This window comes from Harpia harpyja, chromosome 5 (assembly GCF_026419915.1).
Source record: "Harpia harpyja isolate bHarHar1 chromosome 5, bHarHar1 primary haplotype, whole genome shotgun sequence".
NCBI classification, from domain to species: domain Eukaryota; kingdom Metazoa; phylum Chordata; class Aves; order Accipitriformes; family Accipitridae; genus Harpia; species Harpia harpyja.
The window spans coordinates 36,837,373-36,967,894 of record NC_068944.1 but is presented as its reverse complement, the minus strand read 5'-3'; the positions used below and the strand labels follow the sequence as shown (position 1 = coordinate 36,967,894).

General features: G+C 41.8%; 4 protein-coding genes and 1 non-coding gene across 12 annotated transcripts; 4 read left to right on the top strand and 1 right to left on the bottom strand.

Annotated features, from left to right (window-relative positions):
• Positions 1-27,154: 27,154 nt before the first annotated feature.
• On the bottom strand, positions 27,155-32,096 carry CHCHD7 (coiled-coil-helix-coiled-coil-helix domain containing 7). Its single transcript, XM_052788433.1, has 4 exons — positions 31,911-32,096; positions 28,872-28,944; positions 28,217-28,315; positions 27,155-27,385 (listed from the first exon to the last, which is right to left on the bottom strand). Exons 2-4 carry the CDS (start codon positions 28,923-28,925, stop codon positions 27,284-27,286), a joined length of 255 nt encoding a protein of 84 aa, XP_052644393.1. The 5' UTR covers positions 28,926-28,944; positions 31,911-32,096; the 3' UTR covers positions 27,155-27,283.
• A 152-nt stretch (positions 32,097-32,248) lies between these two features.
• Positions 32,249-82,329, top strand: PLAG1 (PLAG1 zinc finger). Of its 8 annotated transcripts, none has more exons than XM_052788427.1 (6): positions 32,273-32,460; positions 60,304-60,486; positions 62,682-71,765; positions 74,755-74,854; positions 78,692-79,050; positions 79,647-82,329. In XM_052788427.1, exons 5-6 carry the CDS (start codon positions 78,809-78,811, stop codon positions 80,908-80,910), a joined length of 1,506 nt encoding a protein of 501 aa, XP_052644387.1. In that variant the 5' UTR covers positions 32,273-32,460; positions 60,304-60,486; positions 62,682-71,765; positions 74,755-74,854; positions 78,692-78,808; the 3' UTR covers positions 80,911-82,329. The 8 variants fall into 8 exon arrangements, with proteins under 8 accessions (XP_052644386.1, XP_052644387.1, XP_052644385.1 ...); XM_052788425.1 differs by having other exon boundaries at positions 32,286-32,460; positions 60,081-60,486; XM_052788429.1 differs by lacking the exons at positions 60,304-60,486; positions 62,682-71,765 and adding an exon at positions 33,271-33,359 and having other exon boundaries at positions 32,286-32,460.
• Positions 82,330-92,676: 10,347 nt separating this feature from the next.
• On the top strand, positions 92,677-95,444 carry MOS (MOS proto-oncogene, serine/threonine kinase). The gene has a single exon (XM_052787845.1). The coding sequence runs from the start codon at positions 94,395-94,397 to the stop codon at positions 95,442-95,444; it is 1,050 nt and encodes a 349-aa protein (XP_052643805.1). The 5' UTR covers positions 92,677-94,394.
• An 18,954-nt stretch (positions 95,445-114,398) lies between these two features.
• Positions 114,399-117,281, top strand: RPS20 (ribosomal protein S20). The gene is made up of 4 exons (XM_052788364.1): positions 114,399-114,535; positions 115,710-115,809; positions 116,562-116,635; positions 117,058-117,281. The coding sequence occupies exons 1-4, from the start codon at positions 114,533-114,535 to the stop codon at positions 117,238-117,240; spliced, it is 360 nt and encodes a 119-aa protein (XP_052644324.1). The 5' UTR covers positions 114,399-114,532; the 3' UTR covers positions 117,241-117,281.
• Positions 116,419-116,483, top strand: LOC128142535 (small nucleolar RNA U54). Its single transcript, XR_008235446.1, has one exon. It is a non-coding gene; the product is annotated as a small nucleolar RNA U54 (small nucleolar RNA).
• Positions 117,282-130,522: the final 13,241 nt, after the last annotated feature.

The window sequence follows — 130,522 nt, the reverse complement described above, 5'->3', positions numbered from 1 at the left end:
TGTCGAAATCTTCTGTGTTACAACTCCCTAAAAAAAATGAATACCAAGTTAATTTCACAAAATATTAAATACTTGAAGCAGGTAGAACTTGCTTGTAGAAATTATCTACACCTTCAGCAACAGGCAGAAATCTGTTTCTAACCTTGCTTATGCACCAAGGACTTAGAAGACACCTATGAAGCTAGTTTCTTCAACGTTGGTTTTTTACATTGCCAATGAAATGGCTGACTGCCTTCACTCATGCTTTTAGGTACAGATAATTTTATCTGCAATAATATCTATATTAACACTTTAAAGATTGTGGATTGGTCCTTAGCATTCAGATAATTAAAAAAACAAAGTCTCTTTGCTTTTAATTTGTGTGTGATTGTAACTCTGCCCATCTAAAATGGGTCAGGTTTTCAGATTCCCTTCAAAGGGAAAGGAGTGCTTAAACAATCACTTCATGTTCAAGGAATAATGTCCTGTCATCTGCTGCTTCCTAGATTTGGAGAGAGGCAGCTGGGTTTGATGGGAGAGAGCTACAGTTTCCAAAGTGGAAAACCACCTTAGAGAGGAAGGCTGGAGGATGGATGAAAAAGTAGTGAGAAAGTTTTTAATTCACCAGTTCAAATGGGAGTCCACTTAAATATGTGGAGGGATGCAAGAAAAGAGGAAAAGGTAATATTGTTGATGAGTAATTAGTTGGTACATTGTCTCCTTATGGGAGGTACCAGAAGACATCCTTTTGGTCCACAGGATTCTTGAACGCTGGACCTGTTTCTACTATTTTAGAGAATTTTCTGAGCTAAAAAAGGGGTAGGTTAGTGTTGTGTCTTAAAGTCTCAAACAAGGTGTTTTGCAAAGAGGATAAGCAGAGGGTTAGGCACTTTGGAAAAGTAGAATATAGGACAGGAGAGGGATGTGTGTGTATATATATATACACACACATACATACATATGTACACGTCAATTATATATATATGAAGTATATTTAAGTTTTGTTATGGCTCTGCCTGTACAGAGGTAAAAAGAGGTAGATCAGAGCTGTTATGAGCAAAGGAGCAACATGCACACTTCCTGAGGCAGACAGGAAGACAGGAAGACTTCCAAATTATCGTGGTTTAACCCCAGCCAGCAACTAAGCACCACGCAGCCGCTCGTCCACCTCCCACCCAGCCAGTGGGATGGGGGAGAGAATGGAAAAAAAATTAAAACTCATGGGTTGAGATAAAGACACTTTAATAGGACAGAAAGGAAGAAAACCATAATGATAATAATAATAACAATAATAATAATAAAAGAATTGGAATATACAAACCAAGCAATGCTATTGCTCACCACTTGCCAACCAATGCCCAGTTAGTTCCCAAGCAGCAATCCACACCCCCAGGCCAACTCCCCCTGTTTATATACTAGACATGACATCACATGGTATGGAATACCCCTTTGGCCAGTTTGGGTCAGCTGCCCTGGCTGTGTCCCCTCCCAACTTCTTGTGCCCCTCCACCCTTCTTGCTGGCTGGGCATGAGAAGCTGAAAAATCCTGGACTTTAGACTAAACATTACTTAGCAACAACTGAAAACATCAGTGTGTTATCAACATTCTTCTCATACTGAATCCAAGACATAACACTATACCAGCTACTAGAAAGAAAATTAACTCTATCATCCCAGCCGAAACCAAGACAGTATCCACCTGGTATATATTCTGTACCATTTATGTCATGCTCAGGTCCCACACTTTCCAATACATCCCAACTAATCACCATCACCTTTCCTGTCCTTTGATATCTATATATATATACATATATAGATAGATAGATATACACACACAGAGATATCATTCCCTTAGTCTATGGGCCATCCCTGTAAAATGTCTGTTGAGTTCATTTAGTCCACGACTTTGGGCTCCATCTGTCATAACAGTCTGCCTGAGCAGAAGGAATGGTGCGAAGTCCACTCAGTCAGCAGAACAGGATTGGGCTTTGGTGTGGTGCGATGGGCAGGTGACATTGGGCGCAGCAGAAGGACGGTGTGTAATGTTGGACTGTTGCATGCTGAAGGCAGTCCTGTTTCCCATTACTACTGCGCTTCGCTCAGTTTTATCAAAGTTCATTCTTGCTTGATCTAAGTGATTCTTACTGTAATACCATTGATATAGGATATAACAATTATACTAATGATGACATACAGTGGCACGGTTATATAGCAAGTAACATCATACAGTTTAATTCATTGACTATTCTCACCTAAAATCAAATCCCCTTGAGGCACACATCGGACTTCCCCATCCTTTCACATCACCCACCAAGTGCACCCAGGTCCTTGAGCAAAAGCAATCCCATGAATGGGTTTACCTTTGCCTGAGGCAGGAGTAACCCAGACTGTCTTCCCTAACATATTTTTTTATGTGCACTACAGGGACTTTATCCCCTTCTAGAGAACATAAAAGTTCCGACTGGGCAGGGCCACCCGGATTGGCAGATCATCTGGTGTTGAACTAACCAGGCGACTTCTGCTAAATGTGTATCCCAATGTTTGAAGGTTCCACCCCTCATTGTTCTCAATGTAGTCTTTAACAGTCCATTGTATCGCTCAATTTTCCCAGAGGCTGGTGCATGATAGGGGATGTGATATACCCACTCAATGCCATGCTCTTTGGCCCAGGTGTCTATGAGGTTGTTTCGGAAATGAGTCCCATTGTCTGGCTCAATTCTTTCTGGGGTGCCATGTCACCATAAGACCTGCTTTTCAAGGCCCAGGATAGAGTTCTGGCCAGTAGCATGGGGCATGGGATATGTTTCCAGCCATCCAGTGGTTGCTTCCACCATCGTAAGCACATAGCGCTTGCCTTGGCGAGTTTCTGGGAGTGTGATATAGTCAATCTGCCAGGCTTCCCCATATTTATATTTCAGCCATCGCCCTCCATACCACAAGGGCTTTAACCGCTTGGCTTGCTTAATTGCAGCACGTTTCACATTCATGGATAACTTGTGCAATAGTGTCCATGGTCAAGTCCACCCCTCGATCACGAGCCCATCTATATGTTGCATCTCTTCCCTGATGGCCTGAGGTGTCATGGGCCCACCGAGCCATGAATAGCTCACCCTTATGTTGCCAGTCCAGGTCCACCTGATCCACTTCAACCTTGGCGGCCTGATCTACCTGATGGTCGTTTTGATGTTCTTCAGTGGCCCTACTCTTGGGTATGTGAGCATCTACGTGACATACTTTTCTAGCCGGGACGCAATATCTTGCCACAGTGCGGCAGCCCAAATGGGTTTACCTCTGCGCTGCCAGTTGCTCTGCTTCCATTGCTGTAACCAACCCCACAGGGCATTTGCCACCATCCATGAGTCAGTATAGAGATAGACCACTGGCCACTTTTCTCTTTCAGCAATGTCTAACGCTAGCTGGATGGCTTTCACCTCTGCAAACTGACTCGATTCACCTTCTCCTTCAGCAGTTTCTGTGACTTGTACAGGACTCCATAAAGCAGCCTTCCACCTCCAATGTTTTCCCACAATTCGACAGCACCCATCAGTGAACAGGGCATATTGCCTCTCATTTTCTGACAGTTTATTGTACAGTGGGGCCTCTTCAGCACGTGCCACCTCCTCCTCTGGCAACGTTCCAAAATTTTTGCCTTCTGGCCAGTCCGTGATCACTTCCAAAATTCCTGGGCGACTGGGGTTTCCTATGTGAGCCCGTTGTGTGATCAGTGTGACCCACTCACTCCACGTGGCATCAGTTGCACGATGTGTAGAGGAGACCCTCCCTTTGAACATCCAGCCCAGCACTGGCAGTCGGGGTGCTAAGAGGAGCTGTGTTTCAGTACCAACCACTTCTGAGGCAGCCCGAACTCCTTCATATGCTGCCAATATCTCTTTTTCAGTTAGAGTATAGCAAGCCTCGGATTCTCTGTATCCCCAACTCCAAAAGCCCAGGGGTCGGCCTCAGGTCTCCCCAGGTGCCTTCTGCCAGAGGCTCCAGGTAGGACCATTCACTCCGGCTGAAGTATAGAGCACATGTTTAACATCTTGTCCTGCCTGGACTGGTCCAAGGGCTACTGCATGAACAATATCTCCCGCTTAATTTGTTCAAAGGCTTGTTGTTGCTCAGGGACCCATTTAAAAATCGTTCTTCTTCCAGGTCCCTTGATAGAGAGGGCTTACAATTAGACTGTAATTTGGAATATGCATTCTCCAAAACCCACAACACCTAAGAAGGCCTGTGTTTCCTTTTTATTAGTCGGTGAAGACATAGCTGCTATTTTGTTGATCACATCCATTGGGATCTGATGACATCCATCTTGCCATTTTATTCCTACAAACTGGATCTCCTGTGCAGGTCCCTTGACCTTACTTTCTTTTATGGCAAAACCAGCTTTCAGAAGGATTTGGATTCGTTTCTTCCCTTTCTCAAAAACTTCTTCTGCTGTGTCACCCCATACGATGATGTCATCAATATACTGCAGGTGTTCTGGAGCTTCACCATTCTCCAGTGCAGTCTGGATCAGTCCATGGCAAATGGGGGGCTGTGTTGCCACCCCTGGGCCAGTTGATTCCAGGTGTACTGGACACCTCTCCAAGTAAAAGCAAACTGTGGCCAGCACTCTGTTGCCAGAGGGATTGAGAAAAACACATTAGCAATGTCAGCTGTTGTGGCGGGTTGACCCTGGCTGAAAGCCAGGTGCCCACCAAAGCCATTCTATCACTCCCCCCTCCTCAGCTGGACAGGGGAGAGAAAATATAACAAAGGGCTTGTGGGTCAAGATAAGGACAGGAGAGATCACTCACCAATTACCATCATGGGAAAACAGACTCAACTTGGGGAAAATTAACTCAATTACCAATCAACCAGAGTAGGGTAATGAGAAATTAAACCAAATCTCAGAACACTTTCCTTCCACTCCTCCCTTCTTCCCAGGCAAAACTTCACTCCTGGATTCTCTACCAAGCCCCCCCCCAGCGGCACAGGGGGATGGGGAATGGGGGTTACGGTCAGTTCATCACACGTTGTTTCTGCTGCTCCTTCCTCCCGAGGGGCAGGACTCCTCACACTCTTCCCCTGCTCCAGCATGGGGTCCCTCCCACGCGAGACAGTCCTCCATGAACTTCTCCAATGTGGGTCCTCCCCATGGGCTGCAGTTCTTCACGAACTGCTCCAGCGTGGGTCCCTTCCACGGCATGCAGTCCTTCAGGCACAGACTGCTCCAGCGTGGGTCCACCACAGGGTCACAAGTCCTGCCAGAAAACCTGCTCCATGGACTCCTCTCTCCACAGATCCGCAGGTCCTGCCAGGACCCTGCTCCAGTGCGTGCTTCCCACGGGGTCACAGCCTCCTTCGGGCACCCACCTGCTCCAGTGTGGGGTCCTCCATGGGCTGCAGGTGGATATCTGCTCCACCGTGGACCTCCATGGGCTGCAGGGGGACAGCCTGCCTCACCATGGTCTTCCCCACGGGCTGCAGGGGAATCTCTGCTCCGGCACCTGGAGCACCTCCTCCCCCTCCTTCTTCACTGACCTGGAGGTCTGCAGGGTTGTTTCTCTCACATGTTCTCACTCCTCTCTCCGGCTGCCATTTCTGTCTGTCCCAGCAACTTTTTTTTCCTTCTTAAATATGTTATCACAGAGGCACTACCACTATCGCTGATGGGCTCGGCCTTGGCCGGTGACAGGTCCATCTTAGAGCCGGCTGGCATTGGCTCTGTTGGACACAGGGCAAGCTTCCAGCAGCTTCTTACAGAAGCCACCCCTGTAACCCCCCCCGCTACCAAAACCTTGCCACACAAAGCCAATACAGTTGTGGCGTACCACCTGGCTGACTTTGACTCCAGCTCATACTGAAGTTCTAGCATATCCGGAACGGCAGCACTCAGTGGTGGTGTGACTTCATTCAGGCCACGATAGTCAACTGTTAGTCCCCACTCCCCATTAGACCTTCACACTGGCCATATGGGACTGTTAAAGCGTGAGTGAGTTTTGCTGATCACTCCTTGGCTCTCCAGTTGACGAATCAGCATATGGATGAGAATCAGGGAGTCTCGGTTGGTGCGATATTGCCGCCGGTGCACCGTCGTGGTAGCAATTGGCACTTGTTGTTCTTCAACCCTCAGCAACCCCACAATCAAAGGGTCTTGAGAGAGACCAGGCAGGGTAGACAGCTGTTTAATTCCCTCCATCTCCAAGGCAGCTATACCGAAAGCCCACCAATACCCCTTTGGGTCCTTGAAATACCCTCTCCTGAGGCAGTCTATGCCAAGGATACGCTGGCCTCTGGGCCAGTCACAATGGGGTGTTTCTGCCAGTCATTCCCAGTTAGGCTTACTTCAGCCTCCAATACAGTTAGCTGTTGGGATCCCCCTGTCACATCAGAAATACGGATGGGTTCTGCGCCTTTATAACTTGATGCCATTAGGGTACACCGTGCACCTGTGTCCACAAGAGCCTTGTACTCCTGTGGGATTCTGATGCGCTAGGCCATTGAATCCACACAGTCCAATAAATGCGGTTGTCCATTTCCTCCACCTGGCTGGAGGCAGGGCCCCTCTAATCCTGCTCAGAGTATCCGTTACTCACTTCTTGTAAAACTGACTTAGAAGTCTCTTCAAGAGGATCAGAAGTAGGATCACCTCTTCTACTCTGTCTGGAAACTGGAGCAGCATTTTTCCTGGAAGAATCCCCTTTTGTGGTTGTTTTTCCTCGCAACTCACGTACCTGTGTATCTAGGATCAAGGTAGGTTTTCCATCCCATTTCCTCATGTCCTCTCTGTGGTCACACAGGTAAAACCACAGGGTACCCCATGGTGTGTACCTTCTATATTCTCTCTCTTGGGCAGAGGAACTCTCACTCCTGATAGCTGAGACATTGGTCCATACAGGTGGGGAGTAGGACATATCCTCTTTGAATTGCTGGAACTCTTGGGACAGTTTCTTGGCTAGTATGTCTGGCAATTTCTCTACAGCCACGGCAAGGGAGGAAGAGACATTTTCTTCGTATTGCTAGAGTCAGCCAGCCAATTCATCCACCATTGGTCCCTCTTCATCTTTTCAGGTCAGTACTGCCAATGTGTTGGCATGCAATGATGGTGCACTCTGTACAAACTTCCGCCACATGGGTCGTGTGCGTTGGACTTCATCTGGATCTGTGGGTAACTGTGCGTTGTCTGGGTCATAACAAACCATCTCCCGCATGGCTAATTCCCTCAAATACTGGATACCTCTCTCCATAGTGGTCCACTTCCCTGGATGACACACAACATCTTCCTTGAAGGGGTACCTTTCCCTCACGCGTGACAGAAGTTGCCTCCAGCGGCTGAGGGCTTGTGTCTTTTTTTCCAATCTCTTCATCAATGCCCCCTTCCTTAGAAAGCAATCCCAGCTGCTTGGCTTCCCTACCCTCTAATTCCAGGCTACTAGCCCCATTATCCCAGCATCGGAGCAGCCAGGTGACAATGTGCTCACCTGGATGACCGCTGAAGTCTTTTCACATCTGCCACAGCTCACTCAGGGATAGGGATTGGGTGATTACCTCTGGTTCTGCCTCTTCCTCCTGTTCTCGTGATGACCCTGGTTCATCTCCATCCTTCGCTAAGCGAACTGATTTTTTTTGTATATTTCTTCTTCTGTGTGGGGGTGACTGATACCAGCACAGGTTGGTTCTCTGGTTCAGCTGCAGTGCCTGTTGCTGGGGTTGGAGTGGCCGCAGTGCCTGTCGGTCTGTTTTCCCTCCCTTCCGCCTGAGGGTGCTGCATAATATCGAGCAGTGTTTGGTAGATCCCAGCCAGGGCCCAGCACAGTGCAGTAGGTTGTGCCTCTTTGGAATAGCCACAGCATTTTCTTTTCAAATATTCTGTCACTTTATCAGGGTCCTGTAGTTGTTCGGGAGTGAAGTTCCAAACCATTGGAAGTGAGAAGTTCTCTAGATATCTGCCCATATTCTCCCACATGCCATGCCACCATGATTATCCAGCCTTGGGGCAGATCTCTGGGTGGTCTTCTTAAACAGTTGTTTAACCTTAAACAAGACCTGGAACACATTCAAGAGACATAGCAACAGGAACATGCTGGTTTGAACATCCCAAGGATATTCAAAATTCTCAAGAGCTATTGTAATTTGCCTGGAGGAGAAGGGGAAGATGAAGGGATGTGTCGCCCCCACGGATTGGCTCTCTGAAGAGAAAAGGTAAAAGGTGTAATTATTAATAGTTTCTGATAGATGGCTTCCGAAGTACAGAGGTGATGGCAATGCTGAGTACAAATACCAGATTAGTTTCATGACCAGCAATTCTATCATATCATAAGCCAGTGTTACAAAGTACAACAACACAATAACTTCAGCCCAGTTCCCACGGGTGATAAACAGCACAACAGGGATCATATACCGCAAGTAAGGTATTACAAAACACGACTTTAAGAACAAGCGTACCAACTTTGAGAGCAAATAAATCAACACTGTGACCAGCCACTATTGAACCAATATAATGAATGCTTATAACAAATTAGTCCTAATGCATTCCAGTCAGATTTCTTGTTATCTGAACCCGTCGAGCCCCACGTTTGGCACCAAAAAGGACTGTCATGGTTTAACTCCAGTCAGCAACTCAGCACCATGCAGCTGCTTGCTCACTTCCTGCCCGCCCAGTGGGATCGGGGAGAGAACCAGAAAAAAAGTAAAACTTGTGGGTTGAGCTACAGACAGTTTAATAGGACAGAAAGGAAGAAAATAATAATGATAATAATAAAATGACAATAATAAAAGAATTGGAATATACAAACCAAGTGATGTACAATGCAATTGCTCACCACTTGCCAACCAATGCCCAGTTAGTTCCCAAGCAGCAATCCACACCCCCAGGCCAACTCCCCCCAGTTTATATACTGGGCATGACATCACATGGTATGGAATATCCCTTTGGCAAGTTTGGGTCAGCTGCCCTGGCTGTGTCCCCTCCCAACTTCTTGTGCCCCTTCAGCCTTCTTGCTGGCTGGGCATGAGAAGCTGAAAAATCCTTGACTTTTAGTCTAAACACTACTTAGAAACAACTGAAAACATCAGTGTGTTATCAACATTCTTCTCATACTGAATCCAAAACATAGCACTATACCAGCTACTAGAAAGAAAATTAACTCTATCCCAACTGAAACCAGGACACACACACACACCCTTTTCAAAGTCTTTTTAACTAGTTTTTGCAATTTGGTATGCCATAGCAGGCTCCAGCTTTACAGCTGAGGCCGTGTAGTGACTTGCCTGTGCAATGCTTTCCCTCTTGGATTAAATAATCTCTTTAAAAGTAGCAGGCATTTTATGGGGTAGCACCCTGACTGCTAAGAACCCAGGCTAAGGAGACACTGGCATGTTCACATCTTTTTTTTATTCACCTAGCCACAAGGCTAGCCTTTTTTACCATTATTTTTTTAGAACATGACACAGAAATAATGGATTTTTCACATCTGAAGGAAGAGCTGTTGCATTTTTTCCACTATGGAGGCCTGTCCTGTGTTCTCTTGTATACACATGCTTTTTGTCTTATTGTATTACAGCAGACAAAGCCACAAAGACGTACCATGAATATCCACCCATGTTCTCCACCTGAGTTATATGGTTTGGTTTTTTTTTTCTTTTTAATAGTGTTTTCTTAATAACCAGAAAGGAGCACTAAAAGTACACATAGATTAAGGGAACAAGCTAGGAGAGATGTTCAGGGATCACACTGTGCCTTGGCTGAGGATTTTGGAGGAGATATAATAGAACAACAAATTATGCCTTTACAAATCAAGTATGAATTCTCTTAACTATTTTGAAGCACCTGATCTAGCCACTTTGAAATCCAGGAAATCACCCTAAAGAAATCTTCAGTGTCTGTTCTTACATTCCTACAGGTAAACCATTAGAGCTTCTGTGGTGACTAATGAAGTTCTGCATTCATTAGGGGTTCACGCCCATGTATTCCATGAAGTCTGTTTCGGAAGACACCCTTTGCCACAGGACTGGTCTCCAGATTTTATACACCTACAAATATTTTTAAAGAACATTTTCACACCAATAGGTCTATTGATCTTTTAACTGTAAAACAAATATAACCTAAACGAAGAATGACTTGAGATGAGGAAGGGGCTCGGAAAAGGTGGTAGCTAAAACAGTCTCTTGCAGAGACTATTTGAGGTCAGAGAACGCTGAAAGGTTGTGTTTGTTCCTAACTGGGGAAGTAACTACCTTTCTTCTTCTTCTTTCCCTGCTGTGTAAGCAAGCAAGAAGCTTTGACTTTTGTTGGGATGCATTGATAATATCTGCTAATCAGGGGCAGAATGGTCCTGCACATCTAACTTTCATCAACCAAATATTCATGGCACTGCATCAGTAATGACTTACTAGCACTTCAAGATTTCTGGAAATTCCTTGGCTCTCATCCTATTACCACTCCCAAGCTGGACTGTAAGGAGACTTGGATGGAAAATACTAAGAACCTTTGTATTTTGTCTGCGTAGAGAAAGGACTGCTATAAATTGACTGCTGTTGTCTTAGAGCTTTTTAAAGAAGACTAGCAAAATGGATTGATTGTAAATGGAGTATAATCCCTTAAGAAATAAGATCCCTCTTAACAAAAGCAATTATGAGAAAAAAATAATACCTGTAAAATTACATACACATACATTATGGTTAACTTTAGAATAAACTTAATAGAATGGTAAATAGTTAGCTTCACTAGTCTGGAGACTTCCAACACTAAAATGACTGATGGTTTGAAAATGAATTGAGGTAGAAAGACAAAAAAGGCAAATCACAGTCAGTACAATGCTGATAATACTTGTTTGGCTCTAAGATTTGTGTGTGCTGTCATGCAACTAAGCCCACAGCTTAGCAGTGGCTTTCCACTGAGGTTGGAATGGTATTAGAGTACACAGTATTACGTGCCACTTAAAGATGTATGTGTACCCTTGCATTTGTTTTTCTGCAGATATCTGGATATCTGCAATCTGCATGTGGTGATGTTTTGGAACACTACCTCTGCACGTAAGAACCTCAAATAGCATCAAGTCCAATGTCTGCTATTCCAGACAATGGAATATTGTCTAATATTAAAGATGTGGGATGTTCATGGAAAAATATTTGAAGGAATGCCTTTGAGTAAATCTCCTAGCTCTTTCTCAAACAACATGCTTATCATAAGACTAATTTGAAGGCTTATTGAGAGACAGTAAGCATGATTATATGAGCAAACCTGGCTCATGCTGGCGTTCTGCCACGTCCTTGGACCTTCCCCCCAAATGGTAATAACAATCAGTCTTGTTCCAAAAATAAGAATTGATAGAATTACACTTGTTCATTTAGCTTGGTCCTGCCAGGTGATGAACCCTCTGGCTTTGCTACAATGAGGAGTTACACAGATACATAACTTTGAATAATCCTTTTTGGCACTGTTTTCTCTACATGACTGAAAACTTAACCATCATTGTGCAACCATTGGTTTGCAGGAGGATTTTGGCTCGGAGGACCCTGACAAAGATGATGATAGGAAATACCTGTTGGGAAAGGGTGATCTGGCCAGCCAGCTGAAGAGGGGCCATGACAGTGCTGCTCTCCACAGGGGAGGGAGGAGAGCTGAAGATGTGCTTTTCTTGAGGATGGAGCCAATCCCCCAAAATATATTAAGCCATACAACAAAGAGGCAAAAGTAAACAACATCCAGCAAAATAACTGCCATTGTAGATAAGGCTTAGTTTTTTTCCTTTGCACTTACTAAATCCTATCATCTTCTTGATGGTGGGCAGCCAATGTAACTAGCTGTGACTATATTTTCTTCAAACTTCGGACATTCAAGGAACTATTGCTGGTTAGATTTAATAGTACAACTCTGTACCACAGCAGGTGAAGAACAAAATGCACGCTGGTTCTTGCCAAGGTTCACAACAGAGACTTGGAGATGATCTTCTCACAATGTCTACTTGCTTGTCAGAAGGGGCGGTTGGTGCTACTGTCGCTGAGAACAAGCAGCTGGCTTATACACTACTCTTCTTTGACTATGAAGGGCAAGATGACTAATAAGGGGAAGAAGGTACTGACACTGAAAGAAATAGTCAAAAAGGTCTATTGATCGCATTAGTTAGAAATTATTGTGGTAAACTAGCATTGTTTTGTATCTTTCAAACAGCCTCTGTTTGTAAAGGACATTTAGACTCTCCACATAGTGACAATAGGTTCTCCATGTTTTTCTCCCTAGCAGCTGGTTGGACATGTGCAGTCCCGTGGAAATGTAGAGCCCGGCAAAGTTTTCCATGGGATTTTTAGTTTTAATCCTGTCTTTCTCCACCATCACCAATCCAGAAAGCAGTAATTTGAAATAGCAAGATTTCAGAAGGCTTTTCTAGATCTCATCTCTTTTGGGGAACAATCTCTCTGGTTGGAAATATTCCATTTCTTTCCATGTTCACAGCTGGAAAACAGTGAAACATCCCTAACCAGTATTTCTCCAGTTCCATTGTACACCAGCTATTCACCGATTGGTTTTCTGCTAAAGAAAGCTTTGCTGCCAAAGAAAGCTTTACAGCAATGCCTGTGAAAAGTCCTATCATTAACAAGCAGTTGCACAAGGAAGCTTTTATTAAGCAAGATCTCAACAGGGATTGTTGAAGTCACAGTAAAATATGTGCAGCCACCTCTAATTGCAGCAAATCTAGATGTGCAAGCAGGAAAATTCTCCCAGCTGCAGAAGACAATTTTCTTGCTAGTCTGCCTTGACAGCTCACTGTTGCTTAAGGAAATGGAGCCAAGCTATCAATTCTAGCACTTCAGCAGGTGATTCACCAGCAGCTGAGTCATCCCCGTCCAAGGCTAGCACATCCAAAACCCGGGGAGGGGTGGTCGGCTGCGGAAAGGAAGCACAACAAACCTTCCTGCACTAATTCATGCCATCTGGGAGTGACAGCCCATAGGCCTGCAGCTTCATTTGCAAAATATTGTTTACAATTTTTATTACAAAGTCCATAGGGAAAAAGACAATTTTATTCAACAGTTCATCATCATTACACAAACTGTTGTTCTGGATTCAGCTTCAGAAAACAGGAAGCAATGCTCAAAAGATTGGTTTGTCAGGCTTTTTTTGCAGACTTTTGTTGTTAAGAAGTCAAACAATTAGATGGGAAAATTGGAATTGAACCCACTGTCATGCAATGCAGTCTTCTGGTGTTAGAGGTCTCTCTGGTGAGCCACAGAGGATATGAGCTGTTGCAGAATCTTGACTCATCACTTTGGTTGGTGGTAACCCAGGCTTACACGGGAGGTCTCTTGGCCTAGATGTTCATAACTGAACAGAAAGGCAGCAATCACAAATGGTTATCATCTGTGACCAGATGCTGTGTGCTACCTGTAGCTCACATGTCCCAGTGCTTGCAAAATCACTTTGCTTAAGTGTGAAATTAGGTAAGACCAGCCATTAACCTCACAGAAGCTGTTCCCTTTAACCTGCTGCGTTAGCAAATTTGATCAGCTCAGTGAAGGATCGAGCAAATGTGAGAACTGGCGGAAGGTTGAAGATGAGACTGTCCCTAGGCAAGGGGATGGGGTAAAGGGAGCAGGGTCTCCCCATTTGACAACAGTGAACTGTTAGATAGCTCAGCCCTATGATTTAACTCACAACGTTTTGTTTACTGATCTCAGATACCACTTAAAAAAAAAAAAGAAAATCAGTAATAATTAGTTGCTTTCCACCTGCTGCAACCAACAATTAAACAGCAAACTTTGCAAGATAAAGGTACACAGTGGATTATTCATTAACCCACAGTGCAGGAAAAGCAAATTCACAGACTGTGTAATGCTTTAGAACACTTGGCTACAGTCAAAATAGGTCTCAAAAATCACTTTGATCTGTAGTTTCCATGGAGAAGGAGCATCCACTGCACTTCCACTCTGACCATGCAGCCTGGGTTGAAAACAGAGTTTCTACCATCAGGGGTGGGGGTGAATGGAGTGGACACACTTGTCTTCTCAAAGGAAAGGCAAACTTTGGCTTTACCTCAAGATAAGAAAACTGGACTAGAACTAAGCTCCAGGTTCCCAAATCAGCTCAGTTTCTGTGAGGGAGCATAAATGGGCGCAAAATATTCCGTATCTTCTCTCCCTTTTTGTCCCCACTTGCCTAGACAGGAGGAGGAGTCAGGAAATTGGCATGTGGTGCAGGTTCTTCAGGAACTTAAATGAAGGTGTACAAACATCAGGAGTGTGATATGAACAGTTAAAGGTCAAGATTTGAGATGTATTGAGTGGTTGGGCATTTCCATACTATGAGCATAGCCTGAGACATACCCAGAGGTCACAGGGAAGAAACACTGCCTAAAATCACAGCTTTCCATTCTGAAAACCTTGCCCGAAACTCATAATGTTTGGGCCTGGGTCTGTGAATACAAGACTCCCATGGGGATGCCACAGATCTACAATGAATAGGGCACAGACTGCAGTGTTCTCCATCCATGTGCTCTAATGGAACATATAATTGGTGATCAAGGCTCCAGACTTCGCCCTTCGCTGACTTGGGAACTTTGATACTACAGGTGCATATGAACTTCTAAAAGTTATTTGAAAGACTGAAATATCTATGGCCTAGGTCTGCATTTTTTTAAAAAAAGGCAGATTTTACATTGGCAATAAAACCCCTCTTCTAGAGGATTTTTTTTTTTTTAAGATAAAAACATAGTTCTGTTATTAAACACCAAAACAAGTCTGCAAATACTCTCAAAGATTCTTTTTTTTCCATTCTGTTTCCCCTTGCTTAAATTATCCTCACAAATTATATTTAGCTTAATAACATTCAAATAGTTTAAACAGGTCTTAAAGAAGGGGAGGGAAATATACTTCTAGTTTTGAGAGCTAAAATGTGATTGCTTCAACAGAGGGAAAACATGCACATGATCATACACATGCAGTGAACACTGACATGTAAATGTCTACTTAGTTGTGTGCTGGTTTCCCCTCTGGTTTTGTTGTGGGGTTTTTTTTGTTTGTTTTTTTAGGGGAATAAGGCCTAGAAGTTTGAACAATGAAACATTGGTATAGGTTTACCTGGGAAACTACCTGTCTTCATAATAGGGTTAGAGATGGCCGCTTCAGAGGTGCTGTTAGCTGCCATTCCTTGCATCATATTTTTCAGCACAGCTGGTAGAATGTGGTCTGTATGAGGAATTTGGAAGTTGTTTTTCTGCTCTTGGTTAATAAAATCTTATCTGTCCTTGATAGCAGGGCAAAATTCAGGGCAGACATAAGGAGCACAGAGCTACTGCCAGATGTCGTCTTTTTTTTAATTTTCTCTCAAGAATTAGGCTTCTATAGTACCTGAGGAAGAAAAGTACCAGTTATATGATCTGGCTTCTTGGGAATAGAAAAAGTTACTTTGGTTTCCTACTGCTGTCTTTACTGAATCAAAATACACTTTAACTCTGCTGGGTGGCCAGAGGTGGTGGATGCTTTCTTTCAATGTCTATAGGTGAAGCTAATCTTCGGCGATGCTGTTTGCAACATTTCCAGATAAGTTGTTAGAAGCAGATGACACACCTGCTAATAAGCAGGATATCACACTTGCGTTTCTCTCAAAATAGCTTTGATTCTGTTTAGCAGAGAAGGAACATTTCAAAAGGCCATCCTCATTTACAGCAACTTGTGACATTCTGACATTCATTTGGAAGAAGAGGAATATCTAAAGTCCCTGACACAAGCAATGCATTTTCTTAGATGTAACTAGTATGTGATAGTTTAAGTGTTTCTCATTCATCTCTCAGAAGTAAACTTACTCCTACCAGTCACCCAGAAGACTGCAGCTCAGTCCATATAGTCTGCTAACAGCTTCTCTAAGATCCATCAGTGAAATTAATGATCATTCACATGCATGTAAGCTGCTGGCTCAGATCTTTAGGACAGATTGTGTGAACATGGATGTTTCTCAATAAATCAGGACTAGTTTATGAACACAATGACTGAAGTATCTTTATTGGTTTATATTAGTGAATAATACTGTTAAAAGAAATAGAAATTAAAACACAATGAGGTTATTGAAGGACAACTAGTTAGTGTTGCTTCATTTATTTTGAAGTGTCCAGATTTATTTTTTTTAAGAAATTGCTTTTAGAAGTTTTTTCTCCTGTCAGAGTCGCTAAACTTTAAAAATAATCAAATTGAATCAAAATATGCCAATTTTAAGAGAACCAAATCAAAACTCCTTTTTAACAAAACCCACATGACTAGGAAGAAAACCAATATTGTTTCAGCTTCAGAAACCAGGAAATGATGGCACAGTCTAAGGAATATGTATATTAAGAAACATAAAATTAACATGGCAAGCAGATACCCTTACAACCAAATGCTAATATTTCAAAATAAAATTAATTTCTCACTTTGCTAACAAAAGTCTTATTCCAGTGGCTGAAGTAGTGACATCTAGTATCAGTTTGCCTGATTATTTCACATAACATCAAGAAAGACTTATTAAACCCTACCTAACAAAACAGAATAGTTGGCATAAGCTGGGTAATGAAGGTAGAAGTGATAGGTTAAAGCCAGATCATGGGCAGTGAAACAAAGGGCTTGTGGATGTCACGCTCTAAGAAAAGCCATGCTAAGGACCTGCCTTCATAATACGGTGTGAAATTGTCATTCTGGCAGGCTAGTAAGGTGTGTTTCACACTTGGAGAGTGCTACCTAGCCAGAAACAGCAGGACATATTTACATTGCAGCAACTGTTTAATAAGGGGAATATAAATAAAGTCTTCTTCCTATACCTCTTAAAGAAATCTGATCTTTATGCAACTCTTCAGGAGTCTGAGGTGGGGAGGGGAAGGCTATAACTGTTTGTTTTTTTTTTTTTCCTTTGACTAAGTCATTTTAAGGTCATTAGGATAAATACTGTGGGAGTCAACGTTATCCGTGAGCTGCCTGACAGGCTCTGTCGGACAAAATCAAAAGCACATGGTTCATAATGTCTCATCCAAGACACACTGTGAAGATACAGCATATCCTGAATCCCCCCCCATCTTTCAGTAGAGAAAGCGATATAGGAAGGCACTTTCTGGAAGAAGAATTCCTTTCTCATGGTGCAATCGTCTCTCTTTGGAGAAGTCACTCTTAATTATAAGAAGCGCCCAACTTTTGTGGTTCTCAGTCTTTGGGGATACAGAGAGATGGCTTGCTGTCCAGAGATGTTGAAATCTGTATTGAATATGGGCTTCTGAAAGAAGAACTCTGCGTATGCCAAAGCAGTCGCTACCCACAAAAGGGGTTATGCATGTGAATTTAACACAGTGAATGGTTCCCCTTGTTAGAAACCCCATAAATTACTGCGAGACTGGAAGCAGAGTCCTAGGACACTTTCTGGTGTGGTCACAATTTCCTACTCCAGCCCCCCCTTGGGTTTTTATCCCCGGCGAAACGGCAAGCAGTGAACCTGGCGTACAGAACAGCTCGCCTTTCTTTGGCCTTCGTTTCAAATTATGATTTTTCCGAGTTTCGGGGATGGGTTGCGTAGCACAGTACGGATGCCTGCGTTACAGCCCAGCGGAGGAGCGGCTCTGCAGCCAGCGCGGCGGCTGCGCTCCCGCCGGAGCCGCCCTCTTTCGGCGGGAAACCTCCCAGCGCCACCGGCTCCGCTCCTTCCCCCCCAAAACACTGCGTGAACCAGAGGGCTTAGTAAGCACCAGATTATACTGCACTCATCAAAATACATTTCTTGGCAAAGTACTTGGTTTGGCTCCATCTAGTTCGAGGAAAAGTGGTTTATTAAGTTAAGTCAATTCGCTTACCTAAAATTTGCTGAATATGTTCTTGCAACGCCACATGTCGGATGTCCTTTCAAAGGCTTGTGCGAGAACATCTGTGAACCTCCTGTGTCAGAAACATCTCATCAACAGTATTAATCCCTTGCTGAACAGAAAGTTACTTCTCTTGGGTTGGTGCAGAATGTAGCAATGTGAAAGCTGCAATAGAAATAAATCATGAGGAAAAACTTGCCCATAAAATCATTCTCTATAAGCGAGTAGCAATTCTAGACCTGACAGAGGATGCAAACAAAAACATAAATGAACCCATTAACATTTTAAAGTAGCAAATTGTTCTGATTTCAGAAATGGCGCCAGCTTCTCACTGCTTTACAGAGGCCAATTGGTAGCAATAAACAGCAACAAATTACCTCACTAGCACATTCAAAAATGACCAGCCTGCAAAATCAGGCAGATGTGTACCCATTTGGGTCAAACCAAGAATGAGATTTCCCTGACACAAGGAGCAGCTGGCTGTTTGCAAACATCCAGCTTTACAGCAGCTTTTCCAGCAGGCCGATCTCCTGCAGCTGCCAACTGGAAGAGACCTAGAGAGAGATACTGATGCTCTCTGCCAACTCCTGGCTGGTAATTTTTCTACACCACAGAAAACCAAAGCATTTTGTGAACTCTTGTCCCACAGCAACCCTAAGAGAGCTGAGGCGTTAATAAATACTTGAACATAATCGATTCTCAGGGTTTTGAGCATTAAAATTTAAAGGGCAGAAACCTGAAAACTGCTTTTAACGCACAGGTAGGCAAAACCTACCAGTGAGCCTTTTCAGTGCTTTTCTACTCCTCATACATGTGTGTTTGCAGCACTAAATTGCAATGGGATCACATCTAGGGACTAAAAAGACTGGCACACTGTCAAGACTATTTAAACTGCCCAGCTGGAGATGCTAGGAAATTGTGGCTCCTTCTAGGTTTTATCTGCTTTTAGCTGCCTGCCACCTCAAGAATCACAGCCCTTATGTACTCACATCTTTGAATACCAAAGTCCCTTTTTCAAGCACAGAAAGCCTTGCCTGAGCTGTGATAGCAGCTGTGGCTTCAGCATCTGCTCCCTGTCTTTTGCTGCTCGCTCAGGCGCCCTACATTGCCCCTTCCAGCCCAGGGGCCCAAGTGTGGCTGCAGCTGCACAGTGAGGTGCCTGGGGGCCCAGCTGGGCTGAAAAGCAACAGTCCTCCCCTTCTCCCCACCTTCCCGTTGCTATTATGTGGCTGGATACATTCCCCAGGCTAGAGCCCTGCACCAGCATTGACAGTGGGGATCACAAAGAGGCACCAGCTGGAGGGCAGGAACAAGGGACTTGGAATGGCAGTTGCTGAAGGGAATCACTGAAAATATGACCATCAAGTAACATCTGCAGAAAAGTCACCTTCCTTCTGCTCACCCCCACACTAGCAGACTTCACAATCACTCCCCAGGCCTGACGGAGTGAAACGTTTATTCCATAAATCCCAGCAGTGCCATGGTAGGGAGGGACACCCAGTCCATCAGCATTGCCGGCACCAAAGTGCAAAGCTGAACACGAAGCACCAGGGACTTCTGATACCAATGTATTTGGCACCCACAGGCTGTAGGTGTCTGAAGACAGACAGCCAACAGGTGAACAGGCCCTTAAGGATCTACATTTTAAAGTTTGAGAGTCAAAGTGGTTCTTCTATCCTGTATAGGAGCAGCCCAGGATCTCAGACTGACATCTTTAATTTATTTAAGGAACTGCTTTTGTTTACCTGTCAAGTAGAAGACTACTAAACCACAGCATTTCTTAGACCATCAGTAACATCTGTTCAAATCCATTCACCCCTAGGAAACCTATGGCCAAAGTACTGAAGACTGATACTACAGGATATGGCAAATTCCTAGTGCTCACCCTACTTTAGGATCTGTCCCTTACCTTCCCTCCTTTGGTTACTTATGCATTGAAGCAAGCATTGTATTGCCAACATATTCCAGTGCAGCAACTTCATTCAATTCCACTATTTAACAAAAATCAGGAGAAAATACGACAAAAATCTCCCATCACCCTACTTTTCATATGCAACCACATTCACTGATCAACAGTTGCATGCAACTCTAGAGCCAAGGACTGCTCAGGGGTCCACATTTCAAGGCAAGAAAAATTTTTAGATTCACATTGGCACAATAAATAAATATTACCAGCAGGCTATTTCTGTGAAAACATTGCAAAACCTTTTTTGAGAAAACAATTGCAATCCTTTTTCATCAATGAAAAATGTTTAGATTCTTCACATGCTTAGGAGCATTTTAAAGCTTGAATTGATGCCCCATTTCCACTATTAGTCTAACTCTGTCTTACAGCTGTGAATTGCTTTCAGCATACTCAGCAAGTACCTCAATCTTTCTTGTTTGTCATTATACATCATCTTATTCATCTTACAATTGTTTTCCATTTTGGAACAACTCTGAAGATCAGTTTTTAACCCACTGATATAACACAGTACAGTATTATCTCTACACAGAACACTGATTTTTGACAGACACTAATTCAATTTTGTTATATACATATACAACAAAAATCTGACCCCTGACCCATTAAGTTCCCAAACTGTATAGTTTGCAGCTGTCTTTAACATCATCCAGCATTCATACTTAACTGCTTTTACTGAAAAGCAGTTAAAGAAATCTTTTATTTTCATCTCTTCCAGTAACAGTAAATTTAAAAAGAGATTTGCTTTTTTAAAAATTGTTTTATTCATTTGTTACTCTCTATTTTAAATCTACTGATCCATAGCACACATGAAATGGTGTTTTGCAATGACTGAGGGTGATTATTATTTTACAGGGCAATGGACGACATTGATATTCCCTGGCACAAAGGACAGGTTTTACGATAGGAAACAGTCACATGAAGTGTTAAAAAAACAAAACAAAACAAAACAAAAAAACATAAGTGTGGCATAGTTAAGGTGCTGAAGTACAGGAATTTAACAGCACCTTTCGAAAAGCAAAGGTTGAATTTAAAAAATTCAAAAAATACAAAGTATATTGGAGAAGGTGTAAATTTAAAATACCGAGCAGTGAGAGATAAACAAAGAACTGCAAAGATGCATGCATTTCTGTTCCACCGAGGATGTTAGATACAAGACAACATCTTTGCTAGAAGAGAATGAAATATGTAGTACAGAGAAAAAGCTAAGACGGAAGGTGATATTTGTGGTAATGTTTACCATAGAAGGGTAAAAACATTTTCCAGTTAAAATAAGAGTTTGGCATTAACAGAAAATGTTTGTTACATAGCAGCTTCAAAAGGTGGCTCATAGCTTGTATCCACTCACGTGACCCAGAAGAAATATGAAATAGAAAGAGGAGGCAAGATGTTTTTTAAACTGTTTGAAAATGAAAACAATGTTAAAATAGCAGGGATTGAGCAATTTTCATTTTTGTTTCAAGTCTGTGTTCTGCCAAAGTCACTTAAATATCAGGAATTGTTTGCAGAGCATAGCTGTTTATCAAGTAAAATAGGTAAAGAGGTAGCCCAAGGGTAGTGGGACTTTTAAGAGAGAGGAATGATTGGAAGAATAGTGTAATGCAAAACCTAATTTGCCAACAATTAATGTTTGAGTTTAAAAAAAAAACCAAAAAACCAAACAACAATAGGAGGTTGTGGAATAGCTCCAGATAGTTTTGAACAGATTAGGGCTGGGGTTCCAGACAGAATCTGCTCAAATTGAATGTTGGCGGAAAAAAAACCAAAAAAAACCCCCAAACCCACACAACAGAATCAAACAAAAACTACCAACCACCCCCCCAACCAACAACAAACACCACCACACAGCCCCTGAAGTAAGGAGGCTGTGAATATGAATAATCCGTTGGGGTACAAAGGACCTAGAAGTTAATGCAAATATCACAATTTACTTAGCAAAAGGGGGAAAAGCCTCGATATAGAAAACAATTCTCAAAATTGATTTTAAAAGAATGTTCTTAGAAAAAGATAGATGCCTAGCTTCATTGACAATGAAGATTATTAGCTTTAAAAAAACCACCACCAAAAGAAGTATCTGTCCTATTGATGCAAGAGCCATGCCACCCAACTTGTCTGATTTTTCTAGATATAATAAATTAAGGAATTACTCCCACAGACAGCATTGGGAGAAAGCGTTTCATATTAAATGGCCCTCACATCTCTCCTCAGAAGAGATTTTTGTAGGGAGGGAACTGCTAATAATAAAGCCATATGCCACATTACTTCTCTATCAGAAAGACATGAAAATCTGTTGTAGCTCTCAGTCTAAGTGATTTCAGTATTATTTTTAGTGTTTCTCCAGTGCCACATCTGTGTACAGCATTCTACCAACTAATAAGAAATGGCAGGTTGCTGCTCAAGGAGCTGACAGCCTGAATTAAACATGATGCAGTACCATACAACAAATGAGACTGGAAAGCTTTTTTGAGAATGGGCTACCAGAACTTTAAAAAATAAGGAAGATTCTTTCACGAGCTACCTAATTAGTATTTTATATAGATACACATGTAGTCTTAAGAGTCTGCTGCTAGATTAACTTTTTTTAGTCACAGGGAATTAGCTACAGAAGTGCATTTTTCGGTTGAAGGGGAAGATTGTGTTGTAAAAAACAGACACTTAGGTGAAAAAACACCAAAACAGTTGTATAATGCATATATGAGCAGGGAAGATATTCCAGCCAGAGTGGAAATCAGCTTGTGAAAGATGACTAGGCAAAAGGCAATTAGTGAGGATAAAGCTGTAGAATGAAACCTCCAAGATGAACTTTGAGCCTCAGGCATGGATGGTGATCACGAAGTTACAAGACAGGGTGGGAAGCAGTGTAACTGATGAAAGCAAGAAGATAATATAGAAATCAGGAGATGAAACAGTATTGTACCCGAGGAAAAAAACCAAAGAATAATGTAATAGGAGAACAGTGTCCACAAGGCAGAATATAGCATCAGCGTGAGGAAAACAAGAAGTTGAGCTTATTGAAAGGGATGCTGAAGGGAGAGACAGGCAAGTTGCAAAGGAATTTCCAGTTAGCTGCATTCAATTTAGCAGCTCAGTTGTCAGAAGTGAAGTAATCATGTGTGATTTGAGGATCATTACATTGAAGGCCTTAAAACTGAAAATCCTCAGAAAAGGATTTTGAGATAGGAGGCATCAAGACAGAAACCTAAAGGGTAGAGAGGAATTATTTATTCAAAATCTGATGAGTCTCAGTTACTACATACATGATATCATATGTATAAAAAACATACTAAGGTTTTATTTTAATGACCCACTGCATTTAGTCAGTATAAAGGCAGTACTTCCCTCTTACATTTTTCCTATCAAATAGGCTGCAACAAAAATTAAAAAAACTCTGAAGTGCTATGCTTTACTTTTTATTACTTTAATACTTATGGAACCATTGCCTCATTCTTGCAAGAGAATAAAAGCCTGCAATAGTGTACTATTTTTCCAAACTTTTTTCATACTATGATTACTTTTTTCATAGCTATTTTGGAAGACTGACTTTAAAGGTGCAGATACTTTTAGCATGAGTTGAAGGCTGCCTCCAAAGGCATTAAAGCAGAGTAACACCATGTGCTCTAAATTCATCCTATCTGTTTTGCAGGAGTTTTAGGGAAACCTCTCTTATATGCACACCCTTGGTCATACCAATGCAGAAGTTTTATTAGGAGAAGACCATGAAATAGACTCAGAGCTGCAGCACAAAAGAAGTTTTCAGGACTCTAGAGCCAGATGACTTTCTTCTAATACCTTCAAGAGCACAGACTCATCCCAACTGCGGCAGCAGAAAACTTCAGAGCCAAACATACAAAGGCCTTGTGCTGTAGGGTAATGGGAAAGATAAGATGGTAAAATATACAGATGGGAGCCTGGACATCCACCTGGGCCTGGCAGAGAGCCTGTAGCTGCTGCTCAGTGCTCAGCTGTGATCAAATGACCACAGTGAAAAAATACTCTTTCAAGGACCATATTCCAAAGCTTCTCAGACTACACAGAAACCTATTTTCCAGCAGTGATTTAGACTCTTTTCCTCCTCTTCTGTTACAGTGTAGAGACAGGACCAATCTTCCCTTTCTCCTGCATGAATTCTGCTATCTCTGTGGGTAGAGGCTAAAAAAAGCTCACAAGAGCCAGTAGTGGGTGGAGCGATTCTGTTTTCATACAGTCTGTTGTGCAACAGCACCATCCAGCTGTCAAACAAACAAACAAAAAAGTTAACGCCACTATGCAGATTTGGTCCTTGTACCACGAGGAAAATGAAGAATTACACCTACTAAACAAAACCAACCCACAGGTCTTTTCCCTGCTTCTAAACTGATTGGTCCATTGTGTTATGTTTTCTGGGTTAGTACACAAGAATGTGCTTTAGCAAAACTAAGAATTCAGCAGTTTATTTCTGCCCAGTAAGACTGGCAGGCTAAAGCTTACCTCTGTTTCAGTGAAGCATGGAATATAAGCTCTCAGGTATGAGGAAAAGACCATTATCTTTGGCACACAACCAAAGACAGTTTATCACACTACAAAAATTCATGGAAAAAACCCTCAACCATTTCATACACAAGAGCACATGTTTTAGCTATCATAATTTATCACTCTTGAGCTTCAGTAGTGAAAGCAAGAACAGCAACCTCCAGTGAGGGTGAAAAACAATGAAAACTCAGACTTAACTAATGGATTACTCTTGAGAGGCATTATGACGTGAAGAAGAAAACTTCTTGCTTTCCAAGATTTTTCATAAAGTTGTGTTAAGAGTAACTATAAGGCATATGCGATGTAAATAAATGCATTCCCTACAATGGATGACTGATTACCTGAATTAAATCCACAAGGTCACTACTTAAATTGCCCTCAGTTCTTCACTAAACTCAATTTTGTCATAACACCAGCAGGGAGCTTACCATGTGTGTCCACTGATGATCAAGAAGTCTAATATTAGACTACTGTTCTTGCATTACATGTGCCTTAGTCTGTCCTGTGATCCCACATTCTTGTACCGTTTGATACTTGAAAGCAGGGAATGCATCTCCTTTTCTGACTTTATGCAGTCCAGTACTAGTTATCTACACTCTACAAGCAATACAGGGTTATCTATTAAAGTCTAAAGATAAGTCAAACATCCTGTAAAGAAAACAAAAACAGTGCAAACTTTCCAAGTAAATATTGGCAGGAAAAAATTGTAAATGCAACAATTAACCTAGGAGAAAGGGAATTTCTACACTCAAAGAAAACCTGAAAGGAAAACTTAGGATAAATGAGATTAAGGAACTTGAGCTTATGCAAGGAAGAATCAGCATAATCACATCAAGGAGAGATGCTGTTTTTCTTGCATAGAACTAAAACATACAGTAGATTTTAATGTAAGCCCAGAACACAAGAGCACAGCAACAGGAAAACAGCAAGCACTAAAATAGTAGCTAAAGCCATCAGAGCAAAGAACATGCCCAAAGATACAGCAAAGGTGCAACTGACAAACCTGTGCCAAGTGGGAGAGAAGGTGCCCTTAGACAAGCAAGGCAGCAAAACCAGAAGAGTCCAGAGAGACACAGACCTAAGGAAAAGGGGACAATCAGCTCCCCCAAAACTGCAGATGAACAGGAAGATCAAAGAGGCATGGCCAGTGGGGAAGTAGTATGGCTAAGTTTGATGAATGAAAACAAGTTCTCCTCTCACTAAGACAGGGAGAAGAGAACACAAGTCCTTCAAGAGGAGTGCTGTTAGAAAGTCATTGCAGGACTACCTGATTAGATCAGAGACAGAACAAAGATACTAGGAAAAAAAAAAGTGTTGGAATGAGAACAGACCAAAATGCTCAAATTGGTAAAAGAATTGGTGCCAAATGGGCAAAAAAAGGCAAGACTGGTATGTAGGAGGGGATTGGAAGAAGGTGGCAAGGAGATGGTAGGCAAGAAAGAGCCTTTGAATCTACAATGCAAGTTTCTTCTCTGTTCCACACACACAAAAAAGAAAAATGTCAGCAAAATTTGAATTATAAGTGCAGAGAAAGTAACTTAAAATAAAGAATCTGATGATCTTGACCAAAGAAAGTCTATTTCCCTTGCCGGGAACTGACTAGAGAACTTGTAACATGGCCTGGAGGCTGCACAGCTACGCTCAGAGAACTGCATACTCAGAAGGCATAGAGTTACACACATTTCAACAACACAAAGGGTATGATCAATCCATTTCACAACTCAGATGTATAAGGAGAACAGGCAGAAGGAAGAGGAGGAAAAGCAGATCTCCATTAGTTACTAGGCAGGTCAAATAACAAGGGGGAAGGTGGAAACAGCGTAAAAATCCCACTAAGCATAGAAATAGGCCTCCAGTGGAAAGAAACAAGACAAGCCAGACAGAAGGAGAAACAGGAAGCCAGGAAGTCTTTCCAAAACAGTCTAAATAGAGAGACAACACTTTTACACCATCCTCCATGAGGTCAGCCAGAGTTCTGCCAACTTGATCGCAGTAAGTCCTAAAGGATTTCACATGGAACTTGAGCTCATGACAGTGGTTTTTCTGTTTTACCACAGGGTGCAAGCTTTTAAGCCAGGACACTAGAAGGTAGCAGAGGTAAGAAAACAGTGTTTCCACTAGACGGCAACCCATTTACACTTACTAGTTGTTCAGTTTAGTTAATGAATCAATCTTACTTGAGATTAGAGTACCTGTTCAAACTGAGCTTTGTAGTCATGTATGAGTAAGCATTTCCAAACCCAGGGCTTCAGCTGTCCAGAGAGTCTTAGATAGATGTACTATAATTAAACCTGCCATGTCACTCAGAGTATATGTTTACATGTCTACAAGTCCCCCCTGCCAGTGAAGTATCTATTTACTATCCACAGAGGTACTATTCAGTTCAGACCTGAGGAGTTCAGTTCTATCTTCATCAACCTCTCTAACCTTGTAACAAGCAAAGCTTGCGGATCTGATTTATTGCAAGCTTCTGCTGTCACTGATAAGCACAGTGGCAGACCTAATGACAAGCTCGTTGGATTTGTGATTTTAGTTCATGAACAGTCTTATTTACACCAGGGACACAGAATACAACTCGATGTGCAAAGAGCGGTAAGATCACACATGGTAAATCCATGCTATCGGGCAGAATAGCTGGACACAAGAAACATGTTGCACATACCAGTCTCTCAACCTGCTCCATCCTTAGAACTACATTGCAACACTCACCAGCACCCTCTTTTCAAACAGATTTTCTGCAAGTCCCATTAATTTTATATTTAGCATTTCACAGCAAGTTAGTTTCTACTTCCAAAGTGTCTAGACATAAGTTGTGTTGATACCCATGTCTTCCAGTGAGAGGCCAAGTTCCCATGACAGGGAGTATGAATAAAACCAGTAAGTCCTATCCGAGAAAGCTCACACATTTCAGAATTTAAGAACTTATTTTAATCCAAGATATGGCAACTGTAAAGTCCAGTTCATAAAAGGGCAACTTGCTGCCAGTAAGTCTTCATATGTACAGTGAACACAGTCAATCAATGCAAGTTTCTAGTCAGTAGGGCTTCCCCATTGATTCCAACATTTTCTTTCTCTCTTCTGCTGAGGGCATCTCTGGTTTCACACCATTTCTTCTCCTTTGCATCATAATGTCATGCTGAAAATAAAAGACAGTGACTATGAGAACACAGATCTCTCAGAAGTCTCTGCCTCTGAGCTCCGAATGAATAAGATTCTTTAACAGAAGTACTTTTCATATATCAAGAGCCAGATGCTGATAACTAAATGTACTAGTATTTAACTGAAGATATCAGATAGTTTACCTTGCTGCTTCAGAAGACAGTGAAATTACAGTATTCCCATTACACTATGTCAGACTAATGCACAATTGTCTGTAAATAGTTTTTTTGTAGTTTGTGCAAGTATTTAAAGGCTAAGCTAAAAGACTCTTTACTACTGTGGCATAAGGAAAGAAAACAGCAGAGAACAGTTTAACTGCACATAGCTGCTCATGATACTTCTCTGCCACAAGAGAGAAAGAAATAAGGACACCGCCAAATACAAATGAACTCTTCCTAAGCTCTATCTTAGGTTAAAGTAAACATGACCCAAACCAATGGAAAAACAGATGAACTCAAACCAATGGAAAAACAGATGAACTTATCTTACCTCACGATTTTTTTCATTATATCCATTTAAAACAGAACTTATTATTAGAAATATCTGACTCAAATTCAGAGGGAAACATATCGGGTACTGCAAGAACACTGACTCACAATTTAAGAAGGTAAACTTAGGAGAGCCAAGTACTTTGATGTGCATCTGCTTAAGTCTTCCAGCAACACATACCAAGACTACCCAGGCCTGTAAGCCACTGTAAAAACAGCAGCAGTCAGCACCAGCTAAGTCTGAAGAGTTCAGAAAGTAGTGTGTTAGATGAACTTAAAGCAAAGCATGGAGTAAAATTTAGAGAATCTACTGTGCTTACCCAGAATTTTCTGCAGCTTTTGTACTTCAAAAAATAAGCAGTACACATATCCTTGTTATAGTTGTTGTCATCCATACATTTTGTAGAGGCATCTGTTTCCTTTAACAGGGAAAACATACTTCAGAGCTGAGGGAAGTTACTGTACTCAGTGTCTAAAAATTCTAACAAGTCCCACAATATCTGTGAAGATATGAGGCAGCTTCTCAGATTAAAGAATACTATTAAAGAGAGCAGGGGAACATCTATCACAAAGGATAATCAGTAATTCCAAGCAATGACTTCATTTAGAGATAACAGATATTAGTACTCTTTAAATATTAAGGATAGAGTCCACAGAACAGTTGTTTACAAAGATGCTTGGTATAACCCACAGAAGTCTCTTAAAAATCAACCAAGCTTGTCTAACCAGGATTTCAGGCTCTGGTTTTAAGAACAGAAAATTAAAGAGATTGCTCTCCTATTTATGAGGAATTGCTCATTATTTCACACTTACTATAATGGGATGATATTCAGCTTCTCCTGTCTTCAGACTCTTTAAGAAACTTTTTATGCAAAATGTCAATGCAAGAGTGCTATCCATTAAAAAAAATCCTCGAGAAATTGCATTATTTAACACTAAAACATACAAACAGAAATTCCAGTTTGATCATCTTACCACTACACATGGATTTATATCATGGTCTCTAAGATGTTGTGCATGCCTGGACATTCTAGACAGATACTCGTACCTTGGTGAGAAACAGAAAAGAAACAGGTTAAGTATCTACTTCTAATAGTAACTCAGGATTAAGTCTGAACTTCAGCATGTAATAAAGGCCTTCCAATAACACATGCAATTTGGTTGTCTTAAAAAAAACCCAAACAAACCACCACCACCAAACTTCTTTTGCAAAATGTTACTTCAAAAGCACTAAGAGCAAGACAACTCAGGCAAGTTTAGCTTGTCACTGAGACTGCTTACTCCCTGATAAATTCCTGCAGAGAATAGAGCCACTACAGTGACTCTCATACCAGCCTGTCATATTGTTGACAAAGTGACCATGTCTAGGAGAAACAGCTCCATAGAAGCTGTTCACAGCCAACACACCATAGACACTTCAATTAATAGTGTGGGGGAGCAATGTACAAGTAAACTTCTCCAGGTTTGTGCCTACAGATCACATCTGTACCTTCACTGAGCTTTTCCCGGTGTAACAAGTGCCCAACCATCTCCCATGTCGCTGTATGAGATATTTAACAGAAAAAGAAATGGTTTCACTGCAAAGAGGGACCAGACCCACTGCTTATGACAGCTTGAATCGCATTTTTCACCAGTTTAGTTTGACACTGACTCTAGGAACTATAAGATTCAGAGACACAGAGTTCAGTGCCAAGAACCTACACTGATCCAAGATGATGACATGAAGATGAACAGCAGACCCTCATTCCCATTACAACTTCCCATACATTGCCTCTGGCAAACATATGGTCATGCAGGTATTTGTTCCAAACAAATACTAAATCTAACCAAAAATAAATTAATGTTGACCAGATGACTGTTTGAGCCAATGCAAGCAGAAACACAGGACTGAGGAATAGAGCGCTCTTTTGCAGCAAATTAAAGTACAGCTGACGAAGGAAACTGTGAAAGAACATCCGTGCTCAATCTTGTTGGGTTTTTTTTTTTTTCCCCCTAAAAACATTGCTGCTAATTCTAAACTTAAACCTGTTTCTGTTCACATTAGAGATTGGTAACTGCAAGCCTACAGTAAAAATCTAGTTTTGCTTGATATCAGCAAACAAAAACCAAATACTGCTCTTAGTAGCTCATAGACAGAAAACAATCTTTTAGATGAAGGTTCTTTGGGTGAGAGTAAGCTATTCAAGGTGAATAAGCCTTACATTTTACATCCTGTGCAAGTATACACTCCTGGTGCTTGGAGTATTTTTTGCATTCCACATGATCCTTTTCTGCAAATGGGCCTTTTAAAGAACAGCACCAGGAAACCCTTCCACTTTCTTTTGAGAACTATCCAGTGTTCAAGTTAACTTTACAAGCTAGGCAAATGGTTGCTTTTTTTGTGGTTGCAAGAGGATTTTGATCAGGTACTTCCAATTAAAATGGAAACACAAGCATGCAGAACAATAGCATCATCCCAGACTTCAAGGAGGGGGGGGGGGGAAGCAGAGAAGTAAAAGAAAACAAAAGCAGCATATCACAATGCCTCATCTAAGTCAGTACCACAGACGCAACGTTTTTAGAGGCTGGTTTGTGTCCATGTTCTAACTCTGCATTTCGTTGATATTAGAAGTGTTAAGTACCACTTCAGCAGATATGCCTCAAGGTGTACGGTATTAGATCGACTTCAGCCTTACTCTTTCTCTGAAAGAGTATTTGGGAGTCATAGGATATGCCATCATCAGTGTTCGTTATACAAACTGCAATTAACATTTTCAGTTTGATTACGCTACCGAAGGCTGCAACCATGCCCACTTTAAGGAACAAGGCACACAATACATCAAATACCCACTTAATGAACCGGCAGTTCAGGTTCTCATGAAGCTGCTTAGTTCAGAGTAGACAAACGCTTAAACGTACTTAGTACTACCAAAAAGGTCTGATAGCTCCTGCACGTGTTCCTCTCTCCCCCTCCCCGAAGCACTTCAGGATTGGAAACATTATCAGCTAAAAGGGCAGGCAGGTCACACCGAAATGCTGCTGTGTGATTGAACGAGCAGTTGGGCAGGAAGCGAGCTTTTCCCCCCCAGTTTCTGCACATGCAGAAGCTTCCCTTCCTGCTTTCAGATTACAGGTCAGAGCCCAACCACAACCAAAGGCTTGTCTATTCCACAGTTCTTAATTATGCTTTAACACATTAACAGTTGTAAACTGTACCACAGAGAAATACATTTGCTGCTAGCACTCTTTAACCCTGGGGCTTTTTCAATTCATAAAACCATCAGGATATTTTTCTATGGGCTCCCTCCCGTTGAAAAGTGTTTGGTTTTTTTTTTTAAACGCATATATCCATACAAAATTGTCAATTACGCTGCAATACAGACCAGCTTATTAAACCTGAAACCCTGGAGTGAAGGCCGTACACAAATCCTACGACTTTTGCCGCTATTACAGCAGGACAAGCGGGGGGCGGGAGGAGGCAGCCGGCGGGTCCGGACGCCCGGCACCGCCGAGATGCCTTGCCCGCCTCAGCCTCCACGAACAGGGCCGGGGGGCAAGTCAGGTGCAGAGGGGGGCGGACAGGCCGCCACGGGGCCGGCCCGCGCCGGTGAGACGCCGGCGCCCACCACCCAGCCCCTGCCTTCCCCCACCGGCGGCGGGGGGGGGACGGGACCGGAGGAGCCCCGCGCCCCCTTCCCCCCGCGGCCGCCGGCCCCTCTCCCCGCCTCGCGCGGGGAACGGCCGTCGCCCTAACGGCCGCTGGTGCCCAACGGCCGCCGGCCGGCGCGGCCCCGCGCGCAGCCTTCCCTCAGCACCACCTGCCGCCAGAGCGCGGTGCCCGGGCCCCGCCGCGCCGCAGCCCGCCGCCGGCCCCGGGCCCCCCGCGCCGTCTCCCGGCCAGGCAGGGCTCCCCCCAGCCTCGCGCGCGGGCGGGCGAGCGAGCCTTCCCTCCGCCGGCGGAGGGGAAGAGGAAAGCGGCGCCCGGCCGCAGGCACGGCGGGCGGGCGGGCAGCGCGGGTCGGCGGCGGCACTCACCTCCGTCCCCGGCCGTGTCCGCGGGAGCCCCGGGGCGGGAGGGGGCAGCCCGTCTCCAATTCGAAAGACGTCAGCGGCTCGGGCAGCCCGCTTAAGTACGGGCGCAGCCTACCCCGCTCCCGGCCTCGCGGCTCCCCCCGGCCCAGCGCCGCCGCCGCCCACGCCCCGGCGGCGCTGAGTGGCAAGGCCGGGCCGCCAATGGCGGCGGCGGCGGGCCCGCCCCGGCCTTGAGCGGCGCCTCCTTCCACCAACGGGGCGGGCGGCGCGGGCCGCAGGCGCCGGCGGCGGGGCGCGGCCGCGGCCCTGACTGACTGGGGGAGGCGTCCAACCCGCGGTGCGTGTGGGTGGCGGGCGGTGTGGGCGCGGCGTGTGCGGCAGGCTGGGCTGCACCGCAGCGCATACACTACAATGGCTGCTGGAAAGACGGGAAAGCAAACAATTTCCAGGCCCGCCGCGTCCAGCCCGAAATATGGGGAAAAAATTACAGAAAAATCGGAGAACACTGTAAAGGGTGGAAACGGGGCGCAGAGGGGATGCTGAGGCTCCCGCGGTGAGTCTGCTGCGGGTTTGGGGGGCAGGCGCCGGGGTTTAGCAGGGAAATATCAGGGTTATTTAAATTATGAAGGGGGAGGAGGAGAAGGAGGGGGGAGAGGAGAGAGGAGCAGCGAGCAGTGAGGAAAAGTTTGTGTTAACCATCCCTCCCTTCCATCCCTCTCCCCCCATCTCCCGCAGCCCCCCACCGCCCCGCGTCGGACCCCCCCGGAGGGGAAGAGCAGGGGAGGGGAGGCGAGGCGAGCGGTGCCCCCCCTTCCCCTCCCTCGCAGGGAGAAAGAGATGATTTTCAGAAAAAACCTCTCTCAGGAGTTTCCTCCACTCCTCCCCTCCCTCCCCGCGGCGCTATGTTGGTTCGCGAGCGAGCGGGCGAGGCAGCGGTCTGCCCGGGGGACGGCAGGAGGGCGCGGGGTGCCCGCCGCCGACCCCCGCGGTGGGCCGGGGCCGGGGCCGCGGCGGCGGCGCGGGGCAGGGGCAGGGGCAGGAGCTGCGCGGCCGCCCCCTCCCCTCCTCGCCTCTCCGGAGCCTGTGCTGTGAATGCAGTGACAGCGGCGAGAGCGGCGAGAGGGAGCGGAAGACATTAGAGACCGCGGTGCCGAAAAATGAGGGAAAAAATTAATATAAATTCGCCCCCCGCCTCAAACGGGCCGAATTTCGCACAGAAATTTCCCCCGTGGACCCGGCTACCCGTGGGGTGTCCCCCGAACCTGGCGGCCGCGTCTTTGGGGGGATCCGGAGGGACTTTGGGGCACTCGACCCCCCTTCCCCGTCGTTTTTTGGACAAAAGTTTTTTTTTTTCGTAATAAAGAAACGAATTTGCCTGCTCTCCCCCTCCGAGTGGCCCAGAAGCTTTTCCCTTCCCCATCGGTGTGTGTTTAGAGAAAAGTGTGAACCCAAGTAAGTGCTGAGTGGTGTTGCATTGGGGAGGGGGGTTTGCTAACTGAAAGCAGGAGAGATCCGGAGAGAGAGAGAGAGCGAGCGAGCAGGGACAGCTTGTTGTCAGTATCATAAACAACCAAAATGGAGGGAGAACTGAGGCATATAACAAAATAAAAATCAGAAAAAAATGCCAAAAAATACCTAAAAATCGGGGCTGCTCCCCCTTTTCTTCCTCAAGGTAACAGAATAAAACCCGTGTCTTCCCGAGACCGTTTTAAGGTTTCAGGGAGCAAGGAGTTAATATTTATTATTTTTTTTTTGTTGATGAATTCTTTGGGAAGGCAAAAGCCTCTTATCACTCGCCACCAACAACGAGAAAACGTGAAAATCCCTTTCAGGAGAGAGAGGTAGGGGGAGATGATAGTGCAGAAAGTGCATAACTTGGGGGTAATGCGGAGTGATCCTAGATAAGATAAATGCTGTATGTGCTGCTTTATAACTTCCTTTTTTAATGCTTTTTTTGTGTGTTTGGGGTTTTTGGGAGATGGGGGCTCCTTTCTTTTCCTCTGTCTTTTTTTTTTCTTTCTTTTTTTTTTTTTTTTTTTTTTCGGACCGGAATGTAATGCCTTTGTAGTGTCACTTTCCTGATCTAATTAGGATGTGTGAGGCAAAGAGTAAACCTTTCCGGTTTATAAAGTGCATTTTCGTTGCCTTTGAATTTCAAGTTTTCCTGGTGGCTCCCTCCTCTATTTAAACTGGATTCTTCAGAGGAGTGTGGGGTTGAGGTAATGCTCCATAGGGAAAGCACAGAGGGCTCAGGGGCAGGGCACCTTTTCTACGGGTGGTTGCTGATTTCCCTGGCACGTTCAGTTCACCTGTTTGTCTCCCACAAAGAATGTATTCTGCAGTCTCCTCGTTTTATTTATATAAAATAATGATGCCTCATCTCGCCTCACATTGAAGTTAATGCGAAAGTGCTGCTGATGTTGGTTCCACGTGGGATCAGGGACATAGCAGGGCATTTTAAAGAGACAGCTTCTCTTTTCCTAGGGTTATCATCACCTCTGCAGCACCTCTGCCTCTAGCAGAGGGATGGTTCGTTGTTTTTTTTTTTTTTAATGGAAAGGTATTAAATCGGCCCTGGTCTGATAAATTAAGGCAGGATAATAGGGGAAAACGTGCAGATTCGTTTGGATCAAAGCAATTCTTTTGTGTGTAGCAGGTCTTCAGGGGAGTTTTCTTGGTGTGTTAATTAAAATGCTGTGTTTTGGAGAGCGTTTTTTGGAATGGGTGTTGCAGAAATGAAATAGTCTCAGGTTGTTTAATATTAAAATCTAGTGCTGTTCTGCTAGCTATGAATTCCCAAGGACGAGACCTATGTGCATAGGGCAAATTTCACAGACATTTTGTGAAAGTTGTGAAGTGCATTATTTTTACTTTGAATAAATTCAGTTTTGTGGGGGACATGTGAGTTTGTTGAAAAGTATTGTAGAGCTTGTTCTATACTTAAATCTTCTGAACAGTCCCAAAAGGTTTTGAAAATAGTGAAAATAACTGTAGGTTTTAATTGGCCAAAGTAGGGGCTTTTTACAAGTACACCTTAGCTGTGTAATTATAACATCACTTGGAAGAATTGCCTCTGGCTGTGTTTAAAAAAAGAAAAAAATATCCTAACTGTGGTCTAGTTTCATGTATATGTGTGCATGTGTGTGTGTGCGCATGCATGCTTTTAGCATGGGTTCTGGCTGATACAGTTTTTTTGCTTAATTTTTAACTTGTTTAACTGTAATGATGTGAAATGCTCTGCTTGTCGCTATTATCTCCTATGTATTTTAATTTTCAGTGAAATATCCTATTTAAAAAATCAGCATCACCTCTTAACATGGCAATGATATCTTTATGAGAAGTTGTGATGTTTCCTTTACATGTGCCTTGTTTTTGTAGTCTCTGTATTTAATTCTAGATTAAAAATTGTATACAGGTACATCGTTCTTGAGAGGAAAGATGGAGTACTGAACCTGTAGGGAGGCTATTTCAGCAAATGTTTTGTTTGAACTTGTGGAAAGTTGAGTATCAGTTGTGATAGCCCTCTGTGTTGAATAGGCTGTGTTGCAAACGATCTGTACCTTTTCTGCGAGTGTGACCAAAGAAGCTGTGGTACAGTAGTTGTTGACTAGGATGGTCTTGTGGTTAGAGATTTTGGAAGAAATCTCAAAGTTTTCCAGTGACTCACAGTTGTGAAAATTAAATCACTTTACTCTTAGGCTAGAAAAAAAGGTTCATTAAGGAAGAAAGATAAATCAGTTTGTATAAAGGAATGGAATTGAACACTTCTCCAAAACTGTCTTTTATGGTTTAGAGATCTCTTTTATAGTTAGCAAGAATTCATACTTCAAGGTTCCTTTCCAAATATTTCTTACATTGATCTCTTCTTTTTATTGACCAAAGAAACATTATCCTGAAATGAATAGAAATTTGATAAATTAATAGCAGTGTACCATTGTTGGTATTTTTAATGTACCAGGGTAGATAGATAGTAGTAGATGTGCAGAACTAACTTTAATAAACTAGTTAATGGTACTGAGAACAGGATTTAAGAACTCTTCAAATACTGTGTCTGTGACCATCAGTATGAAGTGCTTAATGCATTACTACATTTTTACCTAATGAAGAGCTTCTAAATCATTAATATTGTAATGCTGAAAATAGGTATAGGCACTGGTAATAACAACATGAAAGAAGCACATGTTGTGGAGTATCCTTCTTGACTTACAGTTATGTATTACAGAGTAAATTCAGTGTATCCACCATAGTACAAAATTCAGTACATAGGGAGGAGGAAGAGGAAAGGGTGTTCTCACAGAATTTGATAGTCTTCTAAACTGGGTTTAATTTTAAGGTATAATCCATATGGTGATAATAATAGCAGAAGACAAATGTTGTTTAGGATTGTTTTTTATAAACTTACTTTCTTTTTGTAGAAAACTGAATTCTTCTTACAGGGATGATGTGGTGTTTAATAAAAATAGAAGTAACTTTCAAAGCTTCCTTACTTCTAAGAGTTAAGATAATCTTCTCTATTATATGTTGCTCTGATTCTATATATGATTCAGTATGATTTTTTCAAGATTTTCTTAAATTAAAACACCTGAGGAAACAAATACTGTGGGCTGTTGTTGGTAAAGTTGCCCTAGGTTTTTTTAGGTAAACGGGGGGGCTGTAAATGTATTAAAATCCTTCTTAGACGCTTATCAATCCTATTAAATAATGTTTAAAAGTTAATAATTACAGTATTCTACAAAGGTACAGCAAATACAGGAATCTAAATTGACATGCATTCAACTTTTCTTGAATGCTTAGTTCAAGTCTGTCTCTTGGTGTGCAATTTTCATTTAGTAATTGTCCTGAAAAATGAGTTTCCTAATGTAGAACTTTGAGATTTAAATTAAGAAACTTTTTAAAGGTTTGTGTAATTCCAAAAGGCACTGTATACAAAGCACAGCCACTTCTAATGGTCGTCCATCTCTGCAGCTAGTCAGTCAAAATGGTGCCCTTAACTCTCCCCCTTTCAGGGTAGTGCATGTGTTTTAAAATTAATGGGTTAAAGAGGGCACTGCTCATGTTCTAAATAAATCACTGTTTGTAATTGTTCAAGGTTATTTTGTTAAAAGAGATGTTTTACTTCAGAGCCTAAACCATAAATTTTTTAAATTTTGTATCTGTAACCTCTTATATCTTTAAAACCAGTTTTTGTCAGCAAATACCTTTTGGGAGGGTTCTTGAACAAGTTTATCTATTTACCAAGGGGAGATATTCTGGAAAATGTGAAATACATTAGAGCAATTACACCATTCTCAAGTCAGTGTAGAGTTAAAAGGAGCTAGCAGCCACCACCACTGAAGTGATAGGGCACTTGCTTTCAAGGAGATCTTCTCCAAGTATTTGCTACTAGTGAGGCTTTAGCTTGCATTGCTTTTGGAAGAAATGTGCAGTATCTATCCACTGAACCATTAAGCATCTTTAACCAATTACCAGATGTTTAGGTAGCCTTAAAAAACTATTTAAAAATAATTCAAATATTAGAACAAAGTAACATTTTTTTTTATTGATCAAATGTAAAATGTTTAAATTTCTGAAGTGTAGGGGATTTTTTTTTTGCATTTATCTGAGCATTTTGATAATAGAGAGTTGTGTATTCTTCCTGCTAATCAAAAAATCACATCTAGAATTTAATTAAATTTATATTGATTTTTAAATTGTGCAAACTTGTAACTTGAATGTAAAACAATGAATAACTCAATATAATCACTTATACAGCTGCCTATATTTTATTTTTAATTTTTCAAGGAATATAGTGACCCTTTATCTGAAATTGAATAGATTGCAGTTACTAATGCATTTTAAATGAACAGTTGTCCACCAAGCATCAAATGCGAAAAATTCTAATTGTACACAAGTTATGAAAACCTAATATGGAACAGAACTGGTCACCATTACTGCAAGTTCAGTTTTACTTTTCTTTAGATTGGCTTGTTAAAGTATTTTTTGTCTACTTTAGTATCAGTGTTCACCTGTTATTGTGTCATCTTAGAAGGGCGAATTAGCAGAAATTAATAGAGGAGGTTTTTAAATTTTTGACAAGATGTAACCTGCTTTTAAAAATAGTTACGTGATAATAGTTATAAAGGATGGGGCCTTCTCATAGGATATATTAAAATTGTTAATATTTAAATGGACCCTGCATGTCTTGTAAACAGTTACTGTAGGATCACGGCATTAAAATTAACCACTGTACATAGCAGGGTTTTGAGATGACTGCATAAGTACATACTTGACAGTGAAGAGTGGGAAAGCTTATATAGTTATTCTCATGTTGAAGGAATAAATCAGTTTCCATTACAGCCTTTTTTGTAATAACTTCTGTCCCTTTTGTAATTCACTGTCTGTCCAGAGTGTAGAGATACCTTTTCAAATACATTAAAATACACGGCCAGAGTGATGGGCTATTTTACACATGCCCAACCCTGGTGGTTTTGATAGACTTACAAGGGGGCACGAAGAGAGCAGAAGATGGCCCAGTGTGCCTAATTTTTTGTTTTGTTTTGTTTAAAGGAAAGGAAAGAGGGAAAAAAACCAGGGGTGAACTAGTATAAAACCAAAAAGTGAGATAGATAAAAGAAAATGAATGTAGACAAGTGTGGCTATAATACACAGAACAGTAATTCAAAACTCCAAAGTAAAATAGCTCAAATCAGCTTTGAGAAGTCAAATGGGAATCAGGAAAGTAAAACCTAGAATTGCCATTATATGCAATTAAGAAATAACTATGTATAGGAACTTGGAAATATGCAAAAAGTGTCTGTTACAGTAAACTGAATTGCTATAATCTTCTTTGCACTTAATTTGCTAAATTCCTTTCTCAAAGGAGAATATCCCTAGAAATCAGATTAGAAAGTGTTTAAAGGGAATTATTTGTCAAAGTTATTTTTTTACTAAAGTTAGGATAACTAATAATAATCTCTTCCATATTGCTGTAAATAGTACTTTATTTGATATCATTTAACCATGCAGGTTGTACATAGACTTATGTATTGTACAGGTAATTTACCTGGTAGCCTGACATTGTATATCACTAACTTTCACCCTAAAAGCTTTTCTTCATGGTTGTGGGTCACATTACACTTCGGAGACAGCCAAATCTGAAGGTATTTCTCATGAAGTAAGATGTAGATGGTTGATTTTGTCATATGCACGTTTACTGTGAGTTGCCAGGTAAACAAAAAGCAAGGAGAATGTCAGAAAGCTTAACCTTCCCTCTTCATTTATTGAGTATGTATTTGTATACTACAGGGTATCAGATTTACTAGTGCATGAGTTCCCTAGAAAGCCCTGCAAATCATCTGATTCTGAATTAATGAGATCTCATTACACTAAATGTTTGAACAGCAGAAGGACCCTGTGTATGCAAATCAGATTTTACTGTCCCAAGTGCTTGTCACTTCTAATAAAACTGTTTATTGTGTGGTATATGTATTTATCATGAATGTTACATTTATATGTAATATAGATACACATACACATATTTTAAGGAAACATCTGGCTGTTTAGGGAGAATGTCATGTCTTTTGAATCAGTTGTGATATAGGGATTTTTTTTTTTTTTTAAAAGAGACCTTTTTGAAGAAAAGGGAGAAAGAGAGATTCTGGCAGCTTACTATTAAATTTCAATCAAGCCTGTATAGTTAGTAATAAAACATTTACAAGTTTGTAAATGTTAAGTTTCTTCAAACTCTTACTGTCATGTGTGGAATTTTCATTTATACTAATTGTTCATTTACTACAGCTGCCTACATGCAAGGCTTAATAATAATACTGTATTTATCACATGGAAGTATAGATACAATATAAATATGCAAAAGTAGAAATTGCCTACAACTGTTCTTATGTTTTCATAAGATGATACACTACAAAAGCGTAAGTTTATGGTGTTAGCTACCTGTTACCAGTTACTGGTGCTCTTCCCCTCACAAGTACTTTAAGAAGAGTGAGTATTAAACTAAAATAAAATAAACATAAAATCCTGTCAGGGTTTTATGCTCTCTTTAAAAGCTAAACATAGACATTGTTCAAGCTTATTTTGTTCACTGGAAGTTATTGTGGTCAATACATGCATAATTTGTTTCATCTAGGACACTAGGAAACAGTGAACCACATAGCTTAGAGAAGAGCTTAGACATAGCTGATCGCAAAACATGCCAGTTAATTTGAATCTGTAGATGGTTTTTTTTTTTTCCTTCTGTGACTTGACAGTTTTCTTTAATTCCTTTGAATACTGGGACTGTGTTTAGACTATACGACTTCTAATTGTACCCCAGCACAAACATATAGCTTATGGCTATATTTTAATCAGTTTCAGAAAAAGTAATAAAAATATTATTGCATCTGTCAAAGGATGGTGTTGCTACATGCTATTTTAAATGGTGTTTAAATACAGTTATAAGCATACCAGTACAATGAAATCAGCTCTATTCCTAAACAACAAAGTTACATTATTTGTTACTTTAAAAGTTAACCGAGAATCATAATATGTTAATTATCCTAATTATTCAGGCTGTTTTTAATATGTGTTGAAATTGCTTTAAAAAGTGTATATGAAATATTTATATCAAACTCGTTTAATTTCTCATTACTTGTAAAATGTAATGTTTTCCCAGTTGTAATTTTAAAGGGTTTTTGTTTTAGCTGTACAAGTGTATCCTTTTCTTTTGGATACACTCTTTTCTGAACCCAGCAGTTCTTTCACTTATTTAAAACTCCTTCATTCTCTCAAAATGAATTTGTGTCCCATTAAGTGTTGATATTGATCATTTTTGTACTACAAAAATTGTGCTGAGGAGTACTGTGGAATTAACTTGTGCTGATGATTCTACAAGTATAAAAATTGGGTGTAGAGTAACATGGGAAACTTAGTCATAATGGTATTTGGATGATGGGAATAATCCCAAACTGGATGAATGTTAAACTAGCCTATGAGGAAAAGATGTCAGGTTTTGTCAGCCTTGTAGTATTAATCACATATGTGGTGTCACTGTTTCTCATAAGAAACACTCAAACACACTCCTAGCATCCATTGCTGTAGAAGGCAAACAGAAATCTAGATTACACTTTCAGAAATTATAAACTATGAAATAAGTTTCTTGGGAAAAAAACCTGGTCTTAGAGGTCTCCCCTGTAGTATAATATTATTTTACTTTTGAAAACTTGACCACTTCAGAATATTTGAGAACAAGTAAGTTAAATCCATCTTGAGTAATACATTTCAATTTCTAGTACAGTTTTTATCTATGCATCATGTAAAACAAACTTCTTACTCTTCATTATGCTTAAATATTTGTACTGAAAGAAAAGTGCATTTAAACAGTTTTTAACTGCATTGATAACTTGTTGATTTGATTGGAGTAGAAAGGTGCTTTAGTTTGGGGAGGTTGAATATGTACTATTATTTTCTATTTTTCTGTAGTTTGCCTAATAAAAATACTGAACATAAAATGAGACTGGATCTTTGCTCAAGCCTTGAGTGAAAAGGGAGGTGTGGTCAGGAAGGGGCTCTGATGACTTAAATTACTGCCCCTCAGTCTCTCAAAATTATTTAAATCGTATGAATTTGTGATTGCAGTCACACAGTAATGTTGCAACCTTGAAACTGATAATATATTCAGTTATCTTGAGATGAACTCCACAATTCTTCATTAGGCAGATTCAATTCCCTAAAGGTTTTGTCTGAATAAGTGCTTGAGTATTGTGCTGTTTGTTCCAGTTTTCATCAGGAATCAAGCCATAGAAGGTCCCTCAATTCTGAGCAAACGCTCAAAGACTTCATGGATGCCCTAAACCTTCCCTATTCCTGTCATAGTTTTAGTTATTAAACTGTGGTTGAAGGTCAAATAATCCTTTCTGCTAAGCATCCGACTTTTATCATAAAGGAGGTAGTTTGATATTTGGTGGTAGTTTTAGCATAAAGGTTTTATGTAAGTAGCTTAACAAAAAAGCTTAAAGGCAGGCAGAAATTCGCTGTCAGGTTGCGAGTGTTCTGTAACTGTTATGTGAAGTAGTAGTACTTAAATTGCATTTGTTTCATTGAGATAGTAAGACTCATAGTTTGAAGAAGAGAGAGCTTAACTGATTTGTTAATTCTCCTTTCCCAAATATACATAAAAATTTGCCACCACTTTCACTGCCAACAGTGCTCTGAAGATCATCCATCCATATATATGTGTGTATATCTCTCTCTCTCCAAACGTTCTCTAAGGCCTTTCTAGGAAGGTTAAGAGGTCTGGTGGATGGAGATCATAATGTATTTGTATCCCTCTTGAGAATGAACTGTTACTTAGCAACTTTGTAAATTCATCATGTGATTTTCTGTTTGGGGGTACATCTGAGAGAGTATCTAGTCAAAAATACATATACTCCCCCCCCTGCGCATGGCAGAGCTCAGGCCTGAAGAGCAAGCATTCTATCTTCTTGCTTTAGGTGTTTTTAGACTGGTTATGTGGGGATAAAAATTTATTCTTTTTTTTCCCCTCCACTTGTTGCGTTCATCAGTTGTTTAGGAAGTCTGTCTCTTAATATTTTTTGAGTATGTTGCAGTGGCTGGCAAAGTTATTAAATGACCTGAACTACAGAATTTGTAGATGGAAGAGGGAGACTTTTTTTCCTGTCTGATTTTGGCCAGATTATTTGAAAGTTTCCTTGGCCTCTTCAACAGTGCTTTGCTATAAATCAAAACAAATTAAATTGAACAAACAGTCAATAAAAATGCATGTCCTGGGCTCCTCTGGCAAAGCTTATTAAAATCCAGTTGGATGCTGACAATTCTCTTCACTGTGACCTTCAAGATATTCAGCCTCTACTTCATGCTTTCCAAATATCATCATTTCCATCTATCAAATTCTAGGTAGGTCATTAGTAAATGTACAGTAGTAACTGTATAGTCTGTAATGCTAACATTTTAAGCCTGTCTCAGAATGAGAGGTCTATGTTAAAGTTGAAATGCTTCTCAGGGAGTGAGTGGTATTTCCCCATCTGGTTTTTTTTATTGTAACATGCATCTGAGAAGGTTTCAGGTGGCAGTCATGAAAAGGGGTGATCTTTCAGGTTGTCAATAATGAAGCTGTTCAGGGTTTTTTTTTCACAGGTTAAAACCAGTATATTTTTTAGCATCATTTGGAAACCGGTGGTCATTGAGGGTACATCATGGAACAGTAGAGTCATGTGCTTCTCAGCAGGGGATGCTGCTTAATGATGGAACTGCAGTGTCTTGAACGTGGAAGGAGCAGACCTGCAGTGAAGGCTTGGTCTCTTTCTACGGTGTGAACAGGGAACTGCTTTACTCTGGCTTTTACAAATAAATTCATTATTTGGAATAAGATCCTTTCTTCACTCCCATTTTCATTTTTTCCTGCAGTATCAGAAATGGACACTTCAGGATGATTTTTACAAGTCTGTCAACTTGAAAGGGCAATTAATGTAACCACGTATGAAGTTAGAGTGTTTGAAAAGGACAAAAATCCTTTTACTAAAGATCTTGCAAAAATATTTAACTGTCTTGAAAGCAAAGAAAAATAACTGCTCTACTAATCTGATGATATTACTATATTAAATAATTAAAAAGTAATAATAATAATAAACAAATATTAAAAATAATAATAATAAATAATATTTAATATATTAAATAATTAAATAATACTTAGTGTCATGGGAGATTCATTTAGCAATAGCTTGGATCTCTCAGTAAGGGAATGTGTGTTATATTAATATATTTATGAAATTAATACATAATGTACATTTAGAAGAATATAGATTTCAGTAGCAAAACCATCAGAACTTGATCAAAGCAAAAAAAAAAAAAATGTTGTGTCCATGTACATCCATAACTTTTTTTTTGAGGTAAAAAGGTTAGGTATCTAGACATGCATAGGTATTCAGAACCCTGCCATGATTATTTCTGGGAGCTGTACAAACACAAAGCTCTTCTACTACATTCAGATAGTGCATGATAAAGTGCTTTCTAAGGTTAGTGAGTTTGTTGGTTTTGTGGGTTTGAATTCAGAATTAAAAGTGATACATGGAAAAGTGATATGGCACTGACTTAGTAGCACACTGTATTGTAGTCCAGTGTTGGAAGTGTATATTATAAAACCTGAATGTAAATGTTATGTGGCTTTGGAGTTGACTTTCTAGTAATGGATTGTACCTAGGAAAACAAGTGTTTTGTTTTGTCAGAATTACTATTTTCTGCTGGTGTATTTGCCTTTAATTGAATTCTGCTCCATGATATTTTTTCTTGTTATTTGCACAGAATTGTGCTCATGCTTTTTCCTCCAAACAAATACAAATAGCATTGTACTCCTGCTGTGATTATTATGCATAACACCTCTGACTCAGCAGATCAAAAGTTATGTTTATTGAAAAACAGAATTAACATTTTATACTTTTTTTAAGACCACTTAAAAATAGCTGTGACAAAAGAGATTATGCTTTTAACATGCTAATCCACTAAGCCATCATACATCATTCTGTAGGCAATGTTCTTATTCCAGGCAGCTACGTCTTACTAGAGTCCATCTGAAAGGTTTCAGGTTATCACAGAAATACACGCATAAACTTGAATTCTTAAGGAGAGCGGCTTCTTTAATGGAATGCATAATACGTGCATTATCAAATTGCAGCCTTTATTCCAATAATTGTTTTTTATGTCAGCATGGTTTGACCTGCTTTAAGGCATTCTGGTTATTCGAGACAAATTGTTGATTAAAGATGGCATATACAAACACCTTTTCTCAGTGTGAGGGGGTGGCAATTCCTAATTTGGTTGTAGAATATTATGTTGTGATAGCCAAATACCTGAATGGAATGCTATACTGATTATGGGAAAGATAGAGTAAAGGAGGATGAGAATTTACGCCAGCTGGATTGGACACAGATTCATGTGGATTAGTAGTTTCAATTGCTAATCTTGCCCCGTGTTCCTCTGCCACTTCATTCTCTGAAGTTGTATATTCCTCATTCAATTTTTGTAATTGTATACTGTTGCAGTGTAAAGAGTCACAAAAACGTGGGGAACAGCAATAGTGACTTGGCAGAAAATTCTGTAAAGTGCAAAAAATACAACAGAAAAATACAGTTCTGCCTTATCATTTGACTTCAGAAATCTTGGGTGTTACTCATAAGAACAGTAGATATGTGTGTGTTAGTCTGAAATTTGACTGTAGGTTGACTGCCACTGTGTACATCTGTGACTAGAATTTTTTAAGTATTAAATACCAATACAATGAATTTGCTTGTACTTAGTTGAATTACAGTGCAAAGTTTGCTCAACCATTTCATTTATTTTTACAAATGCTAATTCAGGATGGTACAAGATGAGTGAAAAGTTTAGTTAGTTGTTACTACTTGATACTCTATTCTGGCTAGTTACAGAGCTCTATTTAATGTTATCTGACAGATTAGAGTATTTAACTTGAAAATGTGCTGCTGCTCAACTGGTGAGTTGGGACATCTCCTACTGGCAAGAAGTCTGTAAAGACCATTTTAAGGCAAGCTTGGCCGTACTTTAAACTAATAGAGTTAGGTAAGGTTTGACACACTGCTTTCTTCTTCAGGCACGCTAAAACACCTTTTGCAATTTGGGCCAATATATTTTTGAACTGGAGAAGTGTGTTTTGTATAATCTAAAAGACTTTGTGGTTTTGGTGGCATTAGCCCTGTACCTTGAAGTATGATTCTGGGGGCCGGGTTGTTATGCTGGTAGTCTATGAACACATATGACCAGAGCGTAATAGGTTGTGTTGTTGATCACTTCCATATACGACCATCTGCAAAGAACAGTGCCATAATGAGACACGGGGACAATATGGGAAAGAAGATAGTATGTGATACAGAGTAAAATGAAACATCCTAGGGCCTACACTGAGGATACAGTGACAGTCCAAAGAAGATTATCCTCACAGTGTTTTGCTGAAAGGCTGTGTGCTGTTTGTATGTGATAGTACTTCCTATGCATTACCTATAGATTATGTTAATAAATAAAGTATTTTCAACAAGGAGTTTTATGTATCAGTAGACCAGAGTGCTGCCTGGAAGTAGCTATGCCAGTCTTTATGTAAATTGTTTTTAAATAGACGGTTGAATAAGGTGGTGTTCCAAACAGTCACAGTTTAAAATCCTGATAAGGAAGGAATTGTTGTAAAGTGTTTCTTTCCAAAGCTGTGTACTGAATCGTCCTGGCAGATAGAGTTCTTCATTCTTCCAGGGCTGGATTTTCACTGAACAATTAGATGAAGTTACCTACGTTTGAACTGATTCTGGAAGTTAGCCTAACTGGAGTGAAAATGATAATGCTGAAAACCAGTACATAAATCACTTTGTGGAGCTGGGTTGTTAACTGCATTAGTAAAAAATACGTTCTTTGACTCACCAGTTTAAACCTAAAAAAACCCAACAAAACCCAACCAAAAAAAAAACCCACCTAGAGTGTTTTGTGTGTGATTAGGATAGGGTATTACTCAATTTATATATATGTGGCCAGTGCAGAAACAGAGAATGTCTCTAAATTCAGCAAGTGGTGTGTGTTGCTCTAAAGGCAGCAAGTGACTCATGTGACTGTCTTAGCAGCTGGGCAGCAAGATTAGAGAGCTACTATGTACACATTCCCTTACTGAGGGGTCCAAGCTATTGCTAAATGAAGTTGTATTACTGCCAACAACTGAATAACGGGTGTAAGAAAATATAGTAAATAAGTGTGTCATCAGGTTAGTGCAGTAGTTATTTCAGGCAGTTTTTAAAGTGAGGAAAAAAAAACCTTTTCCAAGATTCTATTTAAAATATTTTTATCCTTTTTTTCAAAGGCTCTAACTTCATATGAGATTACATGTTAATTGTCCTTTTCAATTTGCAGATTTGCAAAAGTCATCTTGAAATGGCTGTTTCTGACACTGCAGGAAAAAAAATGAGAATGTTAGTGAGTGAAGAATCTTATTCCAAAGAACCCATTTATTTGTAAAAGTACTAAAAATATGCTTGTATCATGAAGTATTTTGATTTGAACTGAAATTGGCAAGGCATATACTTCTTGGTCACTTGCTAATTTGAAGACTTATTCATGATGTTATTCCTCATGTATTTCCTAATTGTAAGAATTTGTGAAGTTTGTTCCAAATTGTCTTTAAGTTTTCCTGGCATGCCAGTATGGATTAGTGGAATATGTATTCTTTTTTTTTTTTTATATGTTTCCCTAATCTAATTTTTTTTTTTACTTAGAAACTTGCTTAAGAAAGTCGCTAAACATTTGTGAATGCTTTGTCCTTTATATAGATGTATTTACAGTCACACATTGATATTTCAACTATTATTTACGGATTTAAACTCAAAAGTGTCACCCTGTCAAACATCTCTTTAGGACTAACCCTCCTAAGAACTCCTTTCAGTCTTGAGGACCACAGGACATAGGCTTGACTGTTGCAATCAAGTAAATTGATACAGAAATCAAGAAGACATGAATATGAAGCTCCTTGGTGCTATTTTTAGTGCCAACTTTCCGACCATAATTATGTTTTAAAGATGAGAATGTATTTACCGAAGAGGAGCTTTTATATTTAAAAAGCCAAGAGACGAGAGGTCAAGCCCATGATAAACTCCTTACAGTGAAAGAGGACCAGAAGAGTGTGTGTTCCTAGCCATCATCACTGCATCCCACTGCCCTCAAAAAGATTAAACTGTTTGTTTGTTATTCTGCTTCAGGTTTTCTGGATTTCTGCTTTCTCTCTTTTCCTGTCTGGTAATGACTTGTTTCCCATCTTGTTACTCTTTCATGTTTATTCCAAGTATGTGCAGTTTTCCTCAACAACTGTTTTCATTTATATCTCCAAGAAAAAAATGGAGAGCATAAAATAAGGTTGTCTAGAGTTGTCAGTGCATCTGAAAAATACCTTCTCAAGGTGGACCATCATTTTAATAATACTTCAAAACACCTTGTTGATCTGGCCCTTTTATTTTTGCATGTGTTTAGATTTCTTCATAATCAAGTCTCTTATTGTTTAGTATTTTGAAATCTGATTTATAGGAAAAGTTCAGTTTGTTTTTTGTTTTGATTCATCTCCTGAATGTTTCATTACTGCTTTTTTTTTAATGTACCATTTCCCCGTACCAGATTGCTTTTCTACTCTGGTAGTAGCTTTCATCATTCTTCAGTCACATATTACTCACCAGCTGCAAAAGAAAAATGTTTGTGTTCTTATTTCTGCACTGGTTAGTCTGATGGTGCTCTGTGACATAGGAGCACTAGGAAACAGAGGGATATTTGTGTATCGGTAAGTAGTTTATAGATAAAGCACTAGCAGATTGTGGCCAAGGATATACCTGCAAAGTATGTCGATCCTCTGACTACTTGAATGCTTCAGTGGATTTTTGCATGCTGTTCTTAGCACATTCCTTTCGATGAACCATCAGAAATACCCATCTGCCAACAGAGTTTCAGGTCCTGGGTCTTGCTGCCCTGTGTTGTGTGCCACAGCAGCTTCTTGGGCTCGGAATCGTCACCCTGCACAGGGAAGAACTCTGCTGTAGTGCAGGTTGTGTTGAGCTGCTTCCCTTTCTTTGGCAACATGCTCTGTTTGTTTAGAGCACCTTTTGCACAGCTGGAAGAATTATATAAAATAAACAGCTGTCCTGAGAGGATATTTGTGTGACCTTGGACTTTGGCTTGTTTGTTTGTTCCTTTCAGAATTATGCCCAAAGTTTCTTAGCCGCAAATTTGTGCTGCTCCACTGAAGAGGGAAGTATCTTAGAATCATAGAATCATTTAGGTTGGAAAAGACCTTCAAGATCATCGAGTTCAACCATTAACCATGCCCCCTAAACCATGTTCTGAAGTACCCTGTCCACTCGCTTTTTGAATACCTCCAGGGATGGTGAATCAACCTCTTCCCTGGGCAGCCCATTCCAATGTTTGACAACCCTCTCAATAAAGAAATTTTTCCTAATATCTAACCTAAATCTCCCTTGCCTCAACTTGAGGCCATTTCCTCTCGTCCTACCTCCAGCCACCTGACAGAAGAGACCAGCACCCACCTGGCTACAACCTCCTTTCAGGCAGTTGTAGAGAGCGATAAGGTCTCCCCTCAGCCTCCTCTTTTCTAGACTGAACAACCCCAGATCCCTCAGCCGCTCCTCATAAGACTTGTGCTCCAGGCCCCTTGCCAACTTGGTTGCCCTTCTCTGGACACGCTCCAGCACCTCAATGTCTTTCCTGTAGTGAGGGGCCCAAAACTGAACACAGTACTCGAGGTGCGGCGTCACCAGTGCCCAGTACTGGGGAACAACCACCTCCCTGCTCCTGCTGGCCACACTGTTTCTGATACAGGCCAGGATGCCATTGGCCTTCTTGGCCACCTGGGCACACTGCTGGCTCATATTCAGCCGGCTGTCAACCAGCACCCCCAGGTCTTTCTCTGCTGGGCAGCTCTTCTCATGGATTCTGAGGAAAGCTCTTAAGCTACCTCTAGCCAAAAATACAATGTTTTCTTTAATAAATTTGATTTCCAAATGGCCAAGGAGAAACAGCCCAGCAAGATCAGCCAAAAATACCTTGTATTTGTGTGAGATTGCCTCTTGTAAGCAGGCATTGTTTAAGAAAGGAATAGGAAAGATTCTTGCTTGATATAGTCCTTCTCCCCCTGTTCCCTCATGCCATTCCATTCTTAGGATGGGGAATTAATTATGGTGATTGCTTCCTAGGGCTGTTAGAAAATCATGGATATTTTGAAGGAAGTTGAGGTGCTGTTTCTGATGCTATTTCTGTCCTGATGAGAGTTTCACAGTGTTACTGTAGTAGTGTGTGCCACCTGCCCAATATGCTTTCCTTTGACAGGAAGACCTACAACTAAGAAGAAAAAATGGATTGGGGGAAGTTGGTAGCTCTTTTTAAAAAAGCTCAGCCTGTGCTGACAGCATTTCTTAGGGCTAGAGTTGCAGTCTCACCACTTTCCTTGCGCTGGGGGAGGCCTGGCAAGTTGGCTGGAAGTTGTAAGTTGATCAGAAGTGACTCTTTAGCTCTTCAGTTTCAGATGTGATCTTGGTATTTGGTTCTTTTAAGGAGTGACGAGCTTCCCAGTGATGAGAGAGTATTTCAGTAGCTGCCTTTGGAAAGAGAGAAATCTTGATTCTGGTGTCCTCTGAGGGAGCAAGCCTTCTGGGGCAAGCTGAAAAGTAAAGCATGGGAAGGATTGGAGCCTAGATAACTGAAGCGCTCTTCTCCAGTAACTATAGATACTGTGGTCTTTCACAGGAGAGCAGTGGACAGGAAGAATGTTTGTTTCTAAGCGCTGATGACTGGGTAAGAATAAATAGAACTAAAGGAGGCTTTCGGAGTTGTGTTGCTTTGTTCATGCCTTAAAAAAAAAAAGTAGCATCCATTTTTAGGATTCAGTGTACTAGAGGCTGAAAAGGAAAACACAGCAGGCATCTGTCCTTCCCCTGACAAGCTTACAGTGTTACTCGAAGGAGGAGAACTAAGGCATGTGGAAAGGAAGGGGGGAAAAAGGAGTTAAAGTACTTGCGGTTGCATGTATGCACGCTGTTTAATTTTGTGTGTTAATTTAACAACAGTGGCTGACACTACTGTTTTTAAATAAAATAGTAAATTCAGCTGTCCCTCATTTACACAAAGCCAAATTATGTTTCTCTCAGTCATTGCCATGGGCACTCCTATGCTATCCTACTTTTCAGGCCCTGGATCACTGAAGGCAAATACCCAGTGGGATGCTAGTTCTCAGAGCTGTATGTATCCTGCAGATGGGAGTTCAAAAGCCAGTTTGCTGGCTGGAAACTTATACATGGATCTTAACAATGGAACATATTTATACAGAGTTCTGGTATGCTCTCTAGCACGTTTGATGTTTTGCCTCAGGCTCTGGATACTTTGAGAAATCCTGCCCTACAGCCACAGTCCATATCCTCATGAAATACCTAGCTGCTTGTACGTTGTTTCTGACTGTTGTGATGGAGAGACACTACTTGCCCAACCTGCATCATGAGACTTGTACTGTAAGCACCTTCATACCAAAGCAGGAGAGTCTGCAGTGCATGCACAGGATAAAATGCAGAGTGAGAATAAAGTAAATGGCTCTTGTGGTTTTTCTGAGGGTTGTTTTTTTAAGAATCAAGTTTCTGTGGCATTTTTGGGGACAACCTGTTTTGAGATTACTAGGCCGAGTTTTTCATAAACCATTGTCTTCATAATCTGTTTAGAACACAACTTTCACTGCCTTCCACTGCAGCTGCAGGCACTATTTCTGCAAATCACTCCTTGTAGACCCATGTCAAAGACCTGGAAAATTAATGACCTCTTCTGTAGCATTCAGTTTAAATGACACAGATCTCTAGTAGAATCTGAGTCCTCTAGGACAGTGTTCCATTATCTGACTCAAAAGATTGGTTTCTGAATGACTAAAGGACTTGTGGAATAAGTAATCAAGAAATCGGGCAAATTTGGGAAGAGTTCACAGGAATGACAGCTCTACCACTACCCCTGTCTATTTTCAATTCTCCATCCCAAAGGACAGGGCTTCAAAACTCTAGGAAAAGGAAAAGTCCGCCGGAATCTTTTGACACAGACAAAACTTTTTTTACATTAACCTTTATTTTTCTGAAATGGCTGTGCTGTTTTGAATGAATAAAAAGTGAAGGAACAAAACACTGAAGCAGACACTAACTTGTAAAATTTCAGCCCAAACAATGGCAGTTTGGCAAAGTCGTAAGTTGTCTTATGTAGAGGAGTTTGTCTTATAATGGCAAGTGTTTGGCAGCATGGTGAAATGTGATCCTACTCATTCTGCCAATAGTAAAATATGCTGGATTTGAGTTAGCATTTGTACCTACTGACAGCAGTGTCGGTGCTTGTGTAAATTAACAGAAGAGTTGTCTTGCTTCCAAATCAAGTGTTGTTAGAGAACTGTTATCACAGGTCTTACCAGCCCAATCGAGGCCTGAGATGACAAATACTACTTTTGATCAACCTGATAAATGCTGATCAAATTCTGTGTTTGCTTTTTATTTAGTAGGAATAATTACCCTTGTGTGCATATCAAAGCCTGGTGTTCTGTTTCTGACAGTGGCAAAACCAAAGGTGTGGTGAAAGGCCCAGGAGCAGGGCAAGGATGAAGACATGGCTTTCCCAGAGTATTCTCCTGATCTTCAATAATTCACTTGTCAAAGGCTTCCTGAGCCAGTCATGGTGGGTTTGTATTTGCTAACCTTTACTGGACTTTTTCCATAACTTTTTCCTGTGATCTCTTGGGCCTTTGTAAACTCTTAAGTGTCTAAACACCCTGTTGCAAGGAGTTCCACAGTAGAAATGTGTGAAAAATAGGTACATTTCCTTCTTGAGCCTGTGTCCTTATCATTTCATTTCACATCTTCAGCTCTTTTATTGGAAGAGGCAGTAACTACCAGTCTGTTCAGCTTCGTCTTGTCAGTCTCCAGCCACTTCAGTGTAGATATTACCTGCATGCCATTCAGTTGCATCTCCCTTATCTACATATTTATTGATCCCTTCAGAGAACTCCACTTGCTTTGTGGAGCTTTGTTTCCTTTTCCAAGTTGTGTTGCCTCTTCACCAATACGTTGTATTTTGTTCACGTGTCCTCCTACCACTCCCCCATCCCCCCGTTGTTATTCAAGTTTATGCTGACTTGCCCAATGTAGATGTCAAGCCACTGTACTTTGGTGGACTTTGGGAATTAATTGTTAGGAAAGAAATAAAACAGGCAGCAATCTGTGGTGTCCTGTCTCCTCAATACCGTACAAAAGATACATGTAGAATGGCAAAAATACAGAACAAGGTGATGAATACGAAAAAGGTAGTGAAACAGCTTCCATGGAAGGAAGGCCTAAGTAAGCTTAGACTTTTCCGACTGGTAAGAGGCTACAAAAGGGAGAATACAATAGAGGTTTCATATCACAGACAGGGGATCATAAAGGAATGGCATAGATGGGATGAAGGGGGAGCAAAATCATTAGCTGAGAGGAAAGAGAAATAGTGGGAGATGTGTTCAGATGGGTTGTTAATAAACCGTGAAATTAAGCTGTGGAACTCCTTGCCATGGGGTGTTGTGAGTAAGAAAGCTTACATGGGCACAAGAGAGGGCTACCAAATTAGTGGAAAGAAGGGCTATTAAATCTGCCTAGCTCAGGAAGTCCCTAAATCACAAATGGTGATACTTCCCCAAAATACTACATGCTTTCCCTCCTCATGATCTGCTGTCAGCTGTTACTGAAGCAAGGATGCTGGGCTGGATGGGCTTCTGCTCTGACCCGCTAGGACCATCGTTGTGTTCTGATGAGTATTCAGGGACCTCAGTATTCCGAGGAGTATTCAGAACTGGAACAAATCACCCTGGCTGAGTCAAATGCCTTGCTGTCACAGAAACCATGTCTGTCTTTGTGAACATATATAGATCCACTTGTGAACTAGTTTCATTTTTTCCTCTGTCCACATCCCTATCTTCTGACGTGTAAACTTAAAGCCAGTGTTTTATTGTCTAGGAACCCTTTTAATTTCCAGCCTAAACTTACTTTTGATAAGCTTACACTTATTTATGCCAGCCCTGCTGATTGTCTCATTGGTGTACTTCCTAAGACCTTTTGTGGTTTTTTGGTTGTTTTGTTTTTTGTTTTTTTTAATCAGATGTTTTGTTGTGCTATCCCAAATAGATTTTTTTGTGAATATGTATTACCAGATTTATACACGGTGTTCCCAGCAAGATCTTGGTAGTCCACTGTAGTGGCATCCGTATGTCCCTTTCTGCGCTGGAAATACAGCTGCTTTGTTGAATCATTATATTTTCTTTCTTCTGAACCAGCTCTCTTTAGTGAGTTTTACTAGCTGCTTATAGGATGGTTCTTCTCTGCTACTTCCAACTAATGATTTGTCTCTTTTCATTAGAAACCACTAGTCTCTTAAGTGCGTTACTCTGTCCTTTGTTGTTACTTTTCATCCCATTTCTGTTGCAGCTGTCCTTAAGATTTGTTGCAGTTTTTGTGTGTTGTTTCAGTCTGCACTGTACTTCTGGTACCTCCTAGTTTAGTATTTTCTACACATTTTAGTAGTGCTTACTTAAAGGCATAAAAAAAATTCTAAATGAAAATGTTGAATCAAAAAAGACTGAAGACCAGTCTTGGCAGAAGTCCATAAATAACATCCTTCCACCTTTCAGAAAGAAATCTGGTGTCATCTCTTCTTTATCTGCTGCTTTTCCTGACATACTATTCTTGAACTAACCCCTCTCTTCTCAGCACAACAAACTACTGCTCAGGTGGTAGCATATCAGATTTCTTACTGTGTGAGACTAGAACTGTCATGGTTCCTTTGTAGAAACACTATTTTGTCATGCTGAAGAAAAGTTGGATGTTTGACATGGTTCAACTTTTAAAAATCATGTTACGTTTTATTCGATTTTCTCTTTACCTTCATGTTTTCATTCTTTCTTTGAAAACATGCTCCATGCCAGAGGCCATGCTATCATCATGAATTGTATGTCCACATAACTTTTCTCCAACTTTGCTCAATATTGAAATGAGGCAAAAAGTCTTTGTTTGGATTTGATGCTGTTCTGAGACTCTTCCATCTCATCACATGGCGGCCTTGCTTCCTGTTAAATCAGAAGATAGTATTTCAATATGACAGGTAAGGTTATATAAGTATAGTAGATACTTTTCTTAATTCACTTTTCAGGAGTCCCTGTGTTGGCCTCTGTGGTTGGTAGCCACCTCTGGTGCAGAGGACTGTAAACTTCTACCTTATTTTCACTGTAGTGGGAATAGTGAGTTGAAAGAGTTGCCCAGTGCTTTTCTCTGTTGTGATTGTTTGGCAGACTTAGTTCTGACCAAGTTTATTCAAGGAAATACATGCACTGCCAATAATATGAACTTGGTCATTTAGTACCTCTTATCACCCCTGCTAAGGTGAGAGCATCTCACAGTGCCGTGATACTCCATTAGTCTGTTGTGCTCAGTCTGTTCTGCCGGGTTGGTTCCCCTTGCCACCCTCTTGGACATGGGGTCTGCAAGACGGAGGTGGTGCCAACTCCCTCTGTTTAGCAGGGTGCTGAAATTTCTGCTGTTCCTGACTCTGAATGGCTGCTCAATCCGGTTAGTGCCAAGAGACCATAGGAAATCTGTGGGTGCAGTTTCTCAGTGATAAGCAGTTTGGGCTAGAGCTGCGGGAATCCCAGCCTGCCCATCCCTGTACCTGAGATGGCTCTTCTCTACCTCCTCTTGTGCTGGCACTAAGCCACTGCATGGAAATGGGCGGCATTTTTTCTGTAGGGTTAATTTGACCATTTTAGCTCTGTAGGGTTAATGTGACTGTTTTAGCTCTCTGGCCTGATACACTATGTGGCCAGACAAGCACCAGCACGAGAAGGAAAGGGAGGGAGGAAGAAGCATCATACCTTCAACTGTTTCAATGTGGAGGCATGCTCAAAATAACTAAGCTCTGGACAGGCTGACAGAGTGCCGTCCTGTGCTTCCATCAACGTGACAGCTGGACAGATGTGTCCATCTCCAATCCCAAAGCGTTGGCCAAGGTGCTGTGCCAAAGCGTTTACCCCCTGTCTCCAAGCTGCTCTTGGGCACTTGAGCCTGGCACTGCTTTTGCCACGCAGCCCAGCCTCTAGCAAGGAGGTGGCTTGTGTCCGGCCAGCTTGGGGTGTTGGCTGAGCACAGTTGCTTCTGCCTATGGTTGACCCAGTAAACAAGGCATTTGCTTAGGTGGAGTTACCTAATTCTGGAGATAGCTGCTTTGCTTTTGGGATTGGGTCCAGAGATGAGAAGGTAACTGCTGAAGCTGCTTGCCAAGGCAGCCGTCAAATCTGATGAAGGATCAGGCCTTGAGGTTAACTGGCAGCAATTATCTGTACCATAGCTATATCCATGCCAAAACCCTTCAGTGTTTTTTTTGTGTTGGTTTTGGTTTTTTTTTTTTTAAAAAAAAACCTGATGTCTCACAGTGCTGGTTTCTGTGGCCCTGTAATTCAAGGGAAGTATCAGCCCTTGTCTTTGCAAGTACAGCCTTTTGGGTACAAACCCTAAAGTTTTGGTGACAACTGTGGTAACAATGAGACTGAAATACAGATGTCTTGACACGTTCTCATGTTCGCATTTGGGATGCAGGCTCCTCTGAAAGCACCCCCCTGCTTTGGTAAGGAAACAAATGATTTCAGAAACGGACATGTTGAAGTCATCAGGGTGTTGTACCTGTTTTGGTAGCCTTGTGTCGTTTTTCTTAGCTGTTCTTTCACATAACCCTAACTCTTTTTGATCATTTTGTACCTGGCCCTTTAGCAGATACTTCCCCCAGCACTAGTCGTGGTGGCAGCTTGTGCTAACTGGCGGGGCTGGGAGAAAGTGGTGTGTTTGGGGAGAGGGTGGAAGATTATTATTGCTACGGGTCAGCAGTAAGTGTATTGTGTGTGATCAATAGTATGTAACAACTGTGGTTTAGTTAAGATGAGCTTCCAGCTCTCTCTGCAGGAGAAGGGGATGCATACCTTTCTTTACTCCAGCAGATTTGCACAATATGGTAGGAGGCAGGAAAGAAATGTAATTTCTACAGCCAAGTTTCTGTGTTACTTTCTCATGTTTTCTTAATGACAGACAGCTTGGGTGGGTGCCGTGCTGTCAGACTGTATTACCCAGCATTAGCTGGTCATGAATCTGCGTTTCGTGTTCACAAGTATTTATTTTTTCTTAAAGACTGCTTGTTTGTGCAGTTACAATGATGGCACAGGCACGAGTCTCCACATCTCCCTTGCCTGCCCTCTGGTACTCAGATTTGGGTAAGCAGGGCAGTTGCAGTTTGAAATTTGTAGTTGTAATACTATCTGCTAGAAGTAAAGAAAAAAAAAATCCTGCTGAAACAAGTAGTGTAGACCACACTAGATCTGCTTCAGATAAGTATGCCCATTATTGTGTGCAATTAGACCAAGCGTTTTAAAGGATTAGTAGATACTATATTTTAAGAGATTGGTTAGTGGTAGGAAGTAAGGCTGCCAGTGAAATTTTTCTTCTAGAGGCCAAATGCAAAGATCTCTTATTAAAATTTATCCAGTTGTTTAGCTTTTCTTAACAGAAGGTTCATAGGTCATAGAAACAAGTGCGGTATGAAATTTCAAACCCAATAGTCACCTGCTTTTAAAGAAAAATAGTAATATTCCCTCATTTTAGAAGGCAGCACAGTTATTTAACTACTGCTTTGTGCTGTCAAAATATGTTCCTGTTTGTTTACATTCGTGTGTATTCTAAACTGTTTTGATTTCTGATTTGTTAATTTTATTTTTAGCTGTAGAAGCCTATACAGGCTCCCAAGGATTTCATTGGCTTTTTTTCTAGCCAGTTTTTCCTAGGAAAAGGTGACCATACCAAGGCTGTGAATAATCCTCACTGTATTCAAATCTGTTGGGCAGTGAGCATTGCCTTGCAATTTGTTAACACTGCTGCTTTGCCTCTGCTTTGCTTCATTTGACTTTTTAGGCCCTCTTCTCCTCTTCACAGGATTCTCCATTTTGGGAATTTTTTTACCAACTTGTCACCTGCCAGATAAAGGGGGGGGGGGGGGAGATTGCTTGCTTGTAACTGTTTTATTAAGAGCACCTTGTTCCTAATACACCTATAATTTGTCTCTGTTTCCTCTTCCTTAAACTCCTTTTGCCCCTATCTCCGAACCGCCAAACCTTCATCCTCATCACTCCTCCCTCCCCAGTCTCTGGTTTTGGAAGAAGCCGGGAGGCGTGGTTAGATGCCAGAAGAGCTCAGTTATTACTTACGCAGGGAAACTTCATCCTGTCCAACAAGTATGCTATTTGTAGCCTTGAGGGATATATCTAAAGGGCACAGAGTTTCCACTCAAAATTTAAGTAGATTAGATTATGTATACATATTTGTTGTGACTTGGCAGGTATCCCAGTGCCCGAGGTCTTAAAACATATACTTTGCTATACGCAAGGCAAGCTCAACTGCATGTTTCAAAAGATGCTCTGGAGAGGTGGGAGGCTGCTGTCTGGAATTCACAAAAGTGTTATCCTCTCTAGATCTGATACGACACAGGAATTCTGACTACTGTTCTGTCAAGTCCTGTATTTTCTCTTGATATTAGCTGCTATCAGATGCTTCAAGGGGTGGTATAAAGATCCTCTCTTATTTAACTTTCTGCTGGTTTGGATTTTGTCCTGAAAAAAGAGGGTTGGTATAATTTTTCCTGAAGCCCTCTTCAAATCGCATTATAATTCTGCATGATCCAGTTATCTATGTTAAGTCTTGTCTGTCTAACTGTATGCTACCTTCTGGCAGTAAATCTCACAGGCTAATACTTTGCTGCTAGAAATAAAGTATTGGTGTTTATTAGTTTAAAATTTGCTATGCTGTGGTTTTATTGAATGTCCCTCACTGTCGTAAGAACAGATGAAACCACCCAAGTGAGTTACTCTACTGCTAATTACTATAATAGTTTTATCTTGTTGTCTTGTTTAAAAAAAAACATAAAAATGCAGCCCCAGAATTCAGGTGCTGCAGATAGGCTGGAGTGAACTGTGAAGTTAAAACAGCTGTATTTTATGAAAATCTGTTTGGTATGGCACTTTTCCTTATAAGGTCCAATGACCAATTGTTTTGATTATTTAGAAGGAAAAAATTCCATGAGAACTGTTACTGAAAATGACTAACTTGGCATTAGTGATCTGTCGCTCTCTTACAGCATTTGATGCAATACTGAAGTTAATTAAGATAGCTGAAATATCCAGTTAGCCACTCAGTGCTTCAGCTGTTCATGTGACATGTTTATTACATTTTCTTGTAAATTGCTAATGATATCTGTAAATAAATACTCCTCCTGTTTGTAGTGCTGTCTTCTTAACATCCAGGCCTTTGTAAATAAAGAACTGCCTGTGTATCTAATAGAAAACTCGAACACTTGATTCAGAGTGCACAATGACCTATGGGCTTTTGCAGCAAAGAGCTGAAGTGATTCCTCAGGTTTTGCCATTATAGCAGTGAAACCTTTGAAGGAGCGTGGTGCTGCGATTGCTAGATGGATGGTGGAGGATCTGCAAGAGCAGAGTGGCTAGGGCTGCACGTTAGAAACTAGGGATGGTCAGGCCAGGTTGCGAGAGAAGGGCATCCTTGACAGGTAGGCTGGATTTAGTTAAGTGGTTTTATTTCTTTATTTAACTAAGGATTGGGGGTTGATAAAAATGCACTAGCTGATATGCAGTAGATATGAGGTGCTTTTGCTCAAAATTGTGGAGGGGTATGTGACAGAGATGGGACCAGGACTTAGCAGATCTGAAATGTATGTCCACTTGACCCGTTCTTTTGGCATCTCAGTGGCTTAGAGAAGATATCCTTGAAAACAGTTGCTACAGTTGCTCAAACCCATTTGTGTTATCTATTAGAGTAGTCTCTTAAAAGCAGAGGATGAGGAATAATCTGTTGCGGGGATTTTTTTTTACCTTCTGCATGATATTCTTCCTGTATGTTGAGAAAAAGATTTGTCCTAACAAACAGAAACTGCATGCAAAATGTACTGCATTCTGGTTTTCTACTTCTGTTTTGCTTTTCTAAGTATGGAAACATAGGATCACTCAAGCAGATAATAGGTAGAATTGTCCCTTTGTGAACCTTAAAATGGAGGTAGTGAGAAAGAATGTCTAGGCTGTTGATCACTGGGAAATAATTAACAAAGACAGTTTACTATGGCTTAGTCCACAGTAGGATGTTACCTTGAACACACTTCAGTTCCTCTTACAGCATCATGTGTCCATGCTGAACTTAATTCGCAAAGTTATATCAAAAAGGACTACTTATGCAGTAAGTGCTGGAAATGCTTGTTGCGGTGAGTTAGTTTCCACTCTAAGGTTTCTTTGGGTTAATTGCTTATAATGTGCTGGAGTTTGTATTTCTTCCCACCTGGCTCACTACCCATGTCCTCCTTTACTCCAGGATCATCCTGACTGGAGGTAAATGCTCCATACATGTTGGCAGGTAGCGAAGAGTGCTGCTCTTTGTGGTGGGGGTTGTAAGCAAGTTAGTTGTAACAACTGATTAGTTTTGAAGAGTCTGCCAAGGCTGGTGGCCTGCGGTTCATGTATGTCTGACCCTACTCAGATACGAATCGTTACGGGACGGACAGGTACAGGTCACTGCCCACATAAACGAAAGGAAGAGAGCACACCTGGACCTGGCCTCGGGGATGAATCAACACAAAGGACCACAAAGGATGTAGCAGAAGACAAAGAAACACAACAGGATTCTTGATCAGTGCCCTCATACGTGCTCTGGGCTGTGGTTTTGCAAGTGACATTGCCACCGAATCCAGGAGTGATTCATTTTTTTTTCCCCCGGATGATGCACAGTGCCACAGCAGAGGCCTGAGGTAACCGGGTAAAAACCCAGCAAATAAAGGTCAGTAGCCTCACCTATGCCATAGTGTCCAGCTGGGCCTGGGCCTGCTGCAAGCACTGTGACTCATCAGACGTGAACAATACCCAAGAAACGGCTACAGGATCCTGCAGAGGCTGGAGGAGGAATCCGATCCAGTAAGTATTGCATGCCCAATTGCACAATAACTTCACAGGAGGGTTTAAACTACATTTTCTGGAGCAGAGCTCTCTCGCTCAGGTAGCAGCCCTCCGCTTGCCATTTAACTTAGCTGTTCTCAAACTTAGATAAGGCTCTTGTCTTATTTATTTGCTGTGGGCTCCTCGTCCACACAGATGCACTGTCACTCACTGGCCACCTCCGAACTTCTGCGCTCCAGCTGCTGTCTCTATGTCCCTTCATCTCTCTTACCCTCTTACCCAGAGTAAGAACCTTTACTGTTGGTATCCCCTGCCCCAAAATTTTGCATGTCAAATCCAGCAAATTCTGTTCAGTCTTCACTCAGCTGCTCTTGCCTAGTTATCAGTCCTGCTGTACCGAAGGACTTGTCAGAAACTTTACTGTATCAGCTCCCTTCTACCTCCATGCCTACTCCTTCCCCTCGTTCTCTGCTCTCTCTCTCCCCTGTGGAAAAGATCCATCCCATGAGGAGTGGCATCGAGTTATCTTCACTGCCCAAGTCTTCGCAACTCTGTCCCATAGCTACCTTGCCCTATTTGGGAAGCCTGGAGATCTCTAGAAGGAGAGAGGTGACCCTGCTCTCGGTGCTGATGTCACCAGGGAGCACGCTGCCTGCTGCCCGCTCCCCGCCTGCCTCGGGGAGCCCTGGGGCTGTGGGGAAGGCACAAAGCAGCCCAGCCCAGCTAGACACAGCAAAGAGCACGCCTGTCCCAGCTGAGCCGGAGCCGCAGCACAGCTCACCTCCACGCCCTCCGGAGCTCAACTCCTCGTGTGGGTGCAAGGGGAGGGAGTTTGAAGGCTGGAGGGACCCATGTGTTTCGGGGGATGCACAGACATAGAGGACGGATGGCGTTACATGGAACTCTGTATTTTCTCCTGCTGCTGCTGCCTACACCCCTGCCCATGCGACATGTCCTTCAGTTTAAGAAGAGTTGGTTTGCCTTCCTCCCAGTCAGTGTCATCTGTCACATCTGTGCTGCTGACTCAGGGCTTTGTAGTTTCTCCAGTACCTGACTCCACAAATACAAGAGAGCTTGATCACACTTTTTGATGCTTTTGCATCTTTCATATTGTTGGGGTTTTTTGGTGGTGTTTTTTGTTTGGTGTTTTTTTTGTGTTTTTTTTTTTACTCTTGCTTCTCTCCCTGGAATGGCATTCTCTCATGAGACTGACTTTAAAGCTTTAATGGTATATTTCTTTGCTGTGCCAAGTCCCAAACATGAGTTGCACTTTTCTGCCTCCTTTCTCAGCTGATTTGATCTCCTCTCATTCCCTCCTCACTAATCACAGCCTTCCCCAGCTTTGGTTATGCTGCCCCCCTGCTCCAGACCTTAGTCATGCTCAGAGTGTTTATAAATCTTAATGCAGTCTCAAATATAAAGCTATGCTGTCACGGAGTTTCATTAGCGTGCTCAATCTTTGCTGAGGGTGAAGTACACAAGGAATTTTGAACTGTGTTGCTGTTCTAAAACTTTTATTTAGTAGAGTGAGCTAGAATTTTCTTAACTTTGCAGTGTGTTTTACAGTAATTTGTAGGAGCCATAAAAAGAGTGAAAAGAGTGTGTGGGAGGGAGGTTTAACACAAACATTGCAGGTAAAGGAGTTGTTGGGGTTTTCCTCTTTTTTTTTTTCTTTTTTTTTTTTTCCCCTTTAAGGAAATGCTCCTCTAGCACTCCGGGATGAAGCTTCTTGATAGGTAGCCTTGCAGTCTGTTATTGCAGTTTGCCTGCTGTCTTCATAAATGAGGCCCTTAAGTCTCCTAGAAATTTGCTATGGCTAATATCCTTCAGCATAAGGACAGCTAGTTGCATATGTGTGCAGTTACAAATGTAATGCCTACTGTTTTTTTTCTTCAAAAAAAAAAAAAACAAAAGCAGAATCCTTTATACTCAAATGCCTATCCAACAGTGTCTGACCATTTCAAGTTTTGAAACAATAGCAACCAACTTACCCCATTACGTATGTCCCAGAAAAACCTACAACAGCATATGTAGTATGTGGAAGTAATTTGGAAGGCATCTTGCAATTTTGAAGGGAACACGGTGAAAAGAAAAGTTGGGGGAAAAGAATTTGAATGTGGTCAGGAGGGAAGAAACTAGTTGGCAGTATTAAAATAGAGTTTGTAATGAGTGGGGTGACTAGTAACATCTTTATTTTTTCTGATTTCTCTTAGCACATAAAAAAGCTGCAGCCCATATGAAGCGGGGAATTATTAGCTAAAAGATAGCCGTCAGATTTCAGAAGATAAACGAAAGGTGGATCTGAACCCTGAAATTGTCAGCTCAGCTCAGCAGGAGTTTGCAAAGTCAGAGTGGTGAAAGGAGGGTTTCCTGGAGAACTCCCAGAAGATTGAAATGGATTATGCGATTCTGGAAGGGGACGAGAGACAGGCAATACAAAGGTGCTAAACATAAACAGTTGTAACAAAACACTGGTCATGCACTTTACCTCCAACACCCTGCAAAACATAGAAGATGTTCCATGTCGAGACCACTATGTCAGTTGAGCTAATTAGAAATGTTTCCTGACAGTATTCAGGATCTTGTACATCATCTAGAGCAGCACTCCTCGCATGACCTACTTTGTTTTTAAGGTCATTATTTTTTCATTGAAAAAGCACCATCAGCTAAATCAGTAAATAAATCCATTTTTCTAAACACCTGTCTGAAAAATTAATTGAACACATGACTATTGTAAAACTCATCTCTTCACAACTTTTTAAAAATAAAATTAAAATAAAACATACCTTTTTGATTGCAAATTTTTTGCTAGCTTACAGCTACTTTCCCACAGGGTGAAAGGAGCTCAAGCATCTTGTCAGAGAGCACTTTAGAGGAATACATTCTCCGGGACTCACAAAAGCATCTCCATTTCATGTTCCATCTGCCCTCCAGGATTTTTTCCCATAACGTGCATGAAACATTGATGCATACCATACAGTCATAAGACTATTTTTATTCCATCTTTTTTGTCACCATCTTCCTTCCACCTTTCTGGAAGCCTGTTCCACTGGCAGTCTGCAGCTGTTCAAGGCAAAGTCTTGCATGTGTTTTTCTCCCATTGCTTAATCTAGGCTTGGAAATCAGGGAAGTGGAGTCTACTAAGTTGCTTTAAAAAAAAAAGAGGAGAGCACTTAAATGCCCTGGTGTCTTGGACTGTGGAGGACAAAAATTACCTTGCAGGACACAGGTCTTTCATCATAGACCATCCATTATTAGTATTGATGAATGCTTACTGTGATAAACTGTGTCCAGCAGGACTGTGAAGGAGTATGCCATTGTGTTGATAAAGTCTTAAGCCTGTGTGTTGGGGAGGTGGAGCTGGGGTAGAGTAGGGCAACAGGTATGCGTCTCACAACCAGCTTCTGTGCCAGTAGGGAATCCTATCCCTTCAAAGTTATCCATTACCTCCTGTGCATTGACATGACATGGAGAAACCTCCTCATGCTACTGTCAGCCTTCCTGGCTTGGTTGCCCTGCCCATAACAAGCTGATAATGTCGTGATTTAATGGTAAAGTTGTTTGGTGACTACATCATTATGACATTTCATTAGGCTGACAGGAGCTCACAGATTGGTTTTCTGTTGGTGCAGCTCCAGGGCAGAATCTGTATGGACTTCTGGCAGGTTCTGCCTTTGCTGCCTGAAACTGAATCCAATAGTTGCTGCCAGTCACCTGAACCCAAAAATTGTACTCCAGGTGACTCTTCTGGATACTAACTGCCTGGCTTCATCTCCCTCTGCTATGTTCAATTGTGTAGCTCTAAATTATGCATGACTGCTTTTACTTGTTCATTAATCTGGCATCAAATGTCAGAATTCTTACAGATTCAGATGTGCATCCCAAAATGCATTGCATGACAGACTGGAACAGAGCACTGTAAATGAACTGCTCAACACACCAAATGGGAGATGGGAACAAATGCAGGGCTATGTACTTACCTCATTAACAAGGATGCTGTCATAGCAAAATCGTATGCAAACACCCCATGAAGTCATTCTGATTAGAGTAAGCTGTTGAGGTGTATGTTAACATTATTGCATAGACAAAGCTCGTACGTGAACAGAGTCAGAAATACATTCAGTGTCTGCACTGTGCAGGTTCTGAAAGGCTCGCTGATTATAGCTTTGAAGAGGGATTTGCTTTGGTATTAGCCTAAGTATTCTGCATCTTTAGTTACCCTTTCCTAAGGCTTTTGTGTTTTAGCTCATAAGGTCATTGATATAATCATCCAGCATCACAGCTGTAGGAGTAGTAGCAAAGGCTATCGTGACTAAACATGATATTTTTTATGTAATGTAAAGTTACAATAATCTATGAAGTATTTTCTTTTCAGATAGAACAGCAGTTCCTCGACTGTAGGGTGTATTGGAAGATTAGCGGCTGCTTGGAAATTGGGCACTCTTTTCTTACTTGTTGCCTTTCTTTGGGGACCGGGATAAGAGGCAGAGGAGATGGGGACAACCAGGATCAGCATTTTAATTGGAATAGCTCCAATAAATCATATGAAAATCCAAGGTTACAAAAAAAGCAGTGCTAAACCCTGTCACAGCTTTTGCCCCCAGGCAGTGTTGTTCAGGCAGTGTGATTCAGGGCAGGACTGGGCTTCCACTACATTCTTTGGACTGCTGCATAGTTACCACCTGTGCTGGGGATGCAGTGTATGTACTTGGGAGACTACCCTTTTTCTCAGTCACTTTATTTCTGTCCTTCATGAGTTGTCTTTTTGTCCCAAATGTGAGCTTCCCAACCATCTAACCTAACCTCATGAAGGAAATCTGACTCACGTGAAAGGTCTTGTCCTAGTACAGTCTTTGCAGCTTCTATGTGGTATTGTGATTTTTTCAAATGCCACCACCTCGCCCTTCTTATCTGATCCCGTGTTAGCTAGATGGGTATTACCTACCCTTTTTCTTTTTTTTTTTGTTTGTTTTTTTTAAACAGCAGACAAAAATTGAGGTAGGGTACAGGATTTCTCCAAGCCCAAACGATGAATCACTGGTTGGATTATTGTAGTCCCATGTTTTCTGACTTACAGTCCATGCTTATTTTACAGACTTTGCTATTTAAAAACCTGTCCCTGCCTTCTGGCACTCTGTTGATTTCTCCAGCACAGCCAGTTCCTTTGTGCTGTCTGCCTACCAGACCTTTGAGTGAAATTACTGAGCATTTTGGTAAAGTTTTACTTTTTCGGCTTAAATGAGGAGCACAGCACAAAGTGGAGTGACTGGTGCCTGCTTTTTTCAGTGCTGTTCCAGTTCAGACTGTCTCTGTCTGACCAAGCAGAGATCACTAGCTGCACAGGATTGTGTTGTGTGGTGTTATATGTGGGTGGAGTTTATCTTGAGTTCACCCATGTCATTGTGATTTCCACCTAGCAGACTAGAGCACCAGAAACCCTTTTACTTGACCTATTACTAAAACTGTTAAAAACATCTTGCATTACGACTCAAGTTAGATGACTCTGTCTCAGAAAGCAAAACTGGTAACTTTCTATCCTATTTAGTTGTATTCTGCAACCAAATTACATTGTTTAAATGGTACATCCTAAAGTATTCAGGTTTAGAAAAATCTTCTGAAATGTAAATATGTAGAATCATGGTTTCAAGGGTGGTCTGGGCCAGGCAGGCCTGCACCAGGCAAATCTGAAATCTGTACCAGGCAATTTTGGTAGACTGTATAATAAAGCGTAGAATTGGCGGCCACCTGGGTAGGTATGATTATTTGGGAAGAGTCAAAGCAGCATTTGTAACAGAGTCCTGTCTTAGGGAGCTGGAGTTCTTTGGAGGCATCAGCAAGAATTAAAAATGTTTTGGTTCAAAAATCAAAGTGAACTTTATCAAAAAGGCTTTTTAAGGAAACTAAGGAGCTATAATGTAAGAAGGAAGGTCTTTGCACAAGTAAATGACAGATTAAAAGGTAGGATCAAAGGGTAGAAGTAGGTCAGTTCTCAATTGAAGGAGGGTGCCAGTTATGTTCCACAGAGATCTGTGCTATTCAACACATTCGTAAATGGTGTCAATAAGGGGGATGAGCAATTGGGTGAGCGAGTTTGCTGTGAAGAAGAGAGCCAGCTGTGGAGAACAGTAGAAGGACATTAAAGTGCTGAGGACTGTGCAACAAAATGGGCGATGAAATTGAGTGTAGGTAAATGAGGATAACTGAGGAGCACTGGACAGAACAATCCTGATTATATATAAAGATGCTGAGTTCGAGCTGAGTATTACCATTGAGGAATAAGATTTGGGGATTGTGATTGGCGATTCTGTGAGATCATGAGCTCATTGATCACCAAAATACAACCCAAATGTTAGAGGAAAGAAATACAGAGTAAAATTGAGAATGTCATTACCACAGTGTCTAGTCCAGTTGCCTCCCGAGTGCTGCGTGCACTTCTGGAGCCTTCATCTCAGAAAGGATTTATTAGAACTGGAAGAGGCTTAGAGAAGGTCAGCAAGAATTATGGGCTACGTGGGGTGGCTTCCATATGAATAACACTTCTGTAAACTGGGACTTTGGTCTGGGACAGGAATGAAGTGAGGGCAATGTCGTGGAGATCTGCAGAGGAAGGAAGAGGCAGACTAACCACTGCCTTTCAAAACAAGAACCTATACAGTTAAGAGGGAAGGCAGATTCTGAGCCCTCAAAAGGAAGAGGTTCTCTGTAAAATTGGTAGTGGAGAGACCTGTGGGACAACTTTTCGAAAGTATGCTGTACATATCAGAAACTGAGACGGTTTCCAGGGGGAGTGTGGACTACTGCTTGAAAGGGTGATGTGCTGAAAGTTGCTAAACAGACAGAAACCACATATGGTTCAGGAAGTCCCTGACATCAAAGTAGTTGGAGGTCAGAAGAGTATCAGTGAGAAATACCACATGTTCGTGACCTGTTCTGTACTTTTGGCTGTTATTGGAGACAGAATACTAGCCTAGATGTACCATTAATCTAGCCCCCACACCTGGTCTTATTTTTAGATGTCTTGGGACAAAGGAAAATAATGTTCCTTATGAACATCAATTAGTTCCTGATCATATTAGTGTATAACCTTATATACACCTTTAGGATGTGTGTTTGTGTTTACTTGTACATATACAGGATTTGCTTTTGACTAGGGTTTATTATAAAAGTGACATGGTCCTATATGCAGATTAAATAGTAACCGAAGTTTGCTTTCACAGAAGCATCATTACTTTAAAAATGGATGCAGATTATTCTTGGGGAGCGGGGGGGTGTGTCTGATTCCAAAATACATGAAAGTACTTTTGCAGGTTTTAAACATTCTAACCGTAATTACAGTATCAACATTATTTGTATCGCAGCCTCTCCAAAGTTTTTAGAAAAACATCTATGCAGTGCCATAGAGATTCTTAAAAAGCCCATAAAACCACAATCATCAGATGGGTTAACTCTAGGCAGCTCTTGTTTCCTTTAATTTAGTATATAATCAGGAATCCTTTGGAACATTTAGTAACCAAAACTGAGCTCTCAAGATTTAAAGTGGACGTAAGTAATTTGAAACATGGAAAGCCCACAAAGAGATGCTGGATAGTATTGTGATTTTTTTTTTTCTTTAAATTACAGACTATTAGGTCATGATAAAATAAATGTTGGTAAGTTCATGTTCTACTTTTCCAGAAACTTAAGAAGAAAAAAAAAAAAGGTAGACATGATAGAATTTTTCTTCTATATTCTGAAAAATGTTATGTAATACTCTTTCTAGTGTAGCATATTATAAGAATGAGTTATTTTCTAAAATTAAAAAGCTGTTTATCCAATTTCATGACTGTAATACAGCTTTCAAGAATTGCAAATAGTCTTATCATGAAACAACTGTGTTGTGCTTAATAGTCAAATCTATATAAATACCTATTTTTGTATGATGGTTACTGTCCCACAGCAACCTAGTGTTTTTTTCCTCCAAATGCTTGCTTTATTAATTAATAAAAGGTATGTATATTTAACATGTGTTTACTAGTGGAATCTGTGTATTTACTGTCCAGAAGAAGAGAAATGGGTTTATCATTTTAGTGCATTTGTTCCTCATACTACCCATATTTCACACTAGTTTGAAAGGATTAGGGGAGTTTCCTGCTCAACTTTATGCCATTTCAGTTTCTCTGTTTTGTGGATGTTTTCCAAAAAAACCCAACAAAGACTGTTAAAATTTTGAATTGATGAAATATCTTAATTCTTGGTTTTGCTACCTTCTATATAGTACTCTTTGCAGCATAATCATTGGTCTGCACACAGTAGATATTAGTAATGTGCTGTCACTAACGGTAGATACAATGGTTGCCTGGTTTTAGTTTCAGTGCTTATGTTAATTCATTATGTTCTAGATGTTAGGCTGTTTCCCTGAGGGGTAAAGTCTTATGGGTTGTTATCTCTAAGTCATTCTTATGTTTATACCCAAGATCGCTGGATAGATATTTTCACTGTTTTGCCCACATCATTCCATTTTCCTGCAGCAGCTTTTGCAGGCAGTTCTGCTGCTGCATGCTTGGATTTGGTTGTGTCTTCCTGCAGCCTGTGCATGCTCTCGCTGCTGTCCTACCACGCTTCCTTGGCCACCCCCCTATACTGTAGGCTAGAGCTTGAATCCATGGAGAAGGATTTCTCTGAACTCAGCTGCCTGCTATAAGAAGTCCTGAAGTTCAAGATAGTATAAATACAGCCTTGTATATATTTAAAAAAAACCCCACCATAACTATCTGTTCTTTTGTGATTAATTTGCATATGTGTGTGTGCTGCCCTTACGTGAAACACTGCTGTACAGTAGGGACAGTGCCTACATCTTTGAGTGGTTATTTACAATAGCTGTTGTCCAAAAATGCAAAAGGCCAAGTGGCTTCACCCACCTCTCAATGCCATCTTGTCCCGCTGGTGCCTCAGCGTGGACCCCTTTGTCTTTTCACGTCTCTCCACCAGCTTGTGGGAGAACAGGAACTGTAAAACCCTGGCCGATTCCCAGCTGCTGTCAGGTAGTGTACCTGTTGGCTCTCTCCCTCTCGCTGCCTGCCTTACAAACGGCCATGATGGCTGGAGGCAGGGCTCTGGAGGTCAAGATCTGTCCCTCCTGCCATTTGGCAGTGCCGTGTTTATAGACTGTCGTGCCAGATGTCTTCATTGCTTTAGGGCAGAAACGTGTGCGTACATGTTGCTGTTCGAATCTCTACCAAATTATACAATAAAACATGCAGAAAATTAAATGAAGTATCACTTTGTGAAAGCGCAAGCATGAGCCCCTCCTGGCCTAGGCTGGCTCCCTGGTCAAACCCACCTTCTGGTTAACAGTCTCACCCCAGCAATGCCCATTCTTCCTCCTTCTTGTTGTCCAGCACCAAAGCCTCAGCTTGAGCTTCCAGAGGTAGAACTCAGGCCACAGAGAGACACCTCCGTTTGTTGCTCCCTTCTCCCTCAAGCGCCATCCAGCCAAGAACAAATGGGGGAGAATCAGCATCTTCCTACCAAAGGCAGGATTCTCCTCCTAAATGTGGGCAAAGGTGAACAGGCTTCACTGGCTGTCTCCTTTAAAGAGCGACGTGCTGTTCAAATAAATGCAGATCAGATGGCCTGCCAAGAACATACAGTGATGTAGACCCGTGCATCAGTCAGAAGACTGATTTTAATTCAACACGGAGAAAGGCACCCCTGAAGTCATCAATACTTCAACATCTTTGCCAGTTAAGCATGGATTTTTCTTACCTGCTTGACTGTTTCCATTGGTGGGAACACCTTCCCCAGTTAAGATCCTCCCTTACTGAGTTACTGAAAGTAAGAGGGACCTCTGGAAGTCCTGGGTTGGCAGCTAGACCTTCTACTACCTGCAGCTACTCTGAGATGAGGCTTCTGCTGCGAAAAGTCTAGCATTTTTCTACAAAGTCCATCAGACCTACGGCTCACTCTGAAGTCAGTGCAAGTGTGCAGTAGGCACATTGGTTCTTGATGATCCAGGAAGGATGGCTGAGCCTTGCAGGGCTGCAGGTCCCAGCGTGCCATCCTGCAGTGGTGCAGGCACTTTGCCACTTACGCCCTCAGCCCCTTCCAACAACTATCCCAGCAGAGGTGTCTGAGGGAGGGAGGGTTAAATCTGCACCTTCACAGACTGAACTGCCTAACGAGAGGCTTGCATAAGCCTCTCGTTACAGCTTGCTTGCTGTAAGCCCACAGCACAAGGAAAGCAGGAGGAGGCTAAATGGTACTCCTTCTTCGGTTGCCTTAACCCAGGGGTAGATTCCTTCGTCTTCAGGAGCTCTGGCGACATTTGCGCAATTTTAACAGCCCCGGCTGAGAGGGGCAGATGTGCTGAGATTTGTAGTTCAGTTTGGCCACAGCACCATGGAGGTGCTGTCTGACCATCACTTTGGCTCTCCTGAGCCACAGTAAGTGGCTACGTTGACTGTCTCTTGACTTCTCCAACTCGGCTCCCCCAGCTATTCCTGGCTGCTTGGACAGAGCAGGTTTCCTCTGTCAGTACTTTTTTTAGTCAGGTGGCTGTTAGTCACCCGATACAGAAAAGAAGAAAAATGTTTACTTACACTACAGTAATTGTGGCTCTTCGGGGCACATTCTCCACAGAGGCACCACAAGCGATCTCTTGTCCTTCGCTCTGAAGGAGTCTTTACTGTTGGCAAACCTGAGAGAGGTTAGACTGGGGCATCCTGAGCTTAGTTTGCTCCATTACCACCCTGAGCAGCAGCAGCTTCTGGCTGCCTTGGCTTGCATGTGTTCATCCTCCTTCTTCCCAAACCAGGGTGCCAGTCTGTTTCAGCTTTCCAGTCTTCACACCACGCTCCCAGCTAGGACGTCAACTCTTGCCCACGTATTTCTCTCCCGTGACCCTGCTTTCATCAGCCACAGTAAACCTTGCCAGCTCCTTCCATCTAAAACCCTGAGACGGGTGCACAGGTTTGGGAGCAGCAGGTCTACAGCAGCCACTGAAGAGGGAGGTTGCCGCTTCCCAAGGCAGCTCGTTGATGGCGGTGGCACATATCATGGCTCCCGCCCCGCGGCACGAGCGAAGAGCGGAACTGGGAGCTGCCATTGCTGCAGACCGCAATAGGCGGTGCGGTGACGCGCGTGGCACTGTTCGGGAGCCCTTTGCCTTACGCCACTGCTGGTAGCAGTTGGGGAGGGTTCACAGGCACAGCCTGGATGGACATTACTGTCTGCGGAGAGCTCGATCCTGTTCATGTGAGTACATGCTCACCTGGGATCTGTGTGGACAGCACTTCTTAAAGAATCACAGTTTCCATAGGGTAAGTAACCACTTTTCATTTTGTTTCCTTAAAGAAATATTTAAAAGCCAAGATGACTTTGTAATACTATTAAATCCTTAATCAGTTCCACAATTATTATGACTCTGATTTTTCTAGGACCCTTCTCTGGTTTAAAACTGATTAATTTCAGGAATTGAAGCTAGATTCACTGTTCTGTGTACAAGGTGTAATGACAGATACTGTGTTCTCGACACTGTGTTCTCATTATTGTTATCTTATTTTGAAAGAAAAGAACCATGAAACTGGTGTTTTCCTTTACTGTGCACTCTTAAGAAAAATAAGAAATGCAAGTTAGAAGGAGGATTCCTGGTTGTATTCATGTAATGTCTTCATTATCCTTTTAGTTTAGATATCAAGTAATATTTTAAAACATTTGCAAGTGCAGTTACTTTTTCAGATTTTTAAAGATGAACTGTGAATTTTGAAAAAAAGTATGTTCCTCTTTTTTAATATTAAAAACAGGAATAAATGATTTAGCCTAGGGTTTGAGGGCTTTTTTTTTTCTTTGACTCCTGAGATGGTAAAAATTCAAATAGTGTCTAACCTGGAATTACCTGGGTGTTTGGAGAGTTAGCAAAATTAGTGCCTCACGGATACTGGAAGATCTGATAAATTCTAAGAATTCTAATCTGACAAATTACAGAAGTTCTATTTTGTTACTAGTTCCCAAGTGGGTTTTGGGCACGTGCACGTGACAATGCTTTTTGCAGTGTGATGCTTCTCTACTTCATGTAGAGAAGAACTTAAGCTTTGTAATTCATTAAAGATTGTTCCTAACTCATCTAGTTGAGAAGAAAACTTAATAACACTATAACTATAAGCAGTTATGAGAAGAATGGTACATCTTTGTCCAGTATTCTGCCTCAGAGATTTTCTGGCACCAAAAGCTTCTGAGAAAGGTGGTTTAAAAATCAGCATTATCATGGACAACTTCTGTATTCTGCGCATAAGAAAAAGTCTTTTATCCAGTAGCTGATTTATTGTCACAAAGCATAGGAATTTTTTTATTTTCTGTTTTCACTTTATCCTGTCAAATGCAGCAGATGTTTTCATTATTCATACAAACTTACCGCTTTTGTGTGTATGTTGTTAAGCTCTTTGCTTAATAATGGTCTTGTAGAAGTTGAGATCCCAGCTAATTGTAGGTGTAGCATTGTCCTCATCTGGATCCACTGCACTGTGATTTTGCTATATTCATAAGGTAATGAATAAGAGTACCTGACCTTCCTCTACATCTGGTGTTTATCTTGCTTATTGACTTGTTCCAGTTCCTTCAGTTTCCCCTGATAGAATAGTCTTTCCATGCCTCTAGTGGCCCATCTCGGAGGGCATCTGCTTTTTGCTGAAGTGACTTTAGATGTGTGGTGAGAATTGAGTACCATAAGCATTTAAGAGAAAATGTTGAATGCTGTTGAGAAGGCATTATAATATTTTACATAGAATTGGGGATAGGGGGTGGGGGGGGGGGGTGCTGTTGAACAGGAAATAGTCTGTAAACACCAGTAGTGGAGGGACTAAGTCCATGAGGACTTAGTCCATTACATTTATGTGGCTGTCTTAAATATTGTCTATTTATTGTGAGTTATGGTAGTAGAAACATCTGGATAATGAAGCTCTTCCTTTCTGCTGTGATAGTGGAAGATGTTGAGATAGGTATTGCAGGGTAACTAATTTATGAGGGTCTTGCTGAGAGAGGGATTAAGGAGTCATCAGCATTCTCTCCCTGAAACAAGGTGATCTGGGGCCAAAGAGGAGGTGAGGGTTGTGCCCCCTCTCGCTCATTAGTTGAAGACAAACCTTTCACTTTTTCTTTGAGTACTTGGGCTGTTTCTCCCTCCTGCCTGTATGTACAAAACCCCAAATAAATGCACCTCAGCTGTCATGAGAGCTTCAGTCGGTTGCGCTTGAAGCATTTTTGCACTTTAATAGGTGTTCAAGGATGCCAGTTTGCTCACGTTCATGCTTACCAGCAGAGGAGGCTGGGGCTGTGTGAAGCTGGACTCGGTACCAAAAGGAAGAATACTTTACTGGAGCGAATGGGAAGTGAGAAGGGGAAATGGTGTGTGTGGGGGGAAATGTTACATTACTCTGGGGCTCCTGCCAAATACCTTCAGCCTGCTATGCTGTGTGGGGTATGTGCACTGTGTAGGGCTTCGCCCTTACATACCTGGAAGAGTTGGAGGGGATAAACCTCCCCGTTACAATGAGGTGCTGAACACGTTTTCCTTGTATACCTGTGTCATCCAGGAGGCTTTCTAGCAAGAAAAGGAAGACGTGCTGCAAATTTACAAAAGGATGGTGGCAGGGAAAAGGGAGATATAAGGGAAATTCCAGAAAGGCCCTCTGGATTTGCTCAGGCACACCTAGACTTGCCCTCTATTGGGATTTACCTGTAGCATGTACATCATCAAGAGGCTTTATTATTTTTTTTAAATTAATTTTATTTTCCTTTGCAGGTCACCTTTTAAGCTGCTATTTCCTGTATAATTAAGCAGAATGAAGGCATTAGGTTCTAGTAAAGTTGGGCCTAATCCAGAAATCTTCTCTTATTCAGTGCTTTCTGAGTAAGAAACTCAAGTCTGGGCCCAGCATTTTACGTGTTTCACTGTTATTTCTAAATTGTTTGTGGTCTGTGGATTTTTTGTTTTGTTTTGTTTTTAACTTTATTGAAAACTCATTTGCTTTTGTCTTATTTTACCTCTTTATGTGTTACTGTCCAGCGTAGCGTTAGTTGAAATGATGTAAGTATACTGCAAATTGAAATGCATAATTGCTACTGATAATGCAAGAACAATTGATTCCTACAGTTTATAATTAACAGTACATAATGTTCTGTGCATGGGTTGGATCTATCCCTTTTAACTTTTCCTTTCCAATTCTTTCCAACCCCCTGGTCTTGCCGCATCCCAGCCTTTCTGAATATACTGGTTTCGCTGGAGTCTAGTCCATTCTTCCTTTTGTTTTTCAGACCAGTAAAAATGGGAAGTACTGGATTCTGGTTTCCTCCAAGAAGAGTCAGCGGAACTGGTTAAGACCAAAATCTGAGGACTTTAGTGGGCAAACATCAGGTGTGCATTGAACACAGGCTGCTTTAATCCTGCTTTAAGTATATGCTTCTTTAAAAATAGTATTATATATGAGCTTTTGTGTAATGTGTTTGTTATATTTGATACTGCATATAATCATTCATCCTGCAGTTGTGAAAGCACCAGTAAGAATGAGGATTTTAAGTGATAATATGTTGAGACACAAACAGGCAATATTACTCATAAAATTCTTTCAGCTGGTCTTTGGAAAGTGTAATATTTGAGGATCAGTGGTTTTTAAAGTTTTATCTCCATTGCTCAGTCTATATATCCACAAGAAAAAAAAGAAGGTGGTTATTTGCTATTCAGAGATCAATACTGAAGTTAATTGCCTCATCTGTTGAGAAATGGTACTGCGATAATAGTGCGTACATGTTTTTTAATAAAACACTGTCATTGTCAAAGATTGGATCCACACTATATTTGTTCTAATGATGCATTTTTAAGGACACTTAAACACAGTTCAAAGTCAGCTTAATTAGTTTTGATCATAGAGGAACAAAACCTGAATTCTTCATCCGTGTGAATGTTCTGAGTTACTTCTGGTACAGCAACTAGGTTACCTGAAGTTTTGGAGGAGACAACAGTAATGTTGCATTGGCCTGAATATAGGATGGCCTCCATGCTGAGGTGTGATCTTTGCACTGAGGAAAGGAGTGAGAAGTTGTCACAGTTGTTAATTTAACAGTTAAGCCTCGTAGGCTGTTCCACAACAAACACTGCCTTTGGCCTCACGTCGGACCCCGCATATCACCCTTCTGCATGGCCTAACATCCTGCATCTCCCCAGCCTGATGCACCTTCAGTTCCTCCCCACCTGCCCCCAGCGTTACCAGCTCGCCCCTCTCCTCGTGTCCATAGATATTCCCAACCCCTATGCAGTGCTCCCTGCTCCTCCCTGGCCGCACAGCCCCATCCTAGTTCTGTCCGTTGTCCCTCCCTGCAGCAGCTCACCCTCCCTCCCTGTATCCTGCCAGCTGTGCCCACTTCCCTTCTCACCGGCTGGGCACAGAGGCCATTTGCCGCTGAGCTCTGGACCCAGCATGTTCGAATTAACCACTCTCCCCTGCAGCGGTCTGTGGAGGCAGTTCCCCTGCCCTTTGCTGCTAATGCTGCCTGCCCCGTCTCAGGCTAGGTGTGGATTTGGCAGGGAGGCCAAAGGGGTCGTAGCCCTTTCTTACCCCTTTGAGACTGTAGGTGCCCTAGCCACGCAGTGAGGGCCACGGCTGCTGCGCTGTTGGCTCTGTGTGGCGGGTCTCATGTAGGTGCCTGTGTGGTATAGGTACACTCTATGTAAGTGTAGATCGGGTTGGGCTTTTTTTCTCCCCCTGAACTTCGTTTGTCAGGAGAGATGAGGCTAAAACAAGATTTCATTCTACATTCAGGCCAATATGCGTACAAGACCAGTGTGCTCATTTACAGGAAAGCAAAACTAATTTTATTACCAGATTCTGATTAAAGCGTATATTGAAAAAAATCTTTCAATCCACAAATATATCACAATTTTGATGTGAATCAGACCTTCCTTTTAATTACATTGGTGGCTTCACTGAAGTCTTCGGAACTGGTCTTCATTTACTTCTATTGCAGAAAATGATTGCTCCCAAGTCTCCAAACAACTGTTTCATTCTTTCACTTATGAACTAGGTAGTTTATTATGAGACAGAAAATAAAATTAAGCTGATACTTTGAAGACCCGTGCATGTTCCCACTCATGGAACTGGTGTCTCCAGGCTTCGTCCCGTGAGTGGGAATGAGTCCGAGACAAATCTGAAATCATAAAGAGTCCTTTTCTGTCACTGGCTATCTTTAAAGAGGTTAGTGGTTCCATGTAATATTTGGGGGGTAAAGGTGGTCTTACAAAACTTCTTGCTTCAAGAAGGTAGCGTAGTTTAACCTGCCATTCCAGGACTTCAGGGTCAAAAGGCAGCAGATTTCCATCTTGGTGTGCCAGTACCTCTCTCCTCTCGTAAAGACGAGGGAAAAGTTATGGGGAGGAGGGAGGAAGAGGCATAGGCAAAGACATACTCTGTGTACGCGTTTCAAACGGAGATCTCAGTCTGAAGATTTCATAAAATGCAGACATTAGAGAGGCGCATCCCCTTCTCTGCCTCCCTGCCCCTCCAGCCCTCCTGTCCTGCCGCGCACAGAGAAAAACACAGGCTCTCCTTCCCCCTCGCGTTCTTCCAGGGCCACCCCGGGGCTCTCGCAAGGACTGTTCCGTTTTGCCCCCATCGCACCTGGGCACCGCTCTCCGCTCCCCTCCGGAGCGGTTGCCTGCCCCTGTCTCTGCTGAGCCTCACCAGGGGAGAGAGGACAGCTGAGACCGGGCCCAGGCCGCCCCCAAGCTATCCAGCCTCCCCTCGCTGCCAGCGGGGAAGAGTCCGTTTTGTTTATCAGGGAGACGGCCTTAGGTTGGAGCAGCTGCGGCCTGGTGCTCCCTGCCCGGCTGCCCGGCTCCACCTGTCCCAGCAGCTGCTGGCTTCCCCTGCCCTGCTGCTGGGGGCTGTGGGGGCGGCCGGCCGCCGAGCCCCCAGCCCGGCCGCTGCCCCCGGCCTCGGTGCCGCCTGGCCCAGCCACCTCTCGCGCAGCTGCCCCGGCAGAAGCCGGAGTGGACAGCAGCTGCTGCGAGCCGCGACACCGGGGCCGGGGGTGGGGGGGCGGTTGCTGCTTTTGAGGGAGAAAGGCCAGATTTGGGGGCTCTCCGGCCCTGCCAAACGCTTGCGTGGAGTGCCGTCCTCCCGCTGTCCTCCTCCTCATCCCCGCTGCCGCAGACCTCACACCCGACCCTTCCCGCAGTGGGCAGTGCTGGATTTTGGTATCTGTAGTAGCAATTGTGCTCCGATGGTGAAAAAAAGCTGTCAGCTATCCCTGACAAAGGAGAGCTGTTGAGTGCCCTGTAATGGCAGGCGCCCAGTTGCTACTATGTGTTACCAGATGACGAATTTAAAGCTGTTCGCCCGCACGTCAGACACGAGCCTCACGCACCTCCTTTAGCTGAAAGCCTCTGGTTTACTGCACGGTTTGCAATGCCCCAGCGGGACTAAGAGCCTCCGTCCTCAGCTAGCCTAAACCTGAACGCCTACAGCCCCTACGTCTTGCAGGATAGCGTGAGGAGGGTGGGGGTCTCCAGCACTGGGCTGATGAAACCCTGATCTATCTAATCTATCCCTAATCCGTGGGGTTTGTGTCGTTAATACATCAAGTCTCTGTTAGTAGAGGGTATGTTTACAGGAGAATTTCAGCTGGTGTTACAATCATTGGCAATGCGTACATTTTACTAGAGTAGATACACAGGTGTGCGGCAATCACAGCGAGGAGGTACGTAAGCTTTGCCCCCCCAGACTGTCAGCATGGGTACTGCTGCTTTTCGCACAGGTTTTCAAACATTTTGAGGCTTACAGATTTTCACTTCGGTAACTATGTGCGTGCATGTGTGCGTGCTTGTGTGCGCGTATGTCTGTGCAAACACCACAGGTGTGGCTTTAACGCCTTTGAAATCCAAAGCTGCCAAAAGCCGTCTGGGTAGGTAGGCTCTTTGCCTCATGCCTCCCGTAATCTGATAGAAACTTGCTGTTCTCCATCAGCGCTTGAGGGGAAGGTTGTGAGGTGTGATTTCAGGGCATATGTGGATCTGTTCATCCTGAGCAATGCGTTTTAAGAGTTGCAGCAAATAGTGTAAAGAAACCTGCAGGTATTACATTAGACCAGCTGAACCTAATTTTATTTTTAAGTTTTATTCAGAAGCTTCACATAGCAAGTAAAACTTCAAAATCTAAGTTTAGTTACAAACTAGTTGTTTCTTATTTTTTTTTTCCAGTCCCCTTTTGCTTTCTTTTACGACCACATGAAACTTGAGAAGCCATCTAAAGCTAAATCATTTAGTGGAGTTGGGCAATTCCCAAGTGTCCAACAAGAAGGCCTGGTTTAGGCTGCGATGGCCACTGTCATTCCTGGTGATTTGTCAGAAGTAAGAGATACCCAGAAAGTCCCTTCAGGGAAACGTAAGCGTGGTGAAACCAAACCAAGAAAAAACTTTCCTTGCCAACTGTGTGACAAGGCCTTTAACAGTGTTGAGAAATTAAAGGTTCACTCATACTCTCACACAGGAGAGAGGCCCTACAAGTGCACACAACAAGACTGCACCAAGGCCTTTGTTTCTAAGTACAAATTACTAAGGTATTAAACTCTATTTATCTTTCAGATTATATTATCTATTTTATGTTGGCCGTGTTAAGCCGTGTAAAAGTATATATTTGTGTACGCCTTCAGCTGATTGCAGAGAGGATGTGTTAATTAAAGTAGCCATTGGATTGTTTCTAGAATTCTAAATTACCTAAGTTTGCAAGCTAATGTCTTTGATTTTGTTTCTTAATTTGTTTTCTGCTTTTGTTTTCTGTTTGTTTGTTGTTTTGTTTTGTTTTGTTTTTTTTAATGAGCATAGAGTATTCATTTGTATAAGGAATTGTCACAAGAAAAAAGAGTATGGACTGAAAATTTTTTGGCTATGGACTTTTACACGAGTACTTTCATACTTGCCCATATACCCCTGTTACAGTAGCTAAAACCCACCAAAACTAAAGTGTCGATTTAAGAGAAATGGCTCGCGTTTTGCTATATTTAAATTTGTCGAACTGTCTTTGTAGTGTCATGCTTTCAGTTAAAAGGTTCTGTTGCAAAGCAGCCCTTAGTGTAGTATTTAGCTGCCATTAAAAAATGAGCACGTGTGTTTTTTGATCAAAATAATTACTTACAGAATATATCTGTGTTTAAAGGCATATGGCTACTCATTCTCCTGAGAAAACCCACAAGTGTAATTATTGTGAGAAAATGTTTCACCGAAAAGATCACCTAAAGAATCACCTACATACACACAATCCCAACAAAGAGGCCTTTAAGTGTGAAGAATGTGGAAAGAACTACAATACCAAGCTTGGGTTCAAACGTCACCTAGCTTTGCATGCTGCAACAAGCGGTGACCTCACCTGTAAGGTATGTTTGCAGACTTTTGAAAGCACAGGAGTGCTGCTGGAGCACCTAAAAACTCACGCAGGCAAGTCATCGGGTGGAGTGAAGGAGAAAAAACACCAGTGTGAACACTGTGATCGTCGGTTCTACACCCGAAAGGATGTCCGTAGACACATGGTAGTGCACACTGGAAGAAAGGACTTCCTCTGTCAGTACTGTGCACAGAGATTTGGGCGGAAGGATCACCTCACACGCCACATGAAGAAAAGTCACAACCAAGAACTTTTGAAGGTCAAAACAGAGCCAATGGACCTTCTAGATCCCTTTACCTGCAATGTTTCTGTGCCTATTAAGGATGAGCTGCTTCCAGTGATGTCTTTACCTTCCAGTGAACTGACATCAAAGCCATTTACAAACACTTTGCAATTAAATCTCTACAACACTCAGATTCAGTCCATGCAGAGTTCTGCATCTGCACACCAAATGGTTGCCACATCGTTACCATTGGGAATGCCTTGTCCAATAGATATGGAGTCTGTCCACCCTTCTCACCAGCTATCGTTGAAATATCCGCTCGGTACTACCTCATATGCAATTTCTATGCCTGAAAAAGAACAGCCATTGAAAGGGGAAATCGAAAGTTACTTGATGGAGTTGCAAAGTGGTATGCCTTCTTCATCCCAGGATTCTCAAGCATCTTCATCAAAACTAGGGCTGGATCCACAAGTAGGGCCACTAGATGATGGGTCTGGGGAGGTTTCCCTTTCCAAGGGCTCCGTTCCTATTAGCGAACCTCTAAACACCCCATCATTGGACTTTTCTCAGCTGTTCAACTTCATACCTGTAAATGGCCCTCCCTATAATCCTTCTGTTTCAGTGGGAAACCTCGGAATGAGTTATACACAAGAGGAGGCACATTCTTCTATGACTCAACTTCCACCACAAACCCAGGATCCTCAAGATCCTAGCAATAGTATAGGTCTTGGGTCTCTGCACTCGTTGTCAGCAGCTTTCACAAGCAGTCTAAGCACAACCACCACCCTACCGCGATTTCATCAAGCTTTCCAATAGGATGTACAAAGCTGGCTTGTTACTGTCTATTTGTAGAAATGCCTTAGGTGACCATTTTTAACTTAGTGCCTACTATAAGACATTATAAATTCTCTGCTTTTGTACAGTACCAATCTCATGAAGCCAGTAAGAAATTTAAATTAACTTTTAAAAAATGTTTTGAAAGTGTTTATTCTCAGCTGTGTTTACTTTGTTGTTTTTTTTTTAAAAACAGTCTCATTGTATTGTTTTCATTTTCACTGCCAATTGACACTTTTCAAATATTCAGTAGAAAGTCATCCCAAGCAAACTCACAACACTCATCCCTTTTTTAAAACTTTTTCAACCATACCAGCTATTCCGTTTTATTGATGTCAGTGGTAGAACTACCACTTTTACTTTTAATATATTTTACTATTTGCAAAGAATCCAGTTAAAATATATATCACAAAGATTCCTGAAGATTTGGGAAAAAAATTTTCCAGTCCATTTCCAAACAAATCCTCTTCTCAAATGGTGACACATCTGATCTGTTCTATAATGACAAGTCTAAATTTTTAAAATAAATATAGAATTCAGATTTTTCTGAAAACTTGTGTGTGTATATATAGAAGTCCATATATACACATGTACATATATATAGCATTCTGACTTGTATTGAAGTCATTATAAAAGGTGTTAAGAATTTTGCCATTTTCTGGCTTAAATTTTTGTGGCCTGTTATGGATAACGGAAGAAAAAAATTTAGTTTCATTCTCTAAAATCATGGCTGAACAGAATTTCAACAGAGAATCTCTGCTTGCCTAAATGACAAATGTTTCAAGTTGAATTTGGAACTGTGTTGTTGTGCTTTCATGACTCTGGTAGAGGGAAACAGGCGAAATTAATGGCTGATCTTGAACTATAAAAGTGTTGTAATGTAGTAATGCAGAATATTTTGTTGCAGTTTTTGTTTTAATTCTTAACTTGCTGTTTTTTCTCTTTAGTAGCATAGAAAAAGTACTGCATAGGAATCTTCCGATAGTGTATTCACATTTGTAGGCATCAGTCTTCTCCCAGCTGCCACCGCCAAAGGGTGGATCAAGTCCAGCCGGAAAGTGTGTATCTATTTTCAGTTCAAAACTAGTGTGCAGTCAGAGAGTGAATGTAAATTTGCAAATACCAGTTTTTTTGTGGTGTTTTTTTTTATTGGAATGATCTTTTCAGTTGTGTTACATGGTGTGTTATGTCCTCCTAAGCAACAAGTTAGACGTTAATCACACTTTCTACACCTGGGTACTTGGTTAGGGACTTTTTGCCCATTGCCAAGATTTAAAGACAGGACTCTTAGGAGTGAAGTAAAAGCATATTGCTTACACCACTTTTACCTAATGCAATATATTCTATTCCCCAACCCCTAATAACCAAAAGAGGAAAAAAAAAAAAAAAACAACCCTGTGATGCATGAAAGCAAACTAGATTTGCTGTAATTCAACAATAACATTCATTTCCTTGTCATTTTTGTACAAGGAATTAAAAAATAGAAATCAAATACGTTAGTATCTCTCAAACAATAATGAGGATTCATACAAGGTTTTAAGTGGTTAAACTAAATATACTTCACAGAAACAAAAGTTGCTCCCATTTAAGGAGCTCATGCTCCAGATGTTTTATCAGTAGCTCCTACTTTTTTTTTTTTAATTCTAGGAGCAATATGCAGGTGTAGTTTTACTATTTTATACATATGTGTATTTAAATTTTATTACTAAAAGATAACATTTTTATAAATGTGTTTGTGTTCCAAAGGCATTAAAATAAGGATGTATTAATAAGGAAAATACCTTTTGAAATTCTGCAAACTACTCCTAGATTTTGGGTTTAGGAGCACGTTATCTCAAAGTGGGCTTTTAGCTCTGCTTCATGACTGCTTCCTCTGGTTTCTGTGAAACAGATTGCTTGCTTACTTACATCTTTAGTTGAATGATTTGTTCAATATTGCTTTTTTTCTCTTCACCTTTCTAAAGGAAAGAAAAACACAGATGAACAGAGCACAAGGTGAATGCAAACGAATGTAACTCTAGTTTAAATCAGCAACCATAACGCATCTAGGAAGTACTCGGGTTTATCCTCAATCCTTTAGATCAGTCTGAGATGAAGATAAATGGAGTTAATTCCACCAGTGGGTTATGTCCCGCGTGGAGGCGAGCATCTGCAACTCCCCCTGCAGCAGAGGAAAGTTGCGAGTGCTCGGCATCCTGCAGCCAACCCGACAATGTGGCCGGGCAGCGCTGCCCGTCGTGGGCAGCCTCTGGCACACAAATTTCCAGTCCGTAGCGACTGTTTGTCGGTCTCAGTTGCCGATTAGACTTCATTAAAGAAACAAAACCCAACACTTTGCCAACACCCGTTTCTTAGTGCGTAGCCAGAATCCTTACTACTTTGTTCGTGCCTTAGCTTTCTGTAAAGGGATTGACATTTCACTTTGGAGCTAGACGTACATTTCACTTGAGAAATAGGGACCTCAGACAAGATATTGAACCTCATTCAGTCAGGGTTTCAGTGTGTGGCTGCACCGAGTGTGTTTGCCACTGAACTAGGATGTACGGTAATGTGGAAGCAGACTGACATTGTAAGCAATACTACCACCACCGGAGTGCTTTTGAATATCACTTAGGCAGAGTCAATATTGGCCACTACTAAGCCGTCAGTTTTTAAACCCTGTTTTCTCAATTTCAGATGGATTCTCGGCGGGAGGGGGGGAGGGCTGGCTGATCATGCACCACTCTTTGTGCAACTTCTAAACTTCTAGTAAGGTTTTTTTTTGGTTGTTTTTTTTTAATATATATATTTTTGTGTACTTGTTGCTTGTGCTTTATTTAGTAGTAAATTGTGGAATAGAGTGATTTATTGTTAATTTGGCAGTAGCGGTTTTTAAAAACCATATACTGACTGAAACATGAGCCAGAGCTGATTGCTTTATTAAGCTAATAATGAATGTTAAGAGTACATATTTTCAGGATCATTTGCCTAGTGAGCTAAACTTGTATTATAGGCCAATATTTTTTAAAATAAAGCTTGGTCAACCTCTATGTTACACATATTACAAGATATAGCACTTTCAAAAAGAAAACCTAAACCTTTTAAGAAAATTTCTTACAGGTTATGCTTTTTATTATAAAACCTTTTATTATAATTTGTTTCAAGTGCCATTAGATTACGTATATGTAGGCCTTTGGTATAATGCTTTGTGTACAAAATGGTAGACATTGTAATTTTAAACAGGTACATTTTTACAGTGTTTTCTTATCAATTTGCTATATTGCACAGAACCAGTGTGTCTTTCTTAAGGGTTTTACAATGGTTTTTACTAGGTTTACATGTTTCAAACTACACTGTCTTCTACTGCCATTTTGAATACCGGTCAAAAAAAAATTAGGAGTTTGTCCTCACCAATTGCAAACTGTGTCCTCTGGAGTACTGGGTGGTAAACTATGGCAAAAATGTTTAACGTGCAGTATTTGATACAGATTTTTTTTATCATATCCTATCATCGCTATGCTGCTGTCTGAAGTTAATTTAGGGCCTGATCCTGCATCCGTAAAAGTCGAGGGGAGCAGGATTGCATCCTTCATTATGTCTGTCTCATACACTGGTTTAGCAGCTCATCCTGTATTCTTCTCAGTCTATAGATAAGCCTCTGAAATAAATGTACTTATCTGATATGTAGTAAACTGTATAGGCTTAGCTGCCCATCCTGCATCCTCCCAGCGTACAGTTAAAGCCACAGCCTACTTAGCATCACGCTCAAGTACAAGTAATGCCACAGTAGATCAAAATGTGTTTGGATAGTCCCAAAGCTTTTATGCAGTAAGGGTGTCTTACTTTTGTTGGAAGGCAGTGTCTTTTGATAACAGTTATCTAGCCCTGGAAGTGACACAGAACTATTGCTAATCATATGTAAACACTTTTCAGTATAAGCTTCAGTGGTACAGTTGAACCAGAGTGAATGTTTATCTCCTCAGAAACACTCCTGCAATATTGTTATATTGGATCATGCTGCTAATGTAACTTGGGATACAACTCCTCTCATGGTGCTACAAACCTCCCTGTCTCATTCAGATGTATTTTTACCCATAGAAAAAAGGACTATACTAGACCTATAGTTGTATGATATATTTTTATACTGTGACTTAATTTGTCATTAATGAACTTTGTGCAACACCACAATGTATTCATATGCACTTGCAAAAGTAAAATTTTGGACATGCAAATTTAAACGCTGACAAGCCCAGCTCTTGTTCACAAAAATAGGTGACTGCTATTTAAATTAAATGTGGGCTTTTTATATGGTGTGGAGTGAAGAACATACTATATATTACTAAAAGCCTTTGAATTTAGACAAAAACTGGGAAGAGTATATTGGGGAAAGATGACACACCCAAACCTGACTCAGATTGCTGAAATTATATTTTTAGCTAGTGGAAAAATTGTTTGGACTTGTGTGCTAAAATGTTTTAATGATAAAAGTTTTGAGTCAAAAATAGAGGAAAAAAAAAGACACAGAAAAACCCTGCATTCCAGACTGAATTTGTATATGTTTCTTGCATTTAAAATTTGCTATCCTGTGATATGGGAAATTGAGTTGCTTATCATGTATATGTACTTTAAAATGTATTCACAAACTACTGTTGTATTTGTATAAAATATAGACAAAAAGATTGCATATATATTTTTGTGTATAAGCTCTGTAAAATAGCAATCACATTATGAAGCTGCAGCAGAACTTCATTTTAAACATTCACATCCAAAGAAACAGACTATTTATTGTCCACATACCCTGATTATAAAATATACCTTGCTGCTATTAAACAATAGTGCTGCAGCTTCTTGTGGCCTACAGTGTTATGTTTGCTGTACAAAAATATGTGAACTCCACAAAATATATCAATAAAATTACAGAATGGTTTTAGTTAATGAATAACTTATGCCTGGCATTTCAATAGATAATCTTGATCTGCATGTTTGGGATTACAATAAGTAATTACAGAATACACCCAGTTTTGCTGGGTGTAGTTAGTCTGAGTTTGCAAAGGTATAACTGTCTTTCTAATTTATGACTGGTAAAATGTCAGTTTTTCAGAAAATCTTAAAGCATAAGTATCTGCGTTTCATGATTTCACCAAGGAACAAATTGGATGATGATGCTGTGTCTGTGACAAGACAGATCTGAACTGAAGGAAGCAATTGAGCTTGCCATCAGATTGCACTTTGAAATGCTGTGAGACACTGGAAGGTGAGTTTGGGGTTTCTGTAGTGGGACTGCTTGTTTGGGAGATGTAGGTGAGTGATTCTCCATCATTTCAGATGAATGCAAGTGATTTACATCAATTGTTATAGTTTGCAGGATAAGCTGTAAGGGTGTGGCATGTGCTAGACACAGTTGTCTCTGAAATATTTCCAGGAGAAACTCTGTTGCTTTGATCCCATAGATCTCCCGTTTGCCCGTGACACTGCCGAAGAAGTCTGACTCTAATGCATGGGGGGAGGAGGTGCTACGCAGCCAGACGAGCAGCCTGCTCACAACTGCAGAGTTGCCTCTCTGCTCATTCCACACAGTTGTTCCCTAGCGTGGACTGTTTGCCAGGAAGGTGAAAGACTAGCATTTCATGTTTCATTGCTTTTTCAGAACCTATTTCATTAACATCTTCAGCATTGTCTGTGTTTTCCTGCTCTTGGGTTCCTCTCTTTTTCACGTCTTGACTTCCTAGATTTCTTGCTGTAACCCAGTCTGAGAGAAATGATCACTAGAGTTTTTGGCTTTCGCCTTCCCTGTACACAGACATTTTTCCTTTCTTGTGATCCCTATCCCGTTCCTCTGAGCTGACTTACCACTTCTGCGTTAGAGGTTTCTAACCTGCTTGAGAGGGTTGGCCTTGTTATATGAGAGTCAGAAGCTCTACAGATGCTCTACGATATACTCTGCGAAACCATTTATTGCACCCCCACCCCGAGAGAAAACCACCCTATTGTGTCGCTGTCATAGCTGGTCTCACCCACTGTTACTGAATTAACATGTCCTCCTTCCAAACAGACACCCTCTAGAAACTCCGTCAACCTCTGTAATAAGTGGAATGTGATTGCATGGATAGTATCTGTGTTATATCCAGACATCTCTTGGTGCAGTCCCTCCAGAGCTTTCCTTGTTAAATTCAGAGCCACAAGTATCTTCCCTTCTCTCTCTTCTGTAACCAGCCCTTTCCAAAACTTGAGTAAGAAAGTACAGGAAAATGGTCCTTCAGTATCCTCTCTACCGGGTCTCCCTGTGCTCCAGAAGTGGAAGAGAAAGACTGTTGCAGTTTTGCCCTTCACTCTCCTTTTCCTTCCCATGTATAAGCATGCCCTAGGATAGAGTGGTTTTTTGACAGAGAAACCCAAAACTGTGATGCAGAGCTGCTGCTGGACTAGGGAGAACTGAGCAGCTACATGCTGTTGGCTTCCTCGCTTTGCAAATCAAAACACTGTATTAAATCGGATAGAAATGAAGTTTTCCAAAGTGGCAGTTGCCATAGTTGGCACAGTAAGGGTTGACGGTCACAAACAGGCAGCAGGTAGGACAGCAAGATAAGCTCTATTACAAAATTTAGTCTGTGCTTAAAAGTTTGAGAAGTGTATTGGAGGATTAACTGCTGCTTATCATTACGAGCTGGGGCCTTTAGCAAATAAACAGCAATGCTGTATTTCTGTGTTTTGAACAACAGTGGAGATAGTGGTGTTGAAAATGACAGACCCCAGCAGCAGTAGCGTGAAGTTTCAAGTTCCTGCTCATGTGCTATACCCCAGGTAATTCAGTATAAACTTTGTCTACTCCTAATAAAGGTCTAACATCTTGCTCAGTATTTTTACTTTTATATAATTATATTTATTTGTTGTAATGGTCTGTGCGTCCTCAAGAAATTAACATTTCCAGAGAAATAAGTATTTTAAAAAATAAAATTAACAGTTGTGTTCTTCAATGTCATCGTCATCCCACAACCTTGTCTCCTTTGGGGACATTTGTGTCACAAAATCACCAGCTAGAAAGCTAGTTTGCCTCAGAGGGGACTGAAGGGACATCAGCTATCAGCTGAGCACTCTGAAAACAGGACTGCAGTAATGCACACTGTGGCTGGGCTTGAAATCATTTGAATTGATCCTTGATAGTTTGCCCATGGTGCTGATTTTCACTGTTGCACTGAACTGCAGTGTACAAAGAAGAAGAATGGTTTAGTGTCCATTTTCATATCAATCAGTCAGATCTCTGCCTGATGTATGTAAAATAATGCCGAGAACCTGAATAGTCACAGTTTCTGAAAATTGGTACATTGCTTAAACTTTTGTGTGTGTGTGTGTGTGTGTACATGTATGTATGCATGGGAGGGTAGTGATCAAACCTGGAAAAGTTGAGAAATTAGTTTTATTTTGTTTTGGTTTACTTAAAAAAGTTTAAAGTGTTTGTGTTTTACAAGTCCAAAATGAATCATGCAGTTTGTAAAGGTATCTCCTAGTTAACACTGTGTGGTTTCCCAGGCAAGTTGGAAGAGTTTCTTCCAAATACTTGATTAATCTATGAGAGACAGCAATTTATCTAAGGGGCACACAGACTCCCATGAGAAAGGTGTTTGTCAGCTATCCTTGTGTAGTATTAGATACAATTCCAGCAGAAAAGTTCTGTAGGCTGTGCCTCTGAAATTAAGCTCAACTCTGGCTTACTTTGTGTTAAATTGTTACACACATGGTCATGAATAAATCCTTAAGTTCCCTCACAAGTACTTACATTGAAAATGAAAATACAGGCTCTGTATGGTTGAGGGGCGTGCCATAAATGAGCAACATCCGACCTTTAACATAGGAATATCAAATATCAAACATTAATGACAAATAAACACAGACTAAACTCCCAAACTCACTGAAGTCTGTCCTCACCTAAAAATTGCCTCTTCTTGCTTTGTCAGTGTCTGGCTCCTTATGCCAATCAAGTATTACAGGGTTGCCCCATAGTTTATATGCTCTCTTCAGCTTAGGCATATTTTTCTTCAGCATTATTTTTGCAAGAGGCTTCTGCTTATTCACTGATGTAATCCTTGTAACAACATACTTGAATTGTACGAGCCATTTTAATCAAGCAGGTTTAAAACCCTGTAACTTAGGGCAACCTCTGATAATTTGCCATGGCCCACCAGAGTGCCCAGGGTATCATTTCAGAGCCACCAAATTTAGCTGATCCTCTTGCCTCTTCCCTTCTGCAGCTCCCTGAAGACGTGGTGTTTGCAGGGAGCTACCACATTTGCTATGGCAGTGTATTGAATATAGTCACAGAGCTGAGCATGATCTGTGTTAATGGGACTGTGCAAGCTGCTGGGAGAGACTGACCCTTTTATACTTCAGTCCTAGGCATCAGCATTAAATCTATGGACCTGGGAAAGCAGCTTTCTCCAAGCGGTAGAATAGCACTAACGTTACCCCCTGAGCCCTTTGCTGTAGGTGACACTTTTTTTCTCATTAACCATTGAAGCTGTTTTCTAGTCCTTAAGCTACAAGTCTCAAATTCCACCATTACTTTTTGTCATCTCCCTGTGACCCAGCAAAGTCAGCTTTGCTCCAGGGGCAAGACTGCAAAACTAGTCTTGGACAATTTGGCTGAAAATACTGCATAAGGTGCCTGCCATATGACGGCAGTAAACCTGCCAGGTTAGGTAACCCGTCTTTGCATGGCCAGAAAGTATTGCTGTGGGTGAGAGCCTGTATTTCACATTTTGTTATCTTTATCCTTAAGTTTAGATTCTCTTAGCTTGTCTCAAGGTGTTCTTTCGCAATTGTGATATTAATCTACAGCAGCAGGTCCCAGATTGTCCCTGGTCCACCCTGGTCAGTGGTGGTCATTGAGGCCCCAGTAAATTAGCTGTGAAACCTCACCTGCCTTGCTAGTTAAAACCTCAGTGCATTCAGGTAAGGAGAGCCTTTGCTTGGTGCTCTTGGACACATGGAGTAATCTTCCTGGGAAGGAAAAAAGCATCAAGCAGCTGTTTGGCAATGTGTGTTTGAAACTTGATCTTATTATTTATAAACTAGGGTTTAACCTTTTTAAATGTTTATTATTATTATGTCTCTCAGCAGTAAAATAGCATCACAATTCTTGCAGATGTATTCGTTCTTTGCATTTGGGTTTACCTCTGACTGCTTTAATGACAACTTGCTTGTATTCACTGTTCGAGGTCTCATTTGTCTCACCAAAGCAACCAAACTCCGAAATATGAACTGGATTGTTTTCTGGCTTGTGCCTGTAGTAAAAAAAAAAATGGCTAATCAGTGGCCTATCTTCAGAACAAGCCTGTGTATGGACTGGCTTCAAATAATGGTATCACTTACACCTGTGCAATTGATCACATCAGAACTGCTTTCAGGCAACTCTGAATATCATTTGAGGTCTATGAGGTGCGACTGGAAGCAACATTTGGACTGTGAAACACTATATGCATAAGGAAGAATGCAGGTTCATCATCAAATCCTAAACTGAGATCACAGGGACTGACAGTAAATGGAGAAAAAAGGAAACTTTGATTTGAAACTGTGAAGAAAACCTCTCAGAAATCACTAAGGCACAGGCTAAGGAACTGTGTGGTTTTGAAAATAGGGCTGTAATTTAAGTACTTGAGAGAGAAATTTGACTCCTTTAGCAAGATTATAAAGTAATTTAGTAGAAACACAATGATATCTCTATATTGTAAAGCAGTTCTTAGAAGCCACTGGACAGCCAAGCCTTCAAGGGTTTCTTACATGGTACACCAACCAAATGTACAGAGAAATAAAGTCATGATTGTGGAGAAGAATATAACTATACACTCTTAAACTCTCAGAAATCGGTTCCAATCCGCAGTTCTGTCCTTCTCCTGTTTTAGACAAAACTTTGGCTGTTAAGAACCAGAACAGTGATGCACCTTGATCAAAATGAAACTCTGATTTGGTATGTGTTTGGTATGTGTCCTCTTGTGGTGGGTGACATCCATATCAGTCCTTTAAGGCCTTTGGTGTCAGGGCTGACTTCTGCTGTCCAGCAACTCAATGAACAGCAGTGGTAACTAACAGTACTGGCAAACAAAGAGTTTCTGTATTCCTGATGTACAAGTGAAATATAAACGGGTGAACCAAGCAAGACTGATTCTGTATTCCTTCTCAGCTGGAAGCACAGATTAGGTTGGGCAGCTGTTGCAGCATCAGATGCACAGGCATGTTTTACTTGCAGAAATAGGACACATAAGCTTGGAACAAAACCATCGCTGCCACAGGTTATGGTAGTTGTGACATATTGCGTAGCTGTGACATATTGCAGCCCTCGGGATACAGACTGTGTTTCCCTCTTGTCACTTGTGAAAGTTCCTGTTGCATTCTCTGCTGATGACTTCTGGTTCATACAGCTTCCTTTTTCCTTGTGGAAATAGCAGTGAAATGGGACCAGTGTGGTTGGAGGCTGCTGTGGGTGCCTGGTGCAATGCTGTGGGTTCCCCTGGGGAAGGGCAGCCAGGAGGCAAGGGGCAGCTTGTCCCCAGCAGCCCTGCTCCCCCCTGAAAATAGCTCCCTGGGCCACGCCATGGCCCCCTCCTCCAGCCTGCAGTAATGCTGGAGCTAAACAGGGCTGTGAAGCATGGCAAGGATGTCCTACAGCGGTTGTGTCTTGTGGGAAGTCACTGGGCTGAGTCATCAATGGATTACAAGAAAATAACATTTATTAAGAATAAAAGCCTGCTTCTTTTTAAATCTGTTTTAATTGCGTTCACATTCAAAGACACTGGATGTCCCCCTGCGCTGGTCCTCAGTAGTCAACTTGAGACAGGCCAGTAAGCTACGTTAAGGCTGTTTAGATCCCAAAATACTCCCCTCTTCCTGTTCAAAAATTCACTGTGTTCCCCAAGAACAATACAACATGCCTGCCGTGGCAGGGCCAAAACAGAAAGGTTTCCAACAGAAAAGGGTAACAGGAAAATTACCCAAAAAGGGACAACTGGAAGGAGTGGGGAGGACATGGATTTTGAAAAAAATGGTATGGAAGGTCTGCTGTATCCTTCCGAATGAGATTTCAACCAAAGTAATTTGGGAACAGCCCCAACCTAACCCTCTGTTTTATGAACATAGATTTTACTGCTGTGTTCTGCAGCATTCACAATCTCCAGCTATGCTCCTATAGCTGTCAGCTTAATAGGTCCACTCTCAGGTCCTTCATCCACGCATCCTTCTACCCACTCTTCTCCCTCAACCAACTTTCCTTTTGAACCTTCTCTGCCACCTTAACCTGTTGAAAACAGGTTGTAACAAGTGCGCTTCTTGCATGAGGAGGCTGAAGTTGTAGGACGATTCATAGCAGAGACATCTCCCTGCTGCTTTTATATACTATATGGCACAGAAGTCCACGCAAGAATTGGAGGCCTAACAGAAAATAGGCATTAAAAAAATCCTTTCTCTCTCCAGTATAGTTTCATCTGCTTACTGCAGCTTTTCCTTTCCATCACAACTCACCTGCCTAGAAAACACTCTCTGCCAAAATTGGAAGTGAAGACTTTTGCATACAAGCATAAAATCACAGTACTGCTCAGAAAAGGAGCGTAAAATACCTGTTGTCTCCATGACTTACCTCACTGCATATTAAAAACTACCCTAAAGCTCCTTTGGGCTTCCCCCCCCCCCGAGGGGGGGGCAGCAGCAGGGTGGTACCCGGCTGGCTTGTGCTTCACAACAGAAAGCTCACAGGGGGTGATAGCACCGGAGGAGTCCAGGGGCCTCTTGTACTATTCGAGTGCCTTCTGGGAGGGGCAAGGAAAGAGGAGCCTGGTGTTGTCAGGCAGTCCCATCTGCAGGGACTGTCCCACCCAGGGCCATTGAGAGGCCCTCTGGCATCCCTAACTCTTTGCACTCTCACTTGTTAACAACTCCTATAATGCATATTAGCACCTATTTATCTAGTTCTTCCCCAGCCTGTCTGTTCCACACTGGCAGGTGATAACCCGAATTCCCCATTCTTATTCACCTCTGGTCCAAGTTTGCTTCCCTGTGAATTGTGAAGACAAATTTCTCCTGATAGTCCTAAGTCTCAGTACCAGGGAACATCTCCATCACTGATTTGCTACAGAGTGATGCCTTTGAACTGATCTAGAGATCAAGCAGGGTCAGAAGATATCTTGGGACATCGGATATGTCTGTTGAGGTGAACGACCGAACCGGTCTCAAGGCGGAAAACACTCCAGTTCTGCTAGCACATGTTCTGAGCACCCCTGAAACCTCCCTCAGTGCATCTGCGCTGCACCTTACTCATCCAGAGAAGCAAAACAAAAAGAACAGAAAACACCAGGAAAACTCTGCAGGAACTGCCTGCGGAGCCGATGCTGCCCAGAAGTAAACTCTGGAGAAACAGGCACCACCTATCTTTGAAGTCTCATGGCAGGATCTGTATTGGCAAAGCTGACATCCAGAGGAAGGTTCTGAAGGGCGAGGAGGTGGGAAATGGGCATCAAGCTTTCCAAGATATTTGTCAACATGTACAGAAAGATACTTACTGGAATATTCAAAACCACTTAGCTGTATAGGTCCTGTAAGGATGCTTTGATGCATGGGCAGTACAGCAGGTACCAAACACTAAGGCAGTTAGCATGAGCGCTGTGAATATGTGAAAGAAGGTTCAAAAGAGCAGAAGCCATTCTGAAAAAACACTGGGACCAGCAAGGCAAAATTACGTTTGACTTCTGCCAAAACAGCTCTGTAAATTTAGCAATAAGTTTACTAAGGAGGATCCAGAAATAAAACACACACCTGTGGTAACTGCATGGGGTGTGTTGGGAAGATGACCAAATATTTATGTATAATTCTAGTTACTATATCCAATGGATGATACAGAGCCATCAGTTGTCTTTATGCTGCTATTAAGGTTACTGTCCTGCATGGGCAGAGTTGAGCAGCAAAACCAGTCCCCTTGTCCCAGTCATGTTTAAGTGGCAGGTTTCTACAAACACACTTTTGTATTTAGTTATGCCTGCTATAGCCTCATCAAATGCTAGCACTCACCATTTCAGCTGCTTCCTCTGACAATGACTTTGAGCTGTTTAATGCATCTGATGATGATCATTCCTGCCTAGAGCCATGGTGAAATGCATTTACCAATCACTGCTTTATCTAGTCCTGAGGTATTTTGCTAGAGGCATTCAATGGGCAGAACATCTCTCTTTTCTCTTGAGATTAGAAATGATGTGGAATACATGAGTTAATATCTTTTTAGCTTTAAATCCATTTGCCTTGACTTTCTACAGATTTACTGCAGAGTTGGAGCAGAATGTTTCCAGGTGAGCCTGATTGGGTTCAGCTAGTTGTGACAGATGCAGTTCATTTGGGGGCGGAAGGGAGAGTGGTGAAGAGAGGATAAAAGGCTTTGGAAGCCACTGTAGAGTCCTTTCTGTCAGGGAAACTTTCCAGTCTTCTTAGTAACTGCCTGTTTTCTCCATCTTATTATGCCATCACCCATTCCTCTTAATTGTTTTCTTCCTTTGGAGTTTTCCCCCTCTGCAGATTTGCGACCCTGCAGCAGCCCCTTAGTTATCCCTGGCAAAGACAGCAAAAACTTCTTGGGGGGAGCTCCTTCAGTCAGGACTCGCCGCTTGCCTCCACGCCTGGCCTGGTGCTGCATTGATTGGGATCAGCTCTGCCTCCTGCAGCCCCTAGGCTCCGGGGGCTTCGGTTCGGTCTACAAAGCCACCTACCATGGTACCACTGTGGCTGTGAAGCAGGTGAAGAAGAGCAGCAAAAACCGGCTGGCGTCACGACAGAGCTTCTGGGCCGAGCTGAATGTAGCCCGGCTACAGCACAATAACGTGGTACGTGTGGTGGCTGCCAGCACGTGTGCCCCGGCCAGCCAGAACAGCCTGGGCACCATCATTATGGAGTACGTGGGCCACATCACCCTGCACCACGTAATTTATGGCACTGGCGATGTGTGGAGACAGGGCGAGGATGATGACGGAGGATGCGGAAGGAAGGCCCTGAGCATGGAAGAGACCGTGTGCTATTCTTGTGACATTGTGACTGGCTTAGCCTTTCTTCACTCGCAGGGCATCGTGCACTTGGACCTGAAGCCTGCAAACGTCTTCATCACTGAGCAGGGAGTGTGCAAGATCGGGGACTTTGGGTGCTCTCACAAACTGGAGGAGGGCTTGTCCCAGAGCCCCCACGTTTGCCAGCAAGGGGGCACATACACGCACCGTGCCCCCGAGCTCCTCAAGGGGGAGAGGGTCACTGCTAAAGCAGACATCTACTCCTTTGCTGTCACCCTCTGGCAAATCGTCATGCGAGAGCAGCCCTACCTGGGTGAGCGGCAGTACGTGCTCTATGCTGTGGTAGCCTATAACTTACGCCCTTCGCTGGCTGCTGCCATTTTCCACGAGTCACCGGTGGGCCGGAGGCTCCAGAGCATTATTAGCTGCTGCTGGAAGGCTAATGTAGAGGAGCGCCTGAGCGCAGCCCAGCTGCTTCCCAGCCTCAGGGCCCTCAGGGCGAGCCTCTAGGAAAAGTCGGGACTCTCACCATCTCTTTTATTGTCAACTTCTCTTCCCCTCCGCCTTTCCTCTCAACATAATGTATTTAGCCCCTGTGTAATCTAAAGGTTTTGTTGCTGTTTTTTATACTTTTAAAAAAAAAAAAAAAAAGAAACTGCTTTGTTATAAAAAGATTATAAATAAAGAGATTTAACAAAACTGTGGGTTTTTACCGTGGGAGGGGATAGAGGCAAGGATCAAGACGTTGGCAAATACGACTTTTTCTGGTTGTGTGCTGCCTTGCTCAGGGAGAAACTGGGGAATGCGATGTGGAGAAAAATACTTGTTTTCAAGTAAGTGAAGTACAAAAAAAGGGCTGCTTTTGGAGGGTTCTTTGTACATAATACCTCTTGGTATCTCCAAAATGTCAGATGCGAGTAGTTTTTTTACACTAGCTAGGTTTGTGCATTTGAGCTTTTCCTCTTCATTTACCAAGGAATGAGTACGCATCACAAATCAATGAATGTAGAAAAATAAATACAGAGTGTTAGTGGGGGTTTTTCTTGTTCTTAGATGTACTTAATTTCAGTAAGTATGCTGTTTCTGAAATGGAAAATGTGAACTACCCAATGTCACCATTGAAATAAGGAACCTTTTTTTGTCAGCGTAAGGCTATTAAGAGTAAGAAGATGCATTAACAACCTGTGCTTTTATAAGATCTCCATGCTACCAGGTGTGTTGCAACTTGCTAATTGGTATACTGTAAACTTTAGTATATGAAGTATTATAAGAGTATCTTGTGTGGAATAGAAAGATCCCAGGTTTTGGAGGTACAGGGGGAGTTTAAAAAAAAAATAGGGAAAATGTGAAGGGAGATGTATAGATACAAAACCCTCATAAATCAAGGTAAGGGGGGGATTACTCGCCATTTGCAATGCATGGGTCAGTATTAGACAAGATACTGGAAATACTGAAAAGGAAGATTGCTGAAAGCAGTAATAATGATACTCTGCTGGTGCTCAAAGCACACACTGTTCGACTATCCGCTGGGCTGCTTATGTCTTACCTACTGTCTTTCCTATCTGGTTGTAATGTGTCTGGGAAAGGAAGTGCTGTAGGCAATGCTGAAGACAGAGAGCTCTGATCCCTGATTTATCAGAACTGGTAATTATAGATCTGTCGAGATCTCAACCCTTATCTGGAGCTATGAAGATCCGACTACTGTAATTGATAGTGCCATTCTGCTCAAAGACTCAGCTTCTTTTTCAAACAGGAGAAAGAGTGATGTTTCAGTCAAATTGTTTTTCTTCTTTCCCCTTCCTCCCCCTTGCTTCCATTCTGGAAGAAAAATCCCAAAGGAATTGAGCCAGTTTCCCGATTTCTGACACACATCTGTTCTTAGCCCCATGAAATCCTGGAAATGAGCAACTATGTGAATTTGAGATGATCCTGTAGGTCTTTATGGTATTTGGGTTGGTCATTGAAATTAATGGTTTATAAAGCATATCTAAGCTTAACTATTTCTTGCCCCTTAAGTGGAACTGTAAAATGCTGGCTGGAATCAAAAAACCTGAGGTAAATTCTGGAATAGATTTCCTGTGTTCTCTCTGTCAAAATAATTATGCTATAAGACCAGAACTTATGTTTTTTTCATGTTGCGTAACTGTTATCATAAGCCAGTTACCTTTTAAAATGATTGGCTGAGGGCATGTAAGATAAAATGTCGGATAAAGCCATTGGCATGCCTCACCTTAACATCAAGCCTTACATAAAAATGTTTCTCCAGTCTTCAAAAGAATATAAAAAAAAATGGAATTAAAGTTTTTTAGTAGTTCCTAGATGCTTATGTGTTGTATTTGTTTTGCCAATCTAGGTAGCTTGTTGCTTAAACTGCTAGAAACTTGATATTTTGTGCTTAATGATACTTTAGCATCAATAAGTGCTACTTGAGTCTCTGTGAAAAATCAAGCACCCTTCAAATTCTCTGTTATACTTGACAGAAGAATACTGGATGGCCAAGACCTACTCTTGAAGCATAATCAGCTCTGCAGATGTCTCTGTCAATTTTACTGGATTCTCTTTTGAGAGGGAGTGAGAACTCTGCACAGCACTCAAGATGTAGGCACATCATAATCTGCTGTCATAATGATGTTCTCTATTTTTTTAGTAACTTCTAAGATTTGATTTGCTGCTTTTTGATTGCTAATGAGCTTTGAGTTAATACTAATCAAGAAACATCTCAGGCCTGATAGCTCAGAATCCATGGTTCTACGTGATGAGGATTATTTTGCCTGTTTGCCTCACTACATCAATCTACCTTGAATTTCCTTCTGCCAGTTTGTAGCTGGCCCTTGCACTCCATGTCCTAAATAGCTCCACCATCAGCAAATTTGTTTATCTTATGGCTCACCCTCTAGCACTTCACTTATGGATGTGCTGAGCAGCACAGGACCCTGTGAAACACCGGTGGGCACTTTCTGTAGTTGAGAGAACTGACACTTTACTTTTACCCTCTGCTCCTATCTTTTGACTTATCCAACCCAGGGTTTTCTCTCCTAAACATGGTTGCTTAGTACCTTTAAAAAGTTTGCAGTGAAGGATTTTTCAAATACCTTTGGAAACCCAAAGGGAACATATCGACCAGCTCCTTATCTGCATGCTGCCAGTGCTCCTAAAGAATTCCTATGCAATCCTTCCAATCAAAGCAATATGGGCTCATTCTAAATAAATCATCTATGTGTTTGTTAATTCCTTTAATACAGTATCTGCTAATGTATCTTGTACAGATGTCATTCATGTAATTAGGAAAGTTATTTCTTAAAGACTTCCATGGGATATGGTCCTGGAGAGAGAAGAGGCCCGGGACACCTGGTTGATTTTCAAGGATTGCCCTCTCCAGGCTCAAGATTGGTCCATCCCAATGAGCAGGAAATCAAGCAAAGGTGGCAGGATGCCTCCCAGGATAAACAAGGAGCTCCTGATTAAACTCAAACACAAAAAATAAACATGCAAGAGTTGAGAGACGAATGAGAAGTCTGGAGCAAGGAAGACTTACCATTGGTAGAGAAGGCTCAGGTTAGGGAACATTCAAACAAGCAAGACATACACAAGTTCATGGGACCTGATGGGATGCACTCACAAATGCTAACCGAGCTCGCTGATGTCATTGTGAGGCCACTCTTGATTATCTTTGGAAGGTCGTGGTGGCCAGGAGAGATTCCGGAGGACTGGCAGAAAGTAAATCTAACTCCTGTCTGCAAGATAGCCAAAAAGGAGGATCTGGAAAACTACAAGCCAGTCAACCTCACCTAAATCCCTGGGAAAGTGGTGGAACAAATAATTCTGGAAACCATTGCCAAACATATGAAGGACAAAAAGGTGATTGGGAGTAGTCAGCATGGATTTATGAAGGGGAAATCATGCTTGACCAACCCGGGAGCCTTCTGCGATGAGATTACTGGCTGCTGGATGAAGGGAGAGCAGTGGCTGTTGCTTATCTTGACCTTAGTGAGGCTTTTGGCACTGTTTCCCATTACATCCTTATAGAGAAACTGATGAAGTACAGGCTACATAGTGAAAACTGAAAACTAGCTCAGCTGCTGGGCTCAAAGGGTTGTGATCAGGGGCATGAAGTCCAGCGGGAGACCAGTCACTAGTGGTGTACCCCAGAGATCAATACTGGCACCAGTACAGGTTAACATCTCCATTAATGGCCTGGATGATGGGACAGAGTGCACCCTTGGCAAGTCTGCAGTTGATACAGAATTGGATGGAGTGGTCAATACCTCAGATGCTTGTGCTGGTATTCCAGAGGAGTTTACCAAGCTGGAGAAATCTGCCGATGGGAATCAACACAGGGAGCTGCAAAGTCCGGCACCAGGTGGAGGATAACCCCGTGCACCAGTACAGTCGGGGGGCTGACCAGCTGGAAAGCAGCTTGGCAGGAGAGGACCTGCAGCTCCTGGCAGGCACCAAGTTGAACATGAGCCAGCAATGTGCCTGTGCGGCAAAGGCAGCCAACAGCATCCAGGGGTGCGCTACAAAGGGTGTTGCCAGCTCTTCCAGAGCATTGCCAGAAGAGATGATTCCCCTCTTCTCACTCAGCCCTGGTGAAACACATCTGGAGTGCTGTGGCCAGCTCAGGACTGTGCCGGAACAAGAAAGTCATGGATGTACTGGACCAGGAGTGCAGTGAAGGGCCACTAAGCTGATCAGGGCATTGGAACCTCTGCATGTGAGGAGAGGCTGAGAGATGGATGGGACTGTTCAGCCTGGAAAGAGAAGGCTCAGGGGGATCTTACCGGTTTGTATAAATAATGACGGGAGGCAGTAAAGATGGAGCCAGTCTCTTCTCAGTGGTGCCCAGTGACAGGACAAGATGCAATGGACGCAAACTCAAGGACAGGAAACTCCATTTAAATGCAAGAGAAAACATTTTTACTGTGAGGATGGTCAAACACTCGAATAGGTTGCCCAGAGAGGCTGGGGAGTCTTCATCCTTGGAGATATTCAGAACCCAACTGGACATGGTACTGAACAAGCTGCTCTAGTTGACCCTGCTCTGAACAGGGAGTTGGACTAGACAACCTCCAGAGGTCCCTTCCAACCACAAAAGTTCTGTGATTATAATAACATTTATAGATGGTTGAATTTCAGACAGCTCCTAAGTTTTCCTACAAAAATATTTCTAGCATCAGCCTATTTTGAGTTTCCTCCAGGGACAACACACGTGCAAGGAACACACTTTGATTCTTTGCAATGGCTTTGTTGTCTTGGGGGGAATCAGGTTTCAATGATTAGGGGTTTTTTTTGGTTTGGTTTCGGGTTTTTGTTTCTTTCTTTTAAGAACCTGACATCAGTAGATCTACCAGAGAAGCTTGAGAGATTTCTTGTTCTTGATATTCAGAAAATTATAAATTATGGGGTTTATGTTAGTTCCTTGAACTACTAACTTACGTTAGTTCCTTTTTTCCATCTATTTTTATATTTAATCCACCAGAGTTTTATCCTTTTTGTTTTCTTCATCTGGACACAGCTTCTGGTTTTTAAAAGATGCCTTCTTGCTTCTAAAGCTGGCATAAAAGCTAATGAGTGTAGCTGCACATTGCTCTTTAACTTTGTCACACTTGCATACCTCCATATAAAATGTTAGCAGAAGACACATGATGCTAGCAGAGCAGTTGCAGACAATTGTGTTGTAACTCTTATGGGATTCTGTTCATCCATTTTTTTCTCTAAGTCTTTCTAGAAGCTGGTTTTGTTCCTTATCTCTCTTTCCCCATACATATGTATGCAGCACAGTTCCAGATGGTTAGCAAGATATGGTTATAAGTCAGAATAAACCTTAAGGGCTACTTGTACCTAGTTTATTTATTCTCTTCATTCCTGGAACTGATCACCAACAGCTTGATCAGCCTAAACAGAAGATTTATTGAAGGCCTGGAGAAAGTGCTACAACCAGGTAATTGTAGTTTATCCGTATCTTGCTATGCTTTCTAAACATGAAACACTTGTGAAGCCAGTGCTGAGGATCCTTTGTATGGCTGCCTGTATTGGCTTTGTGTGGCAAGGTTTTGGTAGTGGGGGGGGGTTACAGGGGTTGCTTCTGTAAGAAGCTGCTGGAAGCTTCCCCTGTGTTCGAGAGAGCCAATACCAGCCGGCTCTAAGACGGACCTGCCGCTGGCCAAGGCTGAGCCAATCAGCCGTAGTGGTAGTGCCTCTGCGATAACATTTTTAAGAAGGGAAAAAAAAGTTGGGACAGACGAAAACAGCAGCCGGAGAGAGGAGTGAGAACATGTAAGAGAAACAACCCTGCGGACACCAAGGTCAGTGAAGAAGGAGGGGGAGGAGGTGCTCCAGGCGCCGGAGCAGAGATTCCCCTGCAGCCCGTGGGGAAGACCATGGTGAGGCAGGCTGTCCCCCTGCAGCCCATGGAGGTCCACAGTGGAGCAGATATCCACCTGCAGCCTGGGGAGGACCCCACGCCAGAGCAGGGGGATGCCCGAAGGAGGCTGTGACCCCATGGGAAGCCCACGCTGGAGCAGGCTCCTGGCAGGACCTGCGGATCTATGGGGAGAGGAGCCCACGGAGCAGGTTTTCTGGCAGGACTTGTGACCCCGTGGGGGACCCATGCTGGGGCAGTGTGCTCCTGAAGGACTGCACACCCTGTGAGAAGGACCCATGCTGGAGCAGTTCGTGAAGAACTGCAGCCCGTGGGGAGGACTGTCTCCTGTGGGAGGGACCCCACGCTGGAGCAGGGGAAGAGTGTGATGAGTCCTCCTCCTGAGGAGGATGAAGCGGCAGAAAAAGAACATGTGATGAACTGACCATAACCCCCATTCCCTGTGCTGCTGGGGGGGTGGTTGGTAGAGAAGCCAGGAGTGAAGTTGTGCCTGGGAAGAAGGGAGGGGTGGAGGGAAGGTGTTCTGAGATTTGGTTTAATTTCTCATTACCCTACTCTGGTTGATTTGTAATAAATTGAGTTAATTTTCCCCCAGCTGAGTCTGTTTTGCCCGTGATGGTAATTGGTGAGTGATCTCTCCTGTCCTTATCTCAACCCACAAGCCCTTTGTTATATTTTCTCTCCCCTGTCCAACTGAGGAGGAGGGGGAGTGATAGAATGGCTTTGGTGGGCACCTGGCATCCAGCCAGGTCAACCCATCACACTGCCCCAATCATCCAGCCAACCAAATATAAAAAGGGACATCACTTTTTCTTTTTGTGGACTAAATGCCTTGGCAGGATATATATACAAGCATGATGAGTTTGAAAGGCTGAACTAGCATTCATGTCCTGGTTGGCTCTGTAGGGTCTAGCAAATTTGGAAGTATGGGATCCAGTATTGTACGGATGCAGATGATGCAGCATCAGTGTAAGTCTGGGCACAGTGGTATTGTAATATGTCTTTGGGCTGTGCCCTCCAGCCCTCTGCCAGCAGGTATGCTCTATTCAGGGCATGCGTTACCTGATGCTAAGAACAGGCTGGACCTCCTCGAGTAAGAGTGACCATGCATCTTGACTGTGCTCTTAGGAGGGAATAAAGCCTCATTTGTCCCATCTGGTAAATGTCAGATCTCTTATGTCTTACCATCAGTAAGTTCCAAGTTCCACAGCTTGATATAATTATTTTCCTTGGAAACTAAACTATTCTTGTATTTAGGTTTGGTTTTTTTATAGCAGCAACTTAAGTGCCATTTCTGGGACCCCGGGATGCCATGTCACAGTGGCCATTTTCTCACGGTGAGCTGGTTTTTTGGTTTTGTTTTATGTTCTCTGTTCATAAGTAGCACAAGCTGCCTTTCAAACTTCCATCTCTGCAGCACTGAGAGCTAACTATTCAAAACTGGGTGGGTTAGCTCCTTCCTCATAGCAGTCTGGGGTAACCACAGCCTGCATGGAAACTTCAGCTAGTTCTCATCAATCTCCCAGTACCTAACTTCTGAATCTGGCTGCATTTACTAATTTCAGCAAGTACATGTTAAAGAAGATACTGTAAAGTGCTTGCATTCTCATGTCTAGTCATCAATAGCAGTAGCTCTGGACATATTAACCATATGAGAGTGTTACATTTTGTGCTTTCTTGGTTACACAGATAGCATTGTCTACTAAGGGAAAGCATGAATTAAAAGTTCTAATTTTGGCCTTTTTTTCTTTTTTTGTAACTAATGGCATCCACCACCCCCAACCTCCCACTCGTGTCTCTTTTCCCTCAAATGGGCACATGGTCAAAACTTGACAGGATGCAGTTAAGAAAGAGATTTTATGTAATTTTATCTAATTCAAACTGAATTCCCAAACAAGAGCCAATACTAGTTAGCACTGAAATAGTTTTAGGTCAAAATTAAATTTTTTCCTGCTTTTCTTCATGATGAAAGGCAATTTCCACGTGCTCTCTTGAGTTCTGTGAAGTGCAAAAATTTAGCAGTCAAGTGATTATAAGACAGACAAGAAAAGACGGCTAGAAGCATGGGAAGTATGCAATTGTAATAAACAGTTTCTAGGAAGAATAAGAAAGAAGGAAAAGAAAAAGCATGGAAGCGTAATTTTTATCGTTCTGTATTACTCTTCACTTAACTGTAGCTATTACTGAAGGTTTAGTGTCTTTGGTTCCCAAATAGAAATATCAACAGACATTTCATAATCAGTTTTTTAAAAAACGTAAACATAAACTACAATTCTGATGCTACTTTCTTTATTTGGGGGTGCGGTGAGTGGGAATATTACAGTTAAACATATTTGATAATTAGCAGGGAACAGTTATCTGTTTCTCTTTGACATAGCTTCTGGCTTCCCATCAGGCAGGAGCCTCTGTAATGCTGCTCCAGGCTTGTTCTGTTGTTTGCTTCTCTTTGCCTGGAGGCTTCTTCTGTGCTCACTCACTTCATATTATTTTTCTTTTTTTCTTCCTTTTTTTTTCTGGTATCATGCTTTATCTCAACCCAGAAAGAAAGATGCATCAACACTATCTTCAAATGATAAAAATACTATATAACTTGGAGGTGGTCACATCCTTAATACAGAAGGTAGGATAGGAAGCATGAAGATGTAAGTGGGAAGATGTATGGGTTGCTTCTGTATTCTGTGGTAAGATATATCTGCAGCAAAGAATACAAAACAAAAAAAAATGTTTTACAGAATATACCACAAATATTTGTAAATTCAATCGGACTTAAGTGGATGCTTATTATTAGACTTGTGTATCAATTTTTGCAGCATTAGCATCTGTGTTTATAAATTCACCCACTAGAACAAAGATGAAAATAGGGGTAGAAAATGAATGGTTATTTTTAAAATTAACTGTACTTTGAACATTTTACTTATACTTCATTTTAGGCATTTATCTGCTGCAAATACCTTAATGCAGTGCTCAAAGAGCCTCTTTCTATGCTTCAGTTAACCCAGCTGCCAAATATTTGTCTGTCTGTCAAATGAAAAGCCTTAAAACCAGTTGAAGAAGGAAAATGGAACAAAAAAAGCATATTGGCATCTATCCCAGTCTGCCCTCAGCTAAGGATGCCATGGAACAATTTGACAGTAGAGGCACCATCCGCCCCTGGACTTCTCTGAGCACGAGGCTGAGTTTTGCTCCCTACCCAGCCTGAAGTTCAATAGCCTGAGTGTTCAGCAGAGCAGGGAGGTGATTGCATTTGCCTTTGCAGGGCACCTGGGATAATAGGGTAATTCATAACTTAATAAATATTCTACTGCACATGTGCCAGGCTACAAAGAGCAAAGTAGGCTGCAAATTGGAAACGTAAATGTCCAGCTCTTTTTAAGTTACTCCCCCCAGAAGGGCGGAAGGAAAACCAGTTTTATTTTCAAGCCATGTATTTTTCTCAACCACTTACTTCAAAAATGGTAAAAGAGTTTTGATTCAGATATGGCATAAGTGAAGCTGGCCCCAGAGACAAGTATAGAAAGTTGCACCTGAACAGAGATAGTAAATAAGCTGACTGTAAATAAGGGAACTGATAGGCTGGATTTTTTTTTTTAATGATAGTTAATAGTATATATTATATAATACAGTACATTTAGAGAGATACCATATACTTTGGCCACATCCTTGTTTCTCTCTTATCTAACAGTTCCATTAAAATGGTCTGCAGATAACACAAAGGCCACACAAAAAGCTTTTGAAGGAACGTATCATTGCACTGACATGCTAGTAGATGAATGTCACCCGAATTTCTCTTTGTATAGAAAGTGACAGAACTTCTCCAGACCTCCCTTAAAGTTGTCAATCCTTGTATAGCTTTTGGGAATGAAATGATTGCTATTAGATATTCTCTAATTTAAAGGGGAGAAAACCAATATTCTTAAAATTTAATTAATCATTCCTGTCAACAGCTGACTTTCAGAGGAAATAATTTAAATTTTTTTAGAATGTTTTCACACTTCCATAGTTCATTTTAAAAGTTGTGTATTGAATTGCAAAGAGCATTTTGAAAAGTGTCCTAACCATAAAAATGAGCACTACCTGACAAATCATAGCGAGGGTAGTACGAAAGAGCCATTTGCACAGGGAGACAAGGGAGGTGGCTGGAGGAAGCAATGAGACAAGCCATAATCAGGGAGAGGGGAGACACCCCCAAAAATGAACCTATTTGCTACAAGCCTTTCAATCAGTGAAGTTGTCATTGAAAAATAAGTTCATGCTGGTATGTGAATTTCTGTGTTGTATACTAGAGCTACCTGCCCACTGGACTGTCAGGACCCCGTATGACTTAAACTAAGGTCTTGAACTAGTGCTTAAAATCAGACAAGGCCACTGATTCAGTTCAGAGACGTCACCCACTACCACCAGGTCATAGCAGTCTCTTGTTTAGTTGAAAGAAGCATAGCCTTCCCCTCACTCCCATCCCCAGCCCCCCAAAAACCCAACCCGTCAAAATGAAAAACTGGCTAATTTTAAATGCTCTGCGAACCATTACCAGCGCCAAAACTGTCTGTGAGGCTTTTTTTTTCTTTTCTTGATGATTGCACTACATGCTAATTATGACAATTAGTTAGTGTCATACTTTAATAACACAAATGATTTAGCAATGTATACTAGTACACAAGTAATGGTGGATTCTTCATTGGAAAAGAAACTTCTTTTATATACACAAGACTTTAAGAGTAAAAAGCTCAGTTTTCTATGTCAAAGGTGTGTTGGTTTTTTTTTTCAGGAAAGAGGAGAATCAGTCCCTAGGTATTAGCATAAGCATTTGTGCCTGCCAGAACAAAGTGATTGGCTCTACCTCACACCAGGAACATTTCACAAGAGTGTATGACAAGCAGCTCTTCCTCAGAACATGTAAGGGACTCTCAAAAAGGAAATATACCTGCTGCAAGGGTGCGGGAAGGGGGCCATTGATGGAACAAAGTACCTGCTGGATGCTCTCAGAAATATTTTCCAGCAGTCATAATTATTGAAAGATATTATATTGTAATATATGTATTTTGTACTTAAAAACATGAGATCACATACTGCTGAAAAAATTACAAGTATTAATGTTGCTTAAAATTTTTTCAGGGGACAGGGCTACCATACTCAAAATCACTTTCTATGTATACCACAATAATTAATTTTATTTGCCTAAAAATCAAATGCTTGACCACAACCCTCTTAAGTGCTAATACTGTCTTTTCCTCAGTTTTAAACCAGTAGACAATACTGCTCCCCTTGATCTGTTTCTGGAAAGCCTGTTGCTAGAGTTTTCACTGCGCATAGAGGTAGGAGTGTTGGAAGTGCAATCATGTGCAGCTACATATAGTTGCTCTTAGAACATTTAAGTGATTGTTGCAGGGGAAAAAGACTTTTCTATTTTATATTATTTCCTGGGAGACTAACCAAACCATATTCCATATTTATAATAATATTTTATAAACTGGTGTGAAAGGACATGTACAAGCCCTGTTTTCATTACAAGTAAAGTAGGAACTTCTGCTGTATATTTAGGTGAAAGACAAGTTTAATAGACTTGCTGTACTCTCCTGTAAGTTGGTCTCTTAAACAGAACTGCTGGGTCTTCTATGAAATGACATTACAGACTCTACGGTTGTTGTTCCTGCCCCCCTACCGCAACCTCATAATTTCTACGTAGTAAGCTGCAGCTGCCGCTTTGCCACATTAGCTTTTTAGAGAAGTTAGCAAGCCCTTTGAAACCAAAACTTCTTAATATTTGATGCCTCTTGGATCACTTTCATGTTACGTCGTGGATCTGACCAGCTGTTCTGAACAATCACAGTGTAATGATTTCCTCAGTGGCTAATAATTCCTGTTTCTACGGCACATCTTTAACACCACAGTATCTCCTTTAGTTCCAGATCCTAAGTTCTATGTTATTATTCCTCTTTCTGTCAGGTTTTGAGTAATTTAACTTGGCTAGTTCACAGAGGGTCAGGTCACAACAGGAGAAGCATTACCGAATTGGCTTTAGTCTGTCTTTACAAATGCCAGGGTTGGGAAGGGCATCTCTTTGCAAGTCCCACAGAAGTCAGTCTGACACCTGGATGTAATCTAGATAAAATTGTGAGACGCAACTAATATCCTGCTCTAATAGTCCTGTGCCATCAGGATGGTGATTCCCCCTTGCTTTAAATCTCCTCATCATCTATGGCAAGCATTTGCTACATTTTGTAATTTTGTGCTTGCAAGTGTTCATCATCTGGAAACCAGTTGGATCAAGAATATCGCAAAGAGGAAACTAATCTCAAAGGGATGAGGAAAAACTTCTCAGGAAAAAGAAAACAAAACATGATGCAGTGATGCATTCAATATCAAGAGAAGTTTTTCCCCTAGTCGTAAGGCAGTGTGAGGTCAGGATCATTCCTTAAATTATCCCTGCTCCATGATAGAGAGGCAGCACGAGACCGTGAAACAATTCCCTCCTACTCTGTCTCGCCAAAGAATTACATTAGATTAAACTGATCTTTGGAAGAAAAAAATGTCATCAGTGACTTCATAACTGGGCTCTAAAACAGTAGACAGAGGGTCATGGGCAAAAATATTTGTGGACTACATACATTGGTAAACTTAATTGCTGTAAAATTAATCAACGTTTTCTTCCTCAAGGACAGACATCCAACCATGCAAACACTCTGTTGCTGGTAGCTTCCCACAAAGTCTTTGCAGGAGGGAGACATAAGGAGGAAAAGCAATTCCAAAGTCTTTATTAGCACAGTATTGCAAGAGTTCGTACGCACCAGCATGTACTGCTAGCTCCTAAACACACCGAATACAAAGCATCCGTAGAGAAGCCAGCGAGGTAAGTGTAGCAAAGCAACCTGCATCCTGGAAGCCATTTCCAATTCAGTTGTTAAAACAGCTTGCTATGTTCAAAGAGTCCCATGGATATTATTTGAGTAGGTGCAACTTTTCAACATGTGCTATGAACTATTGCAGTCTTCCTGAACTGTCTACTTTTTCAAAGTAAAACAGATCATGACAAACAGTGCCAAGCGGTGCTGCCTCAAGTGGCCAAATCTGGATTGAAAAGATTTGTGTAGTTTAGAATACATATTTTATACTTGATTAACTTTTCCACATATGAAGTCTTCCAAGGTGATTTCTAAAATGAAAACTGGATGCAAAACCAGTTTTGTTTCTGTGCCCACTAGTCTTGCTTTCACTGGACTGATGCTGGGGATCTTTTGTACAGGAATTGCATGCCCCCCTCTTGGTAATGTGGCCTGGATAACAACAGATGATACGGTAGGAATGTAAGTGTAAATAGTGTGTGCGAACAGAATACCCAAATTGGCATGTTCTGAGAGGATGTTTGCCCCAAACCTGATAACGCTAAGAGGAAATTAACAATAAGAAAGCTTGCTTAAAACAATGACCACCCAGATTAAACAGTAACCAGGGGATTAGATTACAAAGAGCCTTTTGAGAAAAAAAAGTTAGCTTGAAAAGCAGCATGAGAATTTGTCATTGTTGGAAGAAACCTTGGAGTGGGAAAGCAGTACCACAGCAGCAGGTGTTATTACTTCCAAGGCCAGACAGCATCCTCCCCATCGGACACAGTAAGTAGCTGCCACGCTACTCCCCGTACGGGCCAGGGGACTGACAGGATGAGGCATAGCGGCAGGGACCCACCTCTCAAGAGCACGTATGGGAACTCACAGGGTATGCTTTCACCGGCACGTGGATTAGCTGCGCAGGTACACATCCCCACATCTCCAACAAGAAGGATTTAGAAACAGGGGAATCTGCACTCCCAAACGCCGGAGCGTGCATTTGTAACCTGCACTTCTCACAAGAGAAGGGATGTCCATATAGAACTGTGTGAATACCTAAGTGGGATCAGTTGTAGAAAGGTACACAAGAAATTTGTAGGTGCTAATTAACACTTTGTAAGCATCTAGTTGTACTGCTGATACTGATCCACAATATATAGTTCACTGATTACTAGCAAATGACATGTTGCTAATCAATAAACTGCCTTGGTGCTGTCAAGATGACGCGAGTTGCACACTTATTCTTTGCAAAAAGTTGCTCTTTCATTATTACAAATTTGACAAAAGCCATCACATCTGCAGAGCCAGGAATGGAGAGGCAATAAACATTCTTCCCGAAAAGCAGAGCAGACCTAATTCATCAATCTGAAAAAAAATCTTAAAACTGAACTAGGGCAGGACAAATTAAAATAATATCCTCCTGAAAGCAGCCCAGATGTACAATCCTGTTTCAATCCTGAGTGTTCAAAGACATATTGCAGTGATGTATCACAGACTTGGTGTCACTAGAAATGCTCTAGTGTATTAGCAGCTCTGTATTTTGTGTCCCTGTGATTTGTGTCAAAAGAACAAGGCAAAACAGGCTGACAAAGAAGTTTTGCTCTAACCAGGTCAATGATATTAGAAGCCAAGTGTATTATCTGTCAGGCATAAAGTACATATTTAGAAGGAAAGAGCTTGTGATGATAACTATGAAGTTCATCCTGCCCAGCTGAAAAAGTCCTTTAACGATCAATATTTGCAGCAACATTTGTCAACAGTAAAGGACTCCATCAAAGCATAACTGCTCTTTTTCTGAGTCATGGATCTCGTTCATGTTTTCCATGGTTACATGAAAAATTTTTAAGGTAAAGAGAGCCTAGTATTTTGAGATGGGGTGCATTTTTATATGGTGAGCTTTATGCCAGAATTGGCATGAAAATTTAGAAAATTTAAAATGGACAGGCTAGGTGCAATATGAGAACTCCAGCTGCAGACTGGTGCTCATGCACTGTGTGTTTCTGTCCATCTGCTACCTGCAGAGGACATTAGTTGCCAGTTAGCAACTACCCAGCTACACAAATCGGTCTTTAAAAAGGGGATATTTTCAGTTCCAGTGGGTTTTCTGGAAGTTTCAATAGCTGAGGCACCTGTAAACACAGATGTTGAAAACCTAAAGAAGACAAAGGTATATTCAACAGGTAATACCTAACTGCTGAGCGGAGAACTTGGAGGAGAGTTCCGAGACGTGATACAACTCAGTAACTTCAAGTGAACACAAGAGGATTGGCAGATACCTACAATTAAGACCGAGCAGATGCTGAAGCCTTTCTTAAGAGGCTTGAAAATAGCTTTCATCGGATTGCTGCTGACTGGTTTAGATACTCCACCACCTACTGACGATTGCCTGAGAAGCCTCAAGTGTGATCCTGCTTCACAGGTATTTTATGACCAGAAGTTCAAACAAAATCTTTTAAAGTGTGTTCAGATCTCCAAGACCTTGGAGAAGTAAACAGGAATATATTTTGGCAATATGTTAATCACCATTGAAAGCAAAGACTAGAGGCATTAGGCTGGCATAACCCAGGTAGCTTCCAGGGAGCTGCCCACATCAAATAATCACTATGAAAAATGACAAAGCAGATTTAAGGAACCTACTGTGAGCCCTGCCAAAACCATCCACAGGCCACCTGTATGAAATAAGTAGAATGAATCTACTCAAAAGAATAAATGGTGTTCACAAGCCAATTTGCAAAGCCTGGGGAATACGTCTGTCTTTTGAACCACCCAAAGGTGCATCAGAGCTCAGCATTCACCAGAAGACAGCACAAGCCTTCATTTCGAGAATTTATTACAATACTTCAGATGCTGAGTGACAGCAGGTACATGCTTGTTCAGTTAACTCTTCAGTAACATAGGCAGACTCATACCAGGATCTACTCTTGAATTATGACCACTCTAGCACTACAAGAACATCTAGGAGATCTCCTCAAAAATCCTTTTTGTCACATGAACAAAGGAAGAAAGAAGGTTAATTGACATCTGGACTAAATGGATTTACATTTGTAGCACATTGGGACAACTTTTCTGGATAAAAAGCTGTATAATTTAGCATGTCAAAGAGGGAAAAAAAAACCCCAGCCTTCACAGGCAAAACTTAGAAAGGTTAAATGCGATGGCATTAAGTAGCTAAAGAATCAGGTGATCATTAATCTAGCACAAAGTAAAGATGATCAGGCTAAAATTAAGCAAATGACCACAAACCTGACAAGAACCTACACATACATATTTAATTGATAGGAACTGAATTACTAATTTGGAAGCATAAATTGAATCTAATTGGTTTTATTATAAGCTAGTGGAAAATATATGGATAACAAACTATTTGGTTCATTACTCAGGACTGTTTCTGAAGGACAAACTGGTCAAAGGAAGGGAGAAGAAAACCCCAGTAACTACAAAAAACCAGAATAAAGTAATGAATGCACATGGAACAACATTCTGTGTGATACATCATGAAATTTGGTATTAAATTGTGTCTGCTACAGACTACTGAGTCATGTTAAAAGCATGCCTTGCTTCTTAATTGTTTATCTTCTTAGTTACACGACATGAGGAAAACACTCCTGGAAGCTTCACCTAAAAAGCATATGCCAACAGTGTATTTTAAGTCCAAACTCACAATCTCGTAACTAAAGCTAGCATTAGCTGGGGAGAAAAACCTACATTAAAACCAATATGTAACCAAAGGAAAACCAGGCATAATACAAAATATGAATTAGAAGGTAAGAATGACAAAATATTCAGAAGGTAAGCAAAAAGTTGTATTTACAATGGATATTTACTCCTGGGCATAGCATGAAGGAGAGGTTCCCCCCCCCCCCCCCCCAGCGTATTTCAGAGAAAGCAGGAACTTCAGATAAATTTCTGTTCTACGTATGTGGAGAAAAACAACATATATCAGAAAATTCTAACAATAGCTAAGAAAAGCCTTAAACATAGGAACAGAAGTAAGGCGGTTTTTAAATCAGCAGCTCCAGATAGCTTGCATCCAAGAATTTTAAGAGCTGGCAAAGGAGACTTGTGTGCTGTTAATGTGGATTTTCCATAAGCTTTGAGAAATCTGGGGAAGCTCAGAAAAAAATAATCTCAAAGAAAGCTGAGGTGTTGCCAATACTAGGAAAAAAAAAAAAGTAAGAAAGCAACAAATTCAGGAACTTACTGTCAACCTTGCATCAATCCCAGGGGAAAAAAAAAACAAAACACCAAAACCAAAAAACCAACCACAAACAACTGACTTCTTGATATAGGAAGAAGAAATAAATAGAAAATTCTAAATTACACAGCTTAAATGTATGCAAAATGTATCTTTTCAGATTGACTTTTTTTCTGATGCAATTATAGCATACTGTTTGGTAGACAATAGGAACAGTGTTGATAGAACACATTTGTACATCGACTTGTTCAGTAGGACACAGAAACTGGCATAGCTCTGCGCATATAGTTCATAGTAAGTAAATTTAAGGTTACAGGCCTGTGTTATCAATGAGGAATCAGTCAGACATATTTCTAATTGAACCCCACAGGAATTAGTTCATGGCAGCAAGCTACTAAGTTTTTTATCTGAAAATAAAGTTTACTAAGAACATTCATAAAAGCTACAATAAATAATGTAGCAAGATTGCTGATTGGGAACCATCTGGATTACTGGAAAATCAAGTATTTCAGTATGATCAGTGTGAGGTCATGTATTTAAGAGTAATTAATATAAAACACTTATAGATGGGAAACTTCCTCAGGAAGTAGTTGGAATAGCTGATAACAGAGTAAACGTGGATTCCTTATGCATAAATGAGTTCAAAATTGTTAATATAATTGTTAAATGGCTCAGAAAACAAACCACCAGAACCAAATGCAGGGAGGAAGAGGCCAGAGAAACAGGACTATCATCAAAGCAGATTTTTCAAGTAGATCTTCGCTGGCAAAAGACATTGGTGCATTTCAGGAAGCAGCAACAGGATGACAATTTCTGTATCCATGTTTATTGGAACTGCTTTATCAGAATATAGCATCTAGTCCAAATTAGTTATTAGTAAACCAGAGATTTCAAAGAGCAAGAACAAACGGCTCAAGTGCAAAACAAGTCTAAAATTGAGCATCACAATGGAATAATTGGCATACAAAAGTTAACTCCATCACGTGAGGCTTAAGGACCATATGGAGAACTATAAAGCATTTGGTAGGGGAAAAAAACCCCAAAACTATATTAAGTGCAGTATGATAGCTGAAAGTAAGTTCATATTACAACACCAAGCAGGCTTTTTTTTAATAACTGTAGTAATCACTAAGCATCCAGAGGTGGCAGTAGTTTTGCTATCCTTATACATATCTGTGCACAAAACTCCAAACTAGAATTAAAACATTATTTTTAAAAGATAGTCACAGTGACCTTACTATAGGCCATCATTTCCTAATGTGTAACATCCGTTTCTCCAGTTCAATAAATCTGTCAAATAGTGATACAACTAGGAACAGGCACGCTCTCAGCAAAATGCTTGTTTGGGGACTGACAGTTATCAGTCTCCAGGCCAAATCAATGACTGTTCTCATTAAAAAAACATCCCTCCAATGCCCAGCCTGAATAAATAAAGGGACTTTGATAAGTAAAGTGAATTTAAGCTCTTAATTTTGAGAATGAATGAAACTAGCATTTTTACTTAAAGCTTCGGCTCTTGCACCTCCGCTTTCAGTAATGACTAAAAAGGGAAAAAAAAAAAAAAAAAAAGGCTTGGATAGGAACGGGCTCGCTATCACTGGAAGCAATCAAGACTTGCTCGTGTAGCAAATCCCGGTACTTCCCCCCAACAGAACGCCGAAGTCTACCGGCGACGGCAACCAGGAACGCAAAGCTGCCCGCGGGGCCCGAGCAGGAACGGCGCTGTGCCCCACGGGGCGCCGGCCGGGCCCGGGGCAGGGCGCAGGGGGCACGGCAGCCCCACGAACCGCCCTCGCCGCAGCGGCGGGCCCCGGCGCTCAGCCCCGCCGGGTGCGCGGCGGCCGCCCCTGCCCCTCACCGCCACCGCCGGCCTCCTCTCCCCCCGTTACTCGCCCTCAGCCCCGCCACTGGCACCTACGGGCCCGCCACGGCCGGGCGCCCGCCGCGCAGGAGGCCGGGCCGGGGCGGGGCGGGGCGACCCGGCTTCCCCTCCCCGGCGCTTCCGGGCCCCGGCTCGGCGGGTGAAAGGTCCCGCAGCGCCCGGATGGAGGCGGCGCCGCTCGCTATATAAGCGCCCGCGTCCGCCGCGCCCTCCTCTCCCCGCGCCGCCCGCCGCCGCCTCCTGGCTCACCGCTGTTCGCTGGGCCCTGCGCCGCCCCTCGCCCGGGAATAAGTCGGTCAGGAAGGCTCCGCCGCCGCCATGGTGAGGCGGGGAGCGGGGGGGGGGGGGGAGAGGCGGGAGCGGGGCGGCCCCCGCCGCCTCCTCCTGTGGCGGCCGGCAGCGCCGCGTGGCCGGCGGGCCCGGGCGGCCGCGTGCACCCCGCCGGTGCTGGCCCTCGGTCCTGGCGGGGGGTGCGCGAAGGATCCCCGGCTGCCGGGGCGGCTGCCGGAGCGTCTTGACAGTCGGGCGCGCGGGAGAGGGGCGCCGCGGGCCGGGGCCGTGCGCCGGGTCGTGTGTGTGTCCGCCCCCCCCCCGCGAAAGCCGGCCTGCGGGGAGGGCGGTCCGTGAGCCCCGGACGCAGCAGGCCGGGGCGGCCGTAGCGCTTCCTCCTGGCAGAGCTGCCCTTCGGGAGCGGCGCCTGGTGGGGCCGGGGCCGCCGGCGGCCGCGGGGGAGCGCGGGCGGAGAGGAGGCCACCTCAGCCCGGCGTGAGTGGTCCTGGCGAGGCCTCGTGCGTTTGCCCTTAAAATGGGCTTTTGTTGGAGGAATGCGCATGGGCTAACGCGACAGGTAGCATCTCATCAACGTGAGAAATACCGTGGTTCATCCACGGTTTTCGTAAGACCTTTCTTCCTCCGGATTTTCCCGTTTATTTTCTTTAACCAATTCACTTGGTCCACGTTAATGTCCAATTATTTGCAAGCGCTTCGTTGCATAAGCCCTGCACATCAGTTTCCTGAGTGGCCAAACTAGTCTTTCTGGCCAGATGCCCCTTTTCGTTCTCGCTGTTTTAAGTTGTTGCTGTTCTGTTAACGCCTTCGTTACTTAATTCGCGGTGAGGTTAAGTTGCAAGATACGTGGAATTTGAAATGTATTTATTTTTGAGGACGAGGAGTATTAGTGCCTAGACGGCCTGTTGGCAAACCTGCAGGCAAGCCAGGGAGGGATGTTCTTGCAGCTTCCCACCGTGAGGTGCAGTCAGACACTTAAAAAATTGCCCTTCCACAAAGCAGTTCGGGAGGGCTTTGCCCTTCCTTTCTGCTTCCACCATTTCTTCCGTGCCACCGTACCCTTTGGGTATGTCATCTAGGCAGTAGAATAAAATAGTTCCATAACCAAATTGTTCTTTACGCTCTAGAAGTCTGTTTTTAAGAGGCTGCGGATAGCGTTAGTTGGTGTTGACTGTAGTGTCTGATATTTGTAACTTCAACATTTTAGGCGTTTAAAGATACTGGCAAAGCACCTGTGGAACAAGAGGTAGCAATTCATCGCATTAGAATTACTTTGACAAGTCGCAATGTAAAATCACTTGAGAAAGGTGAGTAATGCTTTTTTTTTTTTTTAACTGGAGTAGCTTGTTAAGTAATGAATGATATATATGATATAACATATCACAAAACAGAATGCATTGAAACCAGTTGTCATTAAAGACGTTAGCGTTTGCCTGTTTGTGTGTGACTTGGCTAACAAAGTCAACCCAAAGCACTTCATACACTGACAAATAGGTTCTAATTTCATTTTAATGGAAGCTAGTGTTTGGGGTTTTTCACCATGCTGAAAACTTCACATCATAATGACTAACGTAAGAGAGTGCAGCTTCCTCCCTTTAGTTCTTGTGGGGGGTTTTAGTTGTCACTATCTGAATGTATAAGAACTGAAAGGCACTGGTTTCGTGACTGATATTTTGTCACTCTTGTTATCAGGAGTTTAGTTTAGAAGCTTAATGTTCTTTAAGAAATTATTTAATCTTGTTTAGAAACTGGCTTTGCCGGTGTTTTAATCATATAATGTCAATGTTGTAGAGTCACTGTTTGATGCAGAATCTTCCAGCTGATAATGGCTTAAATACAGCTTAAACTTGTAGTAATGGCTTTTGTCTACTCTTGTAACATGATTTTGCTCACCGCGGCGTAACGCTTCCACTTGTTGGCTGTGAGGATAACCCTTAAAATGAATGGCAATGATCACTTCATACGCTATTCTGAGCCAACTTCTTGTTTGAAATCTTCATTTAAGAAAACAAGCAAAAAAATACTCACCAACCTGAGCTATTTTGTGGTTTTTTTTCAGTCTGTGCTGACTTGATCAGAGGTGCTAAGGAAAAAAACCTAAAGGTGAAAGGACCTGTTCGCATGCCCACCAAGGTACTTAACACTGTTTTCCTGTCTTAAAAGTTTGTTTTTTTCTGCAAATGTGCACTTAAAACATCTTTTTAAAAAAAAAAAAAGTTGAGATGAAAAGCAGTACTACTAAATTGAGGCTGACCCAGCGTAAACAGATAATGACTTCACAAGTTGCTTTGATACTTGGGGCAACGGTTTAGTGCAAAACATCTTCAACATGGAAGGGGTTTTTTTGCCCTTCAATTTATTTTAATCATGGAATTATTATTTTTTTTTTAATTAAATTGAATATAGGGAAGGACTGTTAACATCAGTAGAATGTAACTTAAGTAACTTTCCAATGACGTAGATACCATACAGCATTTTTAGGCAGGTGGATTTGATTGTAGATTAGTCTTCTGTATGCATCAACTAAATACCCCGTGTTTATGATTTTTCTTCAGACTCTGCGAATCACTACCAGGAAGACGCCTTGTGGTGAAGGTTCCAAGACCTGGGATCGTTTCCAAATGCGTATCCATAAGCGGCTCATTGACTTACACAGCCCTTCTGAGATTGTGAAGCAGATCACTTCCATCAGCATTGAACCAGGTGTAGAAGTCGAAGTTACTATTGCTGATGCCTAAATGATGGTCATCGTTGAATAAAGTTGATTTACAAATTTTCATCACTGTTTGTTTTCATATGCGTGCCAAGAGTCTTGGGTAGCCCTATGATGATTTCCATGAAGAAGGGCAACAGAGATGATAAACGAAATGCTGTGTGAGAGGATTGTATGATACTTAAGGAAGAATATGCCAGTTGTAAACGTCAGGAAGATGAAACTTGGGCATCATAATTACACTGGAGGTTGGTGACTGTATGGACTTGCAGCACTTAAATTATTAAAAATATATTTTCAATAAAGGATTTAACTTTGGCTGAAATCTTAGTCTATACCCAGACAAGCAGTAGGATTAAAATTGATGTTTAGGTAAATTACCAAGTTTTCAATTCTTACGGTTTGCTATGCAAGGCTGAACTTAACACTTAGCGTACTTGGCTTTTTTTTTTTCCCCATGCTTTTCACAGGCAGTGGATCCTGAGTATGTTAGTTATAAAACTGTATAATTTGTGGTGAATACGTTGAATTTAGCAAGCTCTTTCTTTAGACTTGCATGTAGAGTCACAAAACTAAGCTGTGGAACTCTCTAGTTGCCTTTCTAGGTTTAGATTTCCATAGATTTGAGTATTAAAGATAATGTTAAAGGTAAGCTTCACATGTAAAGCAATAAAGCAGCCATTTTCATGGTTGCTTCTTAGGCCTGTCAAGTTTGGTGGTGCATTTTTTTTCTTCTGCAAACTAATCCTTAAAGGAACTATGATCAGTGCTTAAACCTACAAGACACAAAGCCCTGAGTTAAATGAAAGAACACCGTTTCATCCATTTAAGATCAGGTTGCTGCTTCTACTTCAAGCATAGTAGAGAACTTGAATTCTAATTAAACAAGCAGAAGTGAGGAAATGTGGTTGTGTTGACCTCGAGGTCCCATTTGTATTTGCTGAGACCTAAAGCAGTTGCCAAAGCCTGAGCTTTCTTACTCAAGGGATTCAAGAGTCCCTCACCTGCCCACTTGTAATTTCATTAAATGTAAAGCCTTAGAAGGATTCTATTCCTCTAGTTAGCAGACTCAAGAGCTTTGGTAGAAGGGAAAGGTGAAAAACTTAGTTGCATTTACACACACAGATCGTGACAAGCCTGCTTCCTTGGGAAACATTTCCAAGAATTGTGTGAGCAGAGAAGAAAAAATGTGTCTTCCTAAAAGTCAGTTTCTGCTAATATGTTACAAACACTAACTGCCTGACAAATACTTCTGGCCTTAGTTTTAAAATTATTTGTATTTTATGGGGTGCTCTGAAAAGCATGGTAAGAACTTGGCTTTGTGACAGCAGGCAGGTGAGAAGGGGATGAACCGGTGAACAGGTAACAGACTAGAACTGTTACTAGCTGAGGCTGACTGACTTGTGTGTGTGATTAGCTAGTACCTTTCACCCAAGTAGTCTTCCCTCTGCTTAACCCGATAGCCTTCTGACTGAAAGCACTCGCAGGGATCTAGGGAGGGCTGGCTAGCTTTAACATCATTTCTGTCTTTGGGCTCTCCTGTTAGTCAAAACCTATCGTGATGAAATAGCTTTTTATCGCCTTACAGCTGGCCGTACCTCAGACTTAACACAGTGCCTCTTAAACATACCTAAATGACCTGAAGTCCCACTATGTTCTTCGACCAGCTGTGGCTCTTTAAAAACACGTTTTCTGTGGTCTTTTCAGCGTGCTGCTTTCTTTTCACCTGCCCCCGACTTGCTCTGAAGGACAAGTGCAACTTTACCTTTGCAGCTAGGTCTCGCGCTACACGGAAACGGAATGCTCCTCCCTGCTCTCTGCGTGGACGGGCTCACGCGTGAAGGTTTCCCACCCTGCAGCGGAAGATCGGAACGTTTGCTCGCTGGCCGGCGGTGGGCCGCAGGCTGCCGTGCCGTTCCCTCCGCGGGGGGACGGCTCCCGCCTCTCAGCGGGGGTCCCCCCCCCCCGGGTACGCCGTTCGCTCGACCTGTCACACTTCTGGCCTGGTGTAACCTGAGCGTGTTGTGGTTTATTTGTTTTCTGCTCAGCTTACGACAACACCGCGTAGTGTCGAAACGGTTACATAACACCCGTAACGACTTTATATAACTGTTTTGATGGAAATACTTAGGTATCCGCGTCTCCCCCTCCCAGCCCCCCCCCCCCCCCAGCCCGCTCTCGGTCAGGCAGGACACCCCCCCGTCTGGCCGCGGAACTGCCGCCTTACTCCGCCGTTCCAACCTCTTCCTTCCCCCGTGCCTTATTAAAAACGATCAATACAGCCTGCATCACCAGCGTACGCTGCACACGCTCCCCCCCCCGCCACCCCGCTTGCCCCCCCCCCCCCCCCGCGGCGGCGGCGGCGGCGGCGGCGGCTCGGGGGCCGGCGGCGGCGCGGCTGCCTTGCGCTGTGCAGCGGCGCCCCCTGCCGGGCGGAGGGAGCCGCGCCTGTACCCTCCCCGCTCCCTCCCGTTCGGCCAATCAGCGCGCGCCTTCTCCCGCCCAAATGCTCCCTCCGCCGCCCGCGCGGGGGGGAGGGTGTCTCGCGGGTTCCCGCGCGCGGCAAGGTAGCGGTGGTGGGTGCCGCGCTCGCTCTCGCGCTTGCCCTCGCCGGGCGGGTGGCGGGTGGCGGGTGGAAGCCTCGCGCCGTGCCCCGGCCCCGCTCCCCGGCGCGGCCGCCGCGGGGCTCGGCGCCGGGCCCAGGCAGGCTGCCGCCTCCCTTTTCGCCGGTGGGCCGGCGGTGCGTGCCCGGTGTCTCGAGGCCGTCCTTTCCCTGTGTTTGTGTAAACGGGGCCCCGTCTGAGCCGGCGGTTCGTCGAGGCCGGGCACGGTGGCCTCGGGGCTGAGGGTGGGGAGTGCGGCCCCGGGCCTGATGGCCGAGCCCCTGGGAAGTGTTGAGGCTTTCGGGGGTGGGGGTCCCGGCCATGGCCCAGTACTCCCAGGTGGATGAGAGCAATGCCCAAGAGAGGCCGTTAGTGTGCTTCCACTCATGTGTTTCTGGGTGTAACCCAGCTGTCAGTTGTTAAGATTCCTTCAGCCCCCCCAAGCTTCTTTAGAGGACCTGACTTTCTTTGGAAGTGCTTGTTTATACACAAGCTACCCTGATCTCTGTTTTGCTCCCTGTGTATTTTTGCCTGTTCTGTGAGAAAATGATGGATTTTTTTTTTTTTCCTTACAAGTTCCTTTGTGCAGAACAATGGATAATGAGGGGCAAGACTATGTTTCTGCAGAAGTATCTGATACACTGGAATCAGTTTCTTTTCTGAACATAGCGGGTAAACCCTCACCCATGGAGTCAACAGTATTGCCTAATACAGAGGAACAAGAGGTGTGGATTGGTTTTGTAATACATCTTCTGATTATGGGGGTTTTTTAAGCTTTAATTCTGGCAAATATTTATTTGATAAGAACTGCTCTATTCCCCTGCCCCCAAGATGTGTTTGAGTCTTTTGCTTACTTCTCATTGTTTGCAAGTAGATCATAGCCAGGAGCAAATGCAGATGGTCAATGCTATGTGATGCGTTGGGCTAAGCTTTTGAGAAGGAAGTAAAGGACTTCAGTAACTGCTCTTTGAATGTAATGTGACTGTACCGTTCTATTTAGTAAACTAAAAAAGGATATAGATCCTTGTTGAAAGATTGTTAGGTGCTTGGAAATAAAAATCTATAATGCTGTGCTGCAGTACGCTTTCAAAGATAGTATAGCCATCTCTGCTTTGTTAGAATGGTAGGTTTCCTGATTGTCTTCCCTCAGGTGACTTAATTTTGTATGACTAGTGGAGTGCTGGTCACGGGAGGTCTGTGGAGAACTCTGGTAAATCCGTCTGCTGAATGAACAAGTTGGCTGCCAAAGTAGGGACTTTGAAGCTCTGTGAGAAAGGAAGGAATGCTGGGATCCCTCTAAAAATCTCCCTGCTATTACCACTTCACCTGGATGGGCAGACTTTGGTGTAATGATACAGGATGGAGAAGCCCACCTTAGCAACTGAGAACTGTTTCATTGGTTGTTACTGTGAGGAAGATGAGGGGCTAGTGCCTGGATGGTGGTAATGAAGCAGTCTCCTGAGGCTAAGAATGTGTCAGTATATTAACTGAATATGCTCCATACAAAATGGAAGTGCAGTACTATGGAGCAGCTGTTAAAAAATACAGCTTGCATTCAATACAGAGGGAGACCAGAAGGTGGAAGCAGTGCAGTTTATGCCTCCAGTAGTGTGTTCTTTTTAAATCAAGATACTGGCTTTGTCATGAAAGAACACTAATGGGGGGGAACAAAAAAGGGGTTACTTAAGGACTTGAGGAGGTAAAGAAGCAAATAAAAGCTTAGGGTCTGAACTGCACAAGGAAGGAGAAAGTGAGGCAGTAAGATAAAACATGAAATGCTGCATCAGAGGTGTGTGCTGATATGATTTGGGGGTGTTCTGTTTAAAAAGTGACCATTATAACTGTGTATTTATTTATTTTTTTTTAATGAATAGGCATATCAACCTTTGAAAGTCTTTTTGAGAGTGAGGCCCTTTTCTATAGCAGAGCCAGAAAACCGTGAATCTCAGGTTAGTTGTAGAATTAAGAAATAAGTTTTTCTTCTCCCCCAAAGAACACCTAGTATTGTAAGCTGGGACTTTCTTTTATAAAAGCTATGTACTGCTTCCAAATAGAATTAGTGGACACCTGGATAAAGATAACTTTTTAAATAACAATTTTTACTAATTTGCGTGGTACAGACATGCACACCTGTAGCTCTGCAAAATTCCACTGGGTACATTATTTAAAAGTTGGTGTCACTCTTGACTCTGTACAGTGCTCAAGAATTGAAGGAGTTTCATGGAAGAGATTATGCAATTCTAGGAGTAATTCGGTATCTGCCCTTGAGTTTCTTTGGAATGCCTGAATAGTCTACTACCTTGTCCCAGTGACTTGCTGTTTATACTGTAAGATTTGGATGCTTCAGGGTTTTACACACACATACATGTGCACATGCAAACACACAGCAATACTGTCCCCCCCCCCCCCCCCCCAATCCATTGTGAACACTGATGCAAAGAATTCATTTAGCTGTGCTTGGAGGACAAAGTCTGCAGCGTATCTCTCAGCCCTCATCTTTGCGGGGCCTCACAGGGTCTTTGATAGATCTCTTGTTCCTGACCTGTTTGGAGAAGGATTTAATATTAGTTCTGATTTGCTTCTTGCGATTTTTCTTTCTTAAAATGTATTCTTGCATTTAATCTGCCAGAGTTGGAACCTTTGTATTTTTTTCACTTGGATTTTTTTTTTTTTTGCCCCCTCAACTTCCGTTCACCTTTCCTTAGGCAGTTCTTGTTGAGTAGTACGCACTGTCACAGTGCTTCCAGTTTAGTATCATTCAGCAATCTGAGCTGGCTGTAAGGGTAAATTGATTTACAAAATCAAATTGTTTTATGAGTTGTTTATCTCATTCCTCTTTGGAATGGGAAACTTCTGACTACCCGATCATTAGTGAAACTACTTGTTCTTAAAAGCAGGGAGGGAGGAAAAAAGTAAGGTTGAAGTTTGTACTAGATTTTTTTTAAAGCTCATCTTCAAGTAGTTCATGATGAAATAGTTGATCTTCCAACATATAGCTGTATAACCTGTTTTGCATGGTATGAAGGCTTTTTCCTCAGCCTCCGAAAACTATGAATGCTTGAAAGATCTTCAAAGTCTTCAATGTTTTCTACTCTCTTAACTATCACCTGAATCCATGAGGAGGATGCTTGGTAACAAATGAAGAAAAAAACCCCTTCCCATCTCTATAATCAGTGAGAGATCAACTTAATTTTTAGGTCTTTTTTTCCTCCCTGCCATGCATAATTTTCAGGAAAGCATCTTTGCTCCAAATGTGTAACAAGAAGAGAGGAAAGTAGAACCCAAGCCCTTTTTCTTATGGCTGTACACTGATGCTTTAAACAGAGAATATCAACAGGGTAACTGATCTGTTGTTGCTTATAGAGATAATGATTTATGCAAGTAAAGCTTAAGAGCTCTGGATGAAATTCTGTACTCTTGATACAACTACCAGTGATTCTCCAGAGTCACTGGCTGGAGAGCAGGAAGTTGTGTTCTTTGGATACAAACGATGTGTACGGTGCCAGAAGTGGTCCAGCTCCTGCCAGCTTACCTGTGGGGTTAGCTAGGAGAGGCAACGATAGTGACGTGTTACCAGCTGGATCCCAGCTCTGCAGATCTGACTACTTCAGGGCCTCTACTCGGAAGCTTCTACGAGGCCTGTGGCAGCTGACGGCACATGCTGCAGAAGTTGGATTCTTCTGTAGCTCTCTAGGATTTAGTACATCTGACCAGCATGCCTGTTCCTGGCAATGTGGAGGAATATTAAAAGAGTATATGCGTTTAGAGCCTTCCACAGTGAGCAAGTGATTGGTGTAAATTCAGTACCCAGCTTCTTAGAACTTCCATACCGGTTTATAAACAGACTTTTTAATTGAGTATCCTAGGAAGAGCAGTACTTCCTATGTACGTGCTACACATAGATTATTAGTCTTACCAACTCTGGCCAGCCTCTGAACATAAATGTCAGATTTAGTTACAATCAATACTTGCAGCTGGTACTTCAAGACACTGTTAAGCTATACTGGTACTTTGGTTTGTATTTTTGGTAGCCTGTCTAGTGTAAAATAAATTTGCCTGTGATACTGCATTCTATATGTATCTAGTTAGTGAATGCTAGGTAATTGTATTTTGCCTTTACTTAATTGAGAAAAGGCAATCAAATTAGTCTTGAAACTAATTCAGTTTCCTTCATTGCTGATAATACCATCTATCAATCAAAGGCTAATGCTTCAAACTTTTTTTACTTTATTTATGCTGGTCATAGCTTGCTTCACACTGAAAATGACTGAAATGCAAAACCAGTAAATTTCTGTATAGCTTTGTTTTCATAGCTGTGTGGGGTACTGCGAGCCACAATCACAAAATACCAGGGTTTAGAAAGTTAAAAAAAAAAAGTTGCTGGAAGGAATCCTAGAAAATTTTTAAACCTCTTGGAAAACTCCAGGCAATTGCCTTAACTTTGTCTGTACTCTGGCTTTCATGTGAAGTGGCTATCTCTCTAGTTGTTACATGCCTTGAGAGATTCTATGTAAATGTTGCAACTGTTCGTAGCTCTGGTAAATAGATGAAAACACTAGTTTGTTTTGAGTTGGTTTGGTTTTTTTCAGATAGCTAGCTTCCTAAATAATTTTGCATGGTGTTTTGGTTTACCTTGTTGTGGTTTTTAAGGGTTGTGTAACTATTGAAGATCCCCAGACAGTTATTCTTAATGCACCCAAAGAGTCTTCTGCAATGAAAAACAGTGAAAGAGGGATTGGTCATTCTGTGCACAGGTTCACCTTTTCTCAGGTAGGCAAACTTTTTCCTAATTTTTAATTATAGTTTGGGGTTTTTTTGTTTCCACTATGATGATAAAAATTGAATTTTCTACTATATCATACAGTGCAATTTTTTTTTTTTTTTTTGAATTACATGTGGTGGTACTTGCAGTAAAAAAACTAGACTGCTTATTATTTGCTGTTAGGCTGTCAAGAAAGCTGTATTACAATGGAGTTGCATATTAGATGAGACAAGCAAGCTTCTCTGGCAGCTCTGTTGTTTTCTTTGATTAGATGCCATAGAAGCTTCTTGTAGGCACAAACTTAGTGTGGTTCTGCTGGTCCTGCAGATGCCCTCATCTGGGAAGTGTTACAGGAAATCACATGTTTAAAGGGACATATGTAAGCATGTGTTTAGGGACTTACTTTTGAAAGAATAGTAGCCTAACTGCTTAAACTTTCTATACTGGAAGTAAGTTTCTTAACTCTGTTACCTACTGCAAGAACTTATGTTCTTACAGTATGAAAAGATAAACAACTCCAGGCGTTGAGTCATTTAGGCCATTGTAATGCTGATTTCATCAATGGTGGGTCTGGTGCAGAGTTGAGGCGGCAGTTGTGCATCACCAGCAGAGCTCTTGAAAGTATCCGCTAAACAGTATGTGCTCAGTAGCATTCTGAGTAGTTTATTTTACGTGTAGGTAAATATTAAAAAATAAGTGCAAGCCTGAGTGCCTCTCAGAATTAAGCAGGCATCCTATGAGAACCCAACAGAAAATGCTGAATCAGAAAGGGTTCAGGCAAGACAGAAAACTAAGCTGATATCTCCTACTCAGCTTGCTCTGAAAAGCTAGTCACTATTAATCAGTGCTTAGTATTTTGATATATTAAACTTCTTTGTGCCATTTATCACTCCTTTTTTTATCTTTTTTTTTTTTTTTTTCACTTCTCCAAGGTCTTTGGACCAGAAACTACTCAGCATGAATTTTTTGAAGGCTCAATTAAAGAGATAGTAAGAGCATATGTTAATGGAGTGAATGGACTGGTGTTTACTTATGGGGTTACAAATGCAGGCAAGACATTCACCATCCAAGGTATAAAATGTTTGCCAAAAAGCATATATAACAACCAAGTCAATAATCCAATGAGAATTTTATATGAATGTCTGTCTACATTTTATCTTTTGTTATTTTTAAGGGACTTCAAAAGATTTTGGTATTTTACCTCGCTCACTTGATGTGGTTTTTAACCACATAAGGGGAAGACATTACCTGAAGATGAACTTCAAACCGTATTTGAGCAACAGCGTTAAGAAACTGGAAGATGCACAAGTTAAGCAAGAAGAAGCCATAAAAACTGCTATTCTTGCGTCACTGAAAGAGGTCAGTGGCCAAATACTTCCTTGCTACTGAATGAAGCTTCTTAAAAGTTTCCTAACAGATTATCTTTAATAAAATCTCTGTTTCACTATTGGTTCTTTAGATTTATCTAAATCTACAGTATGGATACTTGGTGAACCTTGGAATAATAGGGCAACTGGCTGGTTTTGGAGCTCAGGGTAAACTGGAAGAACTTTCTGCAGCAGGCAGTGCACAGTACAAACCAAAACCCATTGCAAAGCCAAAGCCTGGATTTCTATAGAGGAGCAGTTCTGACACTGTGGTGACACTAGCCCTTGAAAAGTCTCTGAGAGCTGACCTATCTAAAACCTGCTTCTTAAGTGAATCTTCTTTTGGGTCAGGTTCCCAGGCTGCATCTCAGGGCAGTTGCTCAAATTCCAGTATTACCTCAGGACAGATGGTGGCAATGTCTTAGCATGGACAGCGAAGAAGGCAGAAGAGTCCCTTTTGGTGGAAGACAGTTTTAAGGCAGATTAAAAAGTTTGTAAACCTGTGATTATATAACTTCATAAAGAAACTTTCCTGATACAGCAAGTGAAGTGAGATGCCACAAAAATAATTTCCTAAAAGGATTACAGCCTGCTTTAGAGGATTGTATGTATCTTTAATTCTGGTCTCTGAAGATTGTAGGTAGAATAGAGGATTTTTTACTGTGGCAGTTTCCTGTTCTCCTTATCTAGTAATTTCTGTTTTCAGTGTAAGAAATTGGTCTCACCAGAAAATGGGCACCCTTCTGTGTGTGACTGTTCTAAGCCCAGTTGCAAATTGTCACAAGATGTCTGGCTTTTTTTCCTGTTGTTCAAGACATTTTTAACCTGAACTGTGATTCTCTGTGTTTAATCCCAAAATGCAGTAGGCTTATCTGATTATCCTTCAGAGCAACTCTGAATGAATTCTGGGAAGTATAGAAGTAATAATTGCTGGGTTTTCTTTTTTTCTGTGGTCTTTAACAACATTAGTATTAAAGTACTCCATTTAGCTCTGAAAGAATATCCTTCTATGAATCAAATTCATATGTAAAGTTCCACTCTAAATTCTATTGCTTAATTTAAACTCTGCAAACCAAACTTTGTTTAGTCTGGATCTGGTTAACTTTTGAGGAAAAATCTCAGACAAAAAATCTAAAAGATGCTAAAGACTGCGTATCTTGAGAGTGTCTTAAAAGCTCACTCACACTGTGTATGTGCGTGTGCAGGGGGTGGGGGTGTTAAAGAAAAGTTGAGATGGTCAGGAGGATAGTAGGTAAATATTTTTAAAAACTTTATGGAACCTACAAGCTTGCAAGAAGCAACAAGCAGGAGCTCAAGGTCTAGAACAGGAGGTCAAATATCTTACTTTGAAGATAACTATACAAATATTCCTTTCTGGAAGATAACTCTATACTTCACAAATATTCTTTTCTGTTAAATCACAGTCTGACTTTATTAATAGTTTAGTTACTGAATGTTACAGTAGGTGATCTAGATGCTGATGCGCTACAGTGAAAACCAAGCAAGACTCCACCATCAGGAAGGAAAGGTAAAAATGCATCTAGAAAATAATACAAGAGAAGACCTTGCTTGTGTGTTACAATGCTTCCATAGTGATAGCTCTGCTATCCCCAGTACTGAAGCTGTGCTTCTTGATAGCTTGTGAATGAATAGCATCACTGTTCTGATGCTCACTCAAGCTTGTAATCTGAGAGCAGATATGGTTTGGTGGGCTTGGTTTTGGTTTACATGGATTTCTGTAGGCCCTTTTCCCAGGGTCAGTTTACATGTTATGCAGAAAGAGCTTGCTGTTCCTTTCGTTCTCTGTTTAAACTGCTCTGAGTTACTGCAATACCCTTGTATTTAATGTTCTACTGTTTATGTTCTCTATATAGTACTGCTGCAAAAACTCTTGCTTGGCATAGTTCACACCCTCTTTTTCCTTCCTGTACTTGTTCTGTTCATGGGATTAAATACTGGTTTTTACTAGATTAAAAGCTGCTTTACTTGCATTCCTATTCCCACCTGTCCTTGTATTTGCTATTAAATGTCAGCTTCTGTCGCTGGGAAACAGTGTCAGTTCCTGTTCCTACTTGTTTTCAGGCAGTCATCTTCATGCTCTTTTTCTGTATTTGGTCTTATGATTTGAAGAACAGTATAGCAAAATAGCTAATTCACTCAGTTTTCTTGAAATACCTTTACAAAAACTTATCACATGCACAAGTACTGTGGTACTGGGTTTTTTACATTCCATTACATTTTTGACACATAAAGATGTGCCATGCCTGTCAGTCTCATACCCTGCTTTAGAATTCTGCTTTGTACTGCACAAACAGAATGAATAGAATCCATGCTTGTGGTTATACTTGTAACTACTCAAAAAACATAAACATATAGACAGTGTAGTCTTTGCAAAATGGTCACTTATAAAATAAATGACAACAAAATCATATGCTATTCATCTTTAAAATATAAGATCTGAAAGTATGGCTTCATACTTCTCTCTTCTAAAAATTCCATTTTGGATATACCAAGTGAGTAACACGGCCATCAGTAGACACTCCATAATGAACTTAGCACTGCATTTGAATAGCTAGAACATTATGGTTTACTTCTTTGAATCTGTTCCCCTCTTCTCTTGTAGGATGACCCTCTGTCAGGATTGGGTTTTGGGAAATCAGGGTGAATGTCCTAATGAAAATTTATATTGGTGTATAAAATATGGGGAGGGAGGTAGTATGTGGAGATGTTGGAATCTCTACATAGTGGGAGTTGCTACTTCGTTACACTAGTTTTCCTAGGGGTAATTTGAAGCCTATGCTTTGTCAAGTCTTGGCAGGTTTTTAAATAAGTCTGTTGATGTAAAGAAATTCAGCAAATGTGTGTACTTAAAGAAACTGTTGTATCCATATAGGATTTTTAATGGCCTTTTAATTCAGTCTGAATTAAACCAACATAGACTGTTGGTTTATCAGATCTTTTAAGTCCTTTATGAAGCTGTCATTTCACTCTGAGGTCTTAAAGTAAGTTTGACTCATACTCTCACAGACCTGGCACAAGCCTGTGATTTGCAAAAGTGATTTGCAACAAGCAAGCAAATTAGGAATCTCTGCTGCTTTAGTCTCTCTACTACCTACCACCCTGCCGTCTACCCCTGAAAGAAACTTCTCCAGTTCCTTTGGTTGACTGAAGTGCTGTTCAGATTTGTCCAGTATTTCATAGAGGCATTCTCTGGGCTGTCACAGTCTGACAGAGGATCTTGTTTCTCCCAGAACTGTAAAGTAAGTCACCTATGTTAGCAGCAATTGGCCTCCAAACCAGGTTGCTGGGAGTAGCAGAGAGCAATAATTCTTGTGAGGGAAAGAGCATTTATTGATTTAAGTTCAGTACTGTTAAAAACATTTCATTTGCAGCCAGAGTAAGAGTGGCTTAACACCTAATACTACTTCAATATTTAAATCTTAAATACTGGAATTACTGTCATTTTTAACTTCTGCTATTCTCATAGTCTGTTCATGTGGATGTAATGGTCTCTTATTTTCTCAAGGAGACAGAAAGCATCTCAAATACTATAACACATACGTGTGATGTGGAGTCGGATTCTTCCAACTTTACTTCAAAAAGTCTTCCTTCTGATTCACTAGGTAAAATAAAGTGGAAAAACTTTGTGGAAAAACAAATAATAGAAATTTAGGAATATAAGCGGGTAACAATTGGTGGATTAAATCTCTATAGTATACTACAAAGTAAATATATGTAGTTTTTAACCAAGTTTTAATGGCTCAACTCTGGAGAAAGAGTAACTATGTAAAAATACTTTGATAGCTTTGCTCCTTTTGGGGGAGTTCTGCAAAGCTAATGTATAAACTGCTGGAAGCTTGTGGTAGAGGGGGGCAATAGCTTAGAACTTGGGCATATTCTGGTCAGTTCTCAGACTGCTGAGAAGTTTTAACGTTCTTGGGTAAACTCAGAGTTATGCAATATTGTGTATCTAATTGTACAAGACAGATATATACAAGCCTCCTCCTTTTAGAAGGTTCTATACACTGTACTTAAAATTTATCAAATGAGTTGTTTGGTCATTGAACTCTTTCTCTGTTTTGGGTTAGCAGAGAAGAACTTTGTTTCACTTGATGTATATAGAACTAATATACACCAAAGAACACAGGCATCTGTGTGGATTTCCTTTTGTGAAATTTATAATGAATATGTGTATGACCTATTAAATGTATTATCTACATCAAAAATTCAGAAGCGCAGAGTCCTAAGAATTTGTGAGGATCAAGGAGGAAATTCTTATATTAAAGGTAATACTGGTTTATGACCTCAGCAGTTTCACAGAATTTCTTTGATGATCAGAAGTGTATGTAAAAGGTTTCTTTTCACAGATTTAAAGTGGATTAACATTCAGACCGCTGAAGAAGCCTGCAAAATACTAAAAATAGGAAACAAGAACCGAAGCTTTGCTTGTACTAGAATGAATGAGCAATCAAGTAGGAGGTTTGTTCCTCTAATTATAAGCATACTCTGTCCCTTTTCTTTTAAGGGGAGGGAGGTGGGGAAGGGAGAAGAAGACTTTAGAATATGTTTAAAATG

Coding starts and splice junctions, on each gene's coding strand:
- CHCHD7 (XM_052788433.1), bottom strand. CDS start 28,925: ATGTCCAGGCATGCACAACATCTTAGAGACCATGATATAAATCCATGT. Junction 28,316..28,871: donor ATATAAATCCATGTGTAGTG/GTAAGATGATCA, acceptor TCCCTGTTAAAG/GAAACAGATGCCTCTACAAA. Junction 27,386..28,216: donor AAAGCTGCAGAAAATTCTGG/GTAAGCACAGTA, acceptor TTTTATTTTCAG/CATGACATTATGATGCAAAG.
- PLAG1 (XM_052788426.1), top strand. CDS start 78,809: ATGGCCACTGTCATTCCTGGTGATTTGTCAGAAGTAAGAGATACCCAG. Junction 79,051..79,646: donor TCTAAGTACAAATTACTAAG/GTATTAAACTCT, acceptor CTGTGTTTAAAG/GCATATGGCTACTCATTCTC.
- MOS (XM_052787845.1), top strand. CDS start 94,395: ATGCCATCACCCATTCCTCTTAATTGTTTTCTTCCTTTGGAGTTTTCC.
- RPS20 (XM_052788364.1), top strand. Junction 115,810..116,561: donor TGTAAAATCACTTGAGAAAG/GTGAGTAATGCT, acceptor GTTTTTTTTCAG/TCTGTGCTGACTTGATCAGA. Junction 116,636..117,057: donor CTGTTCGCATGCCCACCAAG/GTACTTAACACT, acceptor ATTTTTCTTCAG/ACTCTGCGAATCACTACCAG.